This window comes from Telmatherina bonti, assembly GCF_933228915.1.
Source record: "Telmatherina bonti genome assembly, chromosome: 15".
In the NCBI taxonomy this organism is placed as follows: Eukaryota; Metazoa; Chordata; class Actinopteri; order Atheriniformes; family Telmatherinidae; genus Telmatherina; species Telmatherina bonti.
In genome coordinates, this window is record NC_136613.1 from 17,246,043 (window position 1) to 17,380,217 (window position 134,175).

The 134,175-nt window shown below is 38.0% G+C and overlaps 4 protein-coding genes across 4 annotated transcripts; all 4 read right to left on the reverse strand.

Moving 5' to 3' along the window:
- Window positions 1-217: 217 nt before the first annotated feature.
- Window positions 218-36,152, reverse strand: gsk3ba (glycogen synthase kinase 3 beta-a). Its single transcript, XM_079253934.1, has 11 exons — window positions 35,326-36,152; window positions 24,248-24,441; window positions 13,983-14,066; window positions 7,806-7,916; window positions 7,016-7,146; window positions 6,168-6,274; window positions 5,814-5,911; window positions 5,615-5,710; window positions 4,853-5,039; window positions 4,038-4,136; window positions 218-3,173 (listed from the first exon to the last, which is right to left on the reverse strand). Exons 1-11 carry the CDS (start codon window positions 35,411-35,413, stop codon window positions 3,103-3,105), a joined length of 1,266 nt encoding a protein of 421 aa, XP_079110060.1. The 5' UTR covers window positions 35,414-36,152; the 3' UTR covers window positions 218-3,102.
- A 3,520-nt stretch (window positions 36,153-39,672) lies between these two features.
- Window positions 39,673-49,108, reverse strand: gpr156 (G protein-coupled receptor 156). The gene is made up of 10 exons (XM_079254379.1): window positions 48,992-49,108; window positions 47,500-48,566; window positions 46,490-46,617; window positions 46,278-46,413; window positions 46,089-46,199; window positions 45,173-45,298; window positions 44,856-44,951; window positions 44,043-44,279; window positions 43,262-43,420; window positions 39,673-41,188 (listed from the first exon to the last, which is right to left on the reverse strand). Exons 2-10 carry the CDS (start codon window positions 48,562-48,564, stop codon window positions 39,803-39,805), a joined length of 3,444 nt encoding a protein of 1,147 aa, XP_079110505.1. The 5' UTR covers window positions 48,565-48,566; window positions 48,992-49,108; the 3' UTR covers window positions 39,673-39,802.
- Window positions 49,109-64,796: 15,688 nt separating this feature from the next.
- On the reverse strand, window positions 64,797-76,158 carry LOC306766105 (leucine-rich repeat-containing protein 58-like). The gene is made up of 4 exons (XM_079253713.1): window positions 75,494-76,158; window positions 66,164-66,292; window positions 65,759-66,036; window positions 64,797-65,377 (listed from the first exon to the last, which is right to left on the reverse strand). The coding sequence occupies exons 1-4, from the start codon at window positions 75,949-75,951 to the stop codon at window positions 65,184-65,186; spliced, it is 1,059 nt and encodes a 352-aa protein (XP_079109839.1). The 5' UTR covers window positions 75,952-76,158; the 3' UTR covers window positions 64,797-65,183.
- Window positions 76,159-78,485: 2,327 nt separating this feature from the next.
- On the reverse strand, window positions 78,486-105,607 carry LOC306766781 (follistatin-related protein 1-like). Its single transcript, XM_079254620.1, has 11 exons — window positions 105,471-105,607; window positions 105,291-105,347; window positions 88,706-88,807; window positions 88,486-88,615; window positions 86,030-86,062; window positions 85,237-85,367; window positions 84,276-84,394; window positions 83,833-83,945; window positions 83,200-83,310; window positions 83,000-83,094; window positions 78,486-79,862 (listed from the first exon to the last, which is right to left on the reverse strand). Exons 2-11 carry the CDS (start codon window positions 105,345-105,347, stop codon window positions 79,821-79,823), a joined length of 933 nt encoding a protein of 310 aa, XP_079110746.1. The 5' UTR covers window positions 105,471-105,607; the 3' UTR covers window positions 78,486-79,820.
- Between the last annotated feature and the right edge of the window lie 28,568 nt (window positions 105,608-134,175).

Here is a 134,175-nt window from a genome sequence, read left to right on the forward strand (position 1 = left end):
TGCTGCATGCCTATGGAAATTGACTTTATAAGAAGCCTAAAATACCCGGATGCACTTGGGTCTTTAAGTTTGAACAAACATTGAACATTACTATTATTTTTTTGCCTACAAAACTGTTTTCATTGGTTTTACAGAAAAAAAAAAATCAACAGCTGATTGTAATAAAAAAAAAAAAAAGAGAGCAGACAGACTATTTTCTTGATCATTTCCAGGCTATCCTACTCTTTATTTAATGCAAATTACAGTACCAGGGAACTATTCCTCGGAGCACGCAGAGGGAATATTTACAGAGGCGCACATGTAGCATACCTTCACAGAACAAAAGAAACAAAAAGAACAAAAATAAAACAAATGAAATAAAAATTTCAGTCACAAACAGAGGCATTCAAGTAGTAGTACTGTTATACAGGATGTTTTTGTAGTATTTTCTTAAATTCTTTTGTTTAACCCCAGTTAAACCCAGTTGGCGTGTTTTACTAGTATATATGCTAGTATGCTATGTGATACTAGTGCATATACAGATTTTTTGGTAACCAGTCTGGCATTTTTATTGAACTGGGAGTTAAGGGAAGGGTGAAGTGGTCAAATCTCCTGGTGGAGGAAAGCAATGAATGCGAAATTACAGCAAGCAGGAGACAGGAGAAAGGCTACATGACTCGACCCCCTTGGGTGCTACTGAATTCACCCACCCGAACATGCTGCCCAGGAGGACAAAAATAAAAACCCAAAAGACAAAATATCCAGAGAGAGAGAAGAGATAAGGAGAGTTATTGCCTCTGAGGATGGCTCAACACAAGTACATCATAGTTTGGCTTTGGTAACAGAACCAACACTGTGAGTGATACAGAGACTCTATTGTATTGTGTATATATACAAACAGTACAGTATATATTCAGTATAGTATATATACACAGTACTGTTTTTTTAAACCCCTGCTGCCATCCACAACACCCCACAATACATGTGTCCAAGATAAAACATCTATTAAAATAAACACCTGTCTAGCAATCCTCAGTTAAGGAAAATAATCCTTACAATTAACAAGTTTTATATATATATATATATATGTATATATATTACATGACCTGTGCAATGGAAAGGGTAAAGATGAAAGACACGTACGTGTGTGTGTGTGTGTGTGTGTAGCAGGGTAGTAGGACATTCAACAGCACCAAAGGGAGAGTCACAATATCAGGTGAGGAGATGATGAGGGTGGAGACAAGGCGAAGGTGTATGAAAGCAAAGGCACTCCAAACTATAGTTACACTATACATGACTAGTTCTTGTTACAATAATACAGCTGTCATCTACTGTACTGTACAGGTAAGATTGAACATATGGCTGGATAAAGCTCATCATCATCATCATCTACAATATCCATAAACAATATCAGTTTTGCCCTGATTCTGTTTTTTGTTTTTTTCACCCCCTAACCCACCCACCTGTCATCTTTGTTTTTGCTCATAAACAGTACATGGGTCTGCGTATATACATACCTTGAACACAACATGGAAAAATAATCAACAACATAAAAAACAACATACAAGTCATACAAGTCAGAATTTGGTGAGGAGCATTTATACTGTATATACAAATTCTTTTTTTCTTCTTTTTTTTTTGTTTTCTTTTTTTACGTAGTGACTATTCTCTGTAAATAAAGACCATCTTGACAGACTGTACCAAGCGGTTCTATGTGCTCTGCTGCATGTGAAGGAGAGGATGGGAGAGAATGCTAGGCTAACACTTTAGTCACATGACGGGCGAGTGGTACACCAAAGACCACCGACGGGACCCCTGAAAGAGCCCAGAAGAGAAAAGCATGATCATCTGGAAGAGAAAGGAGGATGCGGAAGAGGGATGTGTTCACCCGGACTCTGCATTGTCACAGACGCGCCGTTACAGAGTCGATGACAGAGGAATAGAGCGGGGCCCTAAATCCATCTGCAGCCTTAATAACACGCAACACAAGAGAAGAAAGGGCTGCTGGAATTTAACCACACTCCAGCAAGAAGGAAAAAAAAAAAAAAAAAAAAAAAAAAACCCACCACCTTATCTTACTCTATTGTCTTTACGCAGCAGCAAATATTGCTGCTGCTCTGCCAGATATGAGCTCACCATAAATGACTTCTGAACCATTGTAGTTAATATACATATATCTATATATACTTTTTATACATAAGGAAAAGTAATATATAAACTGTATGTATGCATGTTGGTTTGTTCTGTATGTATACATTATACAAGCACACAGGAACAGATACATGTCACATCCATCGCACATCCAAAAACATCTGCCCAGGAGTACAAATCAAATAAAATAAAAAGCAATTCGAGTAAAACAGCTTGCTAACCATTTAAAAAACACCCCAGGCAAACAAAATAAACTGTCCAAACATTACTCACCCACCCCCCCTTCGAGCGGACTGCATCTTTCTGCATACATCAGGATCATCATGCATCCAAATGTGTGAGGATGTGCGTGTGTCTGAGTGTGTGTATAGGTGTGCGTGAGCCTCATGCCTTGTTTGCGAAGGTGGCGCTGGGAGGGCAACGGGCGTGATCACCCCCCTGCCTCTGGTTGATCCTGCTGTAATCGGGTCATGCACTACAGAAGGAACCAGAGGAGGAGGAGGCGGGGGATGCAGAGACATGGAACAACATGAGGGAAGGTAAGTGGAAAGGGCCAAAGGGAACAGCAAAGGACTTTTCTACAGATTGTCCTCTTACAAACATTAGCAGGCTAGCTTTGTGTATACATGTACAGTGTACTTTTGTCAATAGAACACCTCAGGCCCCGCGCTTTGCTTCCCTGTTAAAAAGGGCACAGAGAGATGTCACTAACGGAGGATGGAGAAGAGTTCAAACAGCTCTATGAGGAGGCCGGGTGGAGGGAAAAGACAGGGGTTAGGGATGCTGGGTTAACGGTCATGGCATGGGGCTGTTGTTTAGCTGTTGACCCCGGGCTGCCTCAGCGTCGCTGCGCCGCCGTCAGGAAGGAGAGCAGGGCAGGAGCAGAGCTGAGCGGAGCTCACCCCCTGGCCTGTGCAATGGAGAGGCTGTGGGCTGGGGCTGAGACCGGGGCGGGGCGTGTGGCCTGTGGCTTCAGGAGGTGGAATTGGAGGCCGAGGCCGAGGCGGTGGTGGTGCTGGGACCTCGCTCTGTGCTGCTGCCATCTGTGAGCAGAAGGATGGAGTTGAAGTTAGTCTGCTAATAGAGGAAGGGAATAAAGCAATACAGACTTACAGGGACCTGACCGTACAAATACAGGCAAGGAAACAAAGAAGAGATGCTCTTCATTACAGCTAGCTAGTGGGGAAAGAAGCCTGAAGAACCAAATGGAGGTGACAGCTATAATGCTTTATTCAATGTACCTCAGAAACTCAAGAAACTGAGTCAAGACACACAAGGTTTGTTTTAAATAGCTACAAGTTTTCAGCTGCTCATAAATCAAGCATTAATGTGCGATGTATAATATTAAATAATGCTAATGTGGTGGTTTCCTTTCCAAAGATGTTAAACAATACTTTTACTACACTTTGAGTTAACAGTGCCAAAACACCACAACCATGGTGATGTATTTATTTTGAATACTGATGATTCTCCTGTAAAGTTTATATTTAGAATGAGAGTTAATCCATGTTTTCTCTCCTGCTCATCCTCTTTACTGACTGGCATTGTTTTTAAAAAATAAAGCAGCCAATGGGATCGGTCCCTACGGTTACACATCTTTGGGAGTACTGAAAATGTTACAGAGGAACCTAAAGAACCAGTGAAGATGGTGTCATACAAGCAAACACAGAAACCCTTCATTTGTTTTAAATCGGCTTTCCGGTCCAAGAAGAACGTGCAATGTCTGTCAGCTTTTAACCTCATTCCAAATGTACTGAATTTACTTAAGGGATCAAAACGTTTTTCACATTATTTTTCAAATTATTAGCAAAAAAAAAAAAAAGCCACAGTCAGAACTTCAAAGTGCTAAATACAGAAGCTCGAGCCACTTAAAACAAAGACTCTGCTGAAGGAAATGTGCCTCTGACCTGTGGTGGCAGACGCGTTGGTTGGGGTAGAGGCGGCAGCCTGACTGCGGGCGTGGGCAGGGATGAGTATGGAGGCCAAAGAGGGATTACTAGATAGCTCTGAAAGGGAATCAATACAATAAGTTACCAGGTTATGCCGTTGCAAAGCTACCTGCAGACCTCGCCGAGAGGGAAAGTAAAAGTAAGCTCCTAACGAAGATTCAGTGGCAGTAAATGCCAAAATCTTTAAGACTATAAGAAGATACGTATAAAAAAGAAAAGATGACTGACAGATTGTTTTGTTGGCTACGAAGAACATTTCCGACCACAAAGCAGCAGGTGTGGGGTCAAAATAAAAAAATTAAAAGAAGGCTTGCACACCACACACTACTACCTCGTTTGCATCAAGATTCCAAGAGTCTCAGTAAAGTTTAAAAAGTTTCTATTTTTTTTTTTGGGGGGGAAGATGATAGCAGGTAGACGGCAGGGGAAATGTGTGTGAGCCAACGAGGCATCAGGGAGAAGTGAGGTCATGTTAGCGTGATAACTGTTACAAATAGAAACAGTGTGTAGCTACACTTCATGAAGTCATCACAGACTACCTTTGGGGGACTGAGAAATGCTAAAGTTGCTGCCAGTTGTGCTGGAAGTGATGCAACACTCCAGTTGGTACACTGCGCCTTGCGGTAAATATTCTAACTGGAAATAACTTGCCACACAATCAAAATAAGAATAAATCACCTTAAATATCAAATCTTGTGCTAAAATTCAGGAATTTTTGCACAAAAATATGCATTTTCCTCTAAAAGTGTGTGTTAATAAGCTTCTGTTTGTACCCTGGGTGGTGAAGTTAAAGAGAGAGGGCTTTTCTCTCCCGTTGGGCAGTTTAACGTTGGGGTCACGCAGCTCGTCAAAGAAGGAGTGTGCGCAGGCCTCTAGAGGGGTGAGGCGAGCCGTGGGCGTGTACTCCAGCAGGCGGGAGCACAAGGCGATTGCCTCTGGAGGCGTACGAGGCCGGAAGACCTGAACGTCAATTAGAAAAAGTCAACAGGGATCAGACAAAACCTCTTCAACAGTGCAGTAGAACAGTAGAAAAATATTCACACAAACAAGCATGCAAAACAAACAGGTGCTGCAGATTGATGTCTAAATCTTATGGCCTATTTTAATAAGGATGAAATGAAAGATTATAAATGAACAGCAGTGAACTAAATGCTTGTGCATTGAAAAAAAGAGGCTCTAAAGCAGCATGCTGATTGGATGACAGAATAATGAAAGCCACAGCTGAGATGGTGTGAGTGTAAAACCACTACACAAACATAAAATAAAGCCCAAAGAAGCTTTGAAAAAACCACTGGGAAAAAAAACTACAACTACTGGATCAAAAAAGAAAGGAAGAAAGACACCCTTAGCTTGATGAATAAGCTTTTTTTTCTTTAAAAGGCTCGGAGACAGAGTTAAACTGTTAAATCAGCATGCAGTTCTGCTGGGTTGAGATGAAGCAGTTGGATGGTATGTTAGCAAATGAAAAGCAGTGAGATGCAGCAACAGCACCGGGACTTAAAGAAGTAAAAGTGCTCCTGTACCTGTTGACTCACCTTAGTCCATGGATGTGCCTTAATCTGGGGGAATTTGAACTCGGTGTAGTTGGGGTTCATCTCACGGATCTGCTCCCTGGTTGGGGTGCCGAGAACCTGAGACACAGATGGTGGGATCTTTAACCTCATTCACATTGTGTGGTGAACTTGAGTTCCAACAATATGCAACATGAAAGCTGTAAACCAAGTGGGCCCGTACCTTGATGATTTCAACTAACTGATCTACTCCACTGTCGCCTGGGAAGATTGGTTGTCCTAGCAACAGCTCTGCCAGTACACAGCCAGCTGACCACACATCTGCAGGAAAAAGAAGGTCACCAAAGAGAAAAGCAATTTAGATACAAGCAGAAGGGGAGCAAACAAGGATTACATTTTTTTTTTTTTTTTTTTTTAAAAAGGCACCAAGTATATCATCACACTTCAGGGACCAATCAGATCTCAGCAGAGGCCGCTGCCACACTGGCTCTGATTGTGAATTTGTACAGTAAAATCATTTATATGCTGAGGTTAAACTTATTAAACAGTATTACTATGTCAGCCAAAACGTGCCTACCTATGCTGGAGGTGTAGTCAGTAGCACCAAAGATGAGCTCAGGGGCTCGATAGTAGCGAGAACAGATGTAGGACACATTAGGCTCTCCACGGACCAGCTGCTTCGCACTGCACACAAAATCAGAGCACATAATCGTTATCATCACCATTTTACACTCCAAATTAAAAGAAAAGTGAAAGTAGTGTGATCAGGATTTACATAAGTGAAAACTGATGAAATATTAAACTCCTGCTAAACTTGCATATTAAGGTTTGGAACTGTGCCAAAATTACTGATAAATTTTGCAAGATCTCTTTCTGCTGCATTTAAAGCTCACAAAATTCAACATCACACTGAAAGCACGTCACATTTATGTTTTACAGTTATGCAGAAACATTAATCCCATATGGAGAGTCAGCCGATGGACATAAAAATTGAGGGAAAGGGGTTTACTTTTTGGAAAACAAGCTAACTTTAAATCAGATGAAGTCATTCTCATGTGTCTGTATGAAGTCACATGAAGCTGGAGAATAAAGGCTTCATACATTAACTCCTATGAAAAGCACTGCAAAACCTAGATACAGTGTTAGTGTGTTAGCTCTTGACGGATTAACTGAGGGCCTTGAGGACTCCTTGAGGAATCTCTGCTGGTTACCAGGTAACCAGCAGAGATTCCAGGAATGAATTGAGAGCGTCAAGGAGAGGTGCTGCGGCTCAGATTTACTGTGGAACAGCCTAAGCTACCCATTATCATTCTAGTCTTTGTGCTAAACTAAGCAACTAAAGCCATCTTCTACTTAATGTTCTACCGTTTTAGACAATCTGTTTCAGTCTGAACAACCTGACAAAATGCCTTCTCTGTGTCTCACCTGCCAAAGTCGCAGAGCTTAAGTACAGCCGTCTCTGGATCCAGCAGTAGATTCTGGGGCTTGATGTCCCGATGGCAGATCCCAAACGAGTGGATGTAGGCCAGGCTCCTGAACAGCTGGTACATGTACAACTACAGAGCAATGAAGACACACAAACAAACAAAGAGAGCTTTCAATTACACAACAAACTCAATTCCACTACATGGGCCGAGTCTAGAAACAAGCACCCAATCTCAATCTGTTCAAGCACATGATACTTTCTCAATGTGCTGAGACTATAGCTTCAAACACTTTTTTTTTTTTTAAATCTTGAACCATATTAATGAAATATTCAGAAATGAAAATGAAAACTCTTTTGTTTCTGCAGTTACACAGTCTCACTTTTACACTCAGGTTAAATGACAAACAAATGGGTTTTGGTGGATAATAAGCATGTAGGACAATAACCGTGGCTATTAGCAAGATTTACAGTCCAGCTTTTTGTATATTTTCTTGTACTAATTGAAAATATAATAAGGAAAAAAGTCTGTGAATTTGTAGCTCAGTTCAGTTATTTTAGGTCCACGTCTTAAAAAATACATAATTAAATTCTCCATACTTCAACCATAGATATGCACATCTGTAGCTGGACCATTCTATTTAAAGTCTTAAAAAAAAACCAAAAAAAAAAAAAACCGGCATCTATCAAATAATTTTCTTAAAAACAAAGACAAGAGTGACAATTTTGGAAGTTTATCCCTTCTAGCTGTCATTGTTATACATGTATATATACACAGAGTTTGTAATTTACCTTGACATAAACCATAGGCAGCGTCTGTTTGGCTCGGCTGTAGTGTCTGGCCACTCTGTAGACAGTCTCGGGAACGTAGTCCAGAACCAGATTCAAATACACTTCATCTTTCTAAAGAGGGGAGCAGAGAAGGAGGAGAAAAGCCCAGATCAGACATGGGGATATGAGTATAAATCTAGACAATTGTGTAAAAGGTCAAAGAGTTTGCAAAATCAGGGAAAAGATTATAATCAGTTATTAAATAAAACCACAGCCTGGCACATTACAGTCGTTTGTCTAAGCTGAGATGCCTCTTCGCCTTGTGAAAGAGGCCATTTTCAAGCTCATGTTTTTTCACATTCTAACTGGGAATCTATTGTATCTCCCCCGAGGGCAGGAAGCACACAACCGTGCGTCATAACGCCCTGTGCTTCAACGGTGGCTGCAGACAATGATATCATTTCCTCGTTTCCTGGTTGAATGAGAGCAGAGATGAAGGGCGGAGCTCTACTTTGGAGCATACTTAGTCTGAAAGGATGCGGTGTGTGTCTGAGCTCTCCACCCAATTATTCTAAGACGTCCTCCTTCCTGTGAAACTGACCAGAGCTAGCCAAAACCAATCCATGAATACACATTTATCTCAAACTGGAATGAAATAAATGCATTGGCAGTTAGATTATTAATGCATAATTAACAAGTTAGGACAATCAAGCTCTCTATATAAAACTCAAGTCTAGGGAGTGAATCCAGAAAAAAAAATGCTATTGCTGAAAGGCCGAACCTTTAATTAGTGGAGTTAGTCTAGTCTAAATGACTAAAGAAGTTGTGCATCCAAGTCTTTTAAAACACATCTAGCATGGTCTTATATTCTGCTTACGTTGCTTTTCTCATTTTTCATAATTCGTGTTCATATTGGAGAAAGTGCTGCCTCATTTCTGTGTCTGCACCACAGTAACAACACTCATACATCACAGAATATAGTCTGTAAGGTCTTTTAGATTTTTTAAGCCACAATTTTAGAGGGTCTCTTGACCAAGATTGGATTTTGTGTAAGAGTTGACATCAGCTTACTGTCTCCTAAACAAATACAACTAGAAAAAAAAAAGTCACCAAATGTCTCTATGTTTGAGAAACATTTCTGAGAGCAAAAAAGAAGTCTAGTTGTCTTTTTCTTGAAATGGTCAGAAGACATCTTCCAGCTAAAAGGACATAAACCAATTAAATCACAAAGAGTATATGATGCTTTAAGATTAAGATCTCAAAGCTTCAAAATAAATATGTGCAATAGTGGTCAGATCACTTCCTACAGTGTTGAATATTGTGTATAACATCGGCCCATTTCCATTTTTAACCTGATGATAACCTGCTTTCATATAGATGCTGCATGGCCATCTCCATTATTCTTTTTAAGCTTATGAGGCAACACTGACCCCCATGAATTGCAGTGTATTTAAAACCCAGGTCAAACCAGCAGCGAATCAATAAATACTGTATTCTAATGCAGTGATTGTGTCTCTGAGACACCGTTGTCCACTGTCATTGTTCCCCACCAGCACGCATTTGACAAAATTGGTCGTGTCAATAAGAAAAGAGTGTCAATTAAAATAATTCTTTGCTTTTCTCCTTGCAGAGTGTATGTTTTTGCCTCCTCTCTTCTCGTCCGTTAACAATATCCAGCCTAGGCACTGGCCCCCCCGCAGGTCTGCAAATCAGAGTGAGTAAGTTGGGCCCATAAAAAGTTAGACTAGGCCAGACTGAATGCCACACGTCTAACATCTGGATGTCCTGCCCTCTCCTCCTCACACTGACAATTAGACACATATGTGGGAAGTGAAATGAAGGGCCAACAGAACCTGGAGACAGATGCATACATTGATGGCTGTTGACAAGGATAATTTTTAGGGCAACTGAAAGTAGATACTCTCGTCTTTTTTTTCCTTTTTTTTTTTTTATCATCTTGGCTCAGTTTCTGAGATTTTCTGTCTTCCAGTTATGCATCTGTGCAGAGAACCCTCCTTCCGTGGCATAGCACTCATTGATAACATTTGTGAGGGAAAGAAAGCTTGTTCTGCCTCCTGCTAGCGCCATCAAAGCTATATTTAGCCTAGCAACAGCGATGACTCACTTCCTGCCTCACTACAAAGCCACTTCCTTGGCTTGTTCCCAGAGGGCTGGTCAGGCAGGGATGTGATTGGCTCCTTGTTCACTCCCAGCTAAAAAAAAAAAAAATAAATTTAAAAAAAATAAAGCCACCAATTTGGTGAAGAAAAAAAAAAAAAAAGACTTCACCTGAACAACGGACTAAACTTCCATGAACATCAATCTGCATGTCACATTGAGCAAAAGGCCTGATGGCATCTGCACAGTTTAACAGACAAGTTGCACATTAAGTGCAGTGTGTACAGAATCAGAGCATGTGCTTCGTGTTACTGTAAGTGAACTCATACTTTACACTTTGCATTAGAGAATTAGAAAGCATAACATAATGTAAATCCACATGATTAGAGAAATTTACACACTAGCATGTGTTAATGGGTTAAATCAAGGCCACAGAGAGGCACACAACGCGTAAATCTATATTCTGACACAGACTAATGACTATGTTAATAACATGGTACTATGTGTCTAAACAAGGCCGTAAATATCTACTGCAGAGATAAGATGATCTACATCACATCAGACATTGCAACTTCTGTCTTTCAATGTTTCTTGGCCGATCCGCTAGCAGCTTTATCAGCTCACACAGCCTGAGTCACAACCTCAAGGTAATACTGACCAGCACTCTGTCCACTAACGTCCAAATAAGTGTTTGGAATACATTTCCTCTGTGTAGGACTCAACATTATAGCTGCTGAGCCATCCAGTCCTTCACCTAGGAGTCAAAGATAAACTGTGTGCGCCTCTGGCTTATTTCCTTTCTACCCTTAAGCATTGTGAATGTATCCAGTCATCTTCAAGTACTGATCATTAAAGTCTGGTTTAAATCACTTTTACCCTGGATTCAGAAAACAATACCAGTTTAAATTTTGAAAATACTTCATGACTCATTATCATGAATGTTTACATGTAACTCTTTACTCAAACAAATGCTGTGAGATATTTTTAATTTATTTTAGAAGATGACAGGCAATAGGGAAAAAGTTACAGAAATAATGACAGAAGAAAACACTAAGTTTAATGTGGACAACATGTGGCAGCTTTGGCTAAAACTCGTACACTTTCATTGCTTTGCTTGCAACCCGTGAGAGTCTCTTATGCAAGAAGACATTACAGGTTCCTCCAAAGATTTTCACTTAGATTTAGGTCAGCAGGACACACTGAAGGAACAGTCAAGTGATTGTTATAGTTGATCATTATAATCCTGTCACACCAAAAAATCTCAATCTTTGTTTAGAAAGGATAATTTTCTGACACTAGATTGCCAAGCAGAACGCCAAAGTAGTCATCTCAATTTAAATAAATAGTAAAACGAAAGTCATGGTAAGTATTCATTAAAGCATTTTTTTAGTTGTTGCTAAGTCTATCATTAAATCTTTTTTTTTTTTTACCCAGAAGTGCCGCTTAAAAGTGCAACAAACAATTTACTATGACTCAGACTCGCTATGATTCCGTTTCTTTGTATTCAGAAATCAGCATCATGCAAATGAGGTGGAAATATTTTATGTTATTACTGCACATTTGATAATTCAACCTAAAAATCTGCTACTTTGGGAAAATGGTTGACCAAAAAAAGGCTTAGCTTTAAGGCAACAATGAGATGTGAACATTGCTGTTCCAGTATATAACAAATAAATTTTTGCATAAGAAGCATGTTAGTTTTTGTATTAAATGCTGTTTTGTAAAATTACCTTTACAACAAACAATGGTGTCATATCCTTCTTCTATGTTCAACAATCAAGGAATAACTATGTGAAAGCTAATAGTTTATGTGAGCAAGAACATGTTAAAGCTGAGAGGCAGCTACACTGTACAGCAGAGGGCAACTCTTTCAGCTGATGCATTTTCGCTGCAACTTCACATTTCGAAAAGGTAAAAGTCAATCGCCTATTTGCTTACCTGCCCACGCTGTTTGGAACGTTGGCCTTCTTTTTAAACATTATATTATACAAGAGGCTAAAGGGTAAAAGCAAAAGCACACAGTGTGCCTCAGGCACGCCACAAGCGTGTTGCATAAGACTACCTGTCCAGATGATGACAGCCACGGCGGTCCTCGCCTGTCTCACAGCTGTATCCAGCATGAACTCTCACTTTAGGACCAGCACAGCACCAACATGCTTAACTTTGCATGGCAATCTCATCTTTTTAAAGATGACATAATTCATACAAAGTTCTCTGAAACTCCCGGTCTCTCCACTGACATTACCTTTTACCTACTTCACCAGCCCTCACTCATTGTCCTCACTCTAGGTTCCATGGCTGGTAAATCCCCATGCCAACAACACGGTGCCAGTCTCCATAATTAGCTCAATGATACGATGAGAGGGAGAGGAGGGGCTGGGGTGGTGTGAGAACATGAAAGGCTACACAGCCGAGGAGATTTAAATAGTTGTAAGGGTAAAGAGAACGTTTGTTGCCTCAAATTAACAAAAAAAAAAAAAAAAATCAGTGATTGCCATTTTAAAAAAAGATCATTTTGGGAAGGTGTGTCATCTCTGACAGAAGTCACTCCCTGCCCATGTGTCAGTATACCAAGAATTAGCAGTGATTCTCAGAGGTCAGTGGGCACATGGTGTGAGGCAAGGAGGAGGGAACAAAGTGGAGCATACAGCATGAAGAGGGGGGCTCGAGTAAAGCTATAATTAACCGTAACCCTTCTAGCCTTGCCGTTTGATGGTCCACTCTCCTTCCACCTATCTCCACCCCTATAATCCTCAAGAGCTTTCCTCGGCTTCAGTAGCTGTGCAACAGAGGAGCATTCCTAACTCCAGTGTAATGGGTATAGTCCTGATAGCATGTGTGCCAAGTCCATGTGTGTCTATATTTGACACGCAGACCTCTGCAGACCCGTTTGTCAGCTAGCTGAATGACATAGTCCAGTCTTGTCGTCTCCAGGGGACCTCCAACAGTTGACAGTGACAGATAGCAAGCCAAAAGGGGGTGACTTTCCTGTCATAGTGTACAGTATGTACTGTTGTATTTATCAAAGAGGCAAATCATGAAAGATGAGACAGCTGATGGGTACAAACTCTCCAGAAAACAACACAAAAATACAAACAGATAGAGAAGACTAGTGCCCGGAGACAACAAAAGATTAATTTTGGATAAGAAGAAGACAAGTTATTTTACTGACAAAAAAAAAACCCAAACGTTTCAAGGTTCAAGAAGAACACGGAGAATAGAATAGAATAGAATAGAATAGAATAGCTTTATTAATCCCAACTTGGGAAATTTAGTCGTTGCAACCTCCATTTGCATTTGTGTGGGTATAGTAATATGAAAATTAGAGTATTAGGATAAAGAAATATGGAGATGGAGGAGAAGAAGAAGTCGTTGAACGAGAAGGAGAAGCCCTGATGTATTTAATGGCTGCACAGATCCACCACCGTCTATAATGCTACAGCTAGTATTATGTGGCTCTGAGAATGTGCATGACAATTATGATTTCCTCCATTATTGCCATGTTTGTGATTATTTGAAATTGACAGTGGAAATCAGAAGTGAACAAACACCTCATCCTTTCCCTACTGCTTGCTCCAACATTGAGAAACATAGATGGGAGGTAATGTGCTGAAGAGGAGCTGGTATCTGATTTTTGGAGATGATTTTGATTAAAAATTTCCACAGAATTGTAAGATGCAAGATAAAAAAAATAAATTTAAAAAAAAAAAAAAAAAAAAAAAAGAGTATTAAACTGCAGGCTGCACCCAGACTATGAAGCTGCTGCTGCATTAGAAATGAGTTGTCACAGTAGACATCCCATTGGTATATTTAAAAAAAAAAAAAAAAGTGCCACAAATGTCAGAGGACACAGCAAGCATGGTTGCAATACGTCTAGTAGATCCCGAACAAACATAACATGCACATGGTCTTTCTTTTTAGCAAACTTTACAAACAGAGGTGACTTTATCTCTTCACAAGTGAACAGAATATTTGCACTTTATTTAGGAAAATAGTTACAAAACCCGTGTAATTTTCATCATTACACAGGATTTGTCAAACAAACAGATGAACAGAAACAAAAATGTTTATTTAACTGACCTTGTCTCCACTGGAGTAGAAGAAGTAGCGTAAGCGTACTATGTTGCAGTGGTCCAACTTCCTCATGATCTGCAGCTCACGGTTCTGAAGAAATAAAACAAAACATGAAACGTTAATTTACATATTGAAATAAATAATCACATATGTAGTGTTTAGTTATTCTGTGGACAGACGTGAGTTTCTGAAATCTTTCCATTAACCTGCACCGCGATGAAAAAAGTCCTTTTGAGGTTATTTCCCCCACAATAGTTATAAATGTGTCATATTGGCATAGCATTGTTTCAGCAGTTACAGCTGCACTGAATCACCGCAAGAGTGCTTACAAAAAGCTGTACATCTGTGTCTTATGACAGAAAACACACTTGCCATTACTCATCTAGACCAACAATAATGTCATTGAATACAACATCGCTGTCACAAGCCAATGTGCCAGTTTGAGAAAAATTAATGAGGTAGCAGCTAAAGAATGGTAACAAGCAGATAATGGGACATTCACTCCTTCATGGAAGAGTCAGTCTGTTTGGCATATTTCCTATTCTCATGAAAGGCATCAATACCTATGTAAGGTGGACTTTGGGGAAGCGGGAAACAGACTGCAAGACAGTGGAAACTGTTCTGAGGAGCAATGTGGAAATGAAGAGGTTCGAGCAAAGTTACCTTGATGAGCCACAAGAACAAAATCAGAAGGAAGACCATTAATTTTGGAAGAAAAGAAACAGTGTATTGATGCAGCACGTGGTATTGCAAATCATCTTTCTTAAGAATTCTAGCATTAACTTTAAAGGATCTCCACTGTAGCGCACATTTCCTCCCATTTTACTTTCCTCCCTCCTGTTCTTCATCATGGGGCTTTGTGGTGAAAAAGTGCTTGTGTAACCTTTACAGAGAGCAGGCCCCAGTATTGAAAAACAAATGCAGGGTGGTCAGACTACAGAGGAAGTAACTCAGAGTAGACACGAGAGATCAGCACAGGAACAAAGGTAAAAATCTGGCTGATTTTATATAAATCTCCTTTTTGATGTAGATGTAACACACATACATTTACTCATGTGAATAACCCTAATGTGTGAAAGAATTTTTATATTCTGGCTTAAAATACTTTAATACTCCACTTTGCAAAAAAAAAAATATTTATATTAAAATACCACCAGCAACCTCAATTCAATTCACTTCAATTCAACTTTATTTATATAGCGTCAAATCACCTCAGGTCATAATAAATCAGCTCACATTCTTATTGTCTTGAAGGTGAGTGGACAAGAAAACCTTTACAACCAGAAATCAAATCTCGTACTGCAGAACATGAGAATTAAATCCAGTCTGAATATAATCAGATCATAGCTTTCCATTTAGGAGGAAAGTCTTGTTTGTATTTTCACTCAAAAAAACCAACGCAAAAGTGGTGGTCTGGTCTGAGCCAGTTTACAGTCTAAAATGATGAGCTAATCACTCTGTCAAACGATTTAATAGAACAATACATGACTGTTTAAGCAGGTGGCTAAAAACAATTAAACCAGTCAACCTGGACAAAATTCAAGGAACGTTTCTGGGAGCAAAAGCTGCTGCAACATTTTCAGGATGTGCAGTTCACTGACTGTCCACTGACCAGATTTTACATAGAGAACTCCATATAAAGAAAATTTCATGCATATTAGTCATTTAGTCAGTGATAAAAAAAAAAATTAAAAAAAAGGTTCACAAAGGAAACTGCTGACTCAGTGCACAAATACATTTGATGCTGTCTGAACTGTGAGTGGGCATGGCAGTTAGGTAAAGATCATTTGTGGTAAAGAAGAGGTGTTAATCAACAATTAACAAAAATTTTCCAATTTTGCACAGATGAATACAAAACAGGCATTATTTACATTGTTTTGCAGTCTATTTTAAACAACTGGAGAATCAACCCCTGTTTGAATTAGCAATTATTATCATATGAAACAACTGATGTGGAGATACATTTAAACATATTTAAAAGAATGAACTACATAAGAAGATTCAGGTCTGAAATAATACATTACATTATAATCTAATATCATGTGGGGTCATTTGCTTTTAAGTGGAATGCAATCATATGTAACATGCAAAGAGTCATCCTACAATTAAAGTGAAAATGCTGCCCTTTTATTACACTGCAAGCTGTGTTCTAGAGGTATTGACTGGGAGCATGTTAAACTGTTATAACAATGAAATTTGATATACGTTGCAACAGATCAAATTGCTAATTTTCTGAATTCAAGTGTCAAAATAGTAGGACACTGCTGGTAATTCTAGCTTAGAGTATAAATGAGTGACTAATGGAATTTCTTGAAATTTTAGGAAGGACTTTATTATAGGTGGAGGAGAGCATACAGCTGTCTTTTGGTAAAGATTTAATCCAATTATTTGGGGTTTTTTTTTTTTGTTTTGTTTTTTTTTTTTTAAATAAAGCAGAGACTCTTATGTATCCATGATGCAGGACCTACTATATATCAGCAGCAGCACCGCAGAGCACCTTAAAGCTCAGCAAGCTGGTATAGATAATGTCCTCACCCTAATTCACTTACAGGCTGATGCAAATGGTTTTAACAGTCCTCCCCATGTTTTTTTCTCTCTTTACACAGCTACAACCAGCACACGCACGCGCGCGCGCATACACACACACACACACACACACACACACACACACACACACACACACACACACACACACACACACACTACAAAGTGACATCACTTCACATAGGTCACAGACCAGCCATCGAACCATCATGCACTGCTGGCAACGCCCTCATCTTCTCGCACTGGAGTGTTTGAGGGTGTGTCTGTGTCTGTATAGTCTGTGTCTGTGTTATTTGTGAGGTACATGTAAGCATATGGAGGAGGAGCAGACAGTCAAGCCCTACCCAGCTTCTGTTATGCTGCAGTCCTTCCTGCTGACCCAACATCTAGTGTCTCAGTGGCACAGCCAGCAGAGACACAGGCACCAACACAGATGGACAGAGGGAAAAAATCAAAGGGAAAATGGCTTAACTGCAGGCTGCTAGATGTCTTACACCTGAGCACTTCATGAAGCCGATACAGCCAGAAAAAAACCACATCCAGTATAAAAAGATTAAGAGCATAGACCAAAAGCATACGACCAACACAAACATACACCCTGTTATGCTGCTGTGCTTAAGTAAAGCTTAAAGATTATACTTAATGTAGGCAGTAAATAACTTGAGGGCATTATAAAACACATTTTTGCTGTCAGTAAAGCCCCCGAAAACACCAACCCAGCAATGTGAAAAGCTAAGGTTGCATCAGAAAAGTGTGCACTAATGCTCAGAGAAATACCTGGTAAGCTGAAAGGAACATCCAAGTAGCAGCTGGTTACAGTGAATCTCAGAACATCACCCCATTTTCTCCTGTTTGCAGTTTACTCCCTTCTGGTATTTTGCCTCTTAAACTGGGCATTATGTCAATGTTTCCAAATTCTGGTCTTCAAGTACCACTACTCTGCATGTTTTAGAGGTAACCCCTACTTTAACACACCTGAATAAAATGAATGGCTCTTTAACAAGCTTGCAAAGAACTTGATGAGGAGGTCCATTAATCTGAATCAGGTGTGTTGGAGGAGGAACATGTCTAAGGCACACAGGACAGTGGTACTTGAGAACCAGGATTAGGAAACACTGCAGTACGCAACTCGTGGTTCAATTAAAACTTGCAAATGTCAGTATGTTTATTAACTCAGTTGCTCACAGTTCAATGTGTGCTGTCAAAAAAAGATATACAAATACTAATCAGTACTAAAATGAAGAATATACTTAGCTATTAGTAGCAACAAGTATTGCTACTTAAAGGCCACTTTTGCATCTGCTGCTTCATGGACAGCACCAGCCGCCTCTAACCATTTTGAACAGGCACTGCGGCAGGCAGCCACTCTATTGCAGCAACCTGATGGACACACTGTTCACACTGGAAACCCACTTTTAACATGGCAGCAAGAGAAATATGGCAGTATGGGGAAATACTGAAAAGACTGCTGTTTTGACTTTGAAGCAATATTTCACCTGAGTTGTGTGTTGACATGACTTCAAACAGAGCCACATCATCTCTGGAAATGGACCAGGTTCTGTTTGAACCAGACCAAATGATCAGTCCGGATTATATGTGGAGTGCTGTATGGAGGTGAGCAAGTTTTCATTCAAATATAATTTGAATGCATAGTTTCCACTGTAAAGCATGATCATTAACATACAAGTTAACAAAGTGCATATCTGTGTTTTTGTTCCTATTATAAAAATGTACTAAATTGTTACAATTCAAGCTGTAGCTCAGAAACGTCAAACATGAAAATAATGTTGTAATATAGTATGCTGCCAGGCTTACACAACTCATTCATATCTGACGATCATCATGTATCTCTTACAGTTTCAGACAGAGACTGAGAAAAGGGGACCAACAGTCAGTCCTATGCAACCAAAATCACACAACCTCACCTGCTGTCAGTAACAGTAGAAATACAGAAACATAAAAGCTTAGCAGGACTGTTTCTGAGTAAATGTTAATGGACCAGGTTCCTCCCTGTTATATTATGTGAACTTTGTCCTTAGATGTCTTCAAAATATTAATTTTTAAAACACTCTTGTAATAAAATGTCAATCATCTTCACAAGTTTGTTCTATTTACTTGATCTGTTCTCCAGTATTGTGGAGAAAATTACTTTTGTTAAGTACAGTAAGGACTGCTTGAAGTTTATTTTTTAGTTTAGTGTGTTTATAAAAACTACAGTGAGCAGTTTGAGAAGACTATAATTGCGCAGTTGAGTTTTTGTCTTAACGCAGGTCTTGTCCGCTCTTTTGCTAAATGTGAATGCAGTACCACCTTTCCTGAGAATGGCTTTATACCATTCTAATGGTTTGGCTCATTTGACCATAGTGCAGTGCGAACATGATCTTGGTCCACATGGATGCACGCCCCTTAAACTGAGCAAAGTCCCCAGTCGGACCGAGTCCAGTGGAATATCCTGATGTGAATACACCCTTAAACAGAAAGTCAAACGAATATATATTTTTTTTAATTTAAAGAAAAAAGGAAAAAAAAAAAGTTAATAACGCACTTAGTTTATTTTAGCTGCACAGTAATGCATATTTGTGTCTCAACTATTTACAGTAGTAGGGCAGTGCTTGTGGGGTTTACTTAAAAATAACCCTCAGTATCTGTCTATACTGTTGTGAAAATGTCACCCAGCACAGCAGTGATAATCAATCATTTATTTCTTTATGTTTGCTTTTTACAAGTACAATCAGGACTTGGTAAGAGGTTGATCAGTTTTAGGCTGGTTAATCAACTGATCATGTTATAAAACCCCCCCAAAAAAAAAAAACTGCACAGCACATTACCAGCCTTATTGTTTATCAATGTTGCTTCAGAGTAGCTGCCACCAGACGTGCTCTCACTCTGAGTGAGTATTCTAATGCAAGCATCCATTTTCCAATAGGCTGATATGTGATCCCTCAGATGGGAATGGAGACAGGCCTATCCCATAATGCACCACAAGTAGGCTGAAAGCCCACCGAGATGGTCCAGCAGGTTCATCAGCTACACCCTAATGCAGCACTATTACCCTGTTTGACTCGTGTGTGTCAGCAAATGAAAATAAAAGACTTTCATATGCTGGGCTAGCATGGTTTGGTCGTCTTATGGCTCACTTCACAAACTGGAGGGAGAAAAATAGGGAACGTTTGTTTTAAATAGGAGACTAGTAAAATAGAAAGCAGGTGTTTACGTGTAGCAGGGTGGCACACTTGATTGCACTTGCTTGATAGTCATGTGAAGAGTCTTACTGCTTATTTGCCTCGGTTTTCCTCACAAGCAGACAAAAGAAAAGGAGACATCTGAAAAGACGATGTCTGAAGGAGATGGTCTGCTTCAAAGAAATTGTACACATGTGATCTTCAGCTGATTGCTGAGCTGTTTGAAGATGCAACCTGCTGGTGTCTCATACTAACCACAGGCGAAGAGGAAGAGCAGGATATGACTTCATTAGAGCCAGCACAAAGAGTCACAAAGAGCGCATGTGTCCCTGAGAAGCACTGTGCATTTAGTGGCAGATGGTCGACCCCCCACACCATTAAGTGACATCATTTATCTTGTTTCAGAGAGCGAAGCACTAGTACATGCGGACAAACTATGGTGAACCTCCCAAAGGTTAAAGCCAAGGCACTGAGCTGCTGAAGTATTTAGCTGGACCAGGGGGGGTTAAAGTAGTGCAGGCCCCGACTAAATTTCAGAAACCTTAGTGGGAAGTTGGAGCTCCAGGTCATCTAGCTAGGAAACAACAGCTCATTTCCAGAGAGAGACAAAGTAGATATTCATTAATAAGTGATAAGTGGGAAAACCCCTCATTTTAAAGAGCAATGCACCATTCTCATTTTGTGTTTATTTTCATATGTTTTAAGTACATAACATTCTACATGCCGTAGTACTTAGGAACAAACTCAGCCTGCAGCAGTGACATGGACAGGCCTTTTTAAAAGCACATTTTAACATGTCACATTAAAAGGGCTCATGTTAACTAGTTAAAGAGTTCTGATACTTTTTGATCCCTCTGCCTAATCTACACAGTATAGAAGGCAACGTTCACGCTATAGGTATTTATCCTCAAATCCAATATTATCTTGAAATGCAATTTTTTTTTTTTTTTTTTTTTTTACATGGTTGTTCATGCTGTCATTTCAATGCGACATTCGTCACACTGAACTGCAAACAGTACATGGTCCTCGTGCACATAGGATAGCACAACATCACACACTGCTTAGTGTTTATGGATGTAAATACAGATGCTTCACATGCATGTTTATCAATCTGAAGTAGTTGCACACTCAGAACCAACAAAATTATGCCTAGCTGATGAATGAAATAAGGAGACTGAGAAACAGGAGAGCACAAATGTAAACAATGGCCTTTTGTACAAAATTGGCTGCTACTTCTGCACAAAGGCCTGATGTGTTGAGATACTGCAGCCGAGCTAGTCTGTGCAGAGTCTTGCATGGGTCCAGTTTGACCAACCTGCACCCAACCAAACCAGTTAGGATGATTATCAAACCAGACACAATATCTATGAATATCTCCTAGTGCAGGTATCAAAACACCAGTCCTCAAGGGCCAGTATCCTGCTAGGATTAGATGTTTCCCTGTAGCAACACACCTGATTCAAATGAATGGGTCGACTTGTGCACTGACTTGTGCAGAAGTTGAAGACAGGCTGTTGGAAACTAGCTCATTAACACATAAGGCGTTTTAAATACACATCCATCCCTCTCTTCATTGCATTACTCTTCTATATTTGTTCAAATATTTAGAATGACAGCATTAGACACTGTGTTTAGACACTGCTTTTATTTACAATAAATAGGAAAAGAAGACACTGCAAACATACTTAAATGTTCTTTTTTAAGCACCACTTGCTATAAACATTTTTAAAAGGTGCATACTGTACTAAACCATTGGACTACCTCTTAGTTATTTTACCACTTATGGCTTTTGTCATTTGACTGGGTTGTGATCGTTGTGCATAAACAAGATCAAGATCTTTCACAATCCATCATCCAGCAAGATAGCAAGATATCATCCTCCATCTCTGGTTTCAGCTGTTTTTCCGTTCCCAAATCACATAAGCAGCAGCAGAAAAATCTCCCTCATCGGCTGTGCTGGATGCCAGGATGGTGAGAATATTCCTTCCAATAAGCGCAAGGTTTGAAATATTCTAGCGGGGCTTCATATTAAAGGCGACCTCAGTTCTGGATGAGTAAAACCCTTTTCAGATCCACAAAGATAAGCAAGAACAAATATAAGACAAAAAAATTATTCTCACCCATCCACACTAAATAAACATCAACTCATACCTGTGTACAGAATTGTCCCCAAAATATTAATTTGGTCTAAAACTTGACTTTATTTCAATTGACTAGCTGCATCAACGTTACATCATGATTATATTGCCAGGTTACGCTTCCACCAGCAGAGAGTTGTGAATTCTCACAATTCTTATGTGGATAACACTGCACTACGCTAACTCAGTGCATGTGGCTATCCCATAAAATCACTTGAGATAAAACATCACTGCAGTGCAAAGAAATTGTTTTATCTTTATGTATAACCTTGTCAAAAATGTTCATTCTGCTTTTATTCTAAAACAGCAGCCATCTAAAAAACAAAAAATTTTCCTCAATGATCTGCTAAAGAAACCATTTCAGATAGCCTAAGAATGTATATCAGCTGAATAAACCTAAAACTGCAATGATTTTATTGTGGATTTTTGCAATTTGCTATTGCTAGGGCTGCTCGATTATGACAGAAATTAGAATCACGATTATTTTTACTGAAATTGAGATCTCGATTATTTAACACAATTATCCAGTATTTTTAAACAACGCTGCGCGTCGTGGTTTTCTCGACTCCGTTTCGCGTATTATAACCGTCTAATGCATGGTTCAGAGTTGTTTAATCTGCCTAAATTGGAACTATTTTATGTTGGCCTTGATGTACGTTTTATGCCAAAGAACCGCTGTCAGGCTACCGCACGTTTTTCTCATTTACCTGTTAAAAGACAGCTGATTTGAACCAGCTGATTAACGCATTGCTATGGTAACACCCCGTGACAGAGGGATATTACAGTGATTAACTCGCCGAACTATGTATATGAAAATAATGCAGCAGTTCTCACTGACTATGGTATAAACTTTGTTGTTGTGAACTTCCACAACCTACTGCAGTTTTTGTACATTGACCTGCAGCCAGAGCCGACTGGGAGTGCTTTAGGATGGGGAGAAGCTCCCGCTGCTCGTTCGTTACAGTAACTGCAGAACAAAATGTGCCTTCAAGTCAGTCACCAAAACACCAGAAAAGTCTTTAATAACTCCAGTAAAAGTTGCAAGATTTGCCGCCAGTCGCTTTTAACAAAAAAGTCGCCAGATTTAGTGAGAGTTTAGTGAGTCAAGTTGGCAACAGTGGTTGAATGAAACCAAAGCGGTTGTGGGAGAGGTTTACAGCATAGAGCTGCAATGAAAGTGACGCTCGATTAGCCGCTGAAAACGGCAGGAGACGAAACTGCAAAGAGAAAAATAATTGAACCCTTTTATTTTTAATATCGTTGAAAACACAGATTGTAATTGAGATTAAAATCCGACTAATCGCCCAGCCTTCTATTGCCTTCTACTTTCCAATGATCTCTTCGCACTGCTGCATCTGTAATGTTTTATGTAAAGCATTTTGAATTGTCTTGGACATGATATATGCTATAGAAATAAACTTGCCTTGTCAAGACTGTTATTTGATACATGTTTAAAAAGAAACTACATATCCCCTCAGCCATTAAGATACATAAACCAAAGCACGCTAATGAAATATACTAGCAACAAACTGAAGTGTAGTTCCAAGTTTTTAGTCTTGGTTAAAAGCGTCCATTGGTCTGTTGAATTATATTAAAAGCTGTGACGAACAATTCAGTTCTACACATATGATATATCACAAATGATAATAAGCAACCTTTAATCTTACCTCAACTATCCCCTGCTTTAAAGCAATGCAGAGTCTGTTTCTTTGGTCTGCATTAGAGAGCAGCTAGTGTTCACACTGTATACTATCCCTGGAGGTAGACCACGGTCCATCTAAAGAGGACCAAACAGCAGCACTGTTAACAGGCCCTTAGTCTTGTAATAAAACCAGTACAACCCCAGTTTTTGTCCTCTAAAGTGTGTTCAAGTAAAACACACTTAATCCTTCAACAAGCCTTCAGTCAAATCTAATCCAAACACAGGAGGAAGACTCCAGAGGTGTTACTTGGAAACAAACAAGTGCAACTGAACTACACCTAACAGAGGAGTATTAACTGGTCCATGTCAGAGAAGAAAAAACTTCTCACACCACAAGCAACTTATATGAGAAATACAACTTATGAGAAAATACACACATTAAAGTATGCAACAAGCACCAAAAGGTTTTCCTTTGTTTTGCAGCTTCACTGGTCTCCATGTTCGTGTGAAAGATCACTGTATTCATGTCTCATTCACAGTTACACTCCTTAGTGTGGCAAATCTCTTTTTTAGTCACATAGATAAAAAAAGATGACTAAGATGAAAGAGTATGAGAGTATATTTGCATGTATTACTCACCAATTACACATCCTGTTTGCATGAGTCCTTTTGTGATTTGCTTTTTACAGATAAGAGCACTGAAAGATCATTGGTGTTTGTAAATGCAAGTGTGTGGAATTTTTTTTTTTTTTTTTTTTTTTTTACCTTAAATCTCTTGTCTTGCAGGACCTTCTTAATGGCTACTAGTTCTCCAGAGTCGCAGAGTTTAGCTTGGTAGACGACGCCAAAAGAGCCGTTGCCGATGACCTTGGTGTCCGTGTAGCTCACCTCCTGGGGCCGGTCAGGACCTTGGCCCGGGGTGGCCACAACTGTAGTTACCTTACTGCCATCTTTATCTCCTACAGAGAGACACAGAAAGAATAACAGTCAATAAGCATTGTAACCAGTTATTTTCTGATTTATACAATAAAATGTTAAATGAAGACACACAAATGAAACCAAATTGGGTCATTTTCTACTTAACCAGCAAATCTGGTGAGCTTTTAAAAGATATTTATTCCCAAGTTTTAAAACATGAAATTAAACACACAATACTAATGGCAGTAGCTCATAAACTGTACTCTCAGCAAAACCAAGGTATTTAAGTTGAAAATGAGCTACATTAGAAGCAAAGACTGGTTTGGTGACACAACCACATGTTTCAGTTCTGAAATAAACTTACAAAAACAATTCACAAAAATGTTTTTTATGTTCAAATATTCTTCCCATCGTTCCTACAGTCTGAAATGTTCATTGTATCAAAAGCAGATGTTGCACATGCACTACAGCCCTGATATTTACTAGATGACAATGGCGTAGGAGGCGTAGTACGTGAGAACACAAACATCCAAATCAGTCAGGCTGGACATCACATGAACTTTACCCTGCCAGCTCCCCCTGTGCAAAGTCCAGCTACTTTCCAACACATGTCTGAATGGAGAAGTTAGGGCTCAAAATGCTGTAAACACAACACTGATTTCCTGTACACTACACTTAAACCTCACTTTCTACATTAGTAGAACAAATGAGCAGCTGCAGACAACATGTATGCCTAATTTTTGAGGCAACCTGCTGAAAACAGATTCTTTTTGAGGCTTATGAATAAAAAAAAAGAAAAGAAAAAAAAATCATGTCAAAACGCAAAATGTAAGCGATTGAAGTTTCCTCAGATCTTTGTCACATTACTCCTGAGTTGCATCATCCCAGAACAAATCTGAGGAATGGTAGCCAATAAGTTGGGTGATATGGCAAACAAAAAAATCCAATCACAATTTTCATTTACAATTTCTCAATACTGCTCATTTAAAAGCATCTTTACTGAAAGCCAAAGAAAATGGAGATTAGTTAACATTTTACTAACATACAATATAAAAAGAAAAAAAATTAAATTAGTTTTCTATCAGAATCTTCCTAAACAAGAAAAATGAAGTGTTTTTTTTAACTGTTCTCCGCTGCATCTGAACATGAACGTTTCCTTGCAGAAAACAGCTCAAACTCGGATATTTCAAACAGCACCAGTAGTAGTGTAGTAATGCTCCTGAAACCTGATGATAAATCTGAATGTAAGGCTGGAAAACTATCAGAATATCCATAAGTAAGGAGGATATGGGGTTTTTCTTGTGGATTCTGCTCAGCACAGTGACAAGGTACCCACATGCCCAAAATAAACTTCTCCTGCACAGATAATGGCAAGTTCACTTTTCTAAAACAGCACCAGCAATAACTGTTTCTTTGCAAGAACTTTGTCACTATGACAGATTTTTTTGATTTTGCTACTACTGCATACAGGAGTAGAAATATACTAACCCAAGTGTAATTCAAATCCAATCAAAATGTTTGCTCCTCTTTATTTGCTACCCGTTCAGTGCAATTGCTGCAAAAGTGACATAATTAACCACTGATTAGCAGATAAACTGCTAGGTCTACCTTGTGCCAAATTTGTAGGCTGTGCAGACTGTGCCCGTATTTTCATGTTTTCCATATACTCACATGGGTGGAATTCCTTGAAATGATTCAACAGATTTGCTGTGTTGCTGGTTTTTGAGGCCACCGATCGCAGACATAACTTGCATATAGGCTTGATTTGCTTCATGTCTCATTGGGGATAGTCAAACCACCTCCCACACAATTTTCCTTTTCAAAACTGACCTAATCTTCAGAGGAAAACTTTGTTGAATTCGGATCCACGCTCGATCATTTTCCTTGCCTAATTTCAACTTGGCCAGCAACTTGCAAACGCAAGTACATCAGGAAAAGGTTGACACTGATTGGCTTCACATTCAAAGTTTGATTGAGTAAATAGACTCATGGCTAATATTGTGATCAATTTATTGTTATCATTAACTATGAGCATATAACCACCCAGCCCTAGAAGCCAATAAAGATAATGAAAGACAGGTATTACCTCTGGGTTAATTAAGGCAAATGGAAATGCTCTAGTGCCGTGAAATGTTTTTTGTGATCGGTTAATAAAAGAACATGTTAAACCTCTTGAACCACCAGGGGAAAAAAAAACATTGTGAGTGAATTTTGTTTCTATTGGATGTTTTCTTAGTTGCATCGTACCTGATCAACACAACTTCTAGATGTTTTGCAGTTGCCAACAGCAGACACTACATAGGATTTTTAGATGTTAACATTTCATTCATTCATTCATTCATTATCCTAACCGCTTAGTCCGATAAAGGGTCGTGGGGAAGCTATGCCAGCAGTCTTTGGGCGAAAGGCAGGGTACACCCTGGACAGCGCGCCAGTCCATCGCAGGGCCACACAGAGACAACCACTCACGTTCACAGTCACTCCTGTGGGCAATTTAGAGTAACCAATTAACCTAACATGCATGTCCTTGGACGGTGGGAGGAAGCCGGAGGACCCGTAGAGAACCCACACATACACAGGGAGAACAAGCAAACTCCACACAGAAAGGCCACAAGGATCGAACCAGTAAGTAACCTTCTTGATGTGAGGCCACTTTTCCACCGTGCAGCCATGTTAACATTTCCGGTCCAAAAAATAAATAAAAAGTACTTTGCTATATTTTCCAGTCTTTCATTGGTTTTGTCTTGGATCACATAGAAACATGCTGAACATGTCTGCACTCATGGTATTCGCATTAACCGTGTTGATGTGAGAACTAATAAGCTGCAAATTTGACTACACATGAAAGGTTAACTTTGTTTATACTCAGACGTCCTGCTGCTGCACCATCATGTTTTTCTTTGGCATCATGGCACCATCTCAATGTGAGCAGAACATCTGTGTTTTTAACAGAAGATATTAAAAGTGATGCAGTTTTTGCACACGCGCACATGTAATACAGAGTATTTCTAAGGAGAAATCAACGCACGTTAATCTACTTTCTCATAAACCACATAACTGCCATTATATGAGGATATCAACGTCTGCTGTGTACATGACCACTTGAATTATCTGGTAACTTCAGAAATCAAGTGTTGATGTGCATGTAAATAGGCTCAATGTAAAACCTATGGTGCAAAGACCTAAGCGCCACTGTGAGCTTAGTTCCAGCACTGGCCTTGTTCAGACCTCTAGGTGGCAAAAAAAGAAAACATTACCCTGTATGAATGAAATTAATAAATGTTATCAAGTTTATTTTTCCCAAATCACTGTAGTTCATGTAGCTAAAGGCAAAGTAATAAATATTGCTTTACAGCCAAAACCTTTAAAAAATGTAAAACCTCTTGCAGTTTCATTCACTGAAAGGTATCATTCAGTTCTTGGGAGTTGAAGCTTTGGAGAATATACAACAAAAACTGAGAAGTAGGGTACATAGGTCCTGTAGGTTTTGTGTCAATTTGATGTTCAAGCATGAAGTCAGTTTTAAATGAGGGGGTCCGTGGGTTATTTCTTGGTGCCACTGATGCTGCATTCTCTCCACCTTTCTGCTGCAGAGTCAAGTGCTAAATTCCCACACAACATAAACCACAAAACCTGCTACATCTTCTAAGTATTTGTTTAATGTATCAAAGGAGGCTCACTTTGTAATCATATACAAAAATCACATATCTTAGATTTATTTTGCTGTATTTAACAAAGTTTCTGAGATAATCAGAAGCAAACACATCAAAAACAGCTTAGTGTAGCAAAAGCTAGGTGATGAAAGGATCACAGCTGCTTAATAAACTGTGATCGGTCAATATTGACTGATAATTGCTGGCCAGCCAATACATCAGTCAGGCTCTACAGCTTATCCTAATTATCCAAGAATGTGGTGAATTTCTAAATGAGGGGGGGGGGGGGGGGGAAAAAATCAAGATTTTCACTGACCTAGCATGGAGGTTTATTGGTCTTATCAATTTTGTTTCCCACTGGCTTGCTGGTGTTATTTTCCAGTCCAGGGTTATTGATTTTGACAGATGTAGTGCCTGCATGGATACATTTAAAGCCGAGATAGATTGAGAGTTGGATAGATGAAAAAAAATAAACAAGAAAACAAAGAATCCACTAAAAAAAAAAAAAAAAAAACCCTAGAGTTTCCCCCAGTTAAAATAAAAGATCACTTTGTTAAGTTTGTTTTGTTGTTCATGTGTGTTTACGCGTACATTTAGTTGCCGTGTGACCAGTTGGGATGTAAACAACTGAGGATGTGCTGAGAATCCAGGAATGTGGAAAAGACATTTAGAAAATAAGTGAGGGGTCAGAGAAACCAGCAGATCTTCTCTCCCCAGAACAGAGTGTACAGAGTAAACCGGAGAATGAGCTTGGAAAAACAGAAACCGACCGAATGTGTAAAAGAAAGAGAAATCTGCCTACATATTCCAGCAGGGCAAATTTTATGACGCCTCTGCACTTCCTCAAGCCGTGAGAAAAGTCTGTGCACTCTCACACACACAAGCCTATAGTTCACAATGAGATCCCACACTGGTGCAAACAAGGAATGACCAAGACCTCCAACTGCATTTCTAATGGCCTCAAATCATTTTGAATATATCTGAATCTTCACACAGACTTATATATGAAAATCTTCACAATCACAACCAACAAATCAAAGCTTACCTATACTTCACATGTCAAATAAATACTGTCTTCTTTCCCAACTACAATCACCCTCTTGTTCAAATAAATCTCTCTAATGTGAGCAACTACAAAGCTAAACGCCAAAAGCCTTCCCTGTAATGTAGACAAGGTCTCTTAAAACACCTAAAAGTAAAAAAAAACAAAAAAACAAAACAAAATCACAAGCTTCACAAGAAAATCTATAGAAACAAGCAGCATGTGCTTTCAGTGTTACCAGTTACATCGTCAAAGAGCTTAAAACACATAAAAAAAAAATAGGGTAACAACAATCACAGGATAAGTTCATGTGCATATGCTGCAAACTCTGCTGCAAAGTGGCACAAGAGAGAAAGCCGTTGCAACTTTTAGCCAGAGGCATCAATAGTCAATTCAGGTCACCAGTCTCGCTCAGTCCACCACTGGAACTGGCTGACATGTGCATGCATTCGGGACAATCGGCTACTACAGTTGAGCAGATATAGGACACTAGCGGAGCAGAGTATTACTGATCATTTTAAAATTCTATTTATATAAAGTAGAATTCAATATGATTCCTCTAAACAATAAATAAAAAGGCAAACGTGCAACATGGTGGCTCAGAGGTAAAGCTTTTGAGCTGAATCCGTTTGTGGCAGAAAAATTGTATGCATTTCTACATTCTATGTACCATGAATTTCTACTGCAGGATTAACGATTTTTAAACCAGTCGTGCCTTTTCTGTAAAATAGGAGAGGACACTGAACAGTGAGCCTGCCTCTGCTCATGTGCTCAAGGCAATGAAATTCAGCAAGAAAAGTGTTAATTACAAGTAAATACCATTCAGACTGTTACCCTGTACCAACCAGAAGTAGTTAAAATTCTAAATGAATTCATGCAGTGTCCAGAGGACACCTGTTTGACAGCTGTTAACTAGTTAATTCATGGGTGGGGGTGGTATATTATATTTGCTGCATCGGTGGACATCAGTGGGCCATCTGATCAACTTCTGCTAACTGTTGAATAAACAAACATTATACATATATATATATATATATATATATATATATATATATATATATATATATATATATATATATAAATAATGTAATTAACAAATGGCCTTGGTGTTAAACAGGAAAAGAAAATGGTAAATCTATGTTTTTATAGAATACAGAAAAATGAAAACATACTATGTCACATTTAGATTTTTAAAAACATATCAAAATACATTGCAATAAAAATAAAATATATGTTTGCAGAAGTAAAATGTGTGTATTAAAAAAAAAAAAAGAGGCAATGTTCTCAACTATTAATGCATGAAAGGGTTCATTTATGTATGCATTTAAAAACACATCTGGAAAGCACTATCTGTCTGAACAATGCAAAGAAAAGCTGAATAAAATTCAGCAAATACATGCTCAAACAAATGAATGATTTCTTTGGATTGTCTTCTCTATTCAACATTTTTGTCCTGCAACATTCACACACTGAAGCCGTTCAGCATAGCCACAGTCCAGTCATCTAACGGCTGAGCCATTTGGGCTTTAGGGCCTTGCTCAAGGGTACCGCAGTGTTGTTAGTGAGCATGCAAGTGCTGCTTCTTTACTTTTCACACCCACCTATTCTTCCGCTTGTTTGGCTTATCTTACTTCTCAAACCTTTAGGAAGCCAGATTCTGATTTGTTGCATGCCAGGACTGCGGTTGGAGCAGAAGCAGGGACACACACTGCGTTGATATGTGCAGGTACAGAAAAAGTGTTTCCACTGCTGTTGCACAGCTGATGACATAATTCACAGCATTACTGGAACATCCAGTAACAGGAATGTCAGCTCTGACAAAAAAAGCAAACTTTGCCAAGCAGAACTGAGGCCGAGACAGTTTCTTGGACAAAATATGATGTGGCTGCAGAGATTTTCGATATCAGAGAGGTGTGCAGTCTGCAGAGATACAGCCGCTCTATCCTGCTACCAAACTGGCTTTACCTGATAGATTAAGCAGAACAGATTGTCCTAAAACTTGTCTTTCACATTCTGAGTAATTCTGATGGTTCTTGTTTTGCCTTTGAGCCCTGATGTTTCATTTGGTATCAAAGCACATAATTATTTCATTTTGTTTTCATTATCACTATTAAATGTGAGGGAGGGACAGAAAGGACAAGGAAGAAAGAGTGAGAGGGCTGCAGCTTTGAAATGCAAAACAAGGTGCTCATTGTTCTTGGCCAGCTGCCTTACCCCCTTAAAAACAAAACGTAAGAGCGCTCACGTGGGTGTGTAAATGTGTATGCATATGCACATTTTCATCTGCCTGTGTTTGAGGGGGGTAAAGGCACTCCCTTCAGGATCACACACATATGATACAGCTGCTTAGGATCATCAGCAAAGTTACCTACCACACGCACAAATGTAAGTATGCGCCTTTATGTGTATGTGTGCACATGTGTGATAGGATGGCAGATGAAAGTGAGGGAAAAACAAACAAAAAGAAAAACAAGTCCAGGTAGATTCCAGCAAGGTGATATGGTGTTCTGTGAACTCTGTCCAAAGTACAGCCATGACACAGCTGGTATGTGGATATAATCTACTTCTGAACGGCAAATATAATTAAAAAAAGAAAGAAATACAACTTTTTGAGTTACTTGTTATGAGGAAATCTACCATTTTCACAGAAAACAAATAAACCAAATACTATTCAATAAAAAAAATACATTTTTGAGAACTACTTCACTATTCATAAAAATATAGGAAGGGAATTATGTCTAGAGATTCTCCACAGATGCTGTTTGCAACTGGGATTCACAGGAACAGAGAACAGCATCTTCTGTTTTTCCCGTACATCAAGAACGGCAGATGAGAATCCTCGCCAATCCACAACATTAGCTTTTTTGAGCGGATATAAATATTACAAGTATCTGAGCTTATCCAAGAGAGTGGAGAGCACCATGCTTGCCAACAGAAAAGTACCATTCTTAACAGAACTTCCATCCAAACTACAAGATTTTAAGACCAATTTAACATTTCTGACAAATAGCAAAGTTGTAAGGCAAATGTAGATCAATCATTACAAGTTGTGCAAATTTTTCATTAATGTGAGTAGAGGCGTCTTAGAGAACATCCAACTGAGCAGCAAGTGTGTCAGGGAGACTCTTGGTGAGAACTCTGGTGTATCTTTGATATTTTCAGCAATATTGCAATTTTGCGCAGAATAATGTAAAGAAAACTATTTAAGATGACACTTTATCCCCTATAATCAAGGACAAAAGCAACCAAATAACCAAGCCTATTTGTATCATGCATCACAAAATGAGCATAACGACAGCTGAAGCCACCTGGTAACAATCTGACAAAGGAATTTGTGTACATATCTGCCTATTACGACAAAAAAAACCCCAAAAAACTTCAGATTGCAAGAGAAACACGCCATGCCGTGTGTTATTAACAGAACATTCTGACAATGATGTCAACCTTCTAGTCCGAATCTGGCTTTGAAGGGTAGCTAGCTAAATTAAAAAAACAAAGAACTCTGAAAGCAAACGTTCTGGACACTGATGTACTTACACACGCACACGCGCACACACACACACACACACACTCACACACTCACACATACACTAACAAAAGTTCTGAAAAATGTTAAGAAATGTTAGGGATGCGACACATGTGTAAAAACATTTAAAGAAATTCATTTAACTCTATCAGTGATTTTTGCTTAGTTTACTGACATAAACCCACTACATGAAAATAGGCTTATTGTTGGTTTGTTTGGAGGTTTTATATTTCCATGATATTTAAAAGTTTGATTTTGATTTTTTTTTTTTTTTTCCTTTTAAAACAGAAGCAATTCACAGCAGGGCAGGCAAAAGGACCAAAATACATTCACTTTAGTTATTTGGAATAAAAGCATACTACATGGTTAAAGCTGGATTTGTACTTGTGCGGCATCTGCAAAAGATAGGCTACAGCCTCACCATCTCACCCCCTGTTTGCAGTGCGGTTACACGGAAGTACTCCCTTATGATTAGTCAGTTTGTGATTATGTGTTTCCAGATTTCTGGAGCTTTTCACCAAGTTTGTGAAGTAAATGCAGAAGAGAAACTGCAGCTTGACACCGTAACCATACACTTGAGTGAGATAGCACATTTCACATTTCGGGGTCAGCTATGCCATACTTATTGTACACAGATGTTGTCCAAGTATAAATCCAGCTTTAGAACAAACAAACTTAAAAATGATTAAATAAATTACCATTGGTTATAAAAAAAAAAAAAAAACATTATCATAAAATCAGTACAGGTAATAATCTCAGCTGGCAAACATCCTTTAAAGAAACAACTTAAAAAAAAAAAATTTAAAAAAATAGCTACCATGCCAGGTTATAAAGCTTGTACCTATTGCATTTAAACCTGGTTGGGAGTAGATGATATTTTTTGCAGTCTAGGGAATTGTTAGCACTGAGGAAATGATTGCAGAAAAGTAACTGCATATCCTGCTAATAAACTAAGGATGAAAATTAAAGTCCAAAAGTATACTTGACCATATCTCAAACCACAATTAAAGAGCATACAAGGACATTTTAGAAAGAGCAATACACACTGGTATTAACTGTTGACCAAGTGACCGAACAGAGCAATAACCTAAAAGGTCACACGCATATCCAATAAATATTATTTTTACAAGCCAATTTCTCCTGCCTCTTCAAGAGCTTGTTTTCATCATCTCAAGAGTTCCTCTATAAAATACTACTTAAACACAAGTCAGTACCAATCTATTTGGACTATCCAAGCAATCAACAGCAGAAATACTGCCTGCTTTAGCTTTTATTGGCTGGTATTGCTATACTAACTTACTAGGTGAGTCCATGGGAAAATAATAAAAAGTGTAAATACTTTTAGACGTAATTCGTTGGTTTTCCTGTTTATTTGAAAGTTTATGTGAGATAATCACTTAGGCCAAAGGAAAAAAACAGACATTCAGCTGATTTACTGAAAAGTAGTTATGGACTCAAACTGAGTCAATCCCACAGCTTTCCACTGTGATCATGATGACAGGAAAACCTCTGCAACTATGTATGCATCTGAGGCAATATGTCAATTGTGGGACTGGTGTGCATCACTTTATTTGCTTGTGTGTCATAGTCCACTAAGTGGTTTCCTTTGCAAAAGCCTACATGAGAGCCTCAGCCTAAGGCCTCACCCTTCTCACACATATCCTGATCACGTCACTGCCCTGAAGCACTGTCCACATTCCATTACACACTCATTCATGTCTCTCACACACACGCACGCATAAGTGAGTCACAGGTAATAAAGGTAACCATACATGGATCACTTCTGGTAGTTTGAATATCTGTAATATATATATATGTGTGTGTGTGTGTGTGTGTGTGTGTGTGTGTGTGTGTTATTTTAGTCAAATAAGGTAAAATATGTATCATCCACCTGTAATGTTGACGTATAACCATGGCATTTACGCCAGAGCTAAAAAAAAAAAAAAAAATTAAAAAAAAGGAAAACTGAAAAGAGAAAACTGGAAATGAAATTGCAGCACAGATGTCAGAAAGCACCATTTAAATCCATGCATGAAGCAGTCCTAGCCAGACTTCTCTGTTCAGCTGATTAACCAGTCGCGTGGCTTCATGAGAGGGATAGTCTATGTCATACTCCTTAACCCGTCGCGACGGCTAATTTCGACACAGCCCAGAAAAAATGTGACCAGCAAACCAGACCTTTCCAGGGCCGCGTTGACTGGTTTAGCCCGAGACAACTATGGGCGCACCTCTTGCTTTGACTCTTGCGTAATAGACCGGTCCTATCGCTATAACTCTATTAAGCATATGACTGGGGCTGTGTGGTAATGCTGCTAAGCGAACTAAATCTACATTCAAATGTATGATAATCAGGTTGGATCTGCAGCAACAGAAGTGCGCTCGGATTTTGACCTGGGCCGCTGCCAACACTACCCGCCTCCGGCCCAGCCCTGCACCGGCGCGGCCTGCTAGTCGGACCGGCCCCGGGGCGGCGCGTCAGAGTGCAGTGGTGTGGATTCACACCGGGGGAAAGCCTCTCAGCACCATCCAATCTCTGCCCGTGACACAGAAATTTGACAGGGCTGCGCTATTCGGAGCTAGCCTCATGCTAGCTTGACACATTCTCGACTTGGTTAACGAGGACACATTTAGCGAGCAAAGGTAGCTTTCACCGTGCATGCAGAAGGGGAAGAAAGCTACTATAGAATTACAGAGGTGTACTTACTGCTGACTTTCATGCTGCCGAAAGCTGAGGGCTGCGGCACAGGTTTGCAGCTCTCTGCGAAGGATGTGGTCCTAGGCCGACCCGACATGATCCAATCCCTTAGATTCTCTCGACACGGACACTGTGACTCGCTAAACTGGAGGGCTGATCGATTTTCCGAACCTTCTCATCCAAAAAGGATGGCAGTAAATAAATATTACTTTTAATTCACAGAAAGGCAGGCAGAAAAGACCCCTTTCTTCCCACGACCCTTCACACTACTTTATAATCACCTAATAAACTACCCTTTCTTTGCCACGGACCGTCAATTAGAGCATCGTATCCTCCTTATATCCCAAGTTTTCTTTCAAAGGGCCTGAGAAGACACGTTTCCGACTAAAATAGTCATGAATCTGGCCTCTCCCTATGGCCCTTCTGTTAAAGCCAACTGCGATTTTTTTTTTTCTGGATGAATCCCACAAAGACGAAGGCGAGTTAGTTCAAATGGTGATCCAGCACGAATCAAAGGTAAATGTGGCTTTTTCTTGCTGATTCGGGACACATACAGTTCCTCTTCATATCCCGATGTGGAGGCTCAATGATCCGACTGCCATGGCGGCTCCCTCGCTATACCCTAGCCTACAGACCGTTCAACGGAAAATCTGCTACTTGCCACAGTCTTCTCTAACGAATTCACTGGCCTAACGCTGACACTAAGTCCGGCCGAGCCGTCGTCTATTTTTTGGCGTCTGTACCAGGTCCCGAGGCAACGAGCTTCTCAGAAAATAATGGTCTTAAGGTACAGAGTGCGACGGTACTGAACGTCTTTTTTTATTCCTTCCCCAAAGGTTTCGGGCTCGCAGTCTTTGTCGCTGCGCATGTTTTGTACGTCTCTTCCGTATATGGGTCCATGACTAGTGGAACGAGTTCACGCTACTGACGTAACCCGTAACGGAGAATAGGAAAACACTGAACGAGCATACGTTGAATCTAGGGTGGCCGATTTATCCAACCAGAGAGCGTTTCCTTTAGAAATGGGCGTCAACTCTGTTCCTGTAGACCAATGAGAAAGTAGATATTGAGCACCACATGGCATAATTTTCAAGGCACCGCCTTCATGACTTCAAAGGCTTTTTCCCGTGCCGCGAAAAGGACAAGGGGCGGAGCTACTCCCGGGATTGATGATTTTGTCAACCAATGGAGCTTCAAAATCAGACTGTCAGTTTAAAATACCCCAGCTGTCACAGAGCACCGGTGGCCATGCAGCACTGTTGCTATGTTAGTCACAAAAGCTTATCCTCCACCCCTCCTAAACACCTTTTTATTTAAAATGGGGCTTTAAAAATAATAAAAGAATATATTATTAGCACATGTAGCACATGTACTTTTATTTTGCTCGGTAATGCCAATTAAGCGTTCATGTGTACATGGTTGCCCGCATTGCTTGTTCTTTTTATTCTAATTCATCATAAACATGAACTTTCCTTTCATAGGCATTATATTTCATCTGGTCACAATTATTTGAAGATTGCGACGAAAATGACTATTGTTTTTTGCTGTTAATGTGTGCATTTTAAGCCTTTCATAAATGCTTCATAATGTATTTCTGGATAAGTCAACAGGGCTGGCAAGCATGCAATTATTATGTGTGAGCAGTAACTGATCTTTAGCACATTAAATAATAAAGCAATAGCTCCAAAAGCTACATTGATAGGATTCTTGTTTATTTTTCATGTCTATACCAGTTGCAGATACACCAATATTGACATCCCAAGTGTATGTCATTTAATAATTTGCATGATTTCCTGAAATTTCCAATAGTGTTTTATTATGTAGTTTGTTGAGGACTATTTCTCACTATGGCAGCATCACTAATCCAAAATGAAAAGCAGGTGACTTAGCTGGAAAGTCTTTCCTTCTTCATAGTGATCAGAGGATTGGCAGTCTGTCCTTTGTGTGATCTATTTATATTTTGTTATGTTTTGTATCAAAGAGAATTTCTCTGAGGCTGCCCTTCAATGGTTCTCATGCAGAGTAAAAAAGCTGCAGCATATCAAACACAGGCAGCTAAGCAGAAGTAATGCAAGACACTTTTTTTTTCTTCATAGCAACACTTCCTCCGGCAAACACATATTTTCCCATTAGTGAAAGGACAGAATACAGAGGGAAACGAGGATAGGATAGAGAGAGACACATTTGAGCAGAAGACAAGGGCAATTCCAAAAAGAAAAGAGGAAGAGATTTTTTATGTGTTGCATGTATGTTAGTTTAAAACAACTATACCCATCCATTTTTACCACTGAGTCTAAGTCTTGGATTGTATATAAAAGATGGATTGAGCATTTGGTTGTGAAAGATGAAGCCAGGGCGCTCCATTCACCTGCGCTCTTTTAAATGTCCAGCAGTGGCCATCTTGTTTATCTAAAATAAATAAATACAGATAAAAACATAGAAATTGTTTGGTTCATTTCAAATTTCATTTGTCATAAAAAGAAATATATGTGATGATTTATGGCGCAGTGGTTAGCACTGTGGCCTCACAGCAAGAAGGTCGCTGGTTTGGTCAGTGGCCTTTCTGTGTGGAGTTTGCATGTTCTCCCCGTGTATGCGTGGGTTCTCTCCGGGTACTCCGGCTTCCTCCCACCATCCAAAGACATGCATGATAGGTTAATTGGTCACTCTAAATTGCCCCTAGGTGTGAGTGTGAGCGTGAGTGTGGTTGTTCGTCTCTCTGTGTGGCCCTGCGATGGACTGGCAAGCTGTCCAGGGTGTACCCTGCCTGTCGCCCAAAGCCGGCTGGGATAGGCTCCAGCTTCCCCGCGACCCTGAATGGAATAAGCGGTTCGGAAAATGAATGAATGAATGTGATGATTTAAATGTTATAATGGTTTGAAAACAGTCAACAAAATTATTCCATATTTCTGTAAAACTTTACTTTTTCATTACAAATTAGTTTGATAATATAAACCAGAAATGCACAATTTAAAACTAAACTTATAAGAGCTGTGGGAGTTATTTTGTTCAGGCTCTGTTGAAAGGAGGTTTGTGCCTCTGTTCATTCTTACAATAGATGGTTCTCACTTGTCTTTTATAGTATGAACTTTAAAGAAGAAAAGTTCTGCGTTCCGGTGTTGATTTACCAGATTTTTTGGTGTTCTCGATATATCAACAATTTCAAGGGGGAAAATGGGAGCAGGAATGAGCAGTGTCACTTTAACTGCTCCACGGCCCCATATAAACACCAAAACATGTCTGTGTGAACAAATGCGACTTTGTTAATTTAGGTACAATTTGGACTGGATTGTATTACTGGCTCATTTCTGAAACTCTTCATGTTTTCATAAATGATAAAGATATGGCTGAAAATTCCCTCACCTTCTCCTAAATAGAGGGCAAGATGTGTAAACAGGCTCTTTATGCATTACATGGTGCAAAGATTCCCGCTTCTTTTTTCATGCATGCGTAGATGTAAAAGACCTAAATAAATAAGATTAACAGGAATGCAAACACAAAGACATCAGATTATTTTGTGGCCACAATCTAGGTGGGATCATTTAATTTCTCATAACCAGATAACTGCTGCTTTATGATAAAGCATTATGCCGTTCACAAGATCTCTTTAATGATCAGATGCATGTAATTGGGTTCTATGAAAGCATAAAGCGACCCTTTATCTGGTCGTGCACCAAGGTGGCCTTTCCAACTGTTTCATACTAATCTACCTCATCAGATAGACAATGAATGGAGTTTTTTTTTTAAAGGATAAAACTTTATATTTAAGTTTGAAAGTCAGGAGGTCCTATTCCTCTTGTACTCTGTTGGCTGACACTTCAAATAACTCTGACTTTTACTTATAAATATTACTCTATAAGGCAGGACTGCTGCTGACATGAGGTGCTATGACAGTGAGCACATATTGCCCCAGAAAATTAGAAATACTGCAAAAATGGTAAACTATGGGCTGTTAGGAAAATGAGTAAATTAAAGCAAGGTCTGTAGAAAAAATGACGTGATACCATTGTAGGATGTATTACAAGTCAATGCAAATCAACAAAAATGAATCAGAAAATAATTACAGCAAAAGAAATAAATATGAAAATAAATACAAAATTCTCACAATAGCTAAAATATCATCTGTCTAATGTCCTCTCAAATCTTTGTTACCTTTTATTTATTTTATCTTTACTCCTCCCATTTTGAAAATGAATTCAAGTTCAGTGGTTAAATGATCCAACAAAGGAACTTCACGAGTAATGCCACAAGTAATAGTAATATAAATATATAGCTAACATTTTTGTGCTTTTGAAAAACTACTTTTCAAGAAGATCATGTTTAAATACAGAAGAAAATCTTGTTCTGTTAAAGCATTCAGCCATATCAGCTACCATCATTGCGGCATATTGGCTTTTTATAATGATTTTCCAGGGTGCTGCTTTGAGATCCCGTATTCAAGTGGTAAAATCTTGTTTTACAAACATGAAGTCCAGTAAACATTTATTCATACAAAAGTGGGTTTGAGGTCATCTTTAAACACCACGGGGCGTGGAGAGTGGTAGAGGCTCGTGTAGTCCTCATACTCACTGTCAGATGAGTCGGAGGAGCTGTCTGAGCACAGGAGTGAGCCTCGCTGCAGGCAGGAGTCGCAGTATGGGCGGTGGTAGTAGCAATAATCTGTGGAGCTGCTAGAGTCCGAGTCCCAGTATCCACTGGAGTCTCTGATATGTTGAAGGTGTTGTTCACTGTCGCCACCCTCTTCCGCAACATGTGAAGCTGCACAATGCCAGACGGAGCATTTGTGAGACTTTGAAACACATCTTTGACATTTTCTCATTACTTCCTGCCCGTCTGCATTCTCATCCTCATCTTTCACCTCTTCTTCCTCCTCCTCCTCCTCTTTTTCTACCTTCGGGTCACTGTTGTGAACATGGAGAAGTGTTTCATCCAAAGTGACAACCTCAGGATTTTGTTGCGGACAGGTGTTTCTTTTCTTTCTGCTGCTAGGAACCTCTGAGCCTGTGTAGAAGCATGGAGGAGCCAAGCTTCTTCTGCTGGAGTGAAAAGGTGGTCTTCGTTTCCTCATCACATAGGGGGAGATGCTTGGATAGTGGAAGAGGACCGGTGGATTAGGGGTGCAAGGTGTCCTCAGAGAAAGAGGGGACAGCATGCTCAGGGGGGAAAATGCCCCGGAGGTTTGACTGGGAGATCGAAGGGTAGTCTCTGTGACTGCATCCACGCTTAGTTCCTGGAGAATCTCCTGCAACTGTTCACTGCTAACAAAACCAGTTAGTCTTCCATTTTGGCCTGTTTGCAATGCTAGACCACGATGACTGGTGAATGAGTCTATCTGAGAAGCTTTTCGTCGCCTGCGGTTTTGAAGAGAGGTGACAAAGTGAACAGTCTCCTCTGTTGTCCTGCCAGGAAATTTGCACAGTATGAGCTGCTGAAGATCCTTTTCTGCTCTGAGCTCTGCTCTGTCTGTGTCTGCAGTGGCAGACGTGGAAACATTTCTCTGGGTTTCCCTTACATAAATATCCTCAGGGATGGTGGGTGGAACGGAAGCAGAAACAAGGGTGGAAAAGTTTGGAACAGAGGAAGGCTCCGGGGCCATGGTGACAACATTTGACGAAGTGAGAGCAGGAATGAGATTTGGGGGCAGAGGAGATGCCGAGAGTCTGGGTTTAGTGTCTGTCTGACACCTAGAAGAAGAAGAAGAAGAAGGGTCTTCATATGGAAGTTCTGTGGTCTGAGTGGAGGGGGAATTGAGGTTAGTGGCGGGGGAGTCCATGTCCTGGTCCTCAAGGGATCGACTTGCTGTCATGAGGCGCAGGAGTTTGTCCTTGGCGTTGTTTACTTGCTCCTGTAGACTGTCAATCACAGCATTCTTCTAAAGTTGGAGAAAAGGGAAAAGAGAACCATTAACATATAAAAACATTTAAAAACTCACAAATACAAATCAGTTTTATACCCTTTTACGTTAAGAATTCAAGCCGTCGATTTATTTAATTATTTAGACAGTGAGTTTTTTCAATTTTGTTTTGATAAACCACAACAATGGATTTGATTATATGTTACAGTAAAGATTTTCAACTTTAAGAGGTTAATTCAACCGCAATTTTGTTGTAGTTCTTAAAATGTTACCAGGGGTGAGAGGAAATAAAGATCTTTTAGTGGCAAAGACACTATGACAAAGGGATTTTCTTAGATGTCAAGGTAACCTGAAATGTAGCTGAGCAGCAATCACATTTTACATAGTCAATACACAATTCAAGGCACAAACGGCATTAAACAAGCTGCCATAAAACAGAAAGTAAATCTTAACGATATTAACCTAATATTTGGTGATGGCCATGGGCTTCAGATTTCATGCAGGTTTTGAGTGCAGGGGATTTGCATCCAATATTATATTTGACTTAATTATGTTGGTTTAGCCAAAGACATTGGAGCTTGCTACCATGTTAAGCTGTGATTAGCGGTTAAAGAAATACATATTTAACAAAAAATAAATAAATTAAAGACAGAAGTCTAGATTTTGAGATAATCTTGAGTGCTTAATTTAAAATTCATACAACAGATGTTGTACAAAATATATAAAAAGATTGTTTTAAGGAGCTTCATACAACAAGTCGCTGAATATCTTTCTTTCCTTTATCTTGTTTATGCACATCATAACCATTACCAGATTCTGTTGCTGTCTTATTTTTTGCTAAATTTTCTTGTAGAATCAGTGTCTCATCTTTCAGTAAAAGTGGTAACTCTGACTGGATGTTTAGCGTAATCCTACGAGCTTGAATCAAAGGCAAATGGATTTTTTTTTTTAGTCAAGCTCTTAGGGTTTCCATGACCTGGATGACTGTGAATCTTCACCATTGTAAACAGCGTAGCAAGTGAGAGCACAAGACGTTTCACAATAGTAATGTTAGAAAGAAAATTCTTCTCATTTGAGATCTTCCTTTGTGCAAAACAAGCAACACTTTCACAATGATGTGGCCATATCAAGAAGAGAAACTGAAGAGTAACTGGTATTATGATGTATCCTGCTTTCCCCTTGTTCTGTTGCCCCTGGTGCACCGGTGAACTGTGTCTTCTTGCACAGCCACATATTTAACATCATGTTGATAGTTGGGAATTGTCTTTGCAGTGTGTTCAAGAGCCATTTTGTGTGTTCCAATGCTGGTTGCAACCAGAGATCACATGAAGGGCCTACGAACACCAGGGGGCCTACGTACTCACCACTGGTGGTTCCTCACCTCATTTTGGTGTGTAACAGCCTTAAGGGCTTTCCTGTAAACAAGACTGTCCTTTTCAGGTCTGTATATTGTGTAATTTACCTGGACGGTAATCATCACAAAATTTGTCAAAGCAATAACCCACAATATTTAATGGAAGGGCCCACAGATTACTTTTTACCTTAACAAAAGCAGAAAAAAATGACAGTGTAGTGTCACTGAGGTTCACTTAGTCCTGTGATTAAAAGAAATCTGTGGCTTCAACAGACCTAAATAAATACATTTTAGTCCTCAAATCATCATGATGTAATAAGCTTTACAGTTACATACTTGAGTCCCGTTGTATCCAGACTCTCTGGCTCTATCTTCTTGTTCAGTTATGGTCATATATTTTATTTCTGACCCAATAGAACAAGGTAGCTCTCTACAGAGTAACACGTGACACAAACGTGGCTAAAATGACTGCAAACACTACACTAACAGTGTATAGGGCACTTTATTAAAGCCACAAAGCCATATTTTTTCATATCCACAGTATCAAAATATATATGATAAAGCATCCTAGAAATCTTCAGTATAATCAGTATTATTTCAAATTTCATACAGATCATAACCGTCACACTTAGCTGTGAGCTTTCTATGTACAAAGATCTTCAGGAATAAATTGAGAATAAAAACCGAACTTTAATTCTGTTATCGAAAAAAAGATAAGAAATAAAACAATAGATTACTTCACTGAGGAGTTTTTTCATGGAGCTGTTCTCTCCCAGCAGGTAGTAGATCTCATCCTGGCTGTACACAGATGGCTGGCTCTTACTGGGGCTGCTGAAATACTTAGCCATCTGACTGGGGTTGTTCTGATCCTCTTCAAACTGCCGCCACTGGGTCAGCTGTAAGGTGACAAGTTAGACGTTTCAGAATTTCAAAAACAACATGTTATACCAGTTTCTAGCAATAGATAAATTACTGTCACCAGCTGCAAATACTACCAGGATATTTTATCAGGTGTGTTAGAGCGCACTGGTCATTGTTCAAGTATTTCCTTCCTCCTAACTCAAGGTGCATTCCTTTATTGTGACATAAACCTTCTGTCAGACTCTTAGAGAGTCATAAACAGGCACCTTCTGAGTGACTCATGCTCTGCTGACAGACATGGAAAACTGACACACTTACAGAAACTTCAAGCGTGTCTTAATTATATACAAACAAAAACAAGAATGCCTTGCATGTAGGTGTCATCTATCTGTCTGTCATGCATGTCCACCTACTGTTTCTGCCTGCCTGACTGATTATTTAATGATGGCTCTGACAAAAAGGTTCCACACATCTATGTTCTTTTACAACAAAGATGTCATCTCTAGAAGCAATGAAATGCTAGAGGTGTTTTTCCAAAAATACAATGGATTCCTGAATACACTTCAAAATGTATTTTGTGTTTGCATTTCTGTTTATTACAGCAAAAAAATTCTGAGACTCATTTGTGTATTTTATCTGTTGGTGTTTGTTTCAAACCTGGGGCACAAATAGCACACAGTTAGTCGCCAGGGTGCAGATGAAGATGGCTCCAGCCACAATGCTGTAGACCAGGTTGGGCCAGGCCTGCAGGAAGATAAACGCGGGCACGGCCACCGCAGAGGAGAGGGTGACCAGAGTGACAGCAGTTATGATGGTGGGAGACTGGTTGACTGGAGGATGACTGACGTTGCTGGTAAGTCCAGCTAGGTAAGTGCCATATAGGAGAAGGCAGCCCTAAAAGGAGAGGTGCAAGAAAGAACAGAAAAATTATCTTTCTTTGTCTTTATTTAGTAATTTTATCCTCTTTTGTTTCTCCGACGTACTGTCTTGTGGAAATACCTCTAATTTATTTAGTTTTAGATTTTTAATTTGACAGCTTTTTCTCTATTTGGTAAGCATATTAAAAAATATGTATGCATAAAGTTATGTTTAATAAAATATTAACAATATCAATAAAAGCTATGATATGGGGATGTTCAGTGATGAAATATTTTGGTTTAAAAATTGTTACATCATAGGAAAACAAGGGTGATCAAATTTTCTTCCATGACTGTATATCGTAATACTGATTTACAGGAAATAGTTAAATAATAATAAGCTTTTTATTTATTGAAAACTGTATCCCAAGGCACATGGACTTTTTATGATTATTTCCAGTGTTTTTTGGTTTATAACTAAAAATTTAAGAAATTATTTTAAAAAAAAATTAAAACTTGCACTTGAACAATGTCAAAGGAAAAAAATAACATAAATTTTAGGACCTTACTACAGTCAGTGTTCAAATTTCTGCTCTCAAAAGAGAAAACATACCTTCTGGGCAGCAATTATGATGATCCACATGTTCGAGTAAACAGAAGAACAGGAGTCCATCTCAGACAAAGAATAGGAAACGTCTCTCTCTGCCACCTCCACAGGGAAAACCATGAACAATTAGAATTTGAACTTCATTTGTTATACTATGTTAATGATATACAATATAAATTATAACTACTACATTAAAAAGAGGAAAAAAAGCAAACCTTCCTGCAATCTAATACAAATCATTTTACAGTGAAAAGTATTCACATGAACTTGTCATCATGCCGTTTCAGCCAAAAGTTTTAAGCTCAGTGTTATATTTATTTTACCCTGACAACAGCTCCAACAGATCGTGAACATCGGATGGGGTCTGAGAGGTTCCAGGCAGTGAGAATAAGTATATCCACCAGGATCAGCCCAACCACCATGCCTATAAGCTGAATGTCTCGGATGATCTGTGACACAAACAAGTTAAAGTATAGATGTTTGATCTTTTATAAAAGAGAGTAAGTACAATGCAGTGTTTAAATTACAATTTCAACTTAATTAAAGTATTTTTCAAGCGATTTGTGGAACAAATGTTATTATACAAGTAATTCCTAATAAAGAAAAAAGAGCCTGTGAGCAGCTGAGCCTTCTCTGTTTTGGCCTGTTTTCTGTCTGATATAAGATGGCTCCACATGATAAGAAAGTGCCTTAATCAGTTGGAAATTTGATTGTGTGACCAAAAATAAAGAACAAAACAATGCAAAAAAAAAGGCATCAGAAAGTCACTATTATTACAGCTGGCTTAAAGCTGGAGCACTAACGAATAGAAATTAGTGTGTGAGCAGAGTCATACTGACAGCAACAGCTTTAGTGGGTGCCCTAAAAACAGACACCATACTCTATCAGCATTTTAGATTACATTGTGTTCAAAACAAAGCTAAATGCTTTTGATTTGGGACAAAGATTAGGAATAATCTTTGAAAGCTGTTGTAGTGACACTCAAGAATTATGAAAGTTAATGTCTATGGATAGTGCATAAGAAAGCACAGTGCAGAAGAAAGCTGCAATAAAGATTCATTTCGCCAGAAAATGTAAAAAGAAGCATAATAATTTATTAATTAAAGTATGTTTTTCTTTTCCAAACACTAATTGGTTTGGATTAGACCAAGTCTTGCAGCAAGAACTAAGAAATGAAGCCGGTGCAAATCCAAAAAAACTGCAGGACAAACAGGTAACCAGAGGAACATGCATGCCTACCACTCTTTTGTCAGGTACTCGCTGGGTGAACACTCGGTACAGTCTCCACGTCTTACCCAGAATTGGGGCAAACACCAAGGTGCTGCCAACACAAAGCGTCCAGATCCGAGCCTAAAGAAGACCGTAACATGAGATTAATTTAAAACATGATAACTCAGACAGATCTTTAAGGTTAATATGGATGCTTACTTGCAGCACAACTGTAAATCTTCCATCTAGTGAGTATGCTCTGTCATCGATGGCAAACAGGAAGGCACTGATGTAAGTGAGGACACTTCCGAAGAGAGTCAAAACATTCAGGTTGGGACTGGACATCTTCACTATCCTGATATGATAAAATCATATTAATTGTCTTCTGTAACCTTTTTAGATTTATGTAAAGTTTTCAATTCATGCACTACCTGTTGTTTTTGAAGCGCAGGGTGAAGAAAAAGAAGCAGAATGCCAACAGGATGCCGCAGGAGAGTAGCGTCCACACAACAGCACTTAGCACTGGGGACAGGGAATGCCTTGGAAGTTCGAATGCCAGCTGGACACACACACATGAATATTCAACCCCTTAGATGTAGCTCATAAGTCATTATTACATATTCAGTGTTATATTTGTTCCCAAGTCACTGTTTAATAGATGCAAAAGCAATAAAAAAAAAAAACATGGATTCATATCAGCTGGTAAAAGTTTATTTGAGCAAATAGAGAAACAAACATTACACAACAGGTCTGAACTGTTTCAGCTGAAACTGATCAATAAAAAATATTTGAAAACATTTTAGTGACAGATAAAGGTAAAAAAAAAAAAAAAAAAAAAACTTCTGAAATTTCATATTTTTGCAGGCAAGATGACAAGAGGGGCTGAGTTGACCCCGCCATGATTTCGCCGGGGGTTGAAGTAGGGGAAAAGCCTTTCAGTGAATGTGTATCCAGTGAAGGTGTAGATATGAGAGTGCGAGTCTGCGTTGTAAAAGGAAACCTGCCCAAACTCCAAATCCACATACACCCCGACCGTCTGGGGCTTGTCCACCAGCGGCACACAGACAGGAGGGCTGCCAAGTGCCCAGTATTTCCCATCATCTCTCATCCCAAGAGTCCAGAAGCCTCGTTCAGGATTCAGCAAATTTCCTCCTTTTCTGTTGACTGATTCAAGTCCAACTCCAATATCCCACTCTGTCTTCCCCTTCACCTGGACCTCATAGTAGAACCTTCCAGACGAGAAACCCTCCTTTCCCAGAACACTAACACAGGGGTAAAATCTCCTGGGGTTGTCAGGGAGACTCCCAGCCTGATCACCATGATAGACCTGTTTCTTGTTTTCAGACAGCACCAGCTTGAGATGAGCTGTGTCAGGATCCAAGTTCACATCCACAGCCCATGTCTGAGCCCGTTTAAATTCAGTCTCACAAAGCCTCTTCACCTCAGCCTTGACTGTTTCCTCCAGCTGACCCGTGGCTCTCCTGACCGCCCGCCTCACTGTGCCAATATATTCAGCAGTTTCTACGTAGGTTTTAGACCAGTCTTTCATGGTCAGCATGGTGGCGAAAGCGGGAAAGCGCTGCAAAAGGTAGAAATCATCTTCAGTGTGTGAGAGCTGCTCCAGCTCTGTTGTCCTGTACCTCAGCTGATCCACCTCCTGCTTCAGCTTTATTACAATCTCACTTGCCTCACTTTCAACTTGCCTCTGCTTCGCTTTGATCACCTCGGCCACTTCAGCTTGGCCTCTCTGGACAACTTGGAGCAGTTTGTTGAAGACTTGCAAACTTTCCTCGTTCTCCCTTTCTGTGTTTCTTTTGCTGAGGTGAACGGCTTGATTTATCTCACAGATTTTCTGCAGACGGTCATGAATCATTTCTTGCAAATCTGCATTCATGCTTCCAATCTGAGCCCTCCTGTCTTTGCATTTGTCCTCAATGCAAACAGTGTGGTGAGCCTTGTGGTCCGTTGTAATGCAAACACGGCACACATACGTCTGATCAGTATTACAGAACCGGTCCAGGAGGCTCTCGTGCTTCTTACATACTCTGTCTTGCATGTTCATCAAAGGGTTAATTAGCCTGTGCTTCTTGAGGGAACCTACAACGTTATGGGGCTCCAGATGAGTCTGGCAAAATGAGGCCAAGCAGTCCAGGCACGACTTTAAAGCCTTGACTTTCTTTCCAATGCAAACATCACAAGACACATCTCCTGTATGGCCGGTTGACTGGTCTACCGCAGTGATCTCATCTTCATATTTCTTTTCTCCAAGCTCCTTGAACTGAGAGGCCACTTCTGATATGAAGGTGTTAACTTTGAGGTCAGGCCTCTTGTAAAACCTGTGCTTGCACATAGGACACTGTGGCAGATTAGTGGTCTGCCAGTATCTCTGTATGCAGTCCTTGCAGAAGTTGTGCCCACAAGGCGTAGAGACGGGCTGGTTGAAAACATCTAGACAGATGGGGCAAAGAAGCTGCTCTTTGGACAGGACGCTGGCAGCAGAAGCCATATCTGGGAATAAATCCAGGAAGAAAAAAAAGAAAAACAGGTGGGATTTTATGGAATAAGTTGCCTCAGCTTCTTGTATTTTTGTCTTTCCACTATACTATCAAGCTTAGAAACACTTGTGCCTTGTGAGCTGTCTACACCCACAAATAGCAACAACTGCATGGTGTTTCATTTCATCGAGGGGTATTTCCTTTTAGCTACACAGTTTTCATGGCAGCTAAGCACAACACAGACTAATGAAAAGGGATTGTAAGGCATTTGACTTAAAGTAAATGATAGATTATGACACTTTCTTGTTACAATAGCACAAGAGCAGGGCGGAACATGGTTTCCTTTCCTCTGGGTGAAAATGTTAGGCACGCTTTGAGACTTAATGATGTATATCATTATCATCACAAAGCTTGAAAGAACTCAAAGAGATAACTCACCTGGTCTTTTTTGTAAACGGTGCAGCAAAGAAAGAAAAGCCTGCTTGTGGTTCTCTCCACTACTTTAGTTTTTATTTGGGAAGTCACTTTATACTTCCTCTTGCATGTCCTATGGTGTTGATCTGTGCTCTCGCTTCTCCTAAAGGCATCAGCAACAGAGGCGAAGCTAAACATAGCTTCAGGAGTACATCCCCATTACCTTACCCGATCTCTACTGTTCAGCTGTTACCCTGAGTGGAATAGTACCACATTTCTACCAGACAAGAATGAGTACAGTTTTTGGGTGGACGCACAACGTTGTAAAAAGCACAAACAGTGCAAAGGTAAAATATTTGATTAAAATGTTTTGAAACAAATGTGTAAATGAAAAATCAAACAGCTTAAAAATTGTTGAGAAAATTAAACAAGACCATCAATCACCCATTTAAAATGAATAGGATGTGTAAATGAGAGGTAAATTAGTTTATTAATTTGCTATAATGGAACAGTAGCACACACTGTTTAAAGTAATTAATTTTATAGGAAGGTTTTGAGGAGTGTTAATATTATAGACTTGATAATGTCACCAAAAAGTGGCTGGCGAACACATTCAGTTTTACAATCTCTTATATAACCAAAATCCTCAATGCTTGCTATGAAAGACAGATGCCACGGTATGTGGTGTATTACAGTTTGCTAGAGGCTGCATAGCTGCAGACTGGTGAGTGTCCAAGCTGGCCTCTGGCCACACAAGTACCTGCTATGATCATGACGGTCCCAGAACTGGACCAACAGATGAAAAATCCTCATTACAAAATCAGGATATTATGTCAAATGTAAACAAAATCATAATCAAATGATTAGCTAATTTCACAAACCAATATTTTACCCACAGTAAAACAGGTATTATGAAATGCTGAAAATGAGGCATCTTCATGAAAAATGAGAGTTTGTGATAAAATTTTATGGCAGCAGCCCATATAAAAAAAGGTTAAATGATGATCTCTTAGACAAGAGCTGAAAGAACATGTAAGAAATCCTGTTAATTGGCTACAGGTCAGTGTGAGTATTAAAAAGAACACCTTACAGAGAAAGAGTCTCTCAGATAAAAAGATTGCAGAGTCATTAAAAAAAAACATTCCTTAACATATAACTAATATGTAACAGATCATTTTTCTGTTGGCAGGAAATTTTATGATCTGCCCATCCAGAGAATCTGAAGACATTTCCAAGTGCAAGGAACACTTCTGAAAATTTGCACTAAAAACATGTATAATTCTGCCTGCGGAAATCTCTGCATGAGCTCAGGAACACTTCCAGAAATTACTACTTGTGAATACAATTCTCTGTGCAATGCAGATTAAAGCTCTGTTATATAAAGAGGGATTCATACCTAAACAGGATTTGAAGATTTGTGGCTGAAATTAGGCGGATGAGATGGCACAACCTCATCCTTTACTTAGGAAGGGATTGTTGTAGGGAATAATATTCTAGTAAACTTCCTGCACTGAAATCTTGGGTCTTGGTATTTATGTACATGATCCTTAAACATGTTCCGCCTCAATCCATTCTCACTCTTAGCTCATCATGTGAACACTTAGTCACCTGATGTAAGTTTTTTAACGCCCAGGGTGCCTCTTGAGTGCTATCTGTTTATGTGCAGGGCAGTACCTGGAGACATGTTGCCATGGTGACTTAGAAAAAAACAAGCATTTTGGAAAGCCTAAAACCCAAACCTGTCAAAATAGTGGATGAAAACAGAAGTATGACTAAATATTTTATATTTAAAAAAGAGTCAGAGGACTTAAACTAATACAACCAACGTCAAATACTAATGCTGTCAGTTATTGTAAACAGGACGCAAATGGAGTGGCCTTTCTTGGCAGGACAACACTCCCTGACAATCTACAAAAGTTGTCCAGGAATGCTTTGAAGAACATGACAGACTTTGCATTAAATCAAGCTCAATTTTTTCCCAAGTTATCATTTTTGATCAGATACAAAACCACACAGTTAATAGGATTTCCATATTCTACTACTAACAACTTAGTGTCTGAAACCAAAAGACAGGCAGGCAATTGTTAGTACTCTGTGTGCCAATGGAGGGGAGATAGTTTTTGACAATGCAAGAAGGATCTGCATTAATCTGCAGCTGATTTCTTTTACTCTTTAAATATTTGATGGGACAAAATTATTCCATCAATCGCGCATGCTGGACAGAAACACTACATCCGCACAGATACAATTACTGCATAAATGAATGCACAACCATGTGTGGCATCTGGATACCACAAATGTTGTATGGACATAAAAACTGCAGATCTGTTTTTAATACATGAATCAGAATGACTTTGTTTGAATGTATGTATTCCAGAGAAAGAGATTACCGTGTTGAGGCTGCATAGTCTTTGCAGAATCTCAAGACCATCCTGCCTGTGGAATCCGGACTGGATGAAGCAATGTGGTGAATCACACTGGGTGCTACAGTTTAGCTCAGGCTCCATGACTAGCCCCAGTCTGGCCACCATCACATACACATTCTGCAGACAAATCAAAAGACATGATGGATCACAATGGGGAAATGAAGATAATCACATTTTTTTACATTGATGTGAAGCCATCAAATTTATTAGATTGTTCTTGACAGCGGCATATATTTGTGTCTATTCAAAAGGATTTCCATGTTACAAGTTGTGCAGCTTATGTAGTTTTAAAGTGCAGCATATCACCATTAATCACATGGTGAACATAGAATAAGTCCATCAGAAAGGCAAAAAACAAACAAACATAAGAAGTGGTAAAAAAAAAATCAGCAGCACAACACTTTTTAAGAGGTCTTCAACACCAGCTGCAAGCCTGAAATGTCATGAAATATATTTATCTGTGACAGAAAGAGACTCTCCAGGAGGTAGACAGATTAGAACCCAAGTCTACCATGAACAGAAGATGTCACAGAGAAATACGGGGCTTTGTCACAATATACAAAATATTAAAAAATGGGTGAAGGTTAGAATAAAAAAATAATCTAAAGAATAAAAAACAAACCAGACAATTGCACAGATATTAAACCGCAGAAGATTTAAAGAAAGAATTATGTGAGGATAAGGTTTGGAAAAGTGAATAATCCTAAACACTGTGTGCAAAACCGTTTTAGAACTGGGGTGATTTGCTTACACATAGCTTTCATCAGCACTCAGTCAACAGTGTTTATTGATGATGTGACAAAAGACAGAAACAGATCGAAGAAGGTTGTAAATGTAAACTGCTCAGATTAAATCCATGATCATTTGGCTGGGAATTTATCATTTCTGAATCTAATTGTATCTCAGTAATGAAATGGTGTACACAACTCCACAACAGAACGCAACAGCAGGCACACAAGAGCTATATGTGAGGTCCTACTTTTATTTACAGGTCTATCTCATGAATACTTGTAAGACCTCTGTCCACCACAGTGTGGTGCTCTGACTGACAGCAGATGGAGTGATGGGGACATTGAGATGATAGCAAAATGGCAGGGGAATAACGTTTGCTCAGAACAACAAACATATCAGCCTCCAAGTTTGTCAAAAACAGAGGAATAATATCAAGATGAAACCAAATATGCCATATTATAATAGTCAACCACAGAACAACACACTGACAAGCCAGGAACTTTGTTTGGAAGCACACCTATGTCTACTTATGCGAAATTTTTACTGCGTCATCACAGATTAAAAAAAAAGCAACACTAGAATCTGCTGCCACACACATCTTTAAGCAACAGAGAAAAAGAAAGCTTTACATTTGTAAAACGCATCATCTTTCATTTACAGTTTCACTGGCTGCCACGTAATCTGCCATCCACTCAGTTTTTTGGGACGTCTGAGACTGAAGATGTAAACTTTACTAGCAAACATTACTTTGTCACTCTTGCCACAGGCATTTTTATGAGGCAGCACCAAGCTGCACTGACATGCTGGGGATTCAGTTATGAGGCACACCTGATACTCTGAGCTGGAACCAGACTAGAGTCAGATCATTGTAATTGCTGCAGTGACTCAGCTTCTTGTTGCCGAGACAATTTTATGCATTGATACAAATTAGCAGACAGGTGAGTGTTCATTAGACATATGTCTTCTTTGTCTGTAACTGACTAAGACAATCTAACAGGAGTTGGGGGGCAAGAGGAACTGTGTGGGGAATAAAGGAATCCATCTAACGTAAAACAAATGAGATGAGAATTTTTCTCTTTATATATATATATATATATATATATATATATGTGGATATAGATATATGGATATATAGATAGGTATATAGGACCGTAAATGTAATGATTAAGTGACCTACATCAGCTAAATTAATTTTGTTAACAGAACAAAGAACCCCTGTAGGCAACATATCTGGGAAATGTCTGGAGTTCCTGTTCATGTCCTGTCGTCATTTTCCAAGTTTAGATCACAGTTTAGTTTCTTCCTGCAGGAAAAGCCGGCAGAGAAAGGCATTTCCTCCAGCTTTTCAAGCTTTTGCCTCCATAAGTTTCAGTTTGGACGCCACCATGCAGTGGTCATCAAAGGCCTGCCATCATCCAGCTGTGTGTGTGTGTGTGTGTGTGTGTGTGTGTGTGTGTGTGCAGGGAGGGACGGGGGGGGGGGGGGGGGGGGGGGGGGTCAATGTGGTAGCAGAACAGTAAGCAACTTCAAGCTGCTTTGGATTTTATGAACATGTTTTGACAGTTCAAGATATTCATGAGAAATGTCTTTTGAAGTTGTAAAAGCAAACCGCAACTATTACCTGCCTTACCTGTAGCCTGCACGTGGGATGGGCCTAATCTGGAGGCTTAGCTTTCACTTTTTCATTTGCTCTGTTATAACCAAAATTAAATGTAATGATCTATTAGGCAGCTACATATTTCCACTCATTTCTGACGGGCTACTGGGCAGTGAAAGAAAGAAAAGACTCGTGGTTTTGGGAGTTAATAAAAATGTAGTAAAGCCATTCATTGTGCTGTCAATCATAGGTTTTGAAGATTAGAGGGGCAACTGCCAGATCCAAGCTAGGGTCTGCTTTAAGGGGCCAATATTGAAGCATTCTTTCAGAGGCAATAATCCGTTTATAAGTTTATTCTTTAATCTGATTTAGAATGCAATTACTAGCAGAGAAATGCCGATTGGGTCTATGCTGCATTTCAGGGCAACATATTTGTAGGTGTTTACAGGAACTCATCTTTACAAATATTTTATTAGGCCTAATGCCGATTAAGTCGATAAAATCATTTTATTAGTGAGAATGCAAATTTTATTAGTAATTTTAATCAGCAAGGCAGAGTAATCTGCTTTGCTCCTGTTTGGTAACAGCAACACATTTACGCACTGTTTGCATCACTGTACACTTGCAATAAAACAGCTCATTTGTTAATCCAAGCCGAATTAAAATGAGAAAGAAAAGATAGGAAGGAGAAAGGAGGTCAGAGAAAGTAAAATTTCAAGGTGCAAACCTCGGTCTTCAGAGCGCAAAGAGGATCCCATCGCCGCGTCTCACATCAAACTCCATCGCTCAATACTTCAAAAAAAAAGTTGTGATAAAAGCTGAGAAAATTTTTACGGCATCGGCTATCCAGCATTGCTACGTGGTTCCCATGGCAGCACACTCGGTACGAATCCTACGAGTTAATCTAGCCCGTCAAAACTGTCAGTCCGAGAGGATCCTGTCACTCAGGAAAGGTTCACCAGTCCGCTGGAGTTTCCACAAGAGCGTGAAGGGGAGGGAGGAGGTGTGTGTGTGTGTGTGTGTGTGTCAGGATAGGAGGCTGTGCTCCCTCTCTCGTTCGACAGCTTCCTAGCTCCAGTGTGATGTGATCATGTGGTGCAGGAGGCTTGTGATAATATGTGGGTGCAGCTTGTTAGAGGGGGCCCCTGGGAGCTCATGGTGACATAAGGGACCAACAGGGCGGCATAGTAGGCCAATATGTCCGCAGTGCAAACAAATAGGCTGAAAACTGCGTCTGTTTTAATGGAAAGGGAAACACAAGCTATCTCTCCTTTGTTTTTGTTTGTTTTAATAGTAAACATGTGTGAGGAGTGGCAGAACCGCGGCAAAATAATATTTCTACAGGCTGAAAATTTCAGAAAGAGTTTAACTTTAGGATTTGAGTGCCAGGGGAGATATTTGAGCATTTGCTCCGCCAACTATAAGAGGCATAAAGGTGTTATTAAGACGTCACAGAGATTTACAGTGTGAGCCTCCACGCAGTGTCATTCCTGATGAGGGAGTGCCTCTTTTCTGGGAAACAGAAGCCATGTGGAGATATTACCAGCAGAAGAGAAAAATATGCAGATTTTCATTTAAGCACCCATCATTCCCCTCATGCATACATCCTCGTGGATTTACGCTCACTGTTTTTCAGGATAGATTGCTCTATTTTAATATTTTCTTCAATTCATTTAGCTTATGGATAGTGACACTGGAATATGAGACAAATAGAGTAGACGACTAAAAAACAACGAAAAAGCCCAATTTTAAGAATTAGGAATGCTCACAAAACGACCACACAAGCTTTAATACAATTTTTAAATGAACTCCACCATCACTAGAGGGGGATTAAATAAGAAACTCAGACCACTTACACATTCAAACAAAGACTCTTCTGACTGTATAATGCACAATATGAGCTTCCGAATAATCAGCTAACTTCTGGGACTATTTCCTCTCTGCACTGCAGTGACGACACCATTGTTCAGACCTGACACAGACTGTTAAGCTTTGCACTGACATTTTTAGTGTAACTGCTTTAGAAAGTAGATTTATTTCAGAAGAAATGTTTTCATGGTGTGAAATGAAGGCTAATAAACTATAGAGACAACAGATCATTTGAAGATTACAGATAATCTTTTTCAGCATCAAGCAGCCTCTAAGAGAAGGGACAATAAATATAGGGGTTTCCATCAATCACGTCTCTGGGTGTTGATATTAAAACCATTAACACTTGAATTTATGAGATTATTTACTTAGTTATTTGTTCGAGAATAAGAATGGAAATATAGATGACACCATATAAAGGATAAAAAAAAAAAGTAAGATTTTTCAACAGAATATAAGTAAATTTACTATTTTTTACTTGTAAATTCAAATTAAACCACACTGGTCCCTCAATGAAGGACCGAAACATGGTTGCAAGCTCTGTTACACCCAAAGCGTGTCAGTCACTCTCAGGTTTCCTTCACAATCAACTTCAATTAGACTGCAGCAGCAGCAGGTGGACCACACACATATTCAGATTACTGGGAGTTTAAATATTTCATCTTAGGTCACAGGCTGCTACACAAGAAAGCAGGAGTCAGAGCGGAGAGGCTGGCTTTGTAGGATGGACTGGGTGAAACAGGACACATGTCACACTTCTGGGGTTACCAGAGATCAATTCAAACGTTAAGACTTTATAATCACCAGATACAGGTGTTAGTTACAGTCTCATCTGGGGCCCCACTTTGGGTACATGTAGCTGGAAGACTACCAAACAAAACAAATAACAAGAAAAGTTTTCACACTCTTGACACGCCATTTCCTGTTGAACCACTGATGACAGATCACCCGACTGTTTCCTGACAGGGAAGCATCTGCAGCTGTGGTACAACATCCCACCTCGGTGCCAGTGACTCCCACTTTTCTATGGCGTTGGAGACTGTGTGGGTGGAACTGTATTGTTCTGTGTGCAAAGCATCACTAACCCTGTGCAGCCCTTTGTTGGACACTCCTCTGACATGCCCGGGTTCGAACACTAACATGCCCAAAGACAAATCCTTCACTGAAATGCTGCTGCTCCTCCTGCGGTGTTGCTATGGATCTGGATTAGCAACAATGGACTAAAGCTCCCACCTCGGTGCTGGTCATGGTATGCTGAAGGCAAATCATCACCCTGCTTACTCTTTTATTCAGAAATATTATTCCAGTTTAAAATGATGTATTGTGAAATTATAATGATGCAACTGCATATTAGCAAAAAACTTTATGTCAACTTAAACACCGTGCTAATTTGCTTATTTTCCCCCTGATTTGTTTTTCATTTCCACGTCTTATTTGCAGTTTCTGTACGGGCGTATTGGGACTCTTTGCACCGTAGTCACATGTTTGCATGTGCTTTGATAATTTGCAGCACATTTATTACCAAATGAAAGAAGGTGTTTTCTCAGTTTGTTTGCGTTATATAAGATGCAACCCATTGAACTCCCCCAGCTGCTGTAGATGTCTCACCTGGAAGATATATTACATCCCGGTTCCACAAGAAAACATGCCATGTCAACATTTGATAAACGTAAGTTGGAAGAGTCCACGTGACATTACTGTAAAAATATTTAAGAATGTTTAAACCTTGAAGAACCACGTACATATAATTTTTTTCTGTATTGTAACAAGTCAACACTATGTAAGTTGTTTAGAAACAGTTTGTGTTAAAAACATGATTTGTTGACATTTTTTAAAGTTTCATCAGTGACAAATGTTTAAATTAACACCTTTTGACAGATATGAAAAATACGTTTTGGCTCCAAAAAGCTGGTTCCCACAGGGTTATTAGCTGAAAACGTGTATTTCAACTTGATGTGTGGAAGTGGAGGATAAAAACAAGAAATGACAAGCCTAATGTCTCTTTAGCCCATAAGAACCCAGTGTGACATATATGATACATAAAGTTTTCTGAGACATTTGGATCACTTAATGGTACAAACATCGCTCAAAATCCTGTGGACACACAGGATTTTGACAACATCACAACATGATTTCTGACTTCTTCCCCTCAATGGACACCAGAAAGCAGAAGATTAGACTATAAAAATTTTGAACTATCACATGGTAATAAACAGTGAATATCCCTAAAAAATTTGGTACTTTTTTTATTTTACATTTTGTTAAAGTGACACAGGACATTTTGTCAAAGACCTGATGTTAAAAATATCAACTTATCTGATGTTATTTTTTGGGTCTTTATGGGTTAAAGTATATAGACGGTATCTTAGAGTAAACTCCTCAAGAAATGTTTAAATTTCTTTCTCTCTTCTTCTACGCTACGCCGCTCTTCCAGCTATGTGGTGGATCATAAGTAAAGCATCAAGACAATGGTTTGTCTTTAGCCTTCTCTTGGCATATTTATTTGAACTGCATGAACTGAATTACATGCTCCTACGTTGGCTCTGTCCATCTGGCGTATGGCCATTACTATCAAGATCTGCACACATGTCACAACAGTGACATCATCAGCAAGCGACAGATGCACTTACAACAATTTACAAATTAAGAGCAAGAGCGCAACTGTGACATTCAGGATATAACACTTAACAACAAATATAGGGATAAAAACCATGAAAGTCTAAGACATACCATATACCTAACACTGAAACCTCATCAGACATGGTCTGCAATGGTGGCCGTCCGGAAATCATTCTTTAAAAAAACCAGGAGAAAGGTTCTGTCCATTAACACAAAAACTGGATTGAAAATCTGTGATTACAGATCGCTCTGGGGAGGATTCATCACTTCATCACCATGATGAATCCTCCGAAAGAGGCCAGGCCTAAACATCTATGAAGCAATGTGGAATCATCCTGACAGAGAACTTTGAAATGTCCTTTAAGAAGCCTGGACAACTATTTATGATGACTATTTAAAGAATTTACAATAATGATTATATAAGGGGATTCTGGCTCTTAATCCTGAATTTCAGGTTATTAAATTCAGGATGCAGTTGTTAATACTAAATATTGACTTTCAGTCTTATTCATGTTTCCATGTTTCCGTAAAATGCTGCACCTGTCTTTTTTTTGTATTCTTGGTAATATTGAAGAAAAAAAGACTGGCTCAATAGTTCTACACAGTGCTGTAATATGTAAAACAAAGTAAGAAAGTGACAGAAACTTTATGTCAGATGGGACTCAATCTTGTAATCCTTTGAGTTACAGAGGCTTAAAATGCTCCTCCTTCATATAAGTAACCTAATACTGCATATGGTGTTCAACATGTGCACACTGCAATGTCGCAAGACTTTGAAGGTGGATCATTGTTTTCCCAGACATGTACCAGTTTAATTTTGACATGGGCGAAAATTGAAGCTTTATAACGCCACAAAAGCTGTGTGTCTGTATAGAAAAGGGAAATGAGGTGAAAAACACATTGTGTAACATTTCAGTCCTTATGGTTAAACTGCTGTGTTTTGCTCTGTTGGCTACAGTCATTGCAGGGTCTGCTGTGAGATCAGATTGTACATGATGCATCGTCGCCTTTCCTTATGCAACAGGGGTCTTCCTGTGCATGTAAAAAGTCTGGAACGTTATTAAGACTGTGACCAAAAAAACAAACTTTTTTTTTTTCCACTCACAGGACTTGAACTGCCTAGAAAATTACACAGGCATTTCTTTACTTACATAAACACACTCTGTTTAAGGCTCCCTCCAGCATTTGTTCAAATGGAGCATTTCAGTCCCGGATGTGTGTGATTTCTGTAGATAATTCTTTATTTACTAAATGTACCTAAAAATTTAGAATATACAGATTGTATACCAAGTTTTCACTTTCTCCCAAAACAAAAAACTTTTAAGCAACATATTTTTTTATTTCCTATTTATGGAAGAAGAGAAGTGGAAAACGTCAACTAAAGAAAACGCGCCGCACACAGTTTTCTTCCTGGTAACCACCTCACATCTCCTCCCAGCTTTGGACTCTATTCAGATTTTCTACTGGAGGATTAGCAGACTAACTTCAGACTGAGGCTTGATTGTTGCCTGGGTGTCTGCCGTGTGTGGCCGTCATAGGAAGTTATTGCAAATTCGAAACTGGTCATGAGTGAGGTTGCATGCTTGTTAAAGCACACTGACTAGTGAGCTGATAAATGTTGGTATGTCTCTGACTCGAGGCAGTAAGAGGATTATTGAACTAAAACTTCTCTCTCAAAACTCTTTGATCCACTAATCATCTGCAGGGCTGTGCACATTATTTGTTGGAACAGATCCAAATGTTAGGATTATTAATGGATTTAAAAAAAAAAAGAGCAATGATATAAGTTCAGCAAGTGATTTTCACTTGTGATTACAACAATGATTTGTAACCAAAGTAGCAGCAATAAAAGGTCTTTAATGAGCACAGACAAAACGATTATCTTCAAAATGTATTAAATGTGTGAGAAAACCATTAAAAGGGATTGTACAGTTTTATGATATCATTTAGTCATTCTGATTCTCTGGAGGAATTTTAGTGCATATGAGGGTGTGGGAGTAAATCTAAAGCTGGATGCCTGTCATCCCGGACTCTCACATAGCCCCTGCATCAACAACTGGCACGGATCAATTGCTAATATAGTCACATGGACAATCAAGAAGTGTCAGAAACCTTGGGAAAGTACTAAAACATGACTAAAACATACTTAAGTTTACTGCTATAGAAAGAAGTCTTGTGCATTTCTTGGCTCAGAGGAATCTGGGAAGGAGCATCACACAGCGTCTTTGACGTCTGGGATCAGTCCCACTTCACGTGATCACCAGTTTCCAAGGTGGGAAAACATAAATGATTTTATTCTTATGATTTTGTTACTTTTGGATGAAGGTTATTTCCTCATCTCTATGTCAATACTGTTCATCTGGACATGCATCTTACGGTGTGTTTTTGATCACATGATTTTGTTAAACAGACTATTAGATGTGTGTGTGTGTGTGTGTGTGTGTGTGTGCATATGCTAACAAACTTTGGATTATTGTAGGATGTTTCCTCGGTGCCTGCTGTTGGCAGAAGGGTCCTGCTAGTGTTGAGAGTGAAAATAACTGAGTTGCAACACATTGTAAGAACACAGGAACCCAGCTGTGATTTGGTTAAAGACCATTCAAAACAAACTAAATATGTGGAGCTCAAAACATCATTTGTACCAGCCGGGCTGAAAAGAAACAGTGAAGTGAAAACAAATCTAAAGACAAGCTGAGAAAGTAACAGAACCATCAAACAAGCTGAGAGAAAAGGAAACAAAGTACTTAGCTGCTCCTGGCAGGTGATGTTGGAGGATTAGCAGCAGACTGTGTGTGAGGCAGAGTGTACTTGCTCTTAAATCTGTTAGTTCAGGGTGACAGAAATGGTCCCGCTGCATTCAGATTCAAGAATGAAGTCATATTGATATGCAAATGCAACCTGAACATGTTCAAGCCAAAAAATGCATGCGTTTGTTTAAAGCCAGCAGACAAAACAGCACACTCAAAACTCTTTTCTGCACACGCAAACACAGATAAGTACAATAAAATACAAAGGTTCGGGCAGGATAATCGAATTTTTTAAGCAGCTAATCAAGAAAAGAGTGACACATTTTTAAAGGCATTATGTGAGGCAGTAACACATTTAATATTTCAATCTTTTACTATATCAAAAATGTACTTTCGAAAAAAGGTAAATATCGTAACCCAGAACATGAACGACATGCTGTCAGAACTTTATAGTTTCCCCTCAAGGTAAAGAACACGGCTTCTAAATGCTTTTTGTGGCAGATATTAGTTGTTAGTTATTTCAGATATTTCTCTATTTTGCCTGGAAAAAGGCTTGTTGCTCTCAGATTCTTATCGCTGCTCATCATCACTGCTTTTTTGATTGTCTTCATACTGTTGATGATTTTCTGGCCAGGTCTACATCTTTCTGCTGGTGTCTCTTTGGATTTCTGACTGTGGATTTCCTCTGCTTTGTTTTTTTTTTTTTTTTTACTGATGGTGTTTGCCATAAAATGTGCTGTTACTTACTTGAATAACGTCTTTTCTTTACAAGTGAAACACTCACAATGCAACTGGGCAAACGGTGACTGAAAATTTAAGCCCTTTAAGTCAATATGTGCACGCAGATAGAGTGTTTGTTTTCTGCATAATTTTTCTCTCCAATTAGCACTTTGCTTGGTATGGTCTGTGACTTTTTTTTCTTTCACATTATCAGCCCAAAGCACTTGTTCCAACATGCATATGGTTTACTCAGCTGCAAACTCAATAAAATTATATGAACAGTTGAGACAAGCTTCAGTTTTAACTTGACCTGTCCATTTAAAAAGACTAATGTCCCCATCCCAGTATTTTTCACACTGTGAAGTTGTAGGCATCCTACATCTTAAACTTTTTCCATGGGAGGTCATTTTCTTTAAACTTACTGAATGGTGATTTTGTGAAAAGATTCAACAGATAAAGCTGTACTATGATGTGGTGAGCAGTACTACCTCTGTCGGGGCTTTTCTGTGAGGAGTTTGCATGTTCTCTCTGTGCACACATGGGATCTCACCTCGTCCTTTCATTCCCTCCCACAGTAGGGAAATATTTTAAGTATTTAAGCAAGGATCTGCATCCAAGTGGACAGTCCACTAGCATCTTCCTACGATGTTCTCTACTGTTTAATTTTGTGCTTGTGTTGTTCTCACTCATATGTAAGTCGCTTTGGAAAAAAGCATCTGCTAAATGACTGTAGAACAGGATAGAATAGAATAGAATAGAATAGAATGTGGATATTACAGTAGGTTAATTGGTGGACAGGTGAGCCATCTACAGCGTACCCTACATCTTACCTGATGGAAGGTGGGGAAGGTCCAGCTGCCACTCAGGATTAAGTGAGCATGTAAAATTGAAACATTACAGTCTGGAAAGGCTTTAAGAAAATGAACATTTCTTAATGAACTATTTTTTCAGTAACACTTTCTGATGTGTTCAGCTATCTAAGGACACAAATATCGGAATAAGATAAGCTTTATTCTTAATAAAGCTGCACTGACGTTAACTTATGCTCCACTGTTATTATAAAAACTTTAAAAAAAAAAAAAAAAAAAGAAAGATGGAACAATGGAGAATGTGCACAGCCCCTCGGTCCATTTTGGGTCTTGTTGAATGTTTACATGCAAGAACATACAACACATTATCAGCGTGTTTTAGCTCTGAGCACTTTCTGTAGGATTTGTGTGCATTTTGGAGTCCAGTTTTCAGCAGACTTCCACTTATGTTCTATGGTGTCATTTTGCAGTGAAAAGTGCAGGAAATGATTTCTTGTGGTGACGCTGATGCTGCTGATGATTTCAATGATAACTTTCATTTTTTGTGCACAATTACAGCACAAAAATTCTGATTAATCTAAAGTAATGCGAAATCTTACAAGCCATTTTCAAAATGTTCTTTTCTTTTCTATTTGATTCTGTTTTACTCATTTAGCAAACACTTCTATCCAACCCAACTTACACCTGAACTTGACCTTCAAAGGTCCAGTAACTTTTCTTATTTCCATTATAAACTGGGAAAATGCTGATCGGAAATCATTTTAGTACTTTATTACAGCCTTCTGGATTTTGGGGGATCAATTATTTAAAGTTTAAGGTGCTACAGTATCTGCTTGGAGGAGCACAAAGCTGTTAAGAGACAAAGCTAGAGAACTACGGGTGTGTAAAAAGCTTTGAAATTAGCATTTCCTTTTCATTCCCCTTACAATCTCCATGAACAAGCTGTAGTCCAAGAAAGTTCATTAGTCTGAAATCTTATGAAATCATCTTAAATGTTCAAATTGCACAAGATGCCTACATTTAGCCTTGTGTTACATCTTGTCTTAATTCTGGTAACAACCTAAATGAAAACTGTGAGAAATGATAAATAATGTTTTCATGGCACTTTCCAGCATCTGCAACATTTTTTAACACAGTCACAGTTAACACAGTTTAGTTTATTTGTTTTGAGTTTTTATTGCCAGTATTAAACATTGTACAATCTACATTATATTATTTGAAAGGGTAAAAGTACATACACTTAATATATGAATATACTTTTAATTTAATTTATTCTGCAGACCAGTTAAAATGTAGCTTACTTGGCATTTGGAAAAAAATCTGTATAAAAGCATTTTATTCTGTTATAAAAGTTTATCATTTTCTCTTTAGTGTAGTTAAACTAATCAGTACAAAAATCTGATCAAATGAATAAGGAACGAACTCTTAATGTTAGATTTGTCACATTTCAGGGTGCATTTATGAATCACATTTTCTTTCGCTCAAACACACATCATTGTTAGAAGTCACCATTCGGAAGGCATGTAGCAGTTGCTATAATGCAGGCAGTGTTGTAACATACAGGAACATTCTTGTTTGCTAAATAAAATTCCTCTTCTTCACTAATAGACACAAACTGTAGAACTTTTCACACAAGCAGAAGGTTTTAGCAGGACAAATATTATTTCCTGTTTGAAATAACCAGGGTTTGTCTCCAAAAGAATCAACTGAACCAAAAACCCTCCAACTGTAAGCTTCATGTCTGCTGTGTGTTTATGTTCAGAGAAAGCAGTCGGTCCTGCATAGAAACATGAAGGCTCGACTGGGTTGATTAAATAGCTATTGTTTCTGTCTAACATTGTGGTCCAGCCCACACCCACTTCCTGTGAGTAAGACTGGATAAGCATACCTCACTGCATTTAAGCATTAGTCTGAGTTCACATTACCCATCATGGCAGCACCCCCCAAAAAAATCTGATGTTTAAAAACACTAGTAAACAATGTTAAAGATGAAAACTTTGCCTTGAATCGCTATAAGGTGCAACTAAGCCATCTTCCACATCAGGGTGTTGTAATGTTAAACTACTTTCTGCCAATATGCTTTAAAAAAAAAAGCCTTAATGATGCTCACATTGTCAGAGAAATTGAAATGAAAATTGCTAAAGCAGCAGGAGACATTACTTTATGCAAACTGAAAGTACTGAGTAAAATGCTTTAACTAATAAAAAGTTTTCATAGTTATAATTAGAGATGACATATGGTGTCCTGAAAAAAAAAAAAAAAAAAAAAAAAAAAGGAAAACCTGTCATTGTGCAAGTCCTCCCAGTCTAAATAAGAGCTTTGCTGCCCCCCTGTGTTCCACCGTCAGACAAGCAGGTTCATCAAGATGAGATGAACGAGCACATATTTTTATTGCTCCATGAGAAACATGAGCCCTCTTTTAGCCCTTTACTGACATGGGTGTTAACAACTGTCATCCTCCCTAAAAAAGCTTTTTTTTTTAAAAAATAAAAACTGCAACATGGAAATATTGCATTTCTAGGCCAACAGACTGTTTTATAGTCTGTGCGTTAAAGTAGCGAAATGTCCAAAAGTATATTTGTGGTTTGCGTGTGTTTATCTGTCTGGTAAAGCCCAAAAGTTCCACTTTATAGGACGATGCTAACAGGCCAGGAAAAACTTTACTGGCGAGATGCCGGGACCTTCATCCTTTTTGTTCTATCCCAGTAGCACCCTCTGCAGGCGGTCAGCTGGAACACTGCTCTCGTCCTCGGATTCTGCATCACTCTGAGGGTTGGAGCTGCAGGGAGAGGTGCACTCAGGGGAACACAAGTAGTGCATAAGTGGTAGCCGGTACTTCCCGCAGAAGTCAACAAATTTGATGTGGCGCACACAGGAATCAAAGTAGACACCTGGAGAGAGTCAGGAAGAGCAACAAAAACGAAGTCAGATGTATTTCTTTGTCTGCAAACATAAGAATTCACACAGCAGGGATAAATGACAGGGGAAGACAAAAATCAGTGTACAAGTGTGTAAAAATAGTAGTTGGCAACTGGAGAAGGGAGATCATTTCTTGGAGGTTTAAGAACAGCTGGCCAACATACTGGATGTATGTTGCAGACTGGCAGAAATTAGAAGCAGCTTCTTTCTGATAATCAAGCTGAAGTTATATAATGATGTGAGAATAATAAAGCTGCACATTGCATGAAAAAAAATAATTAATATCCTTAGATTTCAGACTTAAAATCCTTCTCAACATAAATCCCTTCAAATGTCAAGGAAATAAGTCTCACCAGCACACTTGGGGTTGGGACACTTGCTCGCTAGGTCCAAGTAGAGCACAAGGTTTGAAGGCAGGTCGCAGGGAGAGTAAGGTATATTTCGGCTCTTGATGGTACGTCCTGCCAGCTCCAGCAGGGAAGGGGGGTCGTAGGTCATCTCCTTGACAAAGCGCACCACCAGTGGGTTACCTCTTAGACTGAGCTCCTGCAGCTGCACCAGGCTGAGGATCTCTCTCGGCAGGTAAGTCAGTAAGTTGTTGTGGAGACTTAGAGATCGCAGTGAGTGCAGCCTAAAATAACACACAGAGGTTTGTACTTTGATCTATTAGGCTCAACTATAGAAACATAAATACACTGTGTAGAACTACTGCATCAGCGATACTGAGCTGTTAAGATGGTTTAGAGAGCTGATATTACCTGGTGAGCTGTGGTGGAACGCTCTGGATGCGGTTGTCACAGAGAACCAGGTAGCTGAGGTAGGGCAGGTTTGCCACTTCTGGAGGAATGGCTGAGATAAGGTTGCCGCCCAGATACAACATCTCCAAACTGATACACAAACACAAAAGAAAATAGAAACACATTATATACAGTCACATTTGACCACAGCTTCATGAAGGGTAACGCTGATGTTGACTGTTTCATTTAGGTCCCACCTACAGAATTTGATCTTGTCCTTATAATACACTGAATTTGTTAGCATTTGTAACACTTGGTATGGTAGCACCTTTTTTTTTTTTTTTAAGTTGAATAAACACTTTTTTTGTATCTCAAAAACATTTCTTTTTTTTTTTTTTTTCTTCTTTTTTTTTAATATAATATACAGCACCTTTTCCCTCTTGGACTATATTACTTTAAAGTAACTATCTCTTAAAAAAAAGGGGGAAAAAAATGCACATAAAACAAAACAAAAGAACACAAACAAAAGGATTACAACAAGTTAGCAACAAGATCAAGACCTAAGGTCATGGAAGCATAGAAATGCCACAAAAAAAACAAAAAAACCTCACATTTAATTTTTGTAAAGTGAAATTGTGCAGAGCTCTTTATCAATATTTTTCCAATTGAGCATTTCCTAATGAACTGACAACATGTTCCCACCTCCATTTGACATTATAGTAACTATATTTGTAGTTAATATAACTGTGATCACAGCTATAAAAGCCTTATATCTTGTCCAAAAACGCTCTGTAACACTACAGTCAAAACTGCAACAACTTGCCACGAGGGGGAGGTCAATGCCTTGGTTTATGCTCAAAAGCTCAGATATGTCCTTTTTCTTTCCCACAAGTATCTTTTTAAATGGCATACAGTAAATACAGGAGGTGACCTAACATTGCAAACATGACATTTTGTGTATGTTTGCATGTGTTTCCACTCACAGGTGTGAGATCCACAGACACTTATAGTTTTATTCTGAGAACTACTATGTCCACCATTTCTAAGAAAATTAGCACACATTTGTGCTGTTAAAAATACTAATGGGGTAAACTGGGAGTCAAAGCGACACAAACAGGGGGAGTGCTATGGATGGGTGGTCAGCAAAAGTAAGTTGTCAGGCCCTCTGCCCGCTGGAACTGATGACACAGCGACTGCGAGACAGGAAGCCATTATACTGTACTTGGTGGATGAGCACCGGGCAAACTCCCCTTCTGCTCACTTCCCACATCAACAGAGGGCAAAAATCAACAGAGTTTGGCCCATGTTAGATTAAAGGGGAGAACAAACAATCATAAATGTCATAACTATGCAAAGTTGTAGATTTTTTTTTTAATTTTACTAAATGTCTGAGAAAAAATTGTGTTGAGCCTTTCTTCATAATCTGAAAAAAAAAAAAAAAAAAAAAAAAGAAAGAAAAAGAAAAAACACCTGTGAAGAGCACATAAAAAGTTAGGGAGCCAAATGGAAGCATGCATAAACGCACAAGGCCATGGATACAAAGTAGTACCTTAATGACAAGGATCTGCATCCTTAGCAAGCTGTAGAAGTCTATAAAATTCAGACTAAAAAAAACTAGAGCAAATATACCGCCTTGATCTAAATATAAAGCAGGCTGAGAGTCAAATCCTTATATCGACAACTTTCCAAGTAAAGACAACCAATCAGAGCCCAGAGGCGTCTCAGAAGAATTTTCCTTGTTGGTTAAAAAAATAAAGACTCTCTTGACATCTGACCCAACAGACCGGGGCGAGATTGGTCCATGTTCCTGAAAATCACCTCTCATATACACTGTGTGGAGCCCACTACCGGTGGTCTGATCAAAATGAACCCACTAGCTCTTATTATTATGACAAACCTTGCGACAACATATCCTGAGAATGGTGTCAAGTAAACATTTCATGTTGTCATAGCTTAGTGGAAGTTATCTGGGTAATTCATAAGCGTTGGGAAAAATATCACAAATGTATTCAACTAGTTTCAGTGGGTTTTTCCCATTTTAAAACATACTAATCATGTTAAACATAGTATAACTGAGTCAATGCCAACTATACAGCTCCTGTGCTTTCAGCGGAAAAGGAGCAAGAGAAGTTTCCTTCTTCTCACAGTTAGCAGGTTCTGCTTTAAGTATGGCTTTCGGCAGAACTGACTAAAAAAAAAACCCTGATCACTGAGTAAGTCGCCATAATGAGTCATGATGCAACATTTTCAATCTGTGGCCTCATTCTCTCACTGAGTGCTACTTTTAACACAAGGTTCAAAATTCATGTGCATTGACTTATTTATGTTGGTAAACACCAAAGTAAATAAGGGCCTCAGTGACTTTTTATGTCAACAAATGAGAGTGACTCAGAAGCATCGGCACAGAAATCTTTTCTAGCAGTAAGAGCACAGAGAAAGCTGACAAGCTTATCACCTACATTGATGGAAATCTGATCATTATTGCACCTATGTAAAAAAAAAAAAAAAGTTTTTCAACTGAATAAAATAGTCAAATTGCTGTAAATGTCATCAACAAAGATTTACAAATATATAACCTAAATGACAAAAGATACTAAAGGTTCAGGAATTTAACGTGATTACTGAGAGAGAGGAGAGCGCAGAGGAAATGGGGAAAAAGGTTTTTTTTTTTTTTTTAAATCCCTCAAAATAGAGTGCTTGACAATGCTGTTTATTTTTTTATTTTGCAAGTTATTTAAGCTTTGCAAATCAGACTTATAGATCAACATCTGCCTGATAAATATTTTCAGAAGCAGCCAAGTCAGAATCTGGACTTGAGTCTGTTTAGGGATTTGTGGATGATTGTTAGAGCTGAATGTGTCACTGTGTAACTTGACTAAGCAGTTTTCCAACAAAAACATTACAGTTTTAAGATTCCAATGAAATAAGCTACAAGTGATAAGTTAGATGTTCCTGTTTATTCTCCGCATTACTAAATAAGATATACTAGTTATTTCTTTTATTATAGTGTTCGAAGGTTTGATATTTGGCCTTGCATCAGGTCACTGTGACTTACTACTGCTAAAGTCAACACAAGATATTAAAGAACTTTTGACTAGGGTATACTGGTTTCTCCCACTCTCAGAGGAAACACAAACAACCAACTTGTATCGCTTTCTAATAAGCTGCTGCTGCTAAATCCACATATAAGACACTGTTTTTTCTTCATCTTTAAACTTTTACTTTGTCTTTTAATGACATTTTTGTGCCACAACAAAAGGCAGTTAATTAAAATATTTCCAAAATAACTCAGAATGGATACTGCAACACCAAAATGCTGTTCCTATATTTACCATGACTGACTATAAAGAAGCTGGAAGTGAACGAAGACATAATGGTTATTAAAATGGTAAATATTTTATCCATTTAGAGACGGAGAGATAAATTGACACTTTCATTCATTTTCAAATAATGCAACTTCCTGGACAGGGACTGTAGCCAGTTTAAATAAGTGGGTCAAAGTGTGACTCGTCAAACAGCAGGTTAGTAGGTTTATGGCACTTTATCCATAAAAAGACTGATGAAGCACATGCAGCATGCAGTCAGCTGTAACAGATAAAAGCTGACTCTGGCAAATGTTAACCTCAGAGAACAGAACATTTTCAATGATTATTGTCTGAAGTGTACAGAAAGAAGTGACCAGGGACATGATTCAAGTATGTTTAGTACAGCTATTTTGTCATCAATGTCTTGCATCAGACAGAAATGAGTTATGTCTCTTGCCTTTTCCATAGTGGTGGAAGAGTCAATTCCCATCCACTGTTGGACAGGATCTTGCTGTTGTATGTAGTTTAAACCAAACTTATGTTAAATTATTCTGAATCCATGAGCAGTCTTCTTTATTCTGTTTATTGTTATTTTCAACTGTTTAGTTTGAAGGAGTTCTGAAAAAAAAAAAGTTAAAAAATGTCAACAAAAATGCTCCCAACTGTTATCCAAGTACTTAAAATGTTCTGTTAATCTGTGGAAACAAATCTCCCTGTGCTTAGTGTGCAAAACGGACTGATCTACTGCAGAACAGATACTTTCATCCAGAAACCATCTTTTGTGGAATTTTCTCCTCAGACTTCTAGAAAGCTTGAGGATGCTCCAGGATGTTTTAGAAAATGTTTTCTGCTTATTTGTTTTGTGAAAAGTTGTTTCTAAGAGATGTCACACTTTACGTGTATCACTGTGTTTTAACTCAAGCGGGCCACCAAATGGGTTTCCATATAACAAGTTACCATAGCAACAACACATTTGCTGTTCCATAGTTCTACTCCAATTTAAATAAATTGAATTTCATTTTGCACAAAAAAAGGATAAAACGATGAAATACTGGTTTTAGATACCTGTTTGTGCTCCATTATATAATCTCATAGTAGGACACAAACAACAAATCACACTTCCATGATATTAATAACAATGAAGACAGAAGCAGAGAGAGAGAGAGAGAGAGACAGACAGACAGACAGACAGAATTATGTAATCAAATTGAAATAAGGCTAATGTCTTGTTCTTGGTTTTGCTGTAGATGTTAAAAGATGTTTTGTTATGACACACTTTTAGGATGAAAGATAAAAACCTGCTCGGATGCCATAAACAAGCGATGCAGCTAAAAAACCCAACATATTAGCACTGTACTACAAGAAATTATGAAGGATGTTAAATTGTCCCATCTGGGCCACATACCTGGAAATCTGAATAAATTAAATCCTCAGCATCAAGCAGAGTCCTACAAGGGCCCAATTTCTTCAACCTGACCCAACGTGCATCTGTTATGACAGTCATTATACACATGGTCATGCCCCAGTCAAATCTGAACCTGACCCATCGCCATAACCTGCCACCCAAACTGTGACGCACACTAGAGCTGTGCAATTTGATCGTGATCACAATTTTGGTGGCCACAATTAAATAAACCTGATTGTCTATGATATTGACATTCAAAACGTGAGTTCTGCTGCATGCATCTTTGATCCCTCAGGTTCTCAACCAGTAGTCTGCCCACCACCAGGGGGCGAACGTGTGGTTAAGGCTTTATTAAGCTGCCTAAATACCAAGCGTGCACACCTTTTACCATTAGCCAGCTAAGTATTGTTGGATTGGTCAGACATTTGAGGTCCGCATTTTTCCTGTTGCAGGTAAAACAGATTGTTTTGATAAAACAGCTGATTGAGGAGGTAAAAAATACGAACATTTTTACAACATGGGCCATTAAAATCCACGAACCCCGCCGTGTACACAACCTGCCCTGCTGCGGATGAAGTTGCTCGTTAAAAATGAATGAATGAGCTTCATTGCACAAAAAGCAGACTGGAATATGTAACAAGCTTTAGACTGTTGAGAGCAAGTCATGTCAGGAATGGCAAATACAGCTGCATCAAAACACTGGATTAGAAATGACATCCCTTTGTGTAATTATTTTCCCAAAGGGGCATTGCCTGCGCTGTATGAGAAATATAGGACTCCCTCTCTGTCAAAATATATATATATTTGATGTAGAGTTGCCATGTAGGTTGTTTACAAGTGGTGCATTAAAATGACATGTTTTTCCAGACACAATGAATGATCGTGATTAATAACCGTGATTACAATATTGTGCAAAATAATCATGATTATTATTTTGGTTATAATCGTGCAGCCCTAATGCACACATCAAAAAGGTGATCTTTGGAGGTGGTTTATTATCAGTGAAACGTGCTCATAACTTGCATCATATTGCGGTGAATCATACACTGACTGGTCACAAAAAAGTTCACACACTGATATTTTGTTGGACCGCCTCGAGCTCTGATTGCACAGATATTCCTGTGGCATTGTTTAGATACGCTCCTGCAATGTCACAAGATTTATTTCTATCCAGGCTTGCATTACTTTTTCCACCAAGATCTTATACTGATGATAGGCGAGTCTGATCACTGCTCAAAGCTTTCTCCAGCACATCCCAAAGATTCTCAATGGGGGGCTAGACTAGTGATTCATGAACAAGCTGGCTTTAATAGCTGATTCTTTATTATGAAACAGAAGAACAACCTGCCTAAAAGAGAGACGAATCTTTAGAATGGGCTAGACCATATTTTGATGGTTACACTATGTGGTTAATTCCACAGGAGGAAAGATGAGGATCAAAACACTATTTAAATCAGGAAGAGAGGAAGTGTAGTGGTACAGATGAAGTACACAGAAAGAGCTGGGGACCAGATTTAAACTATGGGTGTGTCAGGAAAAACTAGTTCATTTAGAGTGTTCTAATATACAGACTTTGGCCTTTATTTACTAGATATGCTTGGTGTGGTTCTGTGTTCTGGTTTTCATTTAAAGGTTTGGTTAAAATTAGTGCTGAACTTTAAAGTTTTTTTCATTATTAATTACTCCAAGAAAAGTGATTGTGTTAAAAAAATTACGGCATTTAATCGCAGAGTGCTGAACGTTAGTCAGCACACAATTTCCTGGTACACTGATGCCCACATTGGACTTGCACTAATAACCTAGCAACTTTAACGCTATATTTAGCAACTTTTCAGACCCTCTTGTGACTCTAAATAAAAAAATTAAAAAAAAACTATAAACAATAGGGCTGTGATGATATGCTTCTGTCCCAATTCGATTCCGATTTTTTGGGTGCTGATTCGATTTAAATTGCGATTCTCAAAATTCTTCAATATTGATGATTTTTGTAGATTAAAAACAAATTTTTTTTTTAAAACTTCTTTTTGCAGTAATTTTTCTTGATTTCAGTTGGAAAGAAAACACAGGAGCCAGATCATCATTCTGCTGCTATAATGCCCAAGAAGAAAAGTAAAAAGATCAATGAAACCAATGAAAATGACAAAAGTTTTTATAGTGGTTTAATTTTATTTATTTGAAAAAAAAAAAAAAGATTTTTTAACAAAAAAAAAAAAAAAAAAAAAAAATCGATTTTAAAATTGTGAAGAAAAAAAACCCAATTTCCAATTTTTCGATTTGATTTTCCCACTCCTAATAAACAAGTCTAAAAGACTTTCTGGTGATATTGTTGGTAAGTAACATAAAAGCAGATATAGTTTGCTCTTGTTCTTAAGCATAATGTCTCACGTTACCTGAACCACTCTTTCACAATGTGAGCCCAATGAATCCTGGTATTTTAATTTTGGAATAGGCCATGTCAACAGGGAATAAAACATCTATTGATGGAATACCATGGTTGTTTAGTATGTTCAGGAAGTCAGCTGACCCCATGCGTTGGACAAACGATGTTGCCAAACCGAGACCCGCCGAACTGCAGCAACTCCAGATCACAGCACGGCACCACACAGGCTTGTATAGTAAGTGCGAGGCATGATGAGTTCATCTGCCTCTGCTCTTTACCCTGATGCGCCAATCGAGCTTGAACAGGGGAGATCTGGACTCATCATGCCACATGACCTTCTTCCATTGCTCCAGAGTTCAATCTGTATGCTCACAAGCAAAGTGAAGGCTTTTTCTCTGGTTAGTTTCATTGATTAGTGGTTTTCTTCAGGTTACACAGCTGTTCTGTCCCAATTTGTACATGTTACATTCGCTATTAAACATAGCCCTTAGCTCTATGGTTGTTTTTCTTTAATATGATTTACCTAAACCTTAAAGTGATCGTCATCAATAAGGATTTTTTCCCAACCTTTTTGCTTCCTCAAAGATGATGGTTCCCATCTATTTGAGTTTTTAATGATATTTTGGATGGTTTTTTGTTTTTTTAAAACCAATTTTAGTAGTTTCTTTAATATCAAATGTTTTCTCAGTTTGATTCATGCCAATTTGACCCTTCCTAAACAGACTAACATCTTATCCATGACCACAAAATGTGTCTTTTAATGTGGTTGTTTTAAGAAACGAGAGTCACTGCATTAGTTAGGCTTAAGCTGAACCAGCTGAAAAACTATAGTCCATGCAGTAATTATCCCATAGGAAGTTCCTACCCATTTATGTAGTTAAATCCAGGTGGAGAGTTCCTTTTTTGACCAGGCAGTGTATGATCTTTCTTTAAAGTTGCTATACACAGCTATATTATTTTGAATTGGTTGATTTAAAAAAACAGCAGCAGCAGCTTTAAACCATGTTCTTCATTGCTAAAATTATTAAGTCCTCCTTGAAAAGGAAGACCTGGTGCCAGATGCTTTGGAAAACTCTTATTTAAATATATAAAAACCCAAAGTATCATTAATAACACTAGCTACATGTGTACCTATGTGTTTCTTTCTCTCTTTTTTTTTTTTAGTACAGTTATGCAACTTTCCTGCATGCCACCCTTTAGCCCAATGCAGGATTCTGGCTGCAAGTCTTCCATCTGCAGCTCATTTCCCCCCCCAATACATGCATTTTTCTGTTGTACTGACAAAACTTTGTTTGTGGTACAGTGATACGCCACCTGACACCTTACTGAATTTATCTTTTTATTCTGGACTGATTTATTGGACCATTCTTTCCATTTTCTCTCACATAATGCATCAACTTGTTTAAGGGACATTTTGTTTCAACATTGTTTTCACCATCATGTTAGTCATCATTCCATTAGGTCCTAGCCATGCACTTTAGGGTCTTTGTTCATTCATTCATTCATTTTCTGAACCGCTTATTCCAATTCAGGGTCGCGGGGAAGCTGGAGCCTATCCCCGCTGGCTTTGGGCGACAGGCAGGGTACACCCTGGACAGCTCGCCAGTCCATCGCAGGGGTCTTTGTTTCATTCCTCTAATTTAATTTATTGGTTAATTGACATAATCTAAATATTCATATTCCCCTGTGTTATAACATCAAACTGGGTGAGGCTGAGTATACAAAGACAGTTTCTTTCTTTTTATGTGACTGTTTTATTATTTACAAGGGGTGGGAAATCGAATCGAAGAATCAATTATTGGGATTTTTTGCTTCATAATTTTAAAATACATTTTTCTGATTTTAAAATAAAAAGAAGATTTTTTTTTTTAAATAAATAAAAATACTCAATATATGTTTTAGATTTTTTTTTGTCTGTCTTTAATTCTGTTTGTTTAATGTCTCTTATACTTTGTGTTTGAGCTGCTGGGTCAGTGAAATTTCCAAAATAAAAGGGTCTTATAAGTAAATTGTATAGACTCATTGAATGCATATCCTACAGGCTCACTCACCTTGGTTAAGCAAGTTAAGACTGTATGTTACACACACTGATCTAAGGTGTCATTACATTAGAGAATGGGATTAGAGAGGAGGGACCTTTGTATCTTCCTCTCCACTCCATTATTGTGATTTATCGAGTCATTGTGCAACATGCTCAAGTTGATTAACTACCCAGTTTGCAGTTACGTGTTACTTACTGGTCGACTGCACTTTTTACTTACCTGGTTAAATTTTCTATCTCTGTGGGAATACTTTTCAGTCTGTTTCCACCGAGTGAAAGCGACTGCAGACGCAGCAGTTTGGTACATTGAAGTGGGATCTCTTCAAACCGGTTCCCACTAAAGTTTAACACCTCCAGTGGCAGAGAGTCGAACTCCTTGGGCAGGGAAAACTCGTCCAGGCGGTTGTTCTTGGCTAAAAGTGTTTTAAGCTTGCTGAGTCGCGTAATGTCCTCACAAATGATCGACAGTCCATTGTTGCTGATGTCCAAAAATTCCAGGTTTAGGAAAAGACTGACAGACGAAGGCAATGAGTGGAGTCGGTTGTAGTTCAGGTAGAGCTGTCTGGTGTCCCTTTTCCTCTCGTCGCTAATATTATCTACGACGAAGGTATTTAAACTCAAACGTGAGAAATCGAGCACACGGTCTCTTGTTGCAGCAGCGCCTTCATGGTTCTCCATTTTGTCTGTTTTTTCGACGATTTTAACCCTGTGCGACGTCCTTGCCAAAGTTTTGCTACACACAATAACTTCCTTAGAGCCAGGATTTGTCTTTTTCCAACACAGAAATCGGAGTTATGTCCACATACTGGCCAGCAACATTAAACAGCATCTCTGGTTACACATAGGTCATTAACTTAGCTGCAAGACTACGTCCCAGCAGTCACATTTAACCAGTCTGGTCACTGAGTGCATTTCTCGTCGCTCTCTTTGCTCCACGTTGTGATTGGCTGATTCTTCGTCCAAGTCCCGCCCTTGATTGCCTCGTTTCCCTGTCCGTCAAGCCTGCAATATTACAAAAGCGACATTCACTCACTTTATTGCAGGGGTGTCAAACTCCAGTCCTCGAGGGCCAGTACCCGGCAGGTCTTTGTTGTTTCCTTCTACCAACACAGCTGATTCAAATCAAATGGATCCAGCAGCTTCTTGTCAACATATTTATGGATTTCGGTCAGGCGTGTTGGAGCATGGAGACAACAAAAACCCGGACCCTCGAGGACTGGAGTTTGACACCCCTGCTTTACTTCATGGTTTACTCGCATTTTAGAGCAAAGTAAAATTACGTCATGGCGTGTTACAGCTGCAATTCAGTTTTAAGTCTTGCAACAACGGGACAAAGCTTGCTGATGATCCACTATTGTTCTTTAGTTATTATGCAACGCTTCTACTACGTCATGTTATATAATGTTCTGCTGACTTGATGTGCACAACAGAATAAAGGTACAGGACTACTATAATCTCCACAACAAAAGCCTACCTTTAGCAGCTAAAATGCTTGTGGTAAATCCACAAATGCGTTCTGTCCTGTACACCTACAACATCGAAACAAACATGTAATTCTTTTCAATAAGTTATTAACACAATGAAAAAAAAACAAACTTACAAATCACGAAAGAGATTTCACGCATACTGAAACGTTTGTTGATCTGTTATGACCGAATCTAAATCTCAATCAACATAAAAATGATCTGTAGGTCAGGACTTGAGTCTAAAAAATCTGCCACTTTCTGTGCTCCTAGAAAGGCCATGTGATAGAGATGAAAATGGCACAGAAACTTATATTTCTTCTTACTCATACACTCATCTTACTCACTGGAGAGACAGTGAGTAATTCATTACGTTATGTATTCATATATTACAATTCTTATTCAATGGCGGGAATTTTTATTTTAACCCCCCTCCTACACCTCCACACGGAGAGATAGTAGGTCGAAGATTAGTTGGCAGCTTTCTAATTGTCATTTTTTACTTAATTACAAAATAGGATTATAGCAGCATTGTTTCTTGTAAACGTCAGTCACTTTAGGAGGCCATGTATAATTTGTACTGGAGGGTTTCTTGAAACTTCAAGCCTGCACCTGCAAACCAAACCAGCTGAAGAAATGAGTTCACCTCAGCAGACTTTTCTGGGTTTTAATTAATCAACAGGTTAGGAATAATTTTTCTCAGCGTAAAACTGCACAGAGTTTTATCATTTCACACAAATATTCAAAATCCAGTAAAGATTGAAATGCAAACAGTCAATGGCTGTTATGTTCAGGTGCTTATAGGCAACACTGTATTAAGAACAACGCTCTGGAGTGGAAGCCACTTCATGGTCATAAAGATTTAAAAAATATCCAATTATTAATAATTTCATTCACAAATTAGATTTAAAATTCTGCAAAGGGAAGAATAGTTCACATAATGTTGTTGGTTTTCTTTATAAGACTCATTTAAAATGTTATTAAGTGTAAAATCAAAGGTATGATTGATTATGTTGTATTTTTTCAGCCAATGAAAATAACCATCCAACTTATCAGCACAAAATTGAAACGCTAGCATCTGTAATTGTATGTAGCTGCATTGGTGCTTCTAATTTGTTCATATTTTTGTCAGCCTTTTCAAATTGTCCACTATGACACGATTATGATCTTAGAATTTATGCTATAACATTGAACACATGATATTAGGGCAGTGTGAAAGATGTTTTACACCTTTATGTGATGCATCCAAGGTGATTTTAAGGAAAGTCTTGCTTCCGTCAGCAAGATAACTTCCACATTTCTACACAAAGAGAAGCGCAGCACAGTTATCGGACAGCTAGATTTCTTCATCAAGCAAGAAAGGAACATTTTACTTACAGGATTCTGATTCCTAAGAACTGAAGTGTGACTCCCTCAACATTACGATAAAGTGATCCATTAGAAAATGACTTGTCCTTTTATCTTTGTTCTGATAAAAACCAGTCATCATGTGAATACAACAAGGAAGTTTGGGACTTGCATGAGAAGTTCTGAAAAAGATAAAGAGATTTTGCTCTAAACCCCACCAGTCAGTACTGCTGCAATGAGCTCCCTGTACTCTTAGCAAAGTAGAACTTTATCTCATTGTTTCTAGTTCAAACAGTTAAATTTTCTTTAGGGACTTTTTCCTTTATTTCACTCAGTGTTTAAAGTTGAGATTTGGCAAATCAGAGCACAAATGCACAGAAAATGACAAGGTTTTTTGTTGTGTAGGGGATTTATTGGCATACATACATTTTCCTTACAGTCTTTGCACTTTCAGTGGAATAGAGATCTAACTCAAAACTAGTAATGTACCATTCACACAGACCTTTTATAGGGACAGTTACAAAGCACTTACAAAGTTTACTGTTATACTTCAGCAAAGCACACTCTTTCTTGCAACAAGCTCTTGGCAAAACCGCTGATGTGCAAGCAAACGTTGAAACCGATACCGTTTGCAGGTCTAAGGCACTGATTTTTTCTGTCAAATATCCAAATTTAGAAACAAAATTGAAACATATGAACACAATCAACAATGCAGACAACTCTCACGTTAATAACATGCACACACACACACATATAATTTCCACCCCGATATCAATGCATCTACGCTACTTGAGCTGACAATGAGGCTAATCCTTCTGTTAGTGATTTTGAAAGCACAGGTATAGTGTTGTTGCTGGGTCCAGAGTAATGTTTTACCTGGAGAGTTTTTTTTTTTTCTTTTCTTTTTTTACGTTGTTCAAACACTTCATCAAGACTTTGGTTTTAGCTTTCCTCATGCTAAGCTTAGATCATCACTGCACTGGACTGGCATCTATCTGTCTCAGAGAAGCAAGACAGAAAAAAATTTCAGCCAAAAGCACCAGAGGGACTCTTCCAAACATAACATGGGAACAGGCTGAGCTAACTCAAGCCAATAACACACTGTACATAGAAACAAACTTTTTAAAAAAAAGTAAAAATCTCACTAAAGCAGTAGAATACGAATGCATTTCAGTATAAGAGAAAGAGAAGAAAAGAGAAGTGCAACGGTGGAGTAGTGGCCTGCTGTGCCAAATCTAACTGGCAAAGAAAAATCAAAACCACAGGAACATACAGGTAATTTTTCAGCTTGTTTCTGCTGACACAAGGCTAAGAAGAAACACGTTGCACCAGGTAACCTCATTTCAACAAGTGGATTTTCCAAGCTCCCAACTCAGCAACCTTCTGCTACCACTGACTTCCATAATTCAAAACAGTGACAACATGAAGTTTTCTTTTGTAACATATTGGGGGGGAAAAAAAAAGATTGTAATAAAAATAGCCCCAAGACTAGTGTAGGGGAGCAGTAATACAATCAAATATGACAGTACAGAACACAGGGAATCAGATTACATTTGTGATTGCCCTTGAATCTAAGAAACATCAACACAAACACTTATACAATGTAAATTTTAAAAAAGTATAATAATTAACATAACTGAGCAACATGAAAAAGTCAGTTTGATAACACTCGGCCACAAGAGAAATCAAGTATAGAAGAAGGGTGATGGCATGCATCCTCTTCTTCTTGTGTTCTCATTAGGCCTCCTTTGTGCTGGTCTTCATCTTCTCGACTGTGTCCTGTGTTTTAAAACATCAAAATGGGAAAGGAGCAATGATATATTGTGTAAAGGTGAACAAACTGAACAAAGTAGACATAGCTGTCTTAGCATCTCCAGGTTTAAGTTTCCTTTTTCTACAAAAAAACTAAAACAAAAATAAACAAACACAAAGTGGATTTAAATGCACAAATCTCAAGTTTCAGTTCTTACAGTGACCTCACACCAGGAGTGTGGTTTATGGGGAACATCATGATTTACGTTTAGCTCCCAAGACTCCTGCTTCAGCTGTGTGAGATACAAGTCTCACCTGTTGCTTCAGATACAATGCAGCTGTATGATATATTTTTAGAGTTTGGGCATGGAGCCTACATATGATGCATGAAGCATCATGACCCATTATCAAGACACATCAAGGAAGTGGTTTTAGCAACATATGCAGTAAAAACATTTGTGAGTTAAGATGATCAGTGTGAATACAAAGCAAAACACGCGCTTTACACATGGCAGGTTCCACATGTGGATGAAACATCAATACTGATGATAAACATCTTTATTGCACCATAAAAACAAGTGATAAAAGCACATGAAACTTAGAACTGGAAAAGCACTTGAATGGTAAATGGATTTGTACTTATAAACGTCTCCAGTGATGATGACCATTCAAAGCACTTTACACTACATGGCACATTCACCCATTCGGGAGGCAACGTGGGGTTCAGTGTCTTGCCAATGGAGTCACAGTCAGTCAGAAACCTGGAATGGATCCACCCACCTTCCAGTTGGAAGACAACCGCTCTTCCTCCTGAGCTACAGCTGCCCCAGAAGAGTGCAGACCCTCAAACATGGAACTCAACTTCCACCCATATTATCATTTCCACCCTATGTTCCAGTCCAACATTCATTTTATGTGTATACACTATTAGATTTCTAGATACAGTGATAATAAATCTACAGTGTCTATACCATATTGTGATCCCCTATTTTTTCCTAATAAGATGGCGCCTTAGGGAAATCTCTGCTTCATTTGAGAAAATGTCAAATTATATTTAGCATTTAATCCAACAGCAGGAGTTAGAGTGCTTGAAATGCCACACCTATGTAACCTCCTAAAATAATAAAATAAAAATAAATTAATTAATTAAAGGAGGAACTGTTGAGCAGCTTAAATCTCATAAAAAGAAAAAATGTGAAAACTTTTCACATTTAAATCTACAACAAGTGCTATCCCTAGTCCCTAAAAAGTTCTTTAGAGAAGAGCTTGTAAACAAAATCCTTTCCTAACTTTGATGATTTTACACAGCGCTCCAGCTGTTTGGGGAACAGGGTTGCATTTTGAAGGTTAATTTAAATAGCGCTTGTGTAAATCTGTACACTCGGAGCGAAATGTGTTTACTGAGGCATTAAAAGCTACACCTCAGAGTCACAAAGTACATGACCTTGCTAACTCAGCCGTGGCCTCCATCCAGATCCATAGAGCTACCTTGTAAGCATTACACATAAAAGCAAGTAGGCTCCAACACAACAAAATATAGCAAACTAATCATTTAGATTAGTTATTAGATAATTTATTTGTTGTATGCACTAAACGAACATTGATTTTGTGGTAAGCTCACTTTGGTTTTATTGAACACAAATAATTCTTTTTTAAAAAAAAACACATTAATTTAATCTAAAATCATTTAAATGAACTCTTAGTTGAAATTTCACAAGAATTTTGAGCACTGTTTTATCCATTAGCTCTTGTTTATGGAGCACCTGCATATATTGAAGCTTTATGGTTTTTGTTTCCATTGATAGTCCTGGAGTGAATAAAGTTGCTAATGCTGCGGCTCACTGCGCTGTATTAGGTCGATAGCCACTCACACAAGCTTACACCTTCCAGTTTTCTCAGTGGACTGTAATGTCTTAGCAGAGAGGTGCGATTCAAATGCTCTTTGACAAGAAATAAATTACCAGTAATTATGTTTATATTTTGAAAAAATCAAAATGAAGTCATCACATTTATGAAATAATAGTAGTGACTAGTCCTGAAAGGAACTTGTAGAAAAGGATGAAGGCGAAGGAAATTTGAACAAAACTAGATGATTGCAATCTGGCAAGGAACAGAGAAACTTGATAATATATAAAACTTCTAAATTGTTTGGATTTTGCTGATTAATTCTCCTCACTAATAATATCAAATAGTATTGTATTATATATCATTGGAAAGCCTGATTAGTCAACTTTACAAAGAGGTAGAACTTGTAATGTTTGTGGGCTTCTGTGAAATAAGGAACACGGCTAAACATGTAAGTAGTGCCATCCAAAAACGATGCCAAAGTCTCCTGCAACCTTCTCCAGTTGGAATTTATTCTTGTTTTGAGATTCACATAGTGCCAGATGTGTAGCAGTCACTGTACTTTGAATTAACAAACACATTTGAATAAAAATTCTGGACCAAATCGGTGGTCCCATATCTTAAGAATTAAGGGTATTATTGCATTCTCTAAGACTGTCATCACTCTCCTTAACAGAGCCAGAATCATCACAGAGTACCACCAGAATTTGTTCTGCATGAACAACAACTCCTGGTAAACGAGAAAACATGACCAGTCAGGTGACCAGGATAAGGAGGGGGTGCCAAGCTGTTGTTGCTGTTCATGGGTCTTCCATGTCATGTTATTGAGGTGTTGAAACCAGTTTACAACAGTGTAACACAGATAAAGTGTAAAAATGGCCAATATGTGTTGTTTTTTTCATCATTATTGTGGGAGCATGTAATCATCCAATCCAACAAGCAACTCGGAACAAAACTGAGAACCAGCTGGAGAATATTACTGCGGATTTTAGCACATTTTTCATTTAAGCTCAAGTTCAGCTGTGTTCCTGATTGCACTGAAGCACGATCTTTACAAGTTATACTGTGTGAAGGCGACTGTACATGCTATCCAGCGATGCATAATACAAGACTAGTTGACAATATTAAAGGGAAGAAATAATCAGTCATGCATAAATTTCCCTAATTTTTCTTTGCATAAAAAGTTTATATTGAGATGTGATGTGTGCTGACAAAGCCAGATTGTGTAAAAAGTTGAATATTGCATCTGATATTGATGAAAAAGCACATGCTGACTGATATGATTCTTTTACTTTATTGTATTGATAAGATTTTCAGACCTGGTGTTTGTTGAGCTCAGCCACACGGAGATTCCACTCCTCCTCTGTCATCTCTGCTCCAGGATCTGCTGACTTATCCACGGCCGTCTGTTTGTCTGGAAAGGATAACAAAAAATGGCCAAGGAGCATGCATGATGGGAAATGATTCACTCAAACTGTTCAAATGATTGGTGGCATAAACAAGACAGAAAAATCATTACCAGTGCAAGTCATAGCAGTGCACACCCAGTTGCCGCATGCACAAACGCAGCGGTTACAATCAACCTGGGTGTCTGCACCGTCCTCGTACATGTCATCCTCCAGGGCACATTCTGCACACACATAGGCACACACACACAAGCCAATCAGTCAGGAGCATTTTTAAAACAATGCAGCTTAGAGATAACAGAAAGATTGTTGCACTGATATCGACTTTCATCACCACACCTTGTTAGCTTTTATGAATGTCACAAACTTACAGCGATGCCGAACACTTCTGGTTACTTTTAGCTTAGTCATGACGAGACTGCAATTATGTCAATGTCCCTACTAAATATGAAAGTTTGGGAAATGAATTAAAAAAAAAAAAAGAAAAATATAAATAAATAAAGATTCATCTAGGATACGCATCATGTGCTTAAAACAAACAGCTTTAAATATCTTGACTAAATGAGTGGAATTACGTGTACAATGCCAGTACACAAATGACTGACTGAGCAGACAGAGGTGACAGCCACAAAGCTTACTAATATTGCAACTGGAGGCTTATTTCAGTAGTTTGCTGGGAGTTTTCAGGTCTGCAGCTGTATTGCAACTTCCCTGCACATTATTATTAAGCATTTATTGAAGCTCACTCTTCTCTGGAGGGTTGAAACCAGGTCTTAGACAGTTGAGGAACTCATCGAAGGTCAGCTTCCAATCTGCGTTCTCATCAGAGAGCTCAATGAGGGCATCAACGCACAGACTCCTATGAATCACAAACATACACAGAAAATATTACCTTCCACATGCATAAAGTGGCTACAGAGCATTTGAATACCAAGAAGCTTAGAGTTTAATCCACAGAACACAGGTGTTTATACAACTACAGGCTCTCACAGGAGACCTTTAGCAATGTTTGCTCTGGTTCTTATATAATAAGTCTTAAAACAGTATCTTAGGGTACAGCTATGACATTTAATCATGAGTGTTGTCACAAAAGCAAACATTTGAAGAGGAAGGTGGAAAAACGTGCAAACTGAGGCAGTGCCTCCCCACACATTGTTAAATAGGGATGAGCAACCACAACAACACTGACCTGAGCAGCTTGTTGCTTTCCTGGTCAGCATAGGACTGCAACTCCACCACTGAATCATTGTGCTGGATGAATTTGAGCAGCTCAGAGGAGTCCAACAGAGAATCACCGTTGTCATATGACTGCAGAAACACAGGTTAACACAATAATGGCACAAAACAGGGATAAAATAACAGTAATTCACATTTACTTTCAAGGCTCACATTATGTTTTGATCAGTTTGAGTCATTTGGATAAGACAGCTAAAAATATTATTAAAAATACATCATTGTTGCTGAACTAGAGCCAAAAGATACTGTGAGCACACGGCTTGTCATGACAACCATGCATTTGAATTTCCATTCAGCTTAAGCATCTCAAGCAGCAAGCCAATGTAAAGCCTTTTTTTTCTTTTTTAATATTTCCAGGTGGTGGGATTGTAGCGTAACATGAAACATGCTGTTCTCACACTCATTTCTGGCATGCTTCCTTATTAAATTGTGTATTCATACTGAAATATTACATGCAGTATACAGGCTTTACATTTCTCTCCACAGGGCAGCAAACAAAGGCTTTTGAGGTGGTTTGGCAGTGCTGGATCTTTCATTATTTATCCATTATGCTTAGGCCATATGCCGTGTTTGCACAAGATAGATTATCTAAAATATTCATGAGATGCTGCATATACATTTAACAATGAGTGCACTCAAAATGTGCAGCACGTTTCCACAATCACAGAAGACTAGATAAACTTGTCTTTTTCAACAAGAACCATCTGTTCCTCTGCTTTAACATCATTCAGCAACCATTAACAGACAAGCATGGTCTGCCTCATTAATAATTGGACTCTTTGGGAGTGTGGTGATGAGAGTAAGGATTGTTGGAAAGAAAGCATGTACAAAAAAAAAAAATAAGATGCAGAAACATAAATAAAAACAAGTGTCATTTCCATTGCACTGGATGCCAGCAGAGGCAAGAGGCCTACCTTAAAGTACTTGAGTAGTATTTCAGAAAAGTTGGATCCTTTAACAAACCAGCCGTCAGGGACGACCTCAGTCTGCAGCCACTGAATCACACGACTCCTCAGCTCATTGCGGTCAGCAGCGTAACACACCACTGCCGCAGAGAAAGTATTTCCCAAAGGTCAAAAGCATGAATTAACAGTCCAAAGGATAAAATCTGTCTTGAAAACTTTTACACAGCTGGCTCTGTCCTTGTGTACATGTGATAAATTTCCAGTGTCATGGTGACCTTTCTGTCAAACTGTAAATTATAATGATTGCTCTCAAATAACAGATAAAACTTGACATAAGAGAGAAACCAATTGTGGAAAAACTGTTAAAACATATTTAAAATATTATTAGTTTTTTCTTTGTTTTTGTTTTTATAGAACCTGAATGTATACAGTTGTGTGAGAAAAAGAGCATACTTTTCCCAGGCTTTAATTACGGTACATACCACTTTAACAGAAAATGATCTGGTTTCACCAGATCTCAAAAGTACAAGAAAACTGTTTCAGAAATCTTGCTTTTAGATGCTGCTACGTTGTGGTTTTCTTTTTTTTAAAAAAGTTTTTGTCCTGCAGCCTTTGTATACAAGTTAACATGTAAGATTTATTTAATTAGCACCACTGGGCGGCTACTCATCCTCTTCATCACTGTGAAGCTGTAAAAATGTATTTTGTTTTTCATACATTTCATCTACTTTTAAAACCCAGCGAGAAACTGATCTTTTCATAGTTTCTTTATGCATGCATATACAAATAAATAGAAACTCACCTGGGCTGGCGGCTGCCTGCTCTTTTTTCTTTTCTAAAAAAAAAAAAGATTAAAGAAGAGAGAAACAAAATATGAGAACTGAAGCCAAATTAAATGGATTCAGATTTATGGGGATAAACATGGCTAGAAGTGAGCAAAGGTCTGGAAAGAGGAATATCTGACAACAATTTTCAAAAACTACACTGCCTTTTCTGTCACCGATCAATGTTCAGACCACCACAGACGCAGACATGTGCTGCGTGGAAAGTGAAAGGTGCAGTTAAGATAACATGCCAATATCAGACGTTTGAATAAAAAGTTGAGGTCAGAGGTTTGAGCTTGGTAGCACATTGGTCACTACAAACCCATTCACCTCAGATTATCTGATCCATGAATATTTATAAGTTCAGAGGTCACGTGGTAATCAGCTGATTAACAATGAGTGGTATTATCAGCACCTAGAACACTCCTCAGAGGAGTCAAACATTCATTCATTCATTCATCAACAATTAGTTGTGCATATAACTGGCATGTGATGCCAAACTCCACAGGTTACTTGAGGGTTGCACAGGTGTTAAAAGTGTTTAGGACACCTCAGTTGTCTAGTGGTTCCCACAGAAGCAGATTTACAGGCAGGCTGGCTAATCTGCATCATGCCTTTTTGTGCTCTGATTAAAACACAATTACAATAAATCATTTAAAAAAAATACTACATTTATATTACACTATAATGCTGAAGAATCTTTTGTCATTAATCTCAACTTTTCCCAGTGTTTCAGTAAATATTCACCCTCTTAAATTCCTGCACTCTTATAAAATAAATAAGTGAACTAAATATATTTCTCACGGGCCATTAAAGCACTTTAAACAGCAGCCACAGGCTGTATTCACACAATCAGTGTAAACACCGCCAATATTAGAGTAACTTCTTGTTATTTTTTTGTCAACTGCATTCATTAGCAGTGTTCATATTGTTCACTCATTTGCTCACTGTGTAGTGTTTACCATCTAGTGGACATAATAGTGGATAGGGCAAAAGAGATGCTGACACTTTTACAGTAAAACATCACATTTATGACCATCTATTCACAACTTAGTGTGGTTCTATGATTTCATGGACGAGCATGCAGAGACATTTTGTATGTTCAATCAAGTGTACAAAAATGGTACACTAAAAACGTACCAAATAAAGGGTAAGAATGTTTATCAATTAAATGAAAATCAACTGTGAAACATAAACTTTTTTTACATTTAGTCCAATTTGACATGCAATGGCGGATTTATTTGTACTGCACATCTTGCAGCTGCAGCATGACATTGGGAGTTTGTGAAACAAAAAAAAAGTATTTTTTTTATAGCACTTGTGACATGCATATCACACACAAGAATCAGGCTCTGGGTGGGACTTATCAGGGCTGGTGACGAAGAGCAAGGTTTATCAAGCATTAGCAACAGATCATAAGTTGTTTGATAACAGCTGAAGTGAAGGTGAGCAACTGCAGCGTGGCATGCAGTTCAGATAAAGGTAGGGATGATCTAAATATCTAAATTAGAGGAATGCCAAAGCTATCTGATGGCATAGAGGGATTATTTTCACAAAAAAAACTTATATATATAGATAGATATAGATAGTAGATAGTGTGTTACACTTATTTGTGTTACTCTTGTGATCAGTCCTATCAGGCAATATAGCCGCCTTCATCTTGCTGTGCATGTTCACATAAGTGCCTCTGCACCAACAATAGAAAGAAGTGACAGAGGGTGACAGTATTTGTCATCTTGTGAACATGTAGGACACTTAAGGTACAGTAATAATACAGTATACGACAACTGGCACATATCAGTCTAGTCCAGTTTCAGAAGGGACAATAAATAAGTTCAAAGCAAGTCAGTTATTCGGTAAGGAAGTCAGCAAATCAGGAATAGACTTTGAACACATATAAAACTCATGTGATCCATCTACAACCCTACATAATGTTACAGTGATGCTTGTCTAGCTTTGGATAAGGTCTCTTATGATTTATATACAGACCAAACATCTTTATACAGCTCAACTTCAAGCATGTCTCAGTGTAGTCTGTGAACCTAGTATAACTTTCCAGAATCATCCTTTCAAATAGATTTTAAAAAATTTTTTAGGGGTTTAATCAATGCGAGAAGTTTGAAGCAAATTTACGATAAATCATAAGTGGTCTTGGAAAAAAAGTATAATAATAATAATTATCATCATTTTTACTTTTCAGTCTCATTTGGGGAAATTAGTTTCTGTATTTTTTCCTATCTCTGGTAGACACTTGAAAGCTGTGTGCAGAGTGAGCAGTTAAGGAGTTAAGCGCCTTTTTCAGTAGTTTGCCTCTGCTGACACACGAGATGACCCACTGTGGGTCCCACAGCAACTTCATAAAAAGAATATAAATGCATCTTCTCTTTGTAGATAGTGTTTTTTGTCATTTGTTGCTGTGTGCTGTTGATTGTACCCTTGCAGTGTCCATCGTGGGCCACTTGAATCTTCAATCCAGTCAGACAAGCATCCCTGTGGAGCTCACAGTGATTCCTGTAGGTCTTACCATTGCTGCCACACACTGACCTCTTGTGGGGCTTACAGCTCTACAAATAAATGAAAAACAGAAAGCCAGTGAAAATGACTTCAGGTGAGATGCCACTTGACTTCCACTGAAGCCCACATCCATCTCTCACCTCTATGCACAAACAGCTTGGCTCCCCTTTCTCATTGACGGCACACTCTCTGCCGGCCCCGCAAAACACATTGGCACACACTTTGCTCTTGCTCTGCAGATCCTAGATGACATGAAAACAATAATGTTGACATTTTAGTAAAAGTTGCAAGTTTTGCACACAGGGTGGTGCTGTTGCATACGTACAAGGCTCCTCCATACATCCATATTTTTAACCACTTCCTTCAATAAAAGCTCGTGGGGAAGCTGGAGCGTATCATAGAAGGCTCATGCTGAAGTAATTATAATGTGTTGACAGCAATCTATCGCTTGTTTCAGGCTCATACTTTATTATGGGACACAGAACACAAATATCAATTCTGTTCTGTTTTGTAGATTTCAAACATATGTATAGGAAAATAAACTTAAACAACTTCTCTCCGTTTAATGTAGTTTTATAGGGTATAAAAAAAAAAAATATATATATACATATATATATATATATATATATATATATATATACATATATATATATATATATATATATACATATATATATATATATATATATATATATATATATATATATATATATATATATATATATATATATATATATATATATATATATATGTACATACACACACACACACACACACACACACACACACACACACACACACACACAGGGTAGTTTTATAAGTAGAAGCTATAAGTAGCTTCACAGGGGTGACCATTCACGCTCCTACTTCTGTAAAAATGTACACATCAAATGTTGTAATGTGTTTAAATGATTGAAATACATTGACTTTGTTTGTTATCATACTTCTGTCCTTTAATGTATCATGAGTTTTTCGGATTTAGTATATTTATTAAGGTCGATTGTGATGCTCCGACTGTTGACCTGACAAATTACGGGTAAACACACTTGGATCTGGAAGTCCTCAGTGCTGCAGATTAAAATGGTATCTTCCCTGTTTGTGGGTGCAAAGACAAAACTAAATAAATGAATAAAAATGAAAACTATACAGACTGGTTCAAATACCTCTATTGTGCAGACATGATTTATTTCAGTTTTTTTTTTTTTTTTTTTTACATTTATTCACTCATATTAAAACTTTTGATTACTGTTTGATTTTTTTTTTAAATTTTATTTTAGGAAACTGCCAGCAGACTAAAAACATTAGGTCACCATAGCTACATTCCAGCCAATCACAAGATGCCAAGCGGAGATCCAAAGCCGTTTGTTGACCCTCATTACCCCCTCCTTTCCCTGCGTGTCTTTGTATGTGTGTGTGTGTGTGTGTGTAGTCGATATGCATGTGTGTACAGGGTGTTTCCACATCTGGAGTCTGAGCTGTGTTTTCCTTCTGGGCCCATTCCCATGCTAAGTAAAATCTTTTTTCTCCTCCTTTCTTCTCCAGACTTTAGTGCCTCCTCCTTCTCTAAGCTGCTGTTTCCTGTGTGACCGAGGCAGAAAGTTGGTGTTTAGACTGTACAAGAGCTGGATCCTAAGTTTCAGTGTGTCTGTGTGCGTTCATGACTGTAATGTCTGGTTTATATATTTGAAAACCAGTGGATTGTTAGTAGTCACATGCTTGCATTTCACTCTAGCAACTTTAACTCAAAAATGGCAAGGGGAGGGGGATTGTGGGGATTTGCTTAATTTCCATATATAGTTCAAACACACACACACACACACACACACACACACACACACACACTTGCACTCCTAAGCTGAGGTCATGGAAAATCTTCAAAGTGATCCAAGAGGCCTTGAGCATGTTGGACAATCCAGTTTGTTAGAAACAGATGGGCTGGAGGCTTGTTGAAACCTGTGGAAACTTTAATCAGTACATGAATAATGGATAGGTTCCTGAGAATAAATACACTACCAATATAGAAGTCTGTCAGTCCATCTTTCTCTGAGCAGATGATCCCTGACATTTGACTAATAAATGTGTAGGCAGTTGATTCAGTTGGATTGTTGCCATAGTGAGCGCATGAACGGCCTCTTGTGCTGATATTTTAACAGAAGCGTCCATCAGGCAACCTTGATGGGATCACAGCAGGCTAAACTGCTCAGGTTTTATGACCTACGCTGATATACAGCGTAACACGAGACTGTAGAAAACAATGGACAAAACAACTGTAATGTCACCTTCACTAAACCAGGGGAGGTGAACTCATGTGGTCATAAATCATGTTTGCCTGTGGCCTGGGGGCTTTCACTGTGGATATGAGCATGAGTGGGCAGAAATTTTCTTTTAAATGCACCATTGCTAACTATTTTCTATTAATATATTCTGGTTTTGACTAAATCTAAGTTATAGCTTGAAATTTACATACAGTATAACCTGAAAAAAAAATTTACTCATGTACTTTATATGGTTTTTTTTATTATCACCTAAACCCCTTATTTTTTCAGCAGATTTCAAGAATGACAGCAGAATAATGAATAAAGCAGAGAAATTTGAAAGTTAAGTTTTATGTGAATAAAATGTTTTTCAGCTATGACCAAAATTAGTCACAACTGGTAAGGAAGTTGGATAGTGTTGATGTCGCCAAGCAGTTCATTTCCACCTATGGTATGATGGTCCTTTAAAAAAAAAAAAGCCTGCTTTTACAATTTCTTCCAGATCCCTCCCAAAATGGAAAGGACATGTTCTCAGTTTTTATTGAGGATTAAACCTGATTGGATTGGAAGAATGCCACTGATTATAAAGGCCCTTTTCTAGCTGTAGAGACTGAGAATGTAGCTGAAGCCTGCTTCCAAAAACACTGTAAATGCTTGTTTCTATGTTTCTTTACTTGGTCTTTTTAACATTACAGCAAAGTGAAAAAAGTAGAAACAAAAGAAATGAAAGATGCATTGCTGAGTAAATGCACTTATACATGGTTCAAGACTCATGTGCTCTCTGGGCTCCACAGCAACAACTAACAGTAAAGAGAAACTTAAACTTCATGAATGGCTTTTTAAGCCAGAACCAATCAGAGGCTGAGCTCAGAGCCTCCTTAATTATCTTTAATTAAGCTTGAAGGCCAACACTTTCTCACGATTAAACAACTTAATATTTTACTAACAATGTTAATTGAATGGCTCTAACAACAATTTTCACATAACTTCTTTGCAGGAATTCTTAAAGTTGAAAATAGTCCTACTGAATAAAAATTAGGTTTGTATCTCCCATGTAGAAGGGAAACTGAATTTAAAGTAGCAGAAATGTTATATTTACATCAATATGGTATTTATAGCACCATCATTTTCCCACACTATTCTCTAAAGTTTGTCAAAGTTGACACAGAGCTGAAACAAATAAATAACAAACTGAAATGTCATTTTAAGCCCAGAAATTTTTGCCAGATTTGCACTTTATTAAAGTCGTAAAAATAAACAAGGACAATGAAATATTAATCCATCCATATGTTTTCTATACCTACTGAATGCAATTAATTGTCTTTGTGAATTGAGGGTACTATAACATGACAGCCATGGTTTTAGGCCAAATGTCAAAGAAACCTTTGACTTAGAGGCTGGTATGAGACAGTCATAGTTTTAAGTTGTTAATAATGCCATAAATTCATTTCTATTTAAACATCATGCTTTCATTTTCAGTAAATCTTTCTTTATTTAATGTATCAAAATTATTTTTAAGTTTGAAAGGTTGCCCACAATAGTCAACCAGCTAATCCTCTACTAATCATCTTGTAATTTCACTGTTACTGAACTAGCAAGATTCACAGCATGCCTAAATCGGTGTGCCAAATATAAACTAGGCTAAATCGCTTAGGCTAGCTAGGCCAGTAGCCTTTGCTTAGCTAATTTCATGGTATCTAATCAGTCAGCATGAATTACTGAGGGGGGAGAAGTGACCGAAAATGAAGGTCCTTTTTCACTGATTATAACACTGAAAGCTATTTGTATATTATTTGTTGCATGACGGGATTGCCAAGAGTAGCGACTCACTCAGGTAAGGTTAATAAATGAAAGGTACCAGTCTTTTTGCACTGCTTTGTACTGTCTCCCGGCTGTGGTTCTTGGACAGATATAAAAGTAGAAAAATTATCAAAAATAATCCATTATCCAAAATAAAAAGAAAGCCTAACAGAATTCATTTAAATGTTAAAGTCCTTCTTTAAGATCAGTATTTTATACTATTTTATTGCACACACAATCGGAATTTTTCTATTTTTACTGGTATGCATGCAAACACAATCATTTATCCAGTCATCTGTTGAGCAGTAACTGGAAACAATGCACCACTACAGCAAAAACAAAAACAATCTTACCCACTGTGGTTGTCCTAGTTAAATGTCATTTTTTCCCCATCAAATGATGTTTTCCTACTCATTTAACACTAATCACAGAAGCTTGGTGCCCTTTAGGAGATTGCGGAGTACACAAAGTCCTTAAAAGAACAGGCTCAATATATGTAGAGAAGCATAATCTACCATGTTTCATATTTTTATTTATTTTTTTTTTTTCTCAGGCAAATTAAATTATTTAAATGTTTTAAGAAGATTAAAACTTAAGCGCTGTGCCCTTTTACAGCTACAGGAGACACATTACTGATCCAAGACTGACTTCACCGAGCTTACACTGAAGTCTGAAAAGGAAAATAAGGGCAGAAAGAGGAAGATGAGGAAGTAGCAAGGAGAGTCTGAATATTAGGAAACAGGTAAAAGGTCAAGATAAAGGAAGAAAGGAGGGGTCCTCAATTCCTCCCCTCTGACATGCTGAATGACTCCAAGCTGCTATAAACTTGCGCAAAAGGGTAATAACTTTTCGCTTCAGCAGAGAAAAATACCCACTCTTTTTTTATACTGACAATAAGGTTGCACACAGTAGAACAAAACTAAACATGAACACACAGAAAACAGTGCATGTGCAGCAGAACAAAAAACAACAGTGCGAGTAACAGAACTGATCCATCTTTATATGAAGGTTTGTGCATATGTATTTTGTGTGCACATGTTTGAGATGCTTTATTGATCTATCAAGCCAATTAATGTTTTTTTTTTCCTGTGAACGTCACTTTACTAAGCCACCACAAATCCTTTCCTACTATGCATCCCTGCCCTTTATACGCAGAGATAACATTGATTTTGAGACTGTAAATACCTTTCCGCAGCAGCAAACAACATAATGGAAGTTGTTTTTTTTGTGTTTTTTTTTTTAAATCAGTGCACTAATGAAAAAAATAATATGAAATAAAAAAGAACCCAACTTGATTTGTGTGTTTGGCAAAAAGGGATTAAATCAATACAGCAGAACACATTTGACTACTACCTTTTGTGCTACTTTTTTTTTTGTTTAAATCTGTGCGATTCAGTGCGATGTGATGTTAAATCATTTTCCATTATCAAGAAGGTGAAGAAATTGACTTTAAGCTGTATAGACATCTTTCATCAGCTAGCTTTATATTTGTCTACTCCTGTGATACATAAACATAAGATGAAATGAAAAGTTGTAGCTTTATGTAATATTTTGCCTAAAAAAAGAACAGGGTGGGAGAAAAACTTATTTAATGTATTTGAAAGCCATTTTTCTTTCCTTAACTGAGAATCTAACCGTCAGTTCCCTTTTTTGGAGTTAAGCTGAGTTTTGGGGGGTTTTTTTTCCATCATATCTTAATCTTACTTTTAGTAAGCGTAAATTACTGTAATTTCCAAAATGCTTACCCTTGAGATGTTCATATAGTGAACTTTAAGTTTAGTTATACCATGACCTGGGTGAATACTTGATTCTGATTGGTTGCAGGGTGTCCTTTAAAAAGTGATATAGGACACCAGTTTAAAAAAAAGTTCCATCAAATAGTCCAATAATTCTAAATCATTGCAGTGGCTCAAATGCCAGTTGGTAAACGAGGTAACAGAAATGTTAGCGACAAATGGACAAAACAAAAAACAGAAAGAAGGACTATGTCAAACAGCAGCCAATGGTTACTAATCAATGTATCTTATCTGCCAGTTTTTAAGTTCTATTCAATTTTTAGGTTAATTTAGACCATCGGTTGAACAATAACCAGAGTAGAATAGGAAGAAAGGAAAAACAATCTCCCAATCCCTGCCCACATCAGTACTGTATTATGTTGATGTTCAACCAAGATCGTTAGTTGAAATCAATCACTGCAGATAAAATATCCATCAAATTGTTTTAACCGTGTAAAATAATATTTAATCAGTTAGTTTGTGAGGAACTTCCAGATCTCTCAAAGGGGGACAGAGCGGATCTGACGTCACCCTGCAGCGGTGCAGCGGCCCGTTCGTGTGTTTCTCTGCATTAATGCTCCGGCGGTTACGCCAATTTCACGGCAATCTTCAAGAATTAAAAAGGTCTGTGCTGTTCGCATTTAGATTTTTCCACGGCTGAATTTTTCTTATGCTGTTATAGAAACCAACCATTGCACGCCCTCCCTGATCGCCTTCATATTGTGAAGAAATATGCATTTTCAAAAAAAATCACCATATTTTGATTGGAATCCGTTAAAAGGAGGGGGCGGCGGCACTTCCGTTCAACATTCTTTGTACACACTCAATCACGTTCATACACAGAGCTCCCTGGACCACACAGTCACACACATCCCGCAACACTATCATATTTCACCATCATCTGTGATTTGTTGCAATGGTATCTGCTGCCAAACAAGCTGCAGGTGCTGCCAATGGTGTTTACCTTGGCCACGCCACAACAAGAGACTTTAAATAGTCTGGCCAGCAGCTTCTTGTTAAAAACCTTATTTTAACAGTAAAAACAACATTAGTAATTAATCGTACATTATTTCCTTTGTGAGTGACCATGGTATAAGCGGGATAATGCCCGACGAGGTGACCATAACCAGAAATTAATGGATTTTGCGGAGGCAACTGTCTGGCGCGAACGCCTCTGCATTGTCCACTAATTTCTGATAATGGACACCTCGTCCAGCATTATCCCTTACTTAACACATTCTCAACATTTGAGTTATTTCAAGAATGGATAACCTTTTTAAAACTTGACAAACAATGACTGCTATGTTTTTATTATGTAAAATTAAATAAAAAATAATAAAATCTGAAAAAAATGACTGATCAAAAGACAAAAGATATCTGCAATTTAGTATGCTGCACTAAATTCTGAATATCCTTCTGAAAAAAATAACATTATTAACATTAAAAGGAAGACTGATGGCCCAACTCATCAACAGCAACATTCAAGCCCCAGGATACCAGCACAAACATCGGAAAAGATGGCGCACGAAACAAAAGTAGAATACAAAATGAACCAAGTCAATATCTTTCACAATATGTAAATGAGAATTTCAGTTTCTGCCAGTTTTTATAGGAGTTCAAAAAGACTCCAAGGGATTAGACTGCTCTTCTTTTATGCTGCCTTTCAATCAACCAAGCACTGCTTTATAAGATGCTTCTCACCCACTGTATTTACCAAGTGGTTTAAATCTGATGATGTAACTCCGTTTCCTTGTCTCAAAATAATCCTAGCAGCTGTATTCAGTTCAACATACAAAATACATAAATTATCTGTTCTCTAAAAAAGACAGACCAGAAGTCAAGTATCAAAACTATAACCCAAACCTACAACAAAAACACAAACATATTTAAAAACATCTCACACATTTTACAATTTTTTAATTTGGATGTAACAATTTTTTTTAATTTAATGACTAATGATAGTAAGGTGACGTTACAACTAATAAACTAATTATTTTTTAGTGGCCTGACGGGTTGACTTAAAAATTTCTTTTCCCATCCCCCAAAAAACAAATATGCAAAGAATATAAATAGGTTGCTTCACAGCAAATGAGAGTAAAATTTCAGAAGTGCAAAATAAAAATAAAAAAAAAGATGTTATGGACTTTTTTTAAGTAACTGGTTTGGACTAAGTATCTGGTGTAACTATATAATGCTTTCATAGGGTGGAAGTGCTGTCTGTATAACATCTTGTCATTATAAAAGGAGTGATATGTGAGAAAGAAAAAAGAAAATAAAGCTATTTAAGTATTTATTTAGTTTTTTTTTTTTTAGCACACCATCGCTTCTGGATGCTTCTAATGAGAAATCATTTATGTGAAAAGTAAGCTGAGTATTTGGTACATGAAAAACTGAAAAAGTTATTTAAAATATGCTAAAATAAAATTAGCACTAAATGGCCTTTTTGGGAAAGAAAACATTTTTCTTTCTTATTTACACTCTTATTTTTTAATACTTGCTCTTAAATGTGATGTCTTAATAAAACACAAATTTATCTTATACTTTATTATCAACCCAAAAAAGTGGTATGAAACTCCAAAGTACTAAAAAGGATCATATGTTAAAACTACCAACCCTAATTCAAGGTATATGTATATATATATGTATATATACATATATATATATATATATATATATATATGTATGTATATATATATATGTATGTATATATATATATATATATATATATATGTATGTATATATATATGTATGTATATATATATATATATACACATATATATATATATATATATATATATATATATATATATATATATATATATATATATATATATATATATATATATATATATATATATGAACACATTTACTGTGTCTTGAGTGAAAAAGAAGTGGAATAAGGGAAGCAAAGCAAGATGGATACAGAAAAGGATAGAATCAGGAGAAAGAGGGGTGGGGGTTGCATTCCTGAGCTATGTTGTGCCTCAGCTTGTGTCCGACAGTTCGTCTTGAGCCAAAACCTCCTCTGTATCTGGGTCATAGAGGTGCCTCTGCTCCCCTTTACCAACATTTCCAGTTCTTCCCCATGATGTGTTTCCAGCTCCTAACAGTCCAACTCTCCTCAGCTTCATGAAACATGGGCTCATACCAGGAGGGAAGAGGACAGACAGGGCTCAGGCGAAGCACCACGTTTCATTCAACCCATGAGTACCTCCTTCTCGCTTCTCTTTAGGCAGGGCTTCCCAGAAGAGAAGTGGAGCAGAGCCAAAAAAGAATGAGAACCACTTTTTACCCCACACTGTAAGCTAACTATGTTCCAGTTTCCTTCTTTAAGGAATTTAAGCAAGCTTGTGGCTAAATCCATCACACGGGGGAGAAACATGACAACACTATCATCTTGCTACAGTATTGACTCATTACAGAAACATGTAGAATTTGCACTCAAAATTTTAACCCTCTCCATTCTGAAATGCTCAAGACAAGACCAAATCAGCTTTATCTTCATCTATATTAGATCATCTTCAGCAACTTTCTTTTGTCCTTAAATGCCTTTTGAGGTCGGACATGGACTGAAACCTCAGATGAGCCCTAAAACAAAACAATCTACCAACACGATTCCCTTGAGCTAAAACACCTGGTTAGTATTTCATGACTATAATAGTAATTGGTTGACAGTTGATGGCATAAAGGTTGGGTTTCTCCTTGGAACAACAGTGCCAAAATAAGATTTATGTGCTACAAAGAAATGAGTGCTTTGAATGAGCTCTAAGGGTGGTCTCAATCTCCCTCCTGGGGGGCAAGTTTAAGATTAAACCAGCAGAAAACAAAGAGGCTTTGGGTAACGACCAGTTTTGCACTGCCTGTTATTCTTCTCCTCGTTCTTATTCAGTGTGAAAGGAATGCACCAACGGACAGGATGATGTCACCCCAGTTATTTTACACCCACCGACTCTGTTGTTCCAGAGCTGAAAATGTGGCAACTACACCCAAAAATAAAAAATAAAAAAAACAGACCAAAAAAAAACAAAAAAAAACCCTTCAAATGAACAATAAAAATCAGAGAGAGAAAGATGAGATAAGAAAAGGAAGAAAGAGAGGCATGTTCTCGTGATGAATGGATAGAGAACATAGAAAGAGTAAAAAACAAAAGACAAAGAGCAACTAAAGAAAGCAGGAAATAAGTCACGGTCTGGGCAGAGCTACATCTGCTTGCAGTTAAAACGTCAGCAGAGGACATAAAACACTGTGAACACGGCACAAACCCCGGCTCTGCTTCCCATGTTGTCACTCTGCTGGGACGACAGCGTCGCCTCCCTCCTCACCACCTGTCTTTCTACCACCTCTATTCATCCAATAACTTTGCAATCCTCTTTCATCACCCTGTTCAGAGCCTTTATGCAGATCTCACCCCTATTAACCAGATAAATTTCCCATTAATCTCAGTTTCTATCTAACTTTCTTCTTCTTCCCACTTTGCCACTTTTCTGCCCCCTCAAACTCTCCCCTACTCTGTTCTGGCTTTTCTTGTTTTTTTTTTTAACCATAAGAGAGGTGAAGAAAGGTTGAGGAGGAAGGGCCATGTTTAGACTCCAGCTGGGGTAATGAGCTGACTCCCTGTACTTCTCTTCTCTCCCTCACTGAGGCCAGTATTGGGGCTTGCAACTAGCAACATACAGCCTGAACATGTTTGTAGAAGGAAAAGCTCCTTTTACAGACTGCTGGATATGTTATGAACATGTATGTTATGAACATGTATGTGGGCAGAACTTTACGGTCAGATATAGAGCTGCTGCAATATTTCCACCCAGGTTTTAATCAGCTCTGATGAAGCAAAACTGAGTATAGTTTTCCTTAAAGAGGAAAGGAACATGTAAATGATAAAAAAAAATATATATAAATATATATAATTGGAAACACTCTAAATTTATTTAATTGAAAATTAGTGTGGAGAGATCACATTAGATCTTATAATGTAATTGTAAAAAAAATGTAAAAAATTATATAATATATATATATATTTTTTTTTTTTTTTTTTTTTTTAAAGGGTCTTGATTTATAGGAAATAATAAATTGATTACTACAACTAAGGCGGTCATCTAATATAAGAAGTTAAGCAAATAGTCATTTAATATATTATATTTATATTAAATCAACAGTGGTTTATTTAGACAGATTCTGCACAATCTGCTTTTATCACTAGACCCCAAACATTTCTACTTCACTGATCATCACTGATAATGATAAAACTTGCTTTAACTTGCTTTGCTTGAGACAAATCTGCATTTTTAAGCATTATTGGCTGTTAAATTTCTTACATTTGTCACATCTGTTGGTAATGTGATTTTTTTTTATTCTCTACATAAAATGCAAACAGTATGGACAGAAAAATACGATTACACATGTAGCCAGATGGTGAAATTATGTTTTTGTTATAATTTAGAACATACAAGTGTTGATGAAAAATATTATAGAAGAACATTGAATGCTGCATTTACTTGCTCTTGGACATCAGAAATTTACTCAGATAAAAATGACATATTTGTTAGGAAATTATTATATATGGTTGGAGTGGCACATGTGGGGGACAGTCACACTTTAAAAAATAAAAGCATGTTACCTGAAATATAACAGGCTGTAACTGGATCACTTTGGCTTAAACAATAACCAGAAGTCTGCCTGCTGCTACAATCTTCACCAGATTTCACAGTTCAGCTCTCATACACATCATGCCGTCTGAGATCTTCTTCCCTCTTGTTACACAATTTATATGTGATCATTTACTTAATGTTTTTAAATACATTTAAAAGCAATAATCAAATTAACGGACATGATCAAAATTATTTTTCCTGAATGTCAGTTTACATTAATATTCGATTAATTGCCCTAGATGACTGTCAGCATTAACAAATCCATTAGACGTAAACGAAAGAACCAGTACATCCAATTAGGTTGGGAATTTTAGACACTATGAGAACAATTACTTTAACTGTTTACCTAAATATATTCAGGTTACAAAGATGTGAATGACACACCCCACAGTACAAAGTGCGGTCATTTCAGGGTTTCACAAAAAACTGGAGAAAACGTTTGAAGCAATATTCCTGTAACAGTGTATGATCTTTTTCTCTAAGAGGTCAAATGTTATTAGGCAATGGGCTTAAAAGCTGTTTCATGAAGAGGGGTGACTTTAAATTTATCTTGTTTTCATTCAAGCAGATAATGGTGCAGCATTAGTGAGCTCACCCTTAGAAAATAAGATATCCATAAAAGACAACAGTGCTGGATGAGAGAAGAACGTTCCCAAGGAAATGGCATTTCATTATCCAGGTCTAGCATCAGGTGAAGACGTCATGGGGATAATCACAAGGCATGAATCATTCCTGACCGTCAAGGACAGGAAAGGTCGAAAAGATCGAAAGACACCTTGAAAAGTTCTGGAAAGTTGTTTGGACTTTTTGGATTTTAATAGATATAAAGGTGAAAAAATACTGGCTCATGATTGGAAATGTCAGTGTAAACATGTGGCAGGACACAGACGTGGATGTCTTCTGACAGGGAGTCATTCACGAGCACATTCACATGACAGAAGAAAGTCAGTTATTGGGTGAAACAAACCTAAACAAAACTAAAGCTCCAAAATCAGACTAACACATGATGCACTTTAAGACTAAACAAATCCTGCACATATACACTAGACTAGACTAGACTGTAATCCCAAAACCGTGCCTCCAATTTGGGTGCGATGACTCTTACATTGAAATTAAGAGCCTACTCTTTTGACTTAAGAGATAAAACCGCAGTCTGTGTACAAATATTTCTGGGAGACATACTGTATGTTTAACTCTCAGGACCTATGACTACATCTTCATTATCTTTTCCCTAAAAAACTAGACTCAAATGTCACTCTGTCATTTGTGTATCTGTGTTTGTTAATTTAGGAGCGCAGTTCCACTGAGTGCTGGTAATAATAAGACACCAGTACAGCTGGTTAGCTAAATGACGACTACTTTCAAGCCAAGCCAAGAGTGAAGAGAACAGACACGACAGGGACATGAAACACAACGCAGGCCCACCTTCTTTACTTTTGACACAGCTGAGTTCTACCTCTCTCGTAATCTCCCCTGCTATAATTGCATGACTGTGGCTCCATCTCCTCTCTGTTTTACATCACTCTATCTCGCAGCCCCACGCAATCCCTGCACAGGATTCATGACTGGCTGTTTAGCTACAGTAATTAGAGCAGGCAGATACAGACAGAGGACACAGCGTCCCTCTAATGCTCATGTTCCCTCCACCTGGGCAGATATTTTTAGCCCACCTTGAATGAGAAAGAGCAAGCATCAACATGGAAGCATGGCAGGGTGCCTGCATGAAAGGCCATGACTCAATTAGGCTTGCTATGGATCCAGAGTCACAACAGCCTTCTTATATTCATTATCCTCGTGACTTGTGGAGAGTACAGCTTGTTTACTTGACTTGATGGGCTTCCTCTAAATGTCCGTATTTTTTTTTTGTTCAATTCTAGAGCACCAAAAACAAAATTACCCACTGTGTCACTACACTGTGTCCCAATGGACCCAATACAATCACACTGCAGGCAATGAAAACAGTATTAACTCCTCTACCTCTGTTTGTATGCAGGTATGTTTGCTCACATGTCTCCTGAGGCGACAAAATCTTATGACTTTCACAACTCCTGCATCCAACCTCCTTTGCATATCAAGCTCCTGGTGTGCTTTGGTAAAACATCAACATTTCATCCAGAAGATGCATATCTCTCTTCCAGCCTGCAGACACACACACACAGCTCTCCCTGAATCCAGACCTCAGCCACCATGCCACATTGCATTGCTGAGCAGCTTATCTTCAAACGCTGCAATTTCTCACCTCAGGAAGTACACAGACATTTTCTTTGATAATAAATCAGGAGTTAGTGTCCTCGTTTTAATAGGCCATACTCATGCCTGTAAATAAAAGCATCCATCAACCCACAGAACACAGTGTTTTTTCCTATTGTTTAATCTCTTTTTAAGCTATCCCATTATCTAAACACAACCTAAACGCACCCCATACATGCTCATCAGACTCACCTCTGAGAGGGCTTTGCTCCAACTTGTTGACCTCCATTGGTCAGCATGCTGGTATGCCGTTCCAGGCTCTTCCCACGGCTTCAACAGGCCATATATTGTCAAGGTAATTACCTTTGGAGAATAGATGCCTTTCTAATGCCTTCCCATTTACTACACTCAGCACAGCCTGCTGTGTGCTCTGTCTCCTCCATGCCATACCTCACGAACCACAACTATGCATTCAATACAGATGCACACAATGGCACATTTAGCAGCCAGCAGGCAAAACCAGGAAGGTCAGCAGGGAGAGCTTGCATGTCTGCTATGAGCGATGTTAATGCAGTTGAAACACTAATGGCCAGCGCATTATGGTATAAAGCCTTGGCAGAAATAAAACTGGCCTGTCTTGTGTTTTGTTATAACTCACGGAAAAATATATGAGTCGGCAGTTAAGTGTTTATTTATTCCGTCTTCTGGTAATTGTGCAGGTCAACAAAGATGTCAGCACAGAGCCTGGTGTTCAACAGCTGTGTCTTCTGGAGATAAGACCATCCAGTGCCAACTAGTACCTCTATGTTTTAACTTGTTTTAGGAACATTTTGAGAAATGCAACAACTCAGAGTTTGATGAGAAAACTCATATCACTCTCTTGTCTGAATAATTACGAAGCTATAAAGAGCAGATGGTTAGCTTAGCACAAAATCTGGAAATAATGCTTACGTGATTTGTGCTAAGCTTTTTCGGTTTTTTTATTTTTTACGTTGGGCACTGTTGCTTGGCAACCAGTCTCCAAGAACATACTAGTCTGTGATATTTAGGAGTGCAGTAATTTGAGTTAATGGTCTTTGGTAGAACAAAACTAGCTATACCCTCTTGTTTCCAGTATACACACAGCCTGCTCTTTGTCTTGTAAGTCAGCTCAGAGCTGCAAATGATTTCACATATGAGTTAATCATGTTCTGAGTGCAAGTCGGAAAATCCAGAAGGATTTCTCTTATTGTTATTCCCACCAACCGCAGTGATTGTTGCTAGCATTAAGCTGATTACAGACTGTTACACTGTTTTCACTCAAACGCTGTACCAAAGTGATCACTGATGAATAGTATTATCTATAAAGCTGATTTAATGAGTCAAAAAATGCTTAATACATTTTTTGTCTCCCTTTTTGTAAATGAGGTTGAGGCTACCTCTGATTTTGGGAGTCAAAATGAATAATTACCTGCCTTCATGCATTTCTAAAAAATGGTGTGAGGACACATGTAGCACACAACAAGCTGCCAAAAAACATTGTCTAGCTACTGCAAATACTCTGCAAGATGCTAAACGGAATTTTTGAGCAAGAGTCAGCAAATCACCCCATCAAATATTTGAACTCTTTCTGTTTCGCATTCATAGCAACATGTTTTATCATTCACTATGATGCCTTGTCAGTAAGCACATGAGTCATGTCAATCCATCAGTGTGAATGTAAGTTTCACCAGCTGAGAAAACTGCATGTTTTTCAACAAATCAAAGTGCTTACATCATTTTCCGTGCAACTTTGTGTCATTCTATCACCAGTCTGCTCTTATAAACTCTGCTGCAGACAAAAATCAGCATTTGTAAACAGTTTTGCCAATGCCAACCAGCTCAAATTAATGGTCTCTTTCATAAATTGCAAAAGAGCTTTATGAATCTTGTTTGAAACACAGGTTAAAAAGATATATTGTGGATATTTAAGTGACTCTAACAGATGACAATTTGAAAATAAAAAAAACTGAAAATAAGACAAGAGGAGCAATTAAATTTTAAGATGAGATATAATAATCTAGAGTCTCTGTGACTGCTACGGTTTGGATGCTAGTTAGCTTTGGTAGTACCGCAGTTTAAAAAAACGATAGTATCGAAGGGAATTCAAGAGGTTTGAAAGATATCAACCTATTACTCTCTAGATAGATAGATAGATAGATAGATAGATAGATAGATAGATAGATAGATAGATAGATAGATAGATAGATAGATGACTTAAAGGATGGACTTTTACCAATCCTTTTGTTTGTGTTCGTCCCATGTGCCACCAAACAGCACATTACCTCTGTGTTTACTCAGGGCTCGGGCCATTTAGCTCTGCAGTGTGAGACCCATAAGGTGAGTATTCTCACAGCCCTTGAGCACACATACAAACACATGCTCCCCTGAATGACCACCCAAACACAGTGTTGGTGTGTCATCAGACCAGCTGCCAGTTGGCTGAGTGTCTTGCAGCAAAACATCCTACAATATTAATGAGGAGGGCAATCCAACCCCAAAGAGAGCAAGGGTTGTGAGATACACACAACCAGCAGTTCACCCTTCAATCCTTTTCACAGCTGCCTGTCATTCCTGTGTCACCCTCTTCCTCCTTATGGCTGTTTTTACTGGGCAACTAAGTTGGGGGGAAAAGTGAGACTGGGAACAGTGTTATTGTGTTTTTTATTCATTTAACAAAGGCAAAAAGTCACTTCCCCAGTGCCTTATATGTGCAATAATTTAAATGGTAATGTAAGAGGAGAATGGCACTCCCTGTGGTAATCTTCTGTACTGATATTTTTGCCTCCTTGGGGGGAAAAATGGCCAAATGGAATCATAACTTAATGAGGTCTGTGCGAGGACCATTTCCATCAGAACATCGTGTTATCTCGACCTTTTTTTTTTCTTCTTCCAGATGTGGTTGGCTTAGAAAACAAGGCTGCTATGTGTCTGCTGATCAGCTTCACGCGGAACCGTTAGAAAGTGTCCAAAGCAGACGCGAGACTGCAGTCTCACAAACATCATAACTTGTAAGTTGAAAGAAAGAAAGAAACTCACCTCTGCGCTGCAGAGAGCCGCTGCCAGCAGAAGGAGCGCGGCGACACTTCGCAACATCTGGAAACAAAAAGAGAAAGTAAGATTTAGTGAGAAGGAGGGGGGCAATAAAACGCAAACGAGCAGGTCAATCGGTTTTCTTCTGAAAGAAAAACTTGTGTGAAATCTTATTTTAGGGCGCACCGTTTCGTCAAAACGGCTCCGCTCGGCGTCTCGGGGTTGCGGGGCTTGGTGTTTGTCCGGACGGAGTGCAGCTGGAGGTCCGTGGTTTGGAGAAATTTGAGGAGCGCTGAGGAATTCCTGCCAGTCCGTCAGTCTCCCCTCCTCCTCCCTCACTGCCGCGGCCAATGGAAATGTGTGGAGTCCTCAGAGGACATTTACAGAGGAGTACAAAAGGGGGAGGAACCACACAAAACTGCACTGACAAAAAGATTGTGTTCAAATGAAATGTTTTGCTTCAATTATTATTTTAATCCACCTTCCCTAGCCTTAAAGATTTAATTTCAGATAAAGGCACCTGCTTTCATTTTTAATGTAATGTTTCGATATAGATTGCATACAAAAGACGGCGTCACTGTGATACTTGAGCGTGGAAGTGATGCTTGAACATGCAGTCTGTGACCAATAGGGGGCGACTTGTGCTCCCACAAAGAAAACTTCTATAGGGTGCAATACTGTTGGGTTTCTGTGCAATGTCACCACATACGTGGAAGCATGCAGAGATAAGGAGGCAGAAAGATGTTCCAATCATTGTTTTTTTTTTTTTTTTTTTTTGTTTTGTTTTTTGCAGAGCCAAGTTTCTATAAAGAGGTGACATATTAATATTAACCAAACCAGATGGGGGGAAAAAAAGATAAAAGAAAAGGGTCAATATCCCAATGGGTTCACTGCCCTTTGCAACTATCAGAAGATAGCAGATTCAGGCCAGTGAAAGAATGGAAAAGGTTAGTTTAATTCCCAAAAGTCAGCCCCTTTGCAGTGCATATCTCAAAATGCAAACCCAGTGTGAGACCCATCACTCCTGTTTCATACAGTGTGTTTACAGCAGCTGAAATCTTGACTGAATGTATCAGCCATATATCAGTGTATAACTATCTGAGAGTATTTTTCTTTCCCAAACTGAGTAAAACAAGCATTACCACCATTCTGCTGATACTGACAGACATGCTGAAATAAAACCAACGTCTACAATCAGATCTTTCATACCTGGCTGTGGTGGTTAAATGGATGAGACAGCAAATTAAGTTCTGCGCAATGAGAAATTGGTTTGAGTCAGGTACGTTGGAGCAGTGATGGAAAACCTGCAGGTTCGTTGTCCTTGAGAACCAAAGCTGGGCACCCCTGACAGAGTTAATGGGGTTTAGACTGAGTGTAAAACAGAGTTGCATCACAAACCATGTTCGCATAAGAGCTGCTATTGCGGCTTCCTTTCCCTTAAGCCAACACACGCACATAATCACAATGCTCCCCAAAATACATGTCTTCTATAACTGCTTTGTTTAAATAGTAACATTATTGTCATTGTAAGATACTCTAAATGATGAAGGCACATCATTAATTCATCATCAACTAAACTCTAAAGAAGCTAATTACCTTCTTCTTTTTTTTTTTTTTTTATTAATAATGTATTTAGAATCATTTCTAGGGCCTACATCTTGTGACAATATGAGCCAACATGTGGTGGAAATGGCATCATCTGTAAGTCATCTGTTGTCATGACTACTTCCAATAATAAACAGAATCTGCATCCAGAATCACACACAGCACAGCCTGTCGTCTAGGATAGAGTATATTTTCCGTTAACCTACTTTAGAGCAAAACAATTAGTAGCACACATTGTTTATTACTTGTAAATATGCATCATCATGTAATTTCCTTCGAGTTACATGGCAAGTGTGGGTGTTACCATGGTAACATATCTATAATTTCACTGCATACACTTGTGTGAGAATGATCTAATAAGCCAGGCAAACCAAAACATTATTCTTGTGCAAAGTGGAATACCAATTGATTAATTGAAAGTTTTTGGCTCTGTGTAATTCTATTCAGTTATTGTTAGGTGGGTCAATATCGCATCATTTTATATTTACACATTCATTTATCCATTCATGTATCTATCCATCTATTGGCTTTGCTCTCTTATTCATATAGAGTTCCCATACTAGCTGCCATTCATTCATTCATTCATTCATTGTTGCTGTTTGTCTTTCCAAGCATTTAAATTTTAACAATGCAGACTGTTCTGCTTAAGTAGTCATTTTTAAACTTAAACAAAAAAACAAAAAACAAAAAAAAAAAAAACAGCTTAATTTCTGGTCATAGTTGTTACTCATAGGGTCTATTGTTTATTATTATTTTTGTCCAATACATTTAAACCTTGAATAGATTATTACATTTTTTCAGCTGAAGCTACATCTCCTATGTAGCAGCATCCTTCAGTTATAACCTGCAAAGACATCCTCCATAGACAAATGTTTGTTTTCAGACATGTTCAAAGGTTTGAAGACCTATTTCAGTTTTTTAAGGATAACATGTCAGTCCACGTAACACTGATGAGTGATTAGAGTGATTAGGGAGGACAGCGTACAGCACTGGGCACAGCAGCATGCTGACTTTTGAATATAAAGAATGGGTATGAATGATTTTCTGCACTGCAATCCATCAATTATAATGTAACCTCAGTGAGTCTACCTGTTCAGATAGATGCTGCGATTATTTTATGCCCCAGAGCTTTTTTCATTTGTATGTGTGATGTGTTTGGACTGTGGATACATTTGGATGATGAAAAATCCGAACATGTTTCATTTTCTGTCAGCTGAAGCTAATTTCATGCTCCTAAATGAACTTGTGATTCTTTCTTCTCCATTGTTTTACTAATTCACTGACCTTTGCTTGCCTTCCTGTTTTTTTTTCTATTCTAATCTTTGTATTTTTCATGGCCAGTTGCTGAACTGACGTTTTTTACGAAACAGAACAAAAACACAAAGAACAACTAAACTAAGTTGCTCAACATTTTGATTCAGGGATCAAACTTTGACTTTTCCATTGATATTTGTTCACAACAAGTCCATTTACTTTAAAATGCTTTATAAATTTTAAATTAACAAAAAAAAGAAAAGAATCTGTTAACCAGGCAGTTTTGCTATTCATATGTAAAAAGCATTGCAGATGGTCCCATGTTGCTGTATGATCTGTATGATGTCTGATAAAATAAGTCAAGGGATTGCCAAAGTCAGTGTCAAATAAATCAGAGAACAACAAGTTTGGTGATTTCATCAACATATCTGAGGATATGGCATTACTGCCATAGTCTGTTCCTCAAGCTTTGCTTGAAGCCAGTTTCAATTTCAGTTTCCACGACTGTCACAATTATGTCACATGGTCAGAAATGTAAGATAATGGGTCAGCAGCTCAGTTAGAAATATCTAAAACTTGTTTTGAGGATTATATCCAAAAGCATGATTAAGACAAATTATCAAAGCAGCTGAGCTGTCAAAACCTTTTTCAGTCAAATTTGAAGAATCTCATTTGCAACTTGCACACCTGATGGTTTACTAATATAAAATCATCTTAAACTAATGGTACTTTTTGTTTAACCTTTCCTCATATGATGTGGGTTTATGCTGAAATATAGCACCGCACCTATCTAATAGAGAAAATGATGCTTTTTGGAAGACAAGACTGAATCCCAGCAGTACATATTTATGCACCAGTAAAGGAAAGAAAAAAAGCTTATTCCATTGTTTGCAAAGCCTAGAAGAAGCTCCACACAGGCCTGGAGGCACATGTTACTAGCAGGAAAATCATATCAAGATGCTGCAAAGAATTCAGATCATTAACAAGTTAAATAAAGTTTTGTCTTAAATATCCAAAGTACTTGTGATTGGCGACCTGTCCAAGTTATAACTTGTCTCTTGCCTGCTAATAGCCGGGATTGGCTCCAGCTTCCCCGTTACCCCGAATTGAACTATTGTTCAGACAATGGCTGGATAGACATCCAAATTACACAACGATGTTTACCCTAGCACATTGGAGCATGCCAACATTTTTAGTGATTTACCATTGAAGTATATTTCTCAGGTACAATTAGCTGCATGTAAACACAGGATGGTTAAGTTTACAAAAATAACTACATAAAAGTTCATGCAACAGCTTATATCTGTCAAAGCATCAAGCATAATGAAAATACACATTTTGAATCTCAGCAGACTTCTGAAATCCTGACACACACACTTCAGTGTTTCAAGCCTATTTAGCTTGTCCTAGTTATTTCGACTTCCTACAAGTCAGAATTTTTATCATTTAATTAATGTTTTTAGTTGTTTTATTAACCAGAATTCAGTTAAAGAGACAGCATTCAGGGAATTATGTTTTTCGGGGAATGTGGGTGGGTGTGGAGGGGTTCTTTGCTCTATGTCCTTGTGTGAGTGTGTGAGTGTGTGGAAAGAGCTTGGGTCTATTATTTTTAAATGCCTTTTTTATCCACTGTTTGTTTTAATCCTTGATTTTATCTTGTAAAGCACTTTGTGTTGCCCGTGGCATGAAAAGTGCTCAAGAAATAAAGTTTGATTTGATTTGATTTTATTTGATTTACAACACTTAGAAAAAACTAAGAATCTCCACGAGCAGCTTGACAGATTTGTTATGAGCAGTCTGACTGTGTCCCGCATGCACGCATGCAAACACCACTCCAATACCACATGAGATACAGCACATGTAGAAATGTAAAAACTGGCAAAGAAAGGAATACATTTACATCAGTTTTACAGACAACAAACTGTTTCATCTATTCTCCTGCTGAGATGTCCGACAATTTATTCTTTATTCTTTCTTCTGGAGCCATTGTTGTAACAAAACACGCTCTCCTACTACTAATTTAAATTCATGTATGGAGGATGTATACAGGGGGAATTGTGCAGTGTTCACAATACAGAACAGAGGTAGCAGCTCCTCTGATGTCTCTCTGTGTTCAGCCAGGAGCTTTCTAAGAGGCATCTCAAATATTCACAAACATCCATCAGTGCCTGAGAGGGTCAGAAACTGGCTACAGTCACATTGATGTGCACATGCATACACAAACACAATTCTATATTTTTTTATATTTGAGGCTTTTGGTTTGTTTTGTTTTTCTGTGCTTATACATTTTTATATAATGCAGTTTTTCTTTTAAGTCTACCTCTGCTGTGGAAAGTACGTGACTATGTCGGTGTGTATGAAAGCGTAAACTGCAAACAAGTCTAAGATTTAAATAACTGTTAAGGGTTCGGTGTGAATGTTAAAATAAGTGGATAAGTCTGCATTGTTGTAAGTCATTGTAATATGGTCTGAGGTGATGGAAACAGGAACATGTTTGTGTACACGTGTGTGTGTGTGGGTGAAAGAATGTGGTTGAAGGGTTGAAGCTTCAGACTTCCACCTAAAGGTCCTACTTCCTGTTTCACTCTAAAATGCATGCATTATATTTTTCCGTCCAAATGACACATTAAGTACGTTGTCAATGCAGGAAAAAAAAGTGATGATGGATGCAATCAATACAATTATTCCAAGCTAGTATATTGATGAGGATTTGTTTGTCTACAAGGCGGTACTGCTTCTTACAGACTGGAACCCAGCACATGTTTGATATGAGCCTCATGGGTCACAAACCTTGAGCATGAGGGAGTTCCTGCTCCCCAGACACTTGTTGCCAACAATGAACTGTCAATTAGATTTTCATCTGCTATCAGATGTAATGAAATCCTGAGGAAGAAAAAAATATGGAAAAAAAGTTTGACATTCACACTTTCCATTTGTAAGTGCAAACAACACTGTCTGCACTTTGCTGCTTTAATAACCAGTACAAGAGTCACTGACAGGAAGTCTTTCACGACTCTACTGTGTTTATTTTATTTCTCAAGACTCGTGTTTATTTGTCTGTTTCAGTCATTTCTGTAACTCATTTAAGGCCATAGTCATTCAGTGTTATACTACATTTAGACTGAGTTCTTTCAGGGTTTTATATTATTCTATAATCTACTTTATTCTTCTGTAATTAAACAAGATACAGTAAGTAAAAACAAGGCTTCAAAAGGGAAAGGAAAACTCAATAACACTGAGTTGCTAGTTTATTAACCTCACGTAACTACAACTAACTGAGTCAAATATAGAAGTGACAGAAGTTTAAATAATGAAATCACCAGAAAAATACGAGGAACCAGCAATTCCTTTCAAGACAGTCTGTAAAAGTTACCTCATTTCATCAGAGCATGAATCTTTGCAGGATAGACTTTATGTATGAAAACTAAGACATGACTATAGAATATGTGCTGTTTTAAAGGTGACGCATCTTTAACATGTGGGGGATGTAACATGTGGAGAGTTATGCAGAAGTCATAAAAAAATCCACTTGGCAGTTCTGCTTGCTTGCTTTAGCACATTTTACACATGTGTAACCAGCTGTTTTTGCCGTTAGACCACTTGTAGGTACCAAGACAATTGCAGTAGCACCAGTTGATGCATAATCCAGTAAGAGAGGAAGTACATAGTAAAAGTGTTGCCACACTTTGCTCCTTTAAAGACCTCTCAGCTTTTTATTCTTGATGAGCCCCTCTGCTTCTTCCTGCCTCTTGTGATCAACTCAGCATCAACCAATGAAAATACACATTTTGAATCTCAGCAGACTTTGAACTTTGTCTTGAAAAATATAAATACTTTATCACTGCGCTTTAATAGATACAGTAATGCCACTACTTTTTAACTTTATATTAATAAAAGAAAAAGAGTAAGCATTTAAACCAGTCAAAACTTTTCTTATTTTGTTACACAGGTCAATATCATATTTAAGTGAGGATTGTGTCATTCTCACATCAGTTAATGGGAAGTTAGCGAGCTTTTAAACCATATTTGGTCTGAACTTCTTACACAATGCTCTCTGAAGTCTGCTCATCTTGTGAATGTTGCATTGTGTTACACCTCTGCAAAACTTTGAGTTTCCTGTCCCTGTAATTTGTTAGTAATTATCCATAAGACCCCTCAGAGTGGGAATTCATGCATATACATGTGTGTGGGATACAGAAAACAAGACACTCAGTTTGATGAAAAATCCACTATACAACACAAAGTGCAAAATCTATAGGTTGAAAAACTTTCATATTTTAGTGGTCACCCTTTCAATTTAACCTTTTTCTTTGTTCATTTCCAGCAAAAGTCCAATATATAATTTCATTTTCCAGAGTGACACTTCTTAATACCAGTTCCAATTTAAATAAAAATACGTCAATTTTTTTTTTTTTTAAATGAAATACACTTATTAAAATCTGAAATTTGTTTGCCAGATAAACTCTGATACACCAACAATGTGGAGCTGCAACATGAGTGAAAGAAGGCAATAGGAGGGGTGGTTCATAAGAATTATAAAGAAAGCAATCAGACTAATTCAGGGGTGGGTAACTCTGGTCCTCGAAGGCTGCAGTCCTGCAGGTCTTGGGAGTTTCCCTGGTGCAACACACCTGATACAAATCAATGAGTAATTAGCAATCATGTGCAAAGTTTGACTTCTCGCTTTACACAAGTCTGCTTATTACTTCTTATAGATGTCAGGTGTGTTTCAACAGGGAAACTACTAACCCTTGCAGGACTGTGGCCCTCGAGGACCAGAGTGTTTTTGGAAGATGCTTGCTGAGACATCATAAAGGCTTCTTTAATCAAATCTGTATGCAACCAAGTTCAAGTCAGAAGTGTTCATCCATCCATTCATTTTTTAAGAAACACTTAAAGCGCATTTTATTCTCCATCACAAGGAAAAATGAAACAAATACAGCACAGACCCACTACTGTGGTTAATGTATAACCACCATTTAATCTACAATACATATCTACAAATTTTGGTAGGAAGCCAAACTAATACAAAAAAGAAAAGCCACGGCTGACATTTAGACCTAAAGCTGGTGGGGTGTGTGAGACATCACATCATTATGCAGCCCAGGTTTCAAACATCAAGTTACAAATACAATGTTTACTGATTTTTTAAAAAAAGAAAAAAATAAGAAAGAAACCAGATACATCACGTCAGTACATATTCTAGTATAAGATATCCAGATAGCAAAATTTGCATCACTGCTGTTTTTTAAAGATATAATTTAAAATCATTAATAAGTTTTCAGTTCTGTTCAGTTCAGTTCAGTTCAGTTCAGTTCAAGTTTAATGTCATTTCAGCATATAATACAAAGAACACTGCCACAGGTCCCAAATGTCAGCAGAAATTTTAAAATTCTACAATCTACAATAGATACACAATAAATACCCCCCTTTAATTTAAAAAATATTGTATAGAAAGTTATTTAGCACATGCAAAAATAGCTTTTCAAAGATTGAGAGGGAGATGGTTCTAATTATGTAATACTCTACAACAGGAGCAGCATTTTCAGAAAACTTCTCTCTTTAGACTTTAACTTTGAACCAAACAGTTATTTATGGTAAAATGTGAAAAAGTATTCTGAAAACATTTACACTTCAAGCAGAAATGAAACACTGAACCGCAACAAAAGACAGGAAGTTATTAATTTAGCAAACATGGTTTTAACCACAAAATACCAAGAAGACCGGTTGCCTAAATACTCTCTGTATGTTTATATCCCAAGCAATTAACACTCCATGTTAAGTAAAAAACATTAAAGACAAAGCTCTTGTTCTACATGACACCTTGTTGACATGGCTCATAGATAATCTGTTCCTTTAGCTAATAAAGACATGAGCGCAGTGAATATAACAAACATATACACAGCTTTTTTCATACGAGTGTGACGGTGAACTATAAACAACAACCCAAACCTGCTTTTTTTGGTTGACATTTCTGTTATTGATGTTTAGGATTACATTTTTTATGGTCAACACAAAAGACAAGACAAAAAAGCAGATTGTTGTTTTTTATCACCTACTAAGTGACACCCTGTAAGACAATAACCATGAATACATCTAAGGATTATTGTTTGCATGATTAAGTAAATGTGAGATGATGAGCAGCTTTGAAGTCTTCCTGAACAGCTTGAAAGGAGATTCTCACAGTGTTTTGCAAGGCAGAATGTGGGGGTTTCGTGATGTTGGTTACAATGGCTTTGTTAAGAAATCACAAGGTTACCAGCTTATTTTCATACTATAATGCACAAATTTTTTTTAGTATTTTATTTTAGACTGAATAGTATTTACATGAGACCAATATGATTTCTTTTATCCACTGGTGTAACGTAGACAATAATTTAGTCTTAAGCTTAGCGAAACGACAACTAACTACTTCCTTTCTCTGCACCACTCCGCCTGCTGCACATAATGCAGACAGTGTAGTTCCAGTTTCACTCTCGTTGTCTGATGGTCATGTTTAGCCTAAATCCAGCAGTGCTCATCTTCAATCAGCTGATATGGCGGGCCCTTGCAGGTAAAGAGCAGATTTGTCATGAATGTTTTATCCATATTAAACAAGAGATTCTAAAATTGATTGATTGTTTGCTTCAAACTTCAGAGACGGTGACATTTGACCACAGGAGTGAATCGGTGTTAGAGGGAGCGTCAGTCGTGTTTAACTGCAACATATCTGGGAACGATGCAAAACAAATCAGCTGGACCAAAGGCAGATTTAAGTTGACATTTTCCTTCGTGCATCAGCAAAATTTTTCAAACTTCTCTGAGAGAATTACAATAGATCCCATCAACAAGACAAAGCTAAACATTGTCCGTGCTCAAATGAATGATTCAGGACTTTACATATGTGAAATAATTCACAGTAAAGGCCCCAGCAATATGACATGGAATTTAACTGTTTTTGAGAAAGGTATGCAGAGAAACGCACAACTGAACTTATGATCTTACTGCACATAGTTTAATCAGCATGTCACTTAAATAAATAAGCACTTTTTTCTTTGTTTGTAGAGGAAAACATTTCACAGAAAGTTGGTCTATTTGTACTTCTTCCTTCTGCCGGGTTGCTCTTCTGTTGCATCACAGCAGTTATCTATCTCTACAGGTGAGTAATACCTTTAATCTCCCAATGTGCACATAGAAACACTTAATTGAACTCTTTTCTGTTCTTGTGCGTAGCTGCTGTTACTACTGTGTCAGCTGATTAGATTACACTGCACAATCATATTTTGATATTGTCCCTTACTTTTTAATGAAATTAGAGTTTGTTTGTTTTTTTTCCATTGGACCCCTCTGGCGATTTTGTTGGACAACTGACTTTAGTCTGTGGTGCTCTATTCGACACTAGAAAACAGCAGCTTATGCCTGTGAATAAAATCTTCTATTCAGCTAATAAAACTATTTCATTGCTCTACCCTCTTCAAATATATCTGAAGATATTGACATTACCATGTTTGTATCAGGGGTAATCAGGGGTAATTTCCTACAAGTTACAGTAGTATGATGTAAAATACCAAAATGCAAACATGCAAGAAAAGTTGTAAAGTCAGTGAAACATTTTGGGGAAAAGCATGTCTTTGTTTTAATTGAAAACAATTAATAAATGGGGCATTTGATGGACTGGAGACCTGTCCAGGGTGGACCCTGCCTCTCGCCAGATCTCGCTGGGATAAGCTGCAGCTTCCCGGTGACCCATAATGGGACTAATCACTTAATAAAATGAATGAATGAAAAAAATATTAAAAAGTGAGTATGCCAAAGTAGCACATGTTTCTCTCACATGTACAGTATTTGCTATATGGTAGGTTTGTTGGAAATGAACTATACTTTACACAGGTAAGTTAACATAAATGCTGATTTAATTTTCAGAGGAAAAACTAACACTATCAGCACACATTGGAGGCCATGGTTGTGTCACAACACACATTACCTAAAAGCTTGTATACACAGCTCTCTGTGTTTACATTCATGTTAACCTTAATGTAGCTACGCATGTGTACAGAGAACAGTAAGCAATGGCTAAATGAGTGTTACTGTCACGCATTAGTCAGAAGAGTTACTTTTTGGTACCTGACAACTGAAAAATCATGTAATCTATGTGTGATTTATGTATGTATGTGATGCAGGTGGACCATGAGAAATGTCAGGGATTCTGCTACAAATACATAAAATATCTGAATTTACAGTATATTTAATCTCACATAACAAACTAACAAGTGGAAGGTGCTAAACAGAGATGTTGACTACTCCTTTATCTCTACAGAAAACGTAGGACCGGAACAGAAAATGAGAATCCAGTTCAGAACCAGTCTCAGTCTCAGGCAGAAGAGGTCAGAAAAACTTTGTGTCCTTGAAACTTTTCTGGCTCAAATTATTTTCATTCTCTACTTTATAAACTCTTGAAGCTGATGATACATTCCCACTGTCATCTCCAGCGATTTGCTTCATAAAGTCACTGCATTGACTAAACTTCCTTCCAGCTTCCTGTAAAAGGGCCTCTCTGTCAATCTGTAGCCTGTCTACTTTCCCACCTCCCTCCCTCCTTCTTATATGGCAACTTGTTTCAACACTTCACTATGCGAAGTTAACATTATAGATATCAATAATTTTGACTAAAAAGTTTTCATTATGTTAGAACAAGTAAGAATTTTCATTAAAGATATCTACAGTTTTATTCTGACTAGTCAAAAATACAACAAGAAACATGTACCCTAATTCATTTTGTGAATCATTTTGCTTATTTGAGGCATTCCATTCGTTATTCATTAATATGGATAGCTCTCCATTGGATGCTGGCTCATTGAACAAAACAATTGAACAGAGCTAAGTTGGGATGTACAGAAAAATACTTTTTGTGGATTTGTGTGTAATACCATGCAAACGTTCATCAGAAAATTCGTAGGCTCCACGCCAACTCTTCTTTTCAAAATCACAGAGCAGATACAGAAACATTCTACTGTGAACTAAAATATGTTATAGTAAACTGTCTGAAGTCGAAATGAACTTCGGTAAAAAAAATTCACACAATTGACCTGATAACTAACACATTATCAGCACATTTAACCTCATTTCCCTGCACATTTTATGCTACATAGAGATTCAATGTATACTGATCAGTTTTCTCGTTTTATGCCTCACATTTCACAACAAAGAGTGTTGGCTCTAAAGGCCCACACGGGGGCGCTGTATGAGAGGGTGGGGGAAGACTCTAAGGGCCAACGACTTGAAGGGGCCCAAAAATGTGTGTTGCCTCTTTAGTTTGTGCCAAATAAAATCAACCTTAACGTGCATATTTAGCATGTGTAGCACCAGTTTTAGACAAGAAAGATGATTTTATAAAAGCAGAATGGAAAACCTGACCCGCACGTCACATTGGCTATTCCTGTATTTCTACAACAGAAAATGAGCGTCTAATTTTTCTTATTTATTTTTTGAAAAATAACAAAACCTGGGCGCTCCAGTTATTGTAATAAGCCCATCATGTGTCTGTAACTAATCCAGAGGCCGAGCTTTTAAGCCTGAAAACTCACAGGGCTGAGAAATCACAAACATTCATACACAATCAGACCAGGCAAGAGGAAAAACATGCCATCGACTTCAGAGGCTTAGCAACATTTAATCAGTGCTAGTAAATGTTTAGCAATAAATTTACATTAATTTAATTCACCTTGTTTCTTAAATTCCTGGCGGCATCCTTGCTTTTACACACAACATTGCAGCACCGTATTGGAAGATTAATTAATCCCAAAAACTCTTGGTACAAGTTCCTACAGGAATGATTGGTCTGATTCAGTCTTGATATACAATCAGACTGGTTACCCTCTGAAGCGGGGGTCCACCTGGATCTCTATGCCTCCTCCATTTTGGATTCAGCAGTTTGCATTGTTTTAATAAATGATAAACACTGTGGGATCCCACTACACAGCTCCTTGTATAGAGATTATAAATGACATATTGATTGTAAATATTTCAATCATCGTGATTTTTAAATAAATAACAAAGTTTACACATCTATATTATTATTTAAGCTTCCCAATCTATCATGTTAAATTAACAAGTGGAAAAATTAAGGCAGGCAAGGTTTAGTACATCCTGAGTAATGGTTCTACACTATTTTACACAAAAACAACTAACAAGACACAATAACACAGATTACTCCACTAGCTTATACCATACGCTGTTCTGGCTATAGGTAAAAGACATTTTAAGATATCTTGAATATAAATGCAGATATCTTAAATAAAGCCAATTTGGAGATATCTTGAATTGGAATTATGACTAGTCCACATTATATTGTCGACATCTTTCAGTGGAATCAGGGACATCCATAATTCAGATGTCGCTCTCTGCAATGTGTTTTGTGGATATTTGCAATTCCGTTTGGATTATTTGTTATGACAAATGTCATACATGTGAAAGGGAAAAGTGGTGTTGTTTGTCCCAGTTAAAATTAGGTTGTGGAAATCTGAAATTACAACTGAGTAAAACAAGAATGACATTGTGGATATCTGAAATGTTATTTTAGATAAAGAAGAATTGAATTGTAGACATCTGTAAATACATATCCAGCCTCCAGCTACTAGATGTTAAAAAGGCTTGCCATACTGCTGATCTCAGTTGCAGTTACTTCTGCTTGTTGGTAAATCAACAGCATCCTCTATCTGTGTCTCTATGTGGGTCCACCAGTCACTAACATGTGTTTTTATAGGGCATCGACATGCAGCTACAAGGTGGCACAAATCACCAGAGAATCAAGCGGAGGAGAGAGTACACAGAGAAGCTGAATTCAATCTATGATCATTTCTGAACTGAGATCCCATAAAGAGACATTGAGATGGATCCAATTTGAAAAGGATGAGTGGTGAAAGTGGGGCATGACCCAGAACAATAAGCCAACTGTCTTGCTGTGAAAGGATATTACTTGCCAGCATTAAAGTTTCAGTGTTTTAATGTGAATTTGTGTTGTTGTATATTTTTCTGCTTCCCTTAGTTTTGTAATTTCCATGAAAATATGTTTGCTATCAGAGTCATAATCAGGGATTTAGGACGGAGGAAGGACTTTTGAATTTAAGTTAAAGTTTTGGTCGTTGTTGTAATGTTAAATTATTTATTGGCTGTTTATAAAACCTGGTTTTATAAAAACCTAGTTTTATAAACAAGCTGATGACAGACAAAAAGGGGGAATACAACTTATTCTTTTTTTTTTTTTTTAAATAAAATGTTGTCACAGCGTGTTACACCACAACAGGTTTAACATGCTTTTTTCCTCGACTCAACATTACCATGAAGCAGGGACATCAAACTCAAGTTTCCGGCAGGTTTTTGTTGTATCTCTTTACCAACACACCTGGTTCAAATTAAATGGATCCAGCAGTTTCTTGTCAACTTATGTATTAATTTCAGTCAGATGTGTTGGAGCATGAAGGCAACAAAAACATGCAGCAAAACCTGCCCTTGAGGTGGAGTCTGACACCTGTGCCGTGGAAGATCTGTCTTTTTTTCTTTTAATTTTATATTTTGATGATAGTTGTGAAAAGCACTGTATTATCAAAACCTCCCCTAAGTATTCCGTTTGAAGTCCCAGAGACTGCAGGCCATTGCAATTGAATCACTTTGTTTTCATGGATCTACACAGCAAAACATACGGTGATGTTTCATACTTTTATATTGGAGCGTTATCATGTAGCCAGCTGGAGAATGAAGAGGTATATCAACTGGTGTTTCATGTTGGGATGAAGGGACCATGTCAATCCTGACCCTAACCCGAACCCCCCACCCCCCTCTCCTCTGGTCCCACAGTCTCTGTTTAATTTTTAATAAAATGTTGAGAAAAGCCAAACTTGATGGAGGTAAGAAGTGATGGAGACAGAAAAACAGAGAGAATGACAGACTGTGTCATATCACAGTCCCTGAGAATGACAGAAACAATAGAGATTGATACACTGGAATAGATTCCTAATATAGACACAATACCTCCATTCAGATTCCGCCACACTGTAAATGTCTTTAGACTTTGTATAAATATTTTAAAGTACACAAATGTTCATGAAAATCCCTGCAGGGACAGGGTGTAAGATCAGCTAATCAACATACAGCTGTTACTTGAATTTAATTGAAATTGAAATCAAAATTGAAATTGAAATTCCCTTTTGGGAATTAATAAAGTATTTTTCATTCATTTCATTCATTAACAATAGCTGGTCCCCCTCCAGAATCTTTACCTACTTTTTAGCTCAATCTTAAAACTGAATCAAATTTAAAACCTTGAGATATCCTTTTAGTTTCTCAGAAAAGATTCTGACAATATGGTATAAACACAAAACTAGACCCACTGTTATCCAAAATCTCCTAAACATGGGATTTTCTTTCAACACACTTACCTCAGATACAATAAAACACTGACATTTTTTGCACCATTTTGAAATGTGCCTTTACAAAAATATACATTTTGATTTAAAATATTTTAAATAAGAACGATGCCTGAGAAACCTCAACAACAGCTTTTTCTTTGTCATGTTGTCAAAAACTCATTGCTACTTTATGGTCTAAGATTGATCTCTGTGTGCGGCGTCGTTGCACTGAAGGAGGAGATGTCTTTTCACATCTTTGATTAAATTAAATAAAATCTATCAAATATTTTTATGTTTACAGCCAGCTTGTTGGTAGGTTGTGAAAGGTTACAAAGGTTATTAACTGTATGATTTATTTACAGAGCAACTGCATTATCGTATCTAAGTCCCTATACAGATGTTCAATGTTCACATCACATTAGTGAGTTACAACAATACACAGTTCTATCAAAGTTTCAATGTGCAGTCAATATATCAGAGATGATAACAGTACAGCTCACTTGTAATGATGATGAGTGATGATGAATAATGTTTTTCGGGAATGTCAGCAACTTTCTGTTAGGTAACTTTCAACTTTCTGTGTCATATACCAGCATGTTTTACACAAAATCGGTGTTCAACATGGCCCTGTGGGGAGGCATTGCACATTTGAAATGATTGTGCAGGCAGTAGGTGCACAGAAGCAGATCAGCAGAATAAAGTATGTTGGTGTGAATGCACATGTTTTTATGATGCAGCTTTAAACAAGGGGCTGAACCATAGACTGTATAAAGGGCTGAACATACATTAAGAATTGTTGTTACTGCAAACTTCTTTTATCTTTCCACTGCCACATGAGGGCAGTGTTCAACACATGAAATGACTTGAAACATACTGTAGCTGTTATGGGTTTGGTTTTCCTGTTTTTGTCTTTCCTTTCATGCAGGAAATAGTTTGCTTGCTCCGTGTGAAAGAAGTACACCTTGCAAAACCAAGTTCTTAAAAGGATAGATCACAACCAGAGAACATACAGATGTTTTTGTGCTGATGAGGGAAACATTTTTGTGTTTGTTATAAAATCAGCTGCCAGACAAAGGACCTTCCCTGCTCAAGCTGACTTTCATTGGGAAGTTTCATTAAATCAATGCTTGGTACCAGCTTTGCTGGCTTTGTGATGTAAGCTTTTTTGGAGAAATGTATCTCAGTTTGCACACAAAAATTGTCCAAAATACTTCTGCTTGTGGAAGCTGAGACCCTCACAGCTAATCCTAGGCAAGAGGCAGGGGCACATCATGGACATGCCACCAGTCCAGCATAGGTCAAACACAGAGAGAAACAACCATTCACCCTTACACTCACTCCCAGTGACAATTTAGAGTAAACAATTTAAATGACATGTATGTCTTTGGATGGTGAGAGGAAGCCAGAGTACCCGAAGAGAACCCTTGCATACACAGGGAGAACATGCAAACTATTCACAAAAACGCCACTGTTTGAACCTTCAGGTCTTGTTGAGTGAATGAATTTAGGTTGCACTAATAGTCTAGATTAGTCTGTTTGCTTGGAATATCCCCTTTGGAGAATTGTAAATACATACATGAACTCTGATTTGGATCAAAGTAGCTGACTCCGTTTGTCGACAAATGTAAATTTTGATCCACCTACAAGAAGCAGACAACAAAACAAAGTGCATTGTGGGATAAGCTCAACCAAATGTGATACGATATGCAATATTAGCTGGAGAAATGGCTCGAGTTCAGAATTAGTCTTTCATTAATAAATAGATTAACTAGGTTTATTCTGCATTGTGTGCATTGTCTTCTGAAGTGATTCTTGAAGCAGCACTGCCTCCAGTGAGGAATTAAATGCATTATTTATTTTAGTGCAGTCCAGCAGAATGTTACACAGCCCCCAAGTGAGCCCAGCCACCGATCACACCCAGTTTACTGGACTATCAGGGTGACTGCACATTTTATCTACAAATCTAGTTCATCCTATATCTCTGCTCACTGTAAAATGAAAAACCAGGGCAAGCAATAAGGAAAGGTTAGTCTAGGAATCTCATGGAGCTGACCACTGCATCCAAAAGAGTAGGTAGTGTACTCGCTTTCATTCAGCCAGTGTCTCGTAGCTCATGCTTGCTTCACATTTTATGACTTTTTCACAGTGCATGCAAAAGTGATGCAGCCTCACTCCACAAGTAATCAGAATTGATTTGTCTAATGTTCTTCATAGAACATCCAGGCTGCCTGACATCAGGACTTTTTGTGTGAGGGACAGTCATTTTAATTTCAGCTCCTAACAGATTAAAACATCCACATGAGAAAAACTGGTCAGAGATGCAGCTTGACCACACTGCTGCTGCTGCTGAGACATGTAGCTTTGGCACCGTGTCTTCAGAAAAACATTAAGGAGACAACTATAACAAGAAAACAACCTCCAGAGCAGAACCAACCTCACTTCAAACCAGATCTGTCAACTGCTTCATATTTACCTAAGTATCACCTGCTTCTGTTAAAATGGAGGTTTCTACAGATAAAGAAAATGGTCGAACCATGAGCTAATCAGTGTCTCCAACTTCTACCTGGAAGAGGGTGAAGAGAGGGCCCTGATGTCCTCCAGAGGACAGTTCGCTTATTAAGATGGCATGTAGGTCTAAAGTAAGGTAAAAATAAATGCTGGATTTAATCATCTTGGTGGACAAGAACAAGAACTTCTCATAAGTAGAGGCATCATCAACACAGGCCATCAGCACTGGGAGCCCAGAGAGCTGCTGGCTTATTCCCAGGCTATTCATGCTTTCATCCTATTATTGTTTAACCATCACACATGTGATTTATAGATGACACCCATAAGACCAAGAAGCTTATTCTACACTTACAGGAAAAAACTGACTGCTCTGCAACCAATAGAAATGAAAGGCACTGTGGTGGAGTGTGTTTTCAGCCACAAGTTCCTACGTCTGCTTATAATTAACACCCTCTGCTGATCAGAAAACACAATGGCTGCTGTGAATAAAAGCTCAGCAGAAACTTGTCTCAGGTTTGAGAAAAAAAAAGCTGGCCTAAGTTGTCAGCTGCTTTCCCAGGCCAACAAAGGGCTGGTAGAGACAACCATGTAGAAATGAACAAAAACTGCAGAGCGTATCACTCGTACCTGGCTACCCTCAATAAACATCTTTTACACCAACCTTTACAGAAATAAACTAAACTTTATCCTCCGAGATCCATTTCACCCCTTTCTGTCTGTAGAGGCAAGGATGTTATTCTGTAAGTCTGTCACTAGAGGGTAATGTGTGTGTGTGTGTGTGTGTGTGTGTGTGTGTGTGCCTGGAGCTGAGTGATTGCCTAATTGATCACCTGTGTCTGTCTGGGATTTTGGTTTTTGCTTGGTACAGAGAAGGTGTAGGTGGATGCTGATATTTTCTGTTGACCGCACATTTCTTACTTTACATAAGTCCAGTTTGCAAATACTGAGTAAAATATGTATCAAATTGTGAATCTTTAACTAAGAGGATAAATAAACACCTGAACTGCAAGAGATTCCTGATCCTCTTTTTTTTGGATTTAGCGTGTCTGACAGACTCCTGTAATCACCCCTCAGTGACTAATTTTGGCAGTCACATTATACTGTCTCCTAAGTGAAAAATCTCTGGTCGTAAGTTGAGGCAGATGGTATAAAAGCGAAGAGGAAATGTCTTCACAACAGCTTCTATCCACCAGCACTCAGACCTCTGGACACAGGACATCCTCAGGCTGGTTTGAAATATCATGTGTCAAAGACTGACACACTGAGAAAGGAAATAAACAGAAAAACATATAACGGATGTATTAACAAGATTAAACATTTGATTTTTTTTTTCCATGGGGGTCTTAATGTTACAACTGCGTGCATGTGAAATACTCAGCAACAAGGTGTGATCAAAAGTCAAGAAGAAGTGGTTAAATCGAGATCAAAAGAAAAAGGTGCCAATGGCCCAATGTTTCTCTCACCACAGTTTCTTGTTTGGTTTTGTTAGTTTTGTTTTTAACCTCCTTCAACAACTTCCTTTTCATGGCTTTCTTTGCAAAAAGTAAGTTGTGTGTTTGTTATTATTTTCATGAATAATCCAATTCCAGAGCCTTATTTTGTTGTTGTTGTGGGAGAAGTTGCAGCTGATTGTGAGAATGTGGTCTGTAGCCCCACATGTAGGCCTACATATCTACTAAACCAGTGTCATATTTCCTTAGAAGCTCATTTGCATAAAATATGTATATTTATCTCAAGTAATTATTTATTTCACATTCTCTGCAATACTGATCCCATATTAAATTTTAAAAAAGAAAGCTCTGGTCAGCTTTGACTCTTTCATGATAACTAGATGATAACTACTGGACATGTGGTGTAGATAACATCAGTATCTTTAGTTATTAGAGAACAAACACAGCGAGCATGACAAAGTAATAGAGACAGCTTTTTCATGACAGTGTGACAGGGAACTATTTACACCAAACCAAACCTACTTCTATCCCTGACATGTCTGAGTGTCATATGTGAATAAAGTTTCAGGCTTATTTTCACAATAATGCATAAATTAATTATAATGTTGGACTGAAAAACTGAACACATGACACAAACATACTTAACTTTATACAGTGATGTAACATGTAACTTAGTCTTAAGCTTAGCGAAACGACAACTAACTACTTCCTTTCTCTGCAGCACGACCACTGCTGCATATAAAGCAGACAGTGTAGTTCCAGTTTCACTCTCGCTGTCTGATGGTCATGTTTAGCCTAAATCCAGCAGTGCTCATCTTCATTCAGCTGATATGGCGGGCCCTTGCAGGTAAAGAGCAGATTTGTCATGAATGTTTTATCCAGATTAAACAAGAGATTCTAAAATTAATTGAATGTTTGTTTCAAGCTTCAGAGACGGTGACATTTGACCACAGGAATGAATCGGTGTCAGAGGGAGCGTCAGTCGTGTTTAACTGCAACATATCTGGGAACGATGCAAAACAAATCAGCTGGACCAAAGGCAGATTTAAGTTGACATTTTCCTTTGTGCATCAGCAAAATTTTTCAAACTTCTCTGAGAGAATTACAATAGATCCCATCAACAAGACAAAGCTAAACATTGTCCGTGCTCAAATGAATGATTCAGGACTTTACATATGTGAAATAATTCACAGTAAAGGCCCCAGCAATGTGACATGGAATTTAACTGTTTTTGAGAAAGGTATGCAGAGAAACGCACAACTGAACTTATGATCTTACTGCACATAGTTTAATCAACAATTTTCTTTCAGCAATCCATTCAAAGAAATATTTTCCATTTGTACCTGCAGTCATTGGATTACTTTTTTGTGGCATCACAACAGCTGTCTGCCTCTGCAGGTGAGTGATGCTTTTAAGCTCCAGATCTCCATGTGAGTGCATAAATTTCTCATTTTTTCTCCTAGTGCTGAGCTACTCTTAGTACTGCATAACAGACTTTACTACAAACTGGATCACATCGTGATATCATGTCTGCCAACTCCATTTTAACTTATCAAAAAACCACAGATAAGTTGACTGTTTTTCAATAATCAAAAGAGGCCATCTGTTTGATTTTATTTTTTATATAACCAATCAATGAAACAAACAAAAAAGATAAATGACCAAACAAAACAAATATTACTAGTTGTGTGGCAATAAAATTAATGTCTGTGGCTGTGACAGTTCGAGGAAATTAGCTTCAGGTTCATGAAAGCGTGATGGTTGTTCTCAAATATGAAAACCAGCTTTTTGCAGAGGAATGAACTCATTACCAGTTCAAAAGGCACACTGATTTTAAACCCGTACCTTTCAACTTCTTCCCAGTTCAGAGTTTACAACGAAAGATCCTCTCTATTAGAGCTTATGAACAATTCTGCCCACTCAACTCATTCACGCTTAGTCTGTCAATACTATAAAATCCCTCAACTGTTCTATCTTTGTTGCAAAAGTCTTACACATTCTCTGTTATGTTGATAAAATTCCTTGTTATTGTGTTGTTTTGAATATTTATTGAAAGTAACCCACCTGATCTCTTCTTGTAAAGTAATTTCAAACATTGTTCTGAAAAAAGTTGGTAAAATACTTCACTAATTAGAGTAAACTATTTGGTTTGACATATTTGGTTTTATTCCAGTTATTACAATTGGTTGACACAGAAAAATAACCTAAAGGTTTCTGAACAAAGAGCTGAATTTAATCTGGTTTTCACATTAATTAATGTTAATCTAATGTTTATAAATAATATTCAAACTTGTAGAAATTACCTAAATGTCTTGAAATAAAAATCAATTGGTAGTATTTGCTGGCATACATGTGGATTTACATGTAGTGCATCAGGTTCTAAATGACTTTAGTAATTCTTAAATACAAAGTGTGCAGCCAAGTCATTTGACAACTATTTTGTTTTTAGGTAGGGCAAGGCTGGTTTATTTGTTTAGCTCATTTCATGTACAAGACTTTTTAAAGTGCTTTACATAACAAATAAAAGGCATTACAAATGGTATAAAGAAATCATTAATTCATTATGCTAATAAATATTTATAAAAAATATTCATGTAAAGCTAGTTATCATTTATTAAATGGTAATGGATAATTACCTATCTATCCTTCATTCCCATGTTGAATTTTTCCTGACTTGATAAGTCACTATGCTTAAATCTAGATTAGGCTAACAAGTGTTAATAGTTGTTACTGTAAATTGTTGCAGAAGGAAAGGTAATGCTGTTCAAAGTGATTTCTTAGTACTTACTTTCAGTTATGTAAAATCTTTTTGCCATATCCTGTAAAGTTTTTAAGATATCTATCAAAAACTTTGAGCATTATTTTTGGCCTAAACCATAAAAACAATTATCAGTGCTGTCTTGGCTTTAATTTTAATAAAGCAGGAAAAAATGGAACAAAAAGCAGAACCAGGATGCAAAGAGAAGCAGATTCCTGCATTGTGACAAGGAGCATATCGAGCTGGGAGTAGTGGTGAGAAAACCTTTTGTATTACAAACATTGTTATCAATTTTCTCAAAGTAAGTTCAATAAGATAACATTTCCTGTCCATTTTTGTTGTTGTATTGCATTGTGATTTACATAATGGACGAAATGTATTTCTATTTTCAATCCATTTAGGAGGCCTCCCCACAACCCCAGACGTCATGAGAGTTGAAAAAGAACTGACTAACACGACTCTGAAGTTATGATGAAGCTCAGGTTATTCAGTTTATTGAGCTGGTAAAGACATTAACTTTAAATAAGAAAGAAAAATAAACTTAGAACAGAGAATACCTAGGTGTAAAAGTGGTTTTTAATTATGATAAGTAGACTAATGTTTTCCAAAACCTTTAGCTCTCTCTCACTTCATTTATTTTAAAATTGCAAAATAAAAACAAATAAAAACGTTTCAGTAATTTCTGTAGACTACCTGGAAGCTTGTGGATTATGTTTGGAAATAAATTCACTTGACAATATGTTACACGACTATTTTATTTGATTTGAAACGCTGGAAAACATTCGTAAAGCAAATCTCTCGGAAACAGCTCATGAGGTCACGAACAACAAAGTGGAACTTCCCCGCACCGGTTCCCATAGCAACCTGGTTACACTTGCGCATGCGCAGTGAAATCTCTAGTCGTTCGTTCACATGCAGTTTCTCCGTGTCGTCAAGTCTAAACAATATAACACGACACAACTGCTTACCTTCTTACCTATTTTAATGAGGGTATTTTGTCACGACGCATGGTACACTTTTCGAAGACTAGGCGAGGAGGACACCACCTTCTCACCCCTCCGCTCAAGAGCCTTTAGGAAGGGAGGGGAACTGCCCAGCCATGGTTCCGTCCAGCGTAGACTAGATCACAGTTTAGAGACGAGCCTATTCGGAAAGTCCAAAATAATAATTTTTTAAAAAGGCTAAGTTTTTAAGCACATACTGGTACTGCATACCGCCCATATACAGACAATACGCTTTAGGTATGACTACAGGTGTATACGGAAAACAGGAAATGCGGTGCAAAAACCCTTACCAATTAATAAACCAGTGCGTCCGCACGTCACACGCCTGCTCCGCTTTATAAAAAGGATAAACACTAAATTTGGCGCACGTGAGGAAGCATCTTATCATGCCACATATTGGCCATAAAGTCAGGCGAACACACCCCTGATAAATATTAATCGATCTCAAAAAGAAAAAAAAAAAAAAAAAAGAAAGAAAAAAAAGGGCTTTCTGTAATATGAGGTAAAAATTCTCATGGATAAGGTTGTAAAATGTAAAAAAAATATTTTGGCGGACACAGGAAAGACATTACCAGCGCCAGAGGAGCGTCAGCAGGTGTCAGATGTTGTCAACTTGTATCATCAAACGAACGGACTTCTCCAGAAAGTAAAAATGAAGTAGTCAGGCACCTCCCCCTGCACTTCATCATCCGATGTCCTCTACACCACGGCGTGTCTGGCTGTGGCGCACATAGTTCTGTTACTCTGCGCTCTGGTTTGGGAAAAGGATGAGCAGCCCCGACCTGTCAGTCACTTCCCTTTGGAAGGTGCCGGGCTCGACTCCAGAGTCTGCGCCATGTTCATCAGCGGGGACAGATAAGGCACTGTGCGCCTTTACGCATTGGTGCATATTATATCCAAACATCACTTCATGTTCTGTACATCTGCAGGTGGGGTACCCTGATCAATGATAGGCGACCACGTCATTTCAATTGCAATTATTCATTTAGAATAGAACTTATGGCAGCTTCTGTGCCACTTATTAATTGTGTGATCTAACTTTTATAACATGTAAATGCTTCGTTTCAGAACATATTTTGGTGGTTAACGTTTTTATTACGGAAATCTCGATTTGTTTTTTCGTGGTGAAGGAGTGTCAAAAATGCATTTTCTTAACTTTTACAAATGCTCTTCATGTACGACATTCTGTGTGAAAGTTTGATTTTGAACGAATGTCTCAAATTTCCCACCATTTCTTTGGTTTTATTTTCTGCCTTTGGTGTCGCTGTTTTCCGTTTCTCCAGATTTTGTGCGTACAACAGGGTCAGAGTTGGCGTGGAGGTAGGGACATTTTACCACCAAGTCGTGTTTTTTTTTTTTTTTTTTTTTTTATAAATTCCAAAAGTTGAGCACAGTCTATGCACGCCACGTTTTGTGAATGCGACAGCTTTATCTAACGACGTACAGAATATGATTGACTGGACGTTGGGTACAGTAAAAGGGCACCAATAAGAGAGGGACACTCCCATGCGCGTGTGGCTCATGTGTCCTTTGATTATATGGCTGGAGCATGTTCATTCTTCTCAGGGGCCAGGGGGGATTTGTCTTCTCGTGTCGGTTTACTTTCTCCCCGTATTATAATCCGGGAAATTTCCGGGAAAATAACAATCCGAGAAGGTTTGTTATTAAAGACATGTAAAAAACGGGAGTTTCCAGGCTAAACGGGATACAAGACAGGTATGCATTTAAAATATTTATGAAAGCAGGTATCCTTACTCTTTCTAATGTTTGATTATGCTGATATACATTTTGAATGTATTGCACTTTCTTTTATTTTATTGTAAAGTGCCTTTGAGTGTCAGGAAAAGCGCTCAGTAAATATAATGTTCCCAATAACCATCCACGTTCATAAGTGGTCCGTGCCAGTAGGGGGCGACTAGATCAGGGGCTCCTGTCCAGGAGAACTGTAATAAGTGGTCCCTGCCAGTAGGGGGCGCCTATACCCTGAGTGATCTGCCAGGAAGGGACGCAAAGGAAAAGCAAAGTTGAAGATTCACCTTCCGCAGTGCGAGCATCTCTGGACTCAGTATAGTTTATTATTGACCGAACTGTAAATAATTCATTTTCATGTTCATCATTTTGTTTAGGTTTTAACTTCACGATAGGACACCTGGGCTTTTTTGTCTACATAGTTTTCTGATGGTTGGAAGAAACGGCAGCTGCAGATTATAGGAAGGTTATTCATATTAAACACTTTTCTAGCGTAGAAGGCATTACGAAGTCGAGTCAGGCAATAAGCTTTTTTTTTTTTTTTTTTTACAGTGTTTTGCCGATATTTGCAGTCTGAATTTGCCTTCCCTTTAGTATAATTGAAAAAAGATCTTGTTGAACTTAATCCAAGGGGTTTAGTTTGTTCATTTCCTCTACTCCAGGATGTTTTCTTCTCCTCCTTTGTACAGGCCACGAAAAGTTTACAACAAAACAGTCTTACATGTTCATGTTCCTTTTCAAAAAGCTGTGTGTTAGTATTTGCGTTTTCAGGCAATATTTAATACTTAAAGAAGCATAGTTTTGTGTATGTGATTTCTTTCTTTCTCTTTTTTTTATTTTGTAAAAAAAATAAATTCATGCTTTTGAATGAGTTTGCTCTGCATCTCACTGCTTTACGCACCTCCCTTTGTTAAGATGTGTGAAACAGGTACATCAGCTTATTTGCTTTGACTGAATGACTAAATAGAATACAAAAAACGTTGAACTGGTGATGACTTGCAGTGGTAATGGTAATGACAAGTCCTAGACACACAATAGTGCCTCCACTGACATTCAAGACAGCAACATTCCAAGGTTAATGTGGCCTGACATTTAACAATTATCCCTAAATCCTTCCGTTCTTCTGTGCTGCAGCATACTTTCAAATTAAATTTGAGCACTTTTCATTGGTTTCAAACATTGCACAAAGTGCACATTTAAAAACACCCCACATCCCTTCTCCCTCACCACATACACACCCACATTCATTTTTATTGTAGACTAATATTTCTATAGATCTACATTATCAAAAGAATTCAAATGTTTAAACGGCAAATCTATTTGTTTTCATATCTGCTCTGTCCACTTTGTCATCTTTATTTGTCAGTTTTCCCAGTAGAAATGTTTTGCATACCATGATGACACCGCAGGCTGCAGCACCAAATGAGCCACTGGCACCGTTCCAGTTGCACAGCAGTGATAAGGCAGAAACACAACTTCCTGACATATGTTAGGTTTCATGGTAAGAATTTCACATCTTCTACACTAGCTGATGGTTAAGTGTGTATAGATACGTTGTTGGGCATAAAGTCCATATGTTCTTAATGATGCTATGGGAAAAAAAAAAAAATCCCAAACACACCCTCAGTCTTCTATGTGCTTCAGAGATACTTCACAAAGAGCAACACAAACTTGCATAATGTACAAATTAGAAAAATGAAACATGAGAAATTGACATATAGATTATACATTGACTGATTAAATCCAAATTTTTTATCTTAGTTTAGCTCATAAATGGGATTTTAGTTTGGGCCAGTTAATGGCATTTTGTCGTGGATTATATAAGTATTTTTTCCCCATATTCTTACAGGGACAAAGAGAAAATTGCATGACGGGGGTCAATCATGGCTGCATTTTCTATGACTGCAGTGGAAAGGGACAGAAAAAGTAAGCTATGCATGACATAAAAAACACTTCCCTTTTTAAAGATTTACATTTGTTGTTACTCGTTGCATCATGTTGTGTTAACATAATAAAGTGTAGAAACAAATATTACCAAACATTTATAATTTGTCTTGCAAAAACTACTGTGCATGTATAAGTTTTGACACTCCTATAATTGTATGTAAACTGTCGAATTATTTTGCTATTTGGATTTTTACAACTACAGTTTGATTGAAAGGAACAATTGTTTAAAAGTTTTACTTGTTTGAAAAATTGCCCAGTGCAGTATTATTAAAGGCGGTGTAGGTGATCTGTGTGAAGCTGGATTTCCTCAGCTTGAAAGCAACATGCACATGGTTAGTTTTAAAGTTTATCCTGATTGTAAATAAAAGAATATTTTGATGGCATGAATAACCCTTTGTTTACAGGAATGCATTTGTAACCTGAACATCAGCCTAGTGAGCATCCAGAAGTGAGAGCAAAGGTGATCCCAATGTGCCATTTACTTTTGTCTGTATTTCAGGAGGTTGTATCCAGACAGAGACAAAGAAAACTGCATAAAGTTTGAGTCATCTAATGGCTGACTTCCTGCTGAATGTTTATCATGTGACTTATCAGCATCTGCTGACATTTTACATGTGGTTGTGACCTGCATGAGCCATACATATGTGGAAACAACTCCTATTTGCATGAAAAAAAATTTTCAGTTTGAATGTTGAACTGTAATTCTACCATCAGATATTCCAACAAATATTGGGCTTATATTCTGTGTTATCTATTCATTTATTTGTATCCATTTGCAGTACTCTGAACTGCCAGTGTAAAGATGGGGTTTAAGGCCTGATCTCAGAGGAACGAATCAACGTTAGTAACATATATTTTTTTAGTTTTTACAGTTGTCCTCATAAGTTCACATGCCTTGCCAGAATTTGAGTTTTTTGGGCCATTTCCCAAAGACTGAATGATGCAGCAATGAAGAAAAATACATGGTCATTGGTCAGATGGATCCCTTTACTGTAATCTGTTGTCTTTACTCTTTTAAATATAGTAAAAATAAAAACCACTCATATGACCGTGGCCAAGTTTATTTCCCCAGTTAATAGTAATAATAGCTTGAAAAATGGAGGTAAAAGATCAGGCACTATGTTCTTTTTTGCAAAAAGCTTTTTCATATGTCTACCAAGACCAAAATACAGGAGACCTCCATAAATTACTGAATGTTATTGAGGTCCAGAGATTTAAGAGGCACACCTTAGAGCCCTTACTTTATTTTGCAGGCGGGTCAGTTTGGACATGCGGCAATTACGTTGTAGCTTCTAAGTATTCCCACCAGGCTCCTGGTTGATATGGTAAATATGACCTCCTGTGTTTTCTGATAATATGCTACTTCCATCAAACTATCGTTTCTGGATAGATTCTCGCTGCTTCACAGGTAGGAAAGCAAACTTTTTATCATGTCGGCTTATAAGCTCTTATCTAATTTTATGGTTTAAAGTTGTTGTTATAAACCAGGTTGTCTTTTCATCCTAAAATTAATTTGTTGCAGATTAGTTGAGGTTTTTGTTTTTGTTGGTTTAGCTGCTTTAATTTGCACCAATTCTTTATTAGAAACTAAATGCAGTTGTAGAATTTTTTTTACTTGAATACACAGTGAAACATCAGTGTAGCATTGACACCTAAGAGTTTTTTATTGGACCTAGAAACACGCTGGATATTATAAAAATAAACATTTACAAGCAAACACATCACTGACTACAATTGTTATGATTAGGAGCAGCTTAAAACCACTGTGTGTCAACGTGTGCCTGTGTAATTGCAGTAAATTTTCAAGGTCATGTAAACTAAAAGTCATTGTGCTTGTTTTTGTCATGATTACAAAGAGCAATGCGATGTACAAGAATAACTTATAATGAGGAAGTTTATTTAGAGAAATTTTAAATATCCAAAAACATGATCCATACTATGTAGAAACAAAACCCTTTAGACTCTTCCTAACACTTGAACCACTTGCTCACACACTCTGGTTTGCTGTAGCACACAGGATTTGGGAACACTCTCATTCTGAAATGCTTCACATTTCATCGCCACTTAATATATGGGCTTTGTGAATGATTCTTCATCTTTTCAAAAAGCAAAAAAGTAATAACCATTAAATATAGATTATGCTTGATTCCTGTAGACGGTACTTCAAGATGCGCCGGAGTAGACTTGAGAAAGAGGACTGGCTTAACATCAAGTGGAAGCCTGGCGCGATAA

Coding starts and splice junctions, on each gene's coding strand:
- LOC306766781 (XM_079254620.1), bottom strand. CDS start 105,347: ATGTTGCGAAGTGTCGCCGCGCTCCTTCTGCTGGCAGCGGCTCTCTGC. Junction 85,368..86,029: donor GCAGGCAGCCGCCAGCCCAG/GTGAGTTTCTAT, acceptor TCTCTGCGGCAG/TGGTGTGTTACGCTGCTGAC. Junction 83,946..84,275: donor GAAAGCAACAAGCTGCTCAG/GTCAGTGTTGTT, acceptor TGTGATTCATAG/GAGTCTGTGCGTTGATGCCC.
- gpr156 (XM_079254379.1), bottom strand. CDS start 48,564: ATGGCTTCTGCTGCCAGCGTCCTGTCCAAAGAGCAGCTTCTTTGCCCC. Junction 45,299..46,088: donor GAGTACCTGACAAAAGAGTG/GTAGGCATGCAT, acceptor TTTGTGTCACAG/ATCATCCGAGACATTCAGCT. Junction 43,421..44,042: donor GTGTGCTATTTGTGCCCCAG/GTTTGAAACAAA, acceptor GTCACCTTACAG/CTGACCCAGTGGCGGCAGTT.
- LOC306766105 (XM_079253713.1), bottom strand. CDS start 75,951: ATGGAGAACCATGAAGGCGCTGCTGCAACAAGAGACCGTGTGCTCGAT. Junction 66,293..75,493: donor GAGATAGAAAATTTAACCAG/GTAAGTAAAAAG, acceptor TTTGTGTATCAG/TTTGGAGATGTTGTATCTGG. Junction 66,037..66,163: donor GTTCCACCACAGCTCACCAG/GTAATATCAGCT, acceptor GTGTTATTTTAG/GCTGCACTCACTGCGATCTC.
- gsk3ba (XM_079253934.1), bottom strand. CDS start 35,413: ATGTCGGGTCGGCCTAGGACCACATCCTTCGCAGAGAGCTGCAAACCT. Junction 5,912..6,167: donor TGACTACACCTCCAGCATAG/GTAGGCACGTTT, acceptor TTTTTCCTGCAG/ATGTGTGGTCAGCTGGCTGT. Junction 3,174..4,037: donor CAACGCGTCTGCCACCACAG/GTCAGAGGCACA, acceptor TTCTGCTCACAG/ATGGCAGCAGCACAGAGCGA.